Consider the following 144,179-nt stretch of genomic DNA (forward strand, 5'->3'; position numbering starts at 1 on the left):
AGGTGATGGTATTTTACAGAGGGCAAACACTTGACAATTGCCAACATTGAAAAAGTCTTTCAGTTGCCCCCCACCCCTCTTGTCTCCTATGGGATACAGGATATATAATGACCATCCTAGCAGGCGTGACTCTTTGTGACTGGGAGCCCCGGGACCTCTCCTCTACCCATGTCTACACTGGCAAGGCTACATTAATGGGCACTGGTGAGCCAGGCAGCAACCAGAAAGTGTTATTTACCCCTTAAGTTCTGCCCTAAGGTCATGGCCTTAAAAACACCCTTCTTGGTGGCTAAATGAGTGGGTTTGCAGTTGGCACTTATGTTTTTGGAGGGAAGATGGCCTTTGTTGCCTCCCCTGTTGGGGCCCGAGCGAGGGTAGCCTCCCTTCATCCCTTGTGGTGGCTTGGCTGGAGCCTCCTTCTTTGGTGCCTCCCTGTTGAAAGAAGAAAAAACAATAAGTTCCAAAAAAAGGAAGGTCCAAAAACATGACCAAATAAGAATTTTCATATATGCTTTATATTTACCTTCATCTTTGGAATCCCAAGTCATACAAAGATTTAAGAAAAGCTTACTTTTTTTATGATCTGATGTATGTACTCCATCGGTCTTGTTCATGGGGTTTGAGATCAGACCATCGTTTTCGGATTTGGTCCTTTGATCGCTCCACCGAAAATTTGCACTGCAAAATGGCGATGACCTTCTCCAAAATGAGGTCCTTTTGGCTGTTGGGCCTTTCGTAATTGCGCAGCTTGCAGTCGTAATCACGCTTCTTTAGGATGCGCACCATCTCCACCATCTCACCCTTGCTTACAGGGGTTGCTTTGTGCCTCCTATGAGCTCCCCCACCACGGGGCTGGCTGTAATCCTCTGAATCCACCATGTTGTCCCGTCCAAATGTTCCGCCAACTGTATCACATACAGAAGAGAGACGGTCACGCCCCAGCGTCATGACGCACTGAGAGCAGAGTTTGACACATGCGCAGTGTATATAAAGCCAGAACGCATGGTCGATGGAACGGCCGTATGAACGATCTTGGAGTGGAGGACGAACAATCGCCAATGCAAGAAAGGAGGTACAACAAAGGTACAATTGGAAATTGGGACATAGGTGGGTAGTGGCCTATACTGCTTAGATTGAGGTCTATATTGGGACCAGCTTATGGTTGTAGCCAGGCATTATGATTTGTCTTGTGTTCTGTCTTGCAGGCATCATATAATTTATCATGACAGATAAATTTGCTTCCCCTGATTTTCTACCCCAATTCATTGACCTGGACCAGGAGCTGCCCTGTCTCTGGAAGGTCAACAGTAGAGACTACTCCAATAAAATCTTGAGGAAGGCAGCTTTGGAAAAAATGGTAGAGTTGGTCAAACCAGTGTACCCCAGGGCAAACATCAACTATGTAAAACAAAAATTTGCTAACCTGAGGACTACATTTAAAAGGGAGCTGAACAAGGTCCTGGAATCTGAGAGGTCAGGAGCAGCAGCGGATGACCTATATGTCCCCAGGCTGTGGTATTACCACAGCCTGCGGTTTTTGACCGACCAGACAGAACCCAGGCCATACACTCTCTTCGACATCTGCTAAGGCAACAGCTCCTGAGGTCCGCACAGGTCCTGATGAACAGGATGAAGATGTGGAGGAGCCCAGCTTGACCCAGGTATAGCATTGTTGAACATATTTATATCCAAAAATACAATGATGATAACTAGACATTATTGGTAAAATATTTCTGCCTTAACAAAGGGGTTTCCATATCAATAGACAGTAGTGACCAAAAATGATTTGAACAAGAATGAAAAATGCTGGGATCAGAATGATAGTCTTTTCTATTTCACCACATTCAATTTGCAACAGTGAGGAGATCAAAATTGTGTGTGATTGATGACCAAACCCTAAAAAAGATTCTAATTATGTCCCATTTTCATACACAGGAAAGTGTCAGTCCGGAAGAGCCAGTGGACAGCAGACAGATGGAGTTGCATATCCCTCCCCTACAGCCTCCTGCTGCTAAAAGAGCCAGGAAGAGCAGGAATCTGGAGGAGGCCACACATTCCTTCCTTAACCAGGCCACTACTGCGCTCCGTACTAACCCAGACCAGGCTGAGGCATTTGGGTGTGTGACTGCCAATAAATTAAAGCAGATGGCCGGTGAGCAAAGGAGCACACCCACACACCACAGCCACCCCACCCACCAGCCCCAAGGCAATACCAGCTCCAAGACCCCCAACAAGGCCGCTGAACTGGGGATTTTCACCCCTTCACTACTTACTAATTTCTATTTTTTTTTTTTAATAATGATTTTATTTGTTATATTTTCTATATTTTTGTATGCATAGAATGCACTTTTTGGTTAAGTTCTTTGTATTTGGATGGCAGATAGCATCTCTAATTTAATTTGTTTTATTTTTTTACTTCAAATGACAGTTTGTATTTTTTAAAATGTAATGCCTACTCCCAACGTAAAATTAACAAGGGACACCAACATAGTTGTATCTTTGATCTTAAAAACTCAGGGATAATGGTGTTGTGGTAACTTGCCCAAAAAAAAAAAAAAAAAAAAAACAATCATAATAAGAATATTCTTGATATCACTAGAAAACAAAAGCCTTTTAAAATAAGTTTGACATAACTCCATCAGTATCACCAGCAAAGCAGCTTCATTATTATCCCATTAAATGAGAGAATGTGCACTGCATTTCGAGATTTCATAATTTGCCACGTCATGAATGTTAATTCTCCATTACGAATGCTAGTTTACAAGACCGGCTGCTTCCGGCTCGTTCCTTGCTTCCGATCATGCGTGTTTGTACTTTCGACTTTTCTGTGACGGACTTGTGTACTGGCCATCAACAAATCTGACAACCAACCGTTGTCCGCCAAAAATTTACTAGCATGTCATCCAACATTTGTTGGCAGAAAGTTGGACAACAATTGTAAAAAAGGAGCGTACTAATGGTCAGATTTTAGAACAACAGTCTGTCAACAGACAATCGCATCGTGTGTATGAGGCTTTAGTATTCCCTTCCCATGTGCTTCCAGGCTGACTTTAGCCTTTTCCATAATGATGCTGTGGTGCATGACTTCCCTTATATGCTTCAATATGCGTGTCAAGATTGGAGCAGACTTAGAGCTTGTGTACATAGGCTGCTTGCGAACTAATTTTCTCTTCATACAAGTCAATGGGAATTTCAAATCAGATTGATGCATCTTAGAAGGTGGTCAGAGGTACCTGTGAAGAAAATCAAAAGCATCTTATCTGATCTCAAATGTAAGTGTTCTGCATTTGCCCATCTACACCATCTCTTAGAGAATGGGTATGGTACAAAGAAGAAAACATTTTGGACTGCATTTTCTTAGACTAAGATTCACATCTATTCCAAAGATGTGTATAATGGAAATTATTGGGATATAACCACTTCCCGCTGACGTGTGCAGCCTCTTGGTGGGTGGGCTTTAATGGCGAAAGGCCACATATATGTGGCTTATGTAAACAGTTTGTTTATGTAAACAGCCATGTACGCTCCCAGCACAGTCACCAGTAGGGACCAGAAAGCTCCTGATACATACTTGCCAATCATTCCTGTCACTTGATCCGAATGCTTGCCCCTGGGCATTTAGGAGCTCTTAAAGGGCTAGGATGGGATGGGGTTAGTCCACTGTCTTGCCTCGTTCATGCTTCAGATTTGTTCCGTGCCCCATGCAGGACTGTGTTTTACTGACACGAGGTGGCACAGGTGTTGCATGCATCCCCCTGCTGGCAGTCCCATAGATGTCAGTTGGGATATGTGCCTGCATGGACACAGCCGCTATGTCCCTATGAGACATATGTTCTGGTGCGTGTCCCCAAACTCACCCTGGGTGAATGGGTTAATGCACTTAAGGTTAAAAAACGTTTTCCAACTTTCTGTGCTCCTTCACCTCCCTTTCTACATATACTTACCTGAGTCCTCAATCGATTAAGTGCTCTGCACAGCTGTATCTCGTCTCAACCCTCTCTCTCTACTCACAAGGATTGAGGCAGCAGCTGTAGCCAGTGGCTTTTGCTGCTGTCAATCAAATGCTGGGGGGGGAAATGTGGAGGGGGTGAGGCTAATCCACATTGTGTGTGTGTGTGTCTAAGGATGGAGCACTGCTTTCTTTGTCCTAATTTCACAGGAGAAAATGACAGCAGCAGCAAATATACGCTTCTCCTGCCGTCAGTCAAACCTCCCTGAGGAGGCAGCAGGGGTGTTCCTTACAGCTGCTGTATATGTTTATGGATGCACAAAGCCCAGCTTTGGATTGAGCATGTCTGCCCCCATAGCAGGTGGTTTGCTATGGAGGCAGACACAGAAGAGGAGGAGCAGACAGCACCTGTGGGGGACCCCAGAAGAGGTTTAGGGATGCTCTATGCAATACCATTGTGCAGAGCAGGTAAGTATAAGATGTTTATCATTTTAATTTTTTTAAATTACCTTTGAAAATTCTTTAAAGTGATAATAAAGGTTACATTAAATTAAATTAAAATATAAAAGTTGTTATTCATAATAATTACATGGTCTATGCAGCTATTTTGCACAGATCAGTCCCATATCTCCTCTTTTTCTGGCCCCCTTGGTGCTGTCCACTCCTCATTTCTCTGGGTACCCCCTCAGCAAGCTGGGTGCTGAGAGGGCAGCCATGTAGGTACGCTTCCAAGCCAGGCTGTCTTCATCCATAGACACACCCAGCACCTGTAAGCCATGCCCCTGCTCCCTCTTCACAGGAGTTGTCTGACTGTGTCAGGGGTGCGCTCAGCCCTTCCTTCTCAAAGCTGGCCACTCAGCTGTCGGCTAATTGCCAGCTCCTATCTCTCCACAGTGACTCACCTGGTCAGTCCTGCCTACTTAAGCCATCCAGTCCAGATGATCTCTGCCTTCCCCTTGGTCACATCTCTAGAGACTCTCTCCTGTGTTCCTGTTAAAAACTTGCTTGGCTGACATTCCTTCTGGCTCCAGATCCTGCTTGCTGTTCTACTACGCTCATCTTTGGCTCCCTGACTTTTGGCTTGTCTGACTATCCGGGCCGCTCCGCATCCATGCTGGCATGGAGGGAGGCTCCCGCTGTGTGACGGCGTCTCCTTGTCTGACGGTTCTTAAATAATGGGGGGCGGGGCCACCTGGTGACCCCGCCCCCTCTGACGCACGGGACATGACGGGACTTCCCTGTGGCATTCCCTGTGACGTCACAGGGAAGTCCCGCCAAGTCACCGTGTGTCAGAGGGGGCGGGGTCACCGGGTGGCCCCGCCCCCTGTTATTTAAGAACCGTCAGACGAGGAGACGCCGTCACACAGCGGGAGCCTCCCTCCATGCCAGCATGGGTGCGGAGCGGCCCGGAGAAGAAAATGAAGAAGAGAAGAAGGAAGACGAAAAGAGAATGAAGAAGAAGATGAAGAGAAGAGCGGGAGCCTCCCCCCATGCTTTGGGTGCAGAGCGGCCCGAGGAGAAGAAGATAGAAGACGCCGCGGAGGAGATTCTGGACGAGAACGCCGGAGGAAGAACCAGAAGAGCCAGAAGAACCAGAAGAAGAAGAAGATGAAGGAAGATAGAAGAAAGAAGAAGCATTTAAATAAAGGAATTGTCAAAAACTGTCTCTTGTCATTTTTAACATTTTTGACAGTTTTTTTAGTGAAATGGTAGGGGTAAGTACCCCCTTACCATTTCACACAGGTGGGGGCCGGGATCTGGGGGTCCCCTTGTTAAAGGGGGCTTCCAGATTCCGATAAGCCCCCCACCCGCAGACCCCCACAACCACCGGCCAGGGTTGTGGGGATGAAGCCCTTGTCCTCATCAACATGGGGACAAGGTGTTTTGGGAGGCTACCCCAAAGCACCCTCCCAATGTTGAGGGCATGTGGCCTGGTACGGTTCAGGAGGGGGGGGCCGCACTCTCGTCCCCCCCTCTTTTCCTGCAGCCTGCCAGGTTGCGTGCTCGGATAAGGGTCTGGTATGGATTTTTGGGGAGACCCCACGCCGTTTTTTTTTTTTTTTTTTTTGGCGCGGGGTTCCCCTTAAAATCCATACCAGACCTGAAGGGTCTGGTATGGAATTCAGGGGGAACCCCACGTCATTTTTTTTTTAAATTTTGGCCAGGGTTCCCCTTAATATCCATACCAGACCTGAAGGGCCTGGTATGGAATTTAGGGGGACTCCCACGTCATTTTTTTTTTAGCCGCGGGTAGTTTTAAATGGGTTTTTTCCTTCCAAATGTCATTTTGCTGTCAGACAGTTCTAAACACGGGAAACATGCGCCCCTTTACAGGCATACTATAGACACCCCCCAGGTAAGAAATTTAAAGGGATATTACACTTTTATTGTTTGACTTTAAGCATTATTAAAATCACTGCTCCTGAAAAAAACGGCCGTTTTTAACCCCTTCCCGCCGACCGAACGCATATATGCGTACTCGGCTTTCCGGGGTTATACCGGGATGATGCCCGCAGCTGCAGGCATCATCCCGGTACCGTTGTTTTCAGCGGGCGATCGGCTACCCGAGTATAACAACCGATGCGGCTAAAAGCCTCCCGCCGCTGTTACCGGGCCTCCCGTGCGATCGGGAGGCCCGGTGTCCGTTCCGCTGCCTTCGGCGGCTGGGGGCGGACTGGAACGAAGCTGCGAGCGGCTTCGTTCCAGCCTTCCTCTTGTAAATGCGGAAGCGACGTCATGACGTCACTTCCCGTTTACTCGGCTGCCAATGGCGCCGAATTTAAAAAAGTACACAGTATTCAGAATCGCCGTTTTCGGCGATCTGAATACTTTGAAGTGTAAAGGAGGGATCGGGGGTCTTTTAGACCCCCGATCCCTCCATAAAGAGTACCTGTCACCACATATTACTGTCACAAGGGATGTTTACATTGCTTGTGACAGCAATAAAAGTAAAAAAAAAAAAAATTTTAAACACAATTTATAAAGTACAAAAATAAATAAAATAAATAAAAAAAAAAAAAAAAAATTTTTAAAGTGCCCCTGTCCCCGCGAGCTCGCGCAGCGAAAAAAAAAAGGCATAAGGAAGTCGCGCCCGCATATGTAAACGGTGTTCAAACCACACATGTGAGGTATCGCCGCGATCGTCAGAGCGAGAGCAATAATTCTAGCCCTAGACCTCCTCTGTAGCTCAAACCTGGTAACCGTAAAAAATTTTTAAAGCGTCGCCTATGGAAATTCAAAGGTACCGTAGTTCGTCGCCATTCCACGAGTGCGTGCAATTATAAAGGGTGACATGTTTGGTATCTATTTACTCGGCGTAACATCATCTTTCACATTATACAAAAAAATTGGGGTAACTTTACTGTTTGGATTTTTTAAAATTCATGAAAGTGTCACTTTTCCAAAAATTTGCGTTTAAAACACTGCTGCACAAATACCGTGTGATAAAAAATATTGCAACAATCGTCATTTTATTCTCTAGATTCTCTGCTAAAAAAATATATATAATGTTTGGGGGTTCTAAGTAATTTTCTAGCAAAAAATACGGATTTTAACTTGTAAACACCAAATTTCAAAAATAGGCTTAGTCATGAAAGGGTTAAAACTTTTTTTTGCATTGATCCATGTCCCCTGGGGCAGGACCCGGGTGCCCAAACACTTTTTATGACAATAACTTGCATATAAACCTTTAAAATTAGCATTTTTGATTATTCATGTTCATGTCCCATAGACTTTAACGGTGTTCTCGTGTTCGAGCGAACTTTTTTCCTGTTCGCATGTTCTGGTGCGAACCGAACAGGGGGGTGTTCGGCTCATCCCTACTCTGAACTTTGCAGTCCCACCCTTGCCTCCCTCACCTCCCATGCCTCCTGGTACCGAGTCGGTCTGTAAAGATGAACCCATGCACTTGGGCTTCACGCGTCTCTCTGCGGATGAGAGAAAACTTAGGAGGAGGGAGAGATTGTGCCTTTATTGTGGCCAGGCAGGTCACTTTTTGAAGTCTTGTCCTACCCGTCCAGGGAATGCCCGAACCTTAAGGTCCTGTCACGGACAGACCTTAGGTGGCGTGGTTTCATCCCCCGTTATCCAGAAGGATAAGCCTCTGGTTTTGGTTACTCGTTCTTGGGCTGAGTCGTTCGTCGAGATACAGGCTCTAATCGACTCTAGGTCTGCAGGGTTGTTCATTGATGCTGCCTTTGTATCGAGGCACTTGATTCCGCTGCAGCTGTGTGACACTCCACTTGCCATTGAGGCTCTTGACGGAAAACTTCTACAGCCTGATCATGTGACTCATGAAACTGTTCCGTTGTCCATGGTTGTAGCTCTTCACCATGAGATAATCCAATTCCAAGTTATTTCCTTACCTAAGTTTCCACTGGTTATTGGCTATCCTTGGTTACAGAGGCACAACCCCTCTTTTGATTGGCTCCATGCTGAGGTTCTCTCCTGGTCGCCACAAGGCAGTAAGACATGCTTCCAGCAGGTAACCAAGGTCCTATGCACCTCTTCACTCTTCTCCTTGCCGGAGGAGTACCACGATTTTAGCGATGTCTTTGACAAAGGTCAAGCCAGTAGTTTGCCTCTACACCGGTCGTATGATTGCGCAATTGACCTTCAACCTGGTGTCATACCTCTCATGGCCGGGTTTACCCCTTGTTGGTCTTGGAGGATAAGGCCATGAGACCTTGTATTGATTATAGGGGTCTCAATTGTCTCACAATTAAGAATGCTTATCCAATTCCATTATTTATGGAGTTATTTGACCGCCTCGGGGGGGGCAACCGTTTTCACGAAGCTTGATTTGAGAGGGGCATACAATCTTGTGGGGATTAAGGAGGGCAACAAATGGAAAACGTTTAATACCAGAACAGGCCATTTTGAGTACCTCGTAATGCCTTTTGGCCTTTGTAACGCCCTGGCAGTTTTCCAGGAATTTATTAACGATGTCCTCGGAGATTTGTTGCAGTTATGTGTGGTGGTTTATATAGCCTCATATTTTCCAAGTCCCTGGAGAGCCACCACACAGATGTCTGTCATGTGCTTCAGAAACTAAGAGAGAAAAATCTCTATTGTAAATTGGAGAAGTGCAAATTCCATCATGAACAGGTTACATAGTTACATAGTAGGTGAGGTTGAAAAAAGACACAAGTCCATCAAGTCCAACCTATGTGTGTGATTATGTGTCAGTATTACATTGTATATCCCTGTATGTTGCGGTCATTCAGGTGATTATCTAATAGTTTCTTGAAGCTATCAATGCTCCCTGCTGAGACCACCGCCTGTGGAAGGGAATTCCACATCCTTGCCGCTCTTACAGTAAAGAACCCTCTACATAGTTTAAGGTTAAACCTCTTTTCTTCTAATTGTAATTAGTGGCCATGAGTCTTGTTAAACTCTCTTCTGCGAAAAAGTGTTATCCCTATTGTGGGGTCACCAGTACAGTGTTTGTAAATTGAAATCATATCCCCTCTCAAGCGTCTCTTCTCCAGAGAGAATAAGTTCAGTGCTCGCAACCTTTCCTCATAACTAAGATCCTCCAGACCCTTTATTAGCTTTGTTGCCCTTCTTTGTACTCGCTCCATTTCCAGTACATCCTTCCTGAGGACTGGTGCCCAGAACTGGACAGCATACTCTAAGTGCGGCCGGGCCAGAGCCTTGTAGAGTGGGAGAATTATCGTTTTATCTCTGGCGTTGATCCCTCTTTTAATCCATGCCAATATTCTGTTTGCTTTGTTAGCAGCAGCTTGGCATTGCATGCCATTGCTGAGCCTATCATCTACTAGGACCCCCAGGTCCTTTTCCATCCTAGATTCCCCCAGAGGTTCTCCCCCCAGTGTATAGATTGCATTCATATTTTTAACACCCAAATGCATTATTTTACATTTTCTACATTGAATCTCATTTGCCATGTAGTCGCCCACCCCATTAAATTTGTTCAGGTCTTTTTGCAAGGTTTCCACATCCTGCGGAGAAGTTATTGCCCTGCTTAGCTTAGTATTGCCTGCAAATACAGAGATTGAACTGTTTATCCCATCCTCCAGGTCGTTTATGAACAAATTAAATAGGATTGGTCCCAGCACAGAACCCTGGGGAGCCCCACTACCCACCCCTGACCATTCCAGTACTCCCCATTTATCACCACCCTCTGAACTCGCCCTTGTAGCCAGTTTTCAATCCATGTACTCACCCTATGGTCCATGCCAACGGACCTTATTTTGTACAATAAACGTTTATGGGGAACTTCCTGGGTTATGTCATTTCCACTGCTGGTTTTTCGATGGACCTAGAGAAACTTTCAGCAGTCCTACAGTGGCCCCGACCCATGGGTTTACGTCCTCTGAAGCATTTTCTTGGCTTTGTCAACTATTATCGGACGTTTATTCCTAACTTCTCGTCTCTGATCAAGCCCCTGAGTGAAAAGCCGACCAGAAAGGACGGTAACCCACAGAGTTGGTCTCTGGAGTCAATTAAGGCCTTTGAGAGTCTCAAGGCTACCTTTGTTTTTGCTCCTGTGTTGGCACATCCTGATCCTACCTTACCTTTTATCCTTGAGGTTGATGCTTCTGAGACTAGAGTTGGTGCCCTTCTGTCTCAACGTCGTATCTCCTGAGAGCTCTATGCATCCTTGTGGCTACTTTTCCAAGAAATTGTCACCTGCAGAGTGCAATTATGAGATTGGTGACAGAGAGCTGTTAGCTATCATTTTAGCCCTGAAAGAATGTAGACATCTCCTTGAAGGTACCACTGTGCCGGTTCTCAATTTTACTGATCATAAGAATCTCACATTTTTGTCTGAGGCTAAACGCCTCTCTCCCAGAAGGGCACGATAGGTTCTTTTCTTGTCTAGTTTCAATTACATTGTCTCATTCTTACCCGGTAGTAAGAATGTAAGGGCTGGCGCTTTGTCACAACGGTTTTTCTCCACTTCCAAGATGGAGCGGTTCCGGTTCCTGTGATTCCTCCTGATCGTATTCTGGCTATGGTTTGCACCAGTCTTACTTCTCCTTTGGGTGACAAAATTCTTGCTGCTCCGGTCCATGCTCCTCCTGAGAAACCTTGTGACCACTGCTTTGTCCCAGAGAGTCTCCGTACTGTCGTGCTTCAGACTTACCATTCTCCCAATGTTGCTTGCCACCCTGGGAAGAATCAACTCTTTTGGGCCATTTCCCAACAATTCTGGTGGTCTAGTCTACGTGCTGATGTAATCGCCTTCGTAGCTGCATGTTCCGTATGTGCTCAGAGTAAGACTGCACAACACCTTCCAGTGGGCCTCCTACAATCCATACTCAATGGAAAGAGGCCCTGGACCCACCTGTCTATGGATTTCATTGTGGAGATACCCAACTCCCAGGGCAACACAGTTATCCTTATGGTGGTTGACCGGTTCTCGAAAATGTCCCATTGTATTCCACTTAAGAAGTTGCCCAATTCTAAGCAACTGGCTTCCATTTTTGCTTGGGAGATCTTTTGCTTACATGGGCTACCCAAGGTGATTGTCTCAGACAGGGGTAGTCAGTTTGCGTCTTGGTTCTGGCAAGCCTTTTGTGCACAGTTGGGAATTCAGCTTGCTTTCTCCTCTGAGTATCCCCCGCAGTCTAATGGGGCCGCAGAATGACCCAATCAGTCCTTGGAGCAATTCCTACATTGCTATATTTCTGACTATCATAACAACTGGTCAGACCTCTTACCGTGGGCGGAGTTTGCTCACAATAGGGCCTTGAATTATGCTTCCCCAATTGTCCCTGTTTATGGCAAACTATGGTTTCCAACCTTCCATGTTGCCTGACTCATTTGTTCCGTAGATTATTCAGCCCTTCCTTCTCAAAGCTGGCTGCTCAGCTGTCAGCTAATTGCCAGCTCCTATCTCTCCACAGTGACTCACCTGTTGATGATATCCTGCTTGTCAGTCCTGCCTACTTAAGCTGTCCAGAACAGATAATCTCTGCCTTAGCCTTGGTCACATTTCTAGAGACGCTCTCCTGTGTCCCTGTTAAAGACTTGCTTGGCTGACATTTCTTCTGGCTCCAGATCCTGCTTGCTGTTCTACTACGCTCATCCCTGGCTCCCTGATGTTTTGGCTTGTCCGACTATCCGTTCTGGTTATGTTTTGACTAAGTTTACTGTGTTTACCTTTTTTTATTATTATTAAACAAGTATGATTTAATTGTACTTCTGTCTCAGTCTGATTCATGGTTTCTGACTGATGTCAGTGTCTCCTGTGAGACAAGGAAGATTGGAAAGCAGTGCTGCAGCCGGGACAGAGATGAATCCTGACTCAATCAGGGATGGGGGTGGGAAGATTAGGTAGTGGGGAGTTTTTTTTTCTTTAAAGCAGATAATGTACGGTAAAAAAGCATTTTGAGTTTAGAACCACTGTAAATCCACTTGATTCTTTACTGCTACTTTTCCTTTAAATTAGTGTTTAAAATGAACCAATGCAATAATGCGAAGGATGGTCGAAAAGTTAAGTGCAATGAAAGTAACTTTGCTAGTTAAATACTATATTTTATTTACAGATTTCTACACACAGCTAATAGAGGGACATTTGAGGAGGACAGAGGGATTTGGTTCCAAAAAAGGGGCTTTTGGGGACTATGCTGCAAAAAAGAGCTTCTGGCTTTTCTCAGACTTCTTTGCACATTTTCCAGGTCAGTGACTGACAGAACTAAAGCCAGCAGTTCAGCATTATACCCATACCTTTAGTCAGAGGCGTTGCTACGGGGTGGCTATTGGGGCTATAGACCTGAATCTGGGGCCCCTAGCCCCGAGTCTCTCACTGGGGGAAGTGATGCCATCAGTGGCGGATGTGGGCGCCGTGCAGATAACTAACATCTCAGCCATTTTACTTTGTTCTGCCACTGCACTGGTTGCTAGAGCCGCCCAGGGTCTAGCAACCAGTGATGTCACGTAACCTGAGTGACACAGTGGGAGCCCGAGGCAGTGGTGTCGCTGGGGGGGTGGGGGCTGCCTTCCCCTCCTCTCTGTTTACATCCACACAGGAGGAGGAGGATCACAAGGGACACACCACTGTGTACAGTATATCCGTCAGCGCTGTTCTGAGGTCTGTACATTTTTACTATACAGTACATGTGCAGGGGGCTATGGAAGGGGAGAGGGGTGCCTATACTGATGGGGGTCTGCACTGAAGGGGGGGTGTCTATACTGATGGGGGGTCTGCACTGAGGGGGGTGTCTATACTGATGGGGGTGTCTATTCTAATGTGGGGTCTGCACGGAGGGGGGTGTATATACTGATTGGGGGGTCTGCACTGAGGGGAGGTGTCTATACTGATGGGGGTCTGCACTGAGGAGGGTCTATACTGATGGGGGGTCTGCACTGAGGGGGGGTGGCTGCACTGAGGGGGTGTCTATACTGATGGGGGGAGGTCTATACTAAGGTAGGGGTGGTCTGTACTGAGGGGGGTCTGTACTGATGGAGGGGGGTGGTCTGTACCATGCCCACAGCCTCTGACATCTCTTGTACCATGCCCACGGCCTCTGACATCCCATGTACCATGCCCGTAGCCTCTGACATCTCCTGTACCATGTCCGCAGCCTCTGCATCACCTCATATATATATATATATATATATATATACACACACACACATTTTTATTATATACATGTGTATGCCCACCCAAGCGTATGACTTTCTTTACTTCGCTGCTATGGGCTCTAGCCCCATATCTTTAGTAGGCCTAGCAATGCCCCTGCCTTTAGTAAATAGGAAGCATTAATATTTAACCACTTGCTGACCGCCTCATGCCGATGTACGTCGGCAGAATGGCATGGGCAGGCAGAATCCCGTACCTGAAATACCCACCATTATTCTTGGTGACTTTAACATTCCTGTCAATGTTAACAGCCCAACTACAGCTAAACTTCTCGATTTAACCTCATCTTTTGACCTAACCCAATGGACACATACTTCACTCCAATGGTAATACCCTTCACCTTGTATTCTCCCATCTCTGCAACCCTGGCAACCTCACCAACACCCCCTTTCCTCTATCTGATCACAACCTCATTACTCTCACTGTATCCTTGCCTCCAACCACCCATCCCTCCAAGCAGCAAACAATTACTTGTAGAAACCTTCGCCACTTTAACCCTTCTCTTCTCTATTCTGCTACTGACCACCTATATGACATAATCTCTCCCCTGTCCTGTCCTGACCTGGCCACCTCTGTCTACAACAGTTCACTCTCATCATCACTAGATGCACTTGCTCCTCTAACCACACGCAGAATCAGGCCCCGACCGTTACAACCCTGGCAAACTGACAACACTAAAAATCTCAAGAGACATTGCCGTGCTCTTGAACGACTGTGGCGTAAAACCAAATGCCTGCAAGACTTCACCCTATATAAATCTGCCCTTCTAAAATACAATTCATGCCTCCATGCTGCCAAACAAGCCTACTTTGTCTCTCTTATTAATTCCGTGTCATCCAGTCCCCCTCGGCTCTTCTCAACCTTTAACTCTCTGCTTCGTCCACCACCCCCTCTACCCACTAACTCACTCACTGCCCAAGAGATTGCCAATCACTTCAAAGACAAGATCGATGCAATTCGTGAGGACATCTCCACTGTGCGTACGTCTTCCCCACCCAACATACCTTGCCTAGCAGCACATTCAACACTCTCCTCTTTTGAATTGGCTACTACGGAAGAGGTTACAAAAATTTTCTCGGATGCCCACCTAACCAATTGTCCTTTGGATCCTGTTCCCTCACAACTACTACGGTCACCCTCTTCTTCTATCCTATGCTCCCTCACCCACATCTTCAATCTCTCCCTCTCTAATGGCATCTTCCCCTCCCCTCTAAAACATGCGCAGATCACTCCCATTCTTAAAAAGCCCTCACTGGACCCTACCGACCTGAACAACTTAAGACCCATCTCATTGCTCCCATTCACCTCTAAACTTCTAGAACGCTTAGTCTACAACCGTCTTAGCTCCTACCTCAATGAAAATAACCTTCTTGACCCCTTACAGTCTGGCTTTCGCTCGCAGCACTCCACGGAAACTGCCTTACTAAAACTCACTAACGATTTACTAACTGCTAAAACCAACAGCCAGTACTCCATACTCCTACTATTTGACCTCTCTGCGGCCTTTGATACTGTTGACCACCCGCTCCTTCTCAATAAGCTACATTCCCTTGGCCTCCGAGATTCTGCTCTATCCTGGTTCTCTGCCTATTTAACACAGCGCTCCTTCAGTGTCACCTACAACTCTGTCCCCTCCTCTCCATTGCCCCTTTCTGTGGGGGTCCCCCAAGGCTTGGTTCTTGGACCCCTTCTCTTCTCTATCTACACCTCCTCCCTCGGTCACTTAATAACTGCCCACGGCTTCCAATACCACTTATACGCTGATGACACCCAAATCTATCTGTCTACTCCTCACCTCACTCCTTCAGTCTCAGCTCGCATTACTAATTTACTAACTGACATATCAGCATGGATGTCGCACCACTTCCTTAAACTAAATCTCTCTAAAACTGAGCTATTAATATTCCCCCCCGCCCGTGCACCCCTCCATGACTTTTCCATCAAAATCAACAATGCAACCATCAGTCCCTCCCCTCACGCCAGGGTACTAGGTGTAATCCTAGACTCTGACTTGTCATTTCAGCCTCAAATCCAATCATTGTCAAAAGTTTGTAGAATTCACCTCCGTAACATCTCTAAAATTCGCCACTTTTTAACAAATGAAACCACCAAGCTCCTCATTCACTCCCTTGTTATCTCTCGCCTTGACTATTGCAACTCCCTTCTCATTGGCCTGCCTCTCCATAGGCTATCCCCTCTTCAGTCTATCATGAATGCTGCTGCCAGACTTATCCACCTTACCAACCGCTCAGTGTCTGCCAACCCTCTACTCCAATCCCTACACTGGCTCCCAATCACCCAGCGAATTAAATTCAAAATACTAACCACAACGTACAAAGCCATTCACAACTCTGCCCCGAGCTACATCACTAATCTTGTTTCCAAATATCATCCAAATCGACCTCTACGCTCCTCTCAAGACCTCCTGCTTTCAAGCTCTCTCATCTCCTCCTCCCATGCTCGTCTCCAGGATTTCTCCAGAGCCTCTCCCATCCTCTGGAACTCGCTACCTCCATCTATCCGGCTATCCCCTACTCTTGCTACCTTCAGGCGATCCCTGAAAACTCATCTCTTCAGGAAAGCCTATCACGTCTCCAACTAATCTCCTACCACCTCCACCAGCTCATTCCCCACAGTTACAACCTTTTGTACCACCTGCCCCACCCTATTAGATTGTAAGCTCTTCTGAGCAGGGCCCTCTTAATCCTCTTGTATTTTATTGTATTATAACTGTATTGTCTCCCTTTTATATTGTAAAGTGCTGCGTAAACTGTTGGCGCTATATAAATCCTGAATAATAATAATAATCTGCCTCCCGCGGGTGGGGGGTCCGATCGGACCCCCCCCGGTGCCCGAGGCGGCCGGCATTTGTTGGCGGGCGATCAGAGGTGAAGGGGAGGCCATCCATTCATGGCCACCCCCTCGCGATCGCTCCGGGCGAATGAAATCCTTCCTCTGCTGCTGTAATGTAAACAGCGGCAGAGGAAGTGATGTCATCCCTCCTCGAGCTGGTCTTTTCGTTCCGGCGCCGAGGAGAGAAGACATCAATGTGAGTTACACCAACACTACACTTACAGTAGAACACACTAGGCACACTTTTCACCCCCCATCACCCCCCGATCACCCCCCTGTACCCCCTGTCACACTGACACCAATAGCAGTTTTTTGTTTTTGCATTGGTGTCAGTTTGTGACAGTTATAAGTGTTAGGGCAGTTAGGTCTGGGGTACCCCCCTTTAGGTCCAGGGTACCCCCCTAACCCCCCCTAATAAAGGTTAACCCCTTGATCACCCCCCCGTCGCCAGTGTTACTAGGCGATTGTTTTTCTGATCGCTGTATTAGTGTCACTGGTGACGCTAGTTAGGGAGGTAAGTATATAGGTTCACTGTCAGTGTTTTATAGCGACAGGGACCCCCATATACTACCTACTAAAGGTTTTAACCCCCTGATTGCCCCATAGTTAACCCTTTCACCAGCGATCACCTTATAAGTGTTACAGGTGACGCTGGTTAGTTAGTTAGTTTGTTTTCTATAGTTTATTATAGTTTTAGGGCCCCCGCCGTTTATTACCTTATAAAGGTTTAACCCCCTATTTGCCCGGCGGTGATATAAGTTACGTTTTTAGGGTCAGATAAGGTCTGCGTTGCCCCAGGCAGTGTCAGTTTAGCGCCAGTACCGCTAACACCCACGCACGCAGCATACACCTCCCTTAGTGCTATAGTATCTGAACGGATCGATATCTGATCCGATCAGATCTATACTAGCATCCCCAGCAGTTTAGGGTTCCCATAAACACAGTGTTAGCGGGATCAGCCCAGATACCTGCTAGCAACTGCGTTTTGCCCCTCAGCCCAGCCCTGCCCAGCCCACCCAAGTGCAGTATCGATCGATCACTGACACTTACAAAACACTAAGCACACATAACTGCAGTGGCAGAGTCAGGCCTGATCCCTGCGATCGCTAACAGTTTTTTGGTAGCGTTTTGAATCAGTCGCTAACAGTCAGGAGCTTTTTTGCCTGTGAGTCTCACTAGTGTACCCCTAAATTTAGAGCTCAAAATGGCAAATCGAAGGTACACTAGTGAACAGGCCTACACGTTTCTGGGCATGACAGATAGTGAAGAGGAAGTCACTCATCTGTCAGATTCAGGCTCAGAATACGAACCTGTAGAGGACAGCGGCTCCATGACAGATAGCTCTGACGACGGAGTTGTGGTCCCTGATAAGGTCAGGCGTACCAGACCCCAATCTTCTTCTTCTGTCCTTGAAGTGCAAGAACCGCAGGTTCCTCATATGGAGCAGAGAAGTACTAGTGCCGCTATTCCTTCTGGTGAACTGGCAAGCACCAGCGGCCTAGTACACCCTGGTCGTACATCCAGCACTGCAGTATCACGTGGTGACGTGGTGAGTCCCATAAGTGCAGTTCAAGCTGGCGAGGTGGCAAGCACTAGTAGTGTCCCGCTGCCACCAAGAAGACGAACACAGGCCCGTCGTGCCCATAGTGCCCTTCCTGCTGCATTCGCCAATCCGAATTGGGAACCCACCACTTCTGCAGCACCCGTACTTCCCCCATTCACTGGCCAACCCGGAATTCAGGTGGAAACAGTTGATTTTACGCCACTGGATTTTTATTCGCTGTTTTTCACCGAAGATCTCTATAGATCTATTGTGGACCAAATCAATTTATATGCTGGTCAACACATCGCCGCTAATCCCCAGTTCTCCCTTGCCAGAGATTGGAGGCCAATTACGGTCTCCGAATTTAAGATCTTTCTGGGCCTTTCCCTCAACATGGGCATAAATAAAAAGAGTGAGTTGCGGTCATATTGGTCCACTGACCCAATTTACCATATGCCTGTGTTCTCTGCTTCCATGGCCAGGGCACGATACGAGCAGATTTTGCGGTTCATGCACTTCAATGACAATGAACTCTGTCGTCCTCGTGGAGACCCTGGATACGATCGGCTCTACAAAATTCGGCCCCTCGTAAACCACTTCAACCAGCGTTTTGCAGACTTGTTTACTCCCCATCAAGTTGTCTGCGTTGATAAGTCCCTGATTAAATTTTCTGGCTGCTTGTCATTCAAACAGTACCTTCCCAGCAAGCGTGCCAGATACGGGGTCAAGATGTATAAGCTCTGTGACAGGGCCACAGGCTATACATGTAGATTTATGGTTTACGAGGGCAAAGATAGTCACGTAGAGCCGACAAACTGCCCTGACTACATAGGAAGCGCTGGCAAGATAGTGTGGGACTTGGTGTCACCCTTATTCGGAAAGGGGTACCACTTGTACGTGGACAATTATTACACAAGCATGCCACTTTTTAGTCACCTTTTTGATCAACAGATTGGAGCATGTGGCACCGTGCGACCTAATCGCCGGGGCTTTCCCCAGCGGCTTGTAGATTCCCGTCTTAGGCTGGGGGAGAGAGCCTGCTTGCAGTGTAATAATTTGCTCGCTATGAAGTGGAGGGACAATAAGAATGTTTTCGTTCTTACCTCCCTTCATGCAGACACGACGGCCCAAATTACTACGGCGACTGGTGTTGTGGAGAAACCCCTCTGTGTCCACGAATATAACCAAAATATGGGAGGGGTGGACCTCAACGACCAGTTGTTGGCGCCGTACCTAGTTGCCCGTAAGGCCAGACGCTGGTACAAAAAAAGTGTCTGTTTATTTATTTCAATTGGCTATGCTGAACGCTCATGTGCTATACAGAGCTTCAGGACGGACTGGATCCTTCCTTAAATTCCAGGAAGAGATCGTCAGAGCCCTTCTGTTTCCAGACGGTGCTCCACCTCACCTTCCCCAACCAAATGCATTAAGCCAGCTGCATGAGAGGCATTTTCCTTATGTCCTCTCGAGTACCCCTACCAAATGAGCCCCCCAAAGAAGATGTCGTGTCTGTAGCAAGCGTGGATTTAGGCGTGACACCCAGTATTATTGTCCCTCCTGTCCTGACAATCCTGGTCTATGCATTGATAAATGTTTTGAACGCTACCATACACTAGTTGAGTTTTAGTGTAGGGTACAGCATTGCACAGACTAGGAAACACTTTCACAGGGTCTCCCAAGATGCCATCGCATTTTGAGAGACCCAAACCTGGTACCAATTACAAAAGTTAAAGTTATTAAAAAAAGTGTAAAAAAAAATAAATAAAAAGAAATAAAAAAAATAAAAACACAAAAAAATATAAAATAAAAAAAACAAAAATAGTTGTCGTTTTATTGTTCTCTCTCTCTCTATTCTCTCTCTCTATTGTTCTGCTCTTTTTTACTGTATTCTATTCTGCAATGTTTTATTGTTATTATGTTTTACCATGTTTGCTTTTCAGATATGCAATTTTTTATACTTTACTGTTTACTGTGTTTTGTTGCTAACCATTTTTTTGTTTTCAGGTACGCCATTCAGCTGCAGAGCGTATTTATTCATCTTGACAGCAACAGCGTTTGCTCCCACGATACATAAAGCCGTGACTCCAGCGCTGTCGGAGGTGATTTCACCACCACAGTTACATACTTCAGCATATATGCCGAAGCGTGGGGGCAGCAGTGGGTGGATGAGCGATTTGCTCCTGCCTTTTGTGGGAGGATGCCCCCATGCTTCGGTATATATATATTTTAGGCACAGGTTGCGTTAAATGTTTTATTTTTTACAATTTTTTTTTGTATTTGCTTTGCAGGTATGGTAAGTCTTACTGTTATACTGTAATGTTACTTTGTTTTATTGTTAACCATCATTTGCTTAGCAGGTACGCCATTCAGTTGCAGCGCGGATTTATTCATCTTGACAGCAACAGCGTTTGCTCCCACGATACATAAAGCCGTGACTCCAGCGCTGTCGGAGGTGATTTCACCACCACAGTTACATACTTCAGCATATATGCCGAAGCGTGGGGGCAGTAGAGGGCGGAGGAGCGATTTGCTCCTAAATTTTGCGGGAAGATGCACCCATGCTTTGGCATATATATAAGGGAGGTATTCTAATGGTGGGCATACCCACCGATCAATCTCTTTTTTTCGTTCAGCCCACAGGCTGCATGAAAAAAAAGTTTACAATATATGCCCAACAAGGACCAGCAACGTACTGGTATGTTGCTGGACTTTGAGTGGTTATACCAGAATGATGCCTGCAGGTTTAGGTATCATCTTGGTATTATTCTTTTCAGCCAGCGGTCGGCTTTCATGTAAAAGCAATCCTAGCGGCTAATTAGCCTCTAGACTGCTTTTACAAGCAGTGGGAGGGAATCCACCCCCTACCGTCTTCCATGTTTTTCTCTGGCTCTCCTGTCCCAACAGGGAACCTGAGAATGCAGCCGGTGATTTAGCCAGCTGACCATAGAGGTGATCAGAGACCAGAGTGGCTCCAAACATCTCTATGGCCTAAGAAACCGGAAGCTACGAGCATTTCATGACTTAGATTTCGCCGGATGTAAACAGCGCCATTGGGAAATTGGGAAAGCATTTTATCACACCGATCTTGGTGTGGTCAGATGCTTTGAGGGCAGAGGAGAGATCTAGGGTCTAATAGACCCCAGTTTTTTCAAAAAAGAGTACCTGTCACTACCTATTGCTATCATAGGGGATATTTACATTCCCTGAGATAACAATAAAAATGATTAAAAAAAAAAATGAAAGGAACAGTTTAAAAATAAGATAAAAAAGCAAAAAAATAATAAAGAAAAAAAAAAAAAAAAAAAAAGCACCCCTGTCCCCCCCTGCTCTCACGCTAAGGCGAACGCAAGTGTCGGTCTGGTGTCAAATGTAAACAGCAATTGCACCATGCATGGTATCACCGCGAAGGTCAGATCGAGAGCAGTAATTTTAGCAGTAGACCTCCTCTGTAAATATAAAGTGGTAACCTGTAAAGGCTTTTAAAGGCTTTTAAAAATGTATTTAGTTTGTCGCCACTGCACGTTTGTGTGCAATTTTAAAGCATGTCATGTTTGGTATCCATGTACTCGGCCTAAGATCATCTTTTTTATTTTATCAAACATCTGGGCAATATAGTGTGTTTTAGTGCATTAAAATTTTAAAAAGTGTGTTTTTTCCCAAAAAAAATGCGTTTGAAAATTCGCTGCGCAAATACTGTGTGAAAAAAAAAATAAACACCCACCATTTTAATCTGTAGGGCATTTGCTTTAAAAAATATATCATGTTTGGGGGTTCAATGTAATTTTCTTGCAAAAAAAAATATTTTTTCATGTAAACAAAAAGTGTCAGAAAGGGCTTTGTCTTCACGTGTTTAGAAGAGTGGGTGATGTGTGACATAAGCTTCTAAATGTTGTGCATAAAATGCCAGGACAGTTCAAACCCCCCCAAATGACCCCATTTTGGAAAGTAGACACCCCAAGCTATTTGCTGAGAGGCATGTAGAGTCCATGGAATATACACAAAGTTGTCACTAAATGATATATTGCTCAAACATGCCATGGGAATATGTGAAATTACACCCCAAAATACATTCTGTTGCTACTCCTGAGTACGGGGATACCACATGTGTGAGACTTTTTGGGAACCTAGCCGCGTACGGGACCCCGAAAACCAAGCACCGCCTTCAGGCTTTCTAAGGGCGTAAATTTTTGATTTCACTCTTCACTGCCTATCACAGTTTCGGAGGCCATGGAATGCCCAGGTGGCACAACCCCCTCAAATGACCCCATTTTGGAAAGTAGACACCCCAAGCTATTTGCTGAGAGGTATAGTGAGTATTTTGCAAACCTCACTTTTTGTCACAAAGTTTTGAAAATTGAAAAAAGAAAATAAAATTTTTTTCTTGTCTTTCTTCATTTTCAAAAACAAATGAGAGCTGCAAAATACTCATCGTGCCTCTCAGAAAATAGCTTGGGGTATCTACTTTCCAAAATGGGGTCATTTGGGGGGGGTTTTGTGCTATTTTGGCATTTTATGGCCTTCGAAACTGTGATAGGTAGTGAGGAGTGAATCAAAAATTTACGCCCTTAGAAATCCTGAAGGCGGTGATTGGTTTTCGGGGCCCCGTACGCAACTAGGCTCCCAAAAAGTCCCACACATGTGGTATCCCCGTACTCAGGAGAAGCAACAGAATGTATTTTGGGGTGTAATTCCACATATGCCCACGGCATGTTTGAGCAATATATCATTTAGTGACAACTTTGTGCAAAAAAAAAAAAAAAAAAATTTTTCACTTTCCCGCAACTTGTGTCAAAATATAAAATTTTCCATGGACTCAACATGCCTCTCAGCAAATAGCTTGGGGCGTCTACTTTCCAAAATGGGGTCATTTGGGGGGGTTTGTGCCATCTTGGAATTTTATGGCCTTCAAAACTGTGATAGGTAGTGAGGAGTGAAATCAAAAATGTACGCCCTTAGAAATCCTGAAGGCAGTGCTTGGTTTCGGTGCCCCGTACGCATCTAGGCTCCCAAAAAGTCCCACACATGTGGTATCTCCGTACTCAGGAGAAGCAGCAGAATGTATTTTGGGGTGTAATTCTACATATGCCCATTGCATGTTTGAGCAATATATCATTTAGTGACAACTTTGTACAAAAAAAAAAAAATTGTCACTTTCCCGCAACTTGTGTCAAAATATAAAATATTCCATGGACTCAACATGCCTCTCAGCAAATAGCTTGGGGTGTCTACTTTCCAAAATGGGGTCATTTGGGGGGGTTTTGTGCCATCTTGGCATTTTATGGCCTTCAAAACTGTGATAGGTAGTGAGGAGTGAAATCAAAAATTTACGGCCTTAGAAATCCTGAAGGCAGTGCTTGGTTTCGGGGCCCCGTACGCGTCTAGGCTCCCAAAAAGTCCCACACATGTGGTATCCCCGTACTCAGGAGAAGCAGCTAAATGTATTTTGGGGTGCAATTCCACATATGCCCATGGCCTGTGTGAGCAATATATCATTAAGTAACAACTTTTTGTAAATTTTTTTTTCTGTCATTATTCAATCACTTGGGACAAAAAAAATTAATATTCAATGGGCTCAACATGCCTCTTAGCAATTTCCTTGGGGTGTCTACTTTCCAAAATGGGGTCATTTGTGGGGGTTTTGTACTGCCCTGCCATTTTAGCACCTCAAGAAATGACATAGTCAGTCATAAATTAAAGGCTGTGTAAATTCCAGAAAATGTACCCTAGATTGTAGGCGCTATAACTTTGGCGCAAACCAATAAATATACACTTATTGACATTTTTTTTTTTACCAAAGACATGTGGCCGAATACATTTTGGCCTAAGTATGACTAAAATTGAGTTTATTGGTTTTTTTTATAACAAAAAGTAGAAAATATAATTTTTTTCAAAATTTTCGGTCTTTTTCCGTTTATATCGCAAAAAATAAAAACGGCAGAGGTGATCAAATACCATCAAAAGAAAGCTCTATTTGTGGGAAGAAAAGGACGCAAATTTCGTTTGGGTACAGCATTGCATGACCGCGCAATTAGCAGTTAAAGCAACGCAGTGCCAAATTGTAAAGAGTGCTCTGGTCAGGAAGGGGGCTGAAGTGGTTAAACTTACCAATGGTAAACCATGTTTTGTTCAAGAAAATAGGCTTAAAGTAGTTCTAAATTCTAAAGGTTTTTTACTTTAATGCATTCACCTAGTTCCCCCACCACCCCCAACCCCAACACTGAGTCCTGTATTGATCCAGCACTGTGCCCAGACCTTCTCTCCTCTCTCCTAGGCTGAGAGCAGTGGGAGCCATTGGCTTCTGCTGCTGCCAGTAAAATTATGTGAGGAGGGAGCGGGGGTGGGGGGGTCTATTGACACACACAGCCCAGCTTGGGAGTGAACCCACATGTGTGCCGATATAGCAAGCAGCTTACTATGAGGGCACACAAAAAAGGAGAAGCGAACAACATCGGTTTGGGGCCCAGGAAGAGGAGAAGAGGAGGTAAGCAGCTGCTCTGTGTCATACCATTGCACAGAGCAGTTAAGTCTAAACCTCTTTTTTTATTTTAATAAAAAAAAAAATTAGGGTTTACAATCACTTTATTTATAAAGGCAAAAGAGAAAGGAGAGTGAAGATACTTGTACAGATACATACATACATACATGTATTATAATCATACTTCTGTGCTCACAAAACGAGTCTCCTTTACCTCTATGATTGGGTCTTGTTAACGCTATTACTTTTTCTTACATTACTCAGTTCCTGATGGGACATATACTTTTTCCTATCTTCCCAGGTACCCTGTAACACTAGCTGCAATGTCTATCAGGGCACCCCTCCTTGGTGCACAGCGGCTCAACACCACAACTAGAAAAGGAGATGACTGCTTTGACTGCTTTGATAGCAAGTAACGTGTGCTTTGATAGCAAGCTCCTGTCTCTAGCTCCCCCCACTTACCCGAAGCATCCATCGGCAACAGGAATGCATAGGAAGGTGAGGCGCGTCGGTGCAAATGTCACCCAAGCCTTCTGAAACCTAGATTCTAACAACTACTATGTTACAAAGATGCTTAAAAAACGAGCCCACCTATAAAAGCACCACTCCGCGCCCTGGACAATAATACCTAAGACCCCTGTGCAGTTATAAGTGAATACAACAATATAAACACTCTCTAAAAGCAGCCACTTAAAATTTAAAATGAAGAAAAAATGCGATACTAAAAAACACTCTAAACCATGTAGTCCTTTAAAATATTGCAGCCATGCTCTTGTCAAATAAAGTCAAATGACAAGCTTTCATATATAGTTCATATGTGAGTCAATAGAAACGGAGAAGATCTGTTATAGCTTATGTTGTGATATGTTGAAAACACCTTCCACCATACACTTCACCACGTGAGGGAATTCTCCCCTTTAGGGGTGCACTCACCAAAAATACAGTAGAAATGTGCCTTTGATTTATAAGAACTTCTCCACCGCTCCAACCAAAGCTTCCACCAGATGTCAGTCACGCTGTATAGGGCTCCAGTAAAACCATGTGAAGGGAATAAATTATCCACATAGTATAATACTGCTAAAAAGTTTTATTAGACCAAACCCCCCCCCCCTTACAAGTTATGCCTACCATATTCAAGTTAACATGGAGCGAAAATAAAGTGCACTGTGCATGTGTATTCACCCGGTCGGCAGAAATGTAAGGAGAGAGACTGCTGTGTGCAGCAGCGATACGCTTCCTGGTTCCTCGGCCCGTGGAGCGCACACGTTACTTCCCGTCAATGTCGTAGATCACGTTCTTGACGTGTTTCATAACTTCCTGACTTTGTCTGAGGGCGTGATCTACTGACATGGAGTCTGGGCTTTATGCAAAACGTTTATGAAGACGTCACAGCCAATCAGCCATCAATATCGCTGCACAGCTATTAAACAGCATGCAGCGCATCCTCTGATGCGAGGTGAAACTAACCCCGGATTAAAATTTTAAAATAATACAGCAAAAAAATATGTATAGCAAAAAATTACATATCTCTCTCTCTCTCTCTCTCTCTCTCTCTCTATATATATAGCCAAAAAATTATGTATGGTAAAAAAATATATAGCAAAAAAAAAATGTATACTGTATATACATGGCTAAAACCACCTGTTGAGCACTATATAATAAACGGACCGCCACTTGCAAAAAATGGCACCGAATCAAGGCATATGTCAGATGGCTACCAAATACATAAATACAAATATTTATATTCGAGTACTAGTTCCTTTGCAGGCCTCCTTTTTAGGCATATATATATATATATATATATATATATATATATATATATATATATAAAGTGTGTGAATATTACGGGTCAGTGTGTGAATATTCTATATTACGGGTCAGTGTCAAGATCAGGATGATTCAAGCTTTTCTTGTTACTTTACTTTATTTCGGAAGAAGCATGCAGCCAAAAGTGAAGTATTTTGCTGATTACAGTTTTTGTAGCCCCCTAAATATGGGAAAGCTGCCTAACCACTTGCCACAGGGACATGGATGTAGGCCTTCCTTCGAGTAAAAGCACCTTTGCCACTATAGTAAAACACCAGCTAGGCACATAGTTTACCCTTTGATCGCCCCTGATTTTAACCCCTTCCCAGCCAGTGTCATTAGTACTGTGACAGTGCTTATTTTGCGCAAACCAATCAATATATGCTTATTGGGATTTTTTTACCAAAAATATGTAGCAGAATACATATTGGCCTAAATTGATGAAGAAATTTGATTTTTTACTTTTCTTTTATTGGATATGTTTTATAGCAGAAAGTAAAAAGTATTGTTTTGTTTTTTTCTAAATTGTTGACAGTGATCGCTCCATCATTGGATGGAGCGATCACGTGGTAAAGGGCCACTGGGATTGGCCCTTTACCCTGATCCGTGATGCATCACGTCCCAAGAACCTGGCGAGCACAGACACTCCTGTGTGGGCGCCCCAGGGGTTGTGCGGGTGCGCGATTCTGGGAGGACGTCATAGTACTCCCTCCCAGAGTTATCCGATCACGCTGTAGCCGTAACTTGGCTATGACCCAGTTGTTAAGGAGTTAATAATATTGGTGTGCTTAAAAACAGTCTAGATGGTCTAGCATACAGTGTAGATGCAGTCTGTATTGAATATACGCACAATATGGGGGTGGTGGTGTCATGATACTGGCATGGCAAGGGTGTGGTATTGCTGAAGTATGGGCAATATGTGTCCTAATGTCCTGCTCTCAGTGATCCAGTCCCGGCTTAACAGTATGATAAAGTTGGGCAATCTGCCCTGTTATCAATCCTTGTGACAGAGATGCAATTTTCCTGTGGTAGAAGGTGCCCCTCTATGTCTGCACGCATATGGTCCCAGTGATTAAAGATGTGAGGGAGGGAGGATGAGATGATGCTCTGCTATCTGCATGACAAGTGCAGTGCTGATGCGACTGCCACGGTCCCACACAGTCTCTCTCTCTCTCAGCTGCTGCCACCTTCCGGCCTTGAACTTCGGTCCTCGCTGGCTTGGCCTACTAGTGTTCTGTGGGCACACAAGCACATGTGCTCACCATGAGTTTCTGGTGCCAAGAGAGTGAAACCCTCCCCTCAGTCCCTTTTAAAGCTATTTCCCCTTCCATCTCAGGGTCCTATGGAAGTTGTAGTGTGTGTGCCAATAGGATATACTGTATAATGCCATGGATGTCCTAATCTTCGACATCAAACTTCATGATCCCCAGCACTCTGTAAAGTCCATAGGCTTTCCTGTGGAGTTCTACCCCTGCTGGCTGGGGGGCATAGTATGTTGCAATGTCAGGTTTATTAGTGAAAAGTAAAGTAACTAACTGTAAGGAAACATTGTCTCTTCCTCCATGTTCTTGTATTCCAGCACTAAATATGGGTGTACCATGTAACATGCTCCAGAAAGTGAACTTAGCATTTAAAGTCCCAAAACTTTTTTGGAACACTATTTAACCTTCCAAACAGACAGTTTTGTTTTTACTTTACATACTGTATGTGTTAGTTAATAGTCTGCTTTACCTTTCCAAAGATCTTACTTCATTGTGTTTTATATAATTTGTAATATCATTTGTCCTGCTTTTATAGCTAGCGGCTTGCCACATAGATGCCACTATAAGTGCATGTAACTAGAAGATGGCCAGCCCTATTGTATTTTCTATATTTCTTTCTCTCCAGTTTGCTGTTTGTTTTATGCAGCTGTTGAAGACATCTGCTTCTCATCTTCTGGTTGTGACTCCCTGCGTGCTAGCAGCTTATTTCTTTATGAAACGTTTGAATTCTTTTTATGAGACTGGGAAAAAAGGTTCCCCAAAATAGCATGTTCCAATTTTCAGATGTTACTCTAAACTGGCATTTCTTACAGCTTTTCAAAAATGCGCCAAAGAGAAATGTTTTGTGGCAGATTTAGGCAAACCTGACCAGAAAAGTACTGTCTCTAATTTCTTTCCAAGATGCAAGTGAAAGGTCATTTGCAGATGTTTAGTTTAGGGGGCCCACGGGATATTTAACATGCAATGTTCTGACTGCCTCCAGAATCAAATAGCTATGTAGATTTCTGGGCATCATAGTAACTTTTTAAAAACAATAACAATACCATGCTGCTGAGTCAGTGTAACTAAGCATATTATACACCATACTGTAGCCGAAGACTTCAAATCAATCCATACCCATCTGAACAATAAAGTGTATAACCCAAGCTTTTCTCACAGCATAGGTACAGATTAATACAGATTAATGCTCTTCCCTTGCTGTCCCAGAGACATAACGAGAAATAACTGAGAAAATTGAGTACTGTCTCTGATACTTTTTTTATTTGCACTAACATACAATTTTTCAGAAATTACTGGAAATCTTTCCAAAGCGAGTGGACGTTCACTCTTGTGGTTACAGATGATACAGCAACTGCGGAAACCACTTCTCCAATTGCTTCCAGAGTATTGTATTTCAAGTAGAGTGGCCATATGGCTCTGGCCGATTGTCTGTGTTGCCAACCCTGGGACTTCTCCAGCCGCTCGCCTGTGTTACCAGCCTTCTTTATCATTGGATAGTTGTGCTCATTGGAAGATTTTCCATCACCTCCTGTTGAAGTTAACTTTTGAGAATCCCATCATTTTTTGCACCTTCAGATTACAATTGACAGTGTTTCCTGATAACCCAGCTCCACGGCAAGGCATACTAACCCATTCATGCTCCTTTGCTGCCTCCCTGCTACTTTAAAGCTTAGCTATGTTACTCTAGTCAAGCAGGGTTCTGGGTATGGGGAGGCCCAAACATCATGTTGGGGTGCAGCAAAATCATCCACCCAGAGTAAGTTCCAGCTTCAACTGACACCTGAGCTGATCCAGGGTGGACTCCTGAAGTGGGGTGGACCACAGGTTGGTGAGCATACCTTGATAGAGGGCTGGGCTATTAGAAGATACTGTCACTGTTCCTTAAAATTTTACTAAACCCATGACCCTGCATTCACTATATCTGGTCTCCCACAGTACACAGAAAATGTAAATGCTATAGTTTTAGTAAATATAAATAGCTAAATACCTTTTCTCATCAGCAGTATGTAGTAATCTTGTGACTTCTATCAGTGTCTGGTTAAAGCTTGTAGGAGGAGTTTTTATTCTCGCCTGATTGTCCTACGAGGCTGCAGGACCCCTGACCTTCTGTCTGGACAGTGCTGATTTGCCCTGTGCTGAACACATGCACTCTCCCAAGAAAAAAAAACTCTCTAGCAATACACACCAAAATGAGCATGTGCAGCTAAAACATGCGCTATTCACCTCTATCCTTAAAAAGCCCGCACTGGACCCCACCAATCTTAACAAACTACTACCCATCTCCTTACTCCCCTTCACCTCCAAACTCCTTGAAAGACTGGTCTACAACTGACTGAGCGACCATCGGACTATGAAAAAACTTCTTGATCCCCTTCAGTCCAGATTTCGCCCTCAACACTCCACAGAACTGCTCTCCTTAAACTCACAAACAACCTACTAAGGGCTAAAACCAACGGACACTATTCTGTACTAGTTCTCCTGGACTTCTTTACTGCCTTTGACACAGTGGACTACCCCCTCCTCCTCAAAAAACTCCACTCCTTTGATCTCCGTAACTGTACTCTTCGATGGTTTTCATCCTACCTACCACCGTTCCCTCAGTGTCACTTACAATTCTACTTCCTCCTCTCCTCTTCTTTTCTCAGTCGGAGTCCCTCAAGGTTCTGTTCTTGGACCTCTCCATTTCTCCTTGTCAAAAGAAGTTTATTGAGTATACAATGTTATAAAGATACATAAAGTAAGTTTACAAGGATCTATAAAGTAAGCTCATTGTTTTACAGTAGGGTTTATATAGGTAAATATCATGAAATTTCAAATATTAAACATTGGGTTCACGTAAACCTAAATTAAAGATATATATCATTTCCTTAGTTACTTTTGTAGGTATTTAAATGATTTATACCTACTATACATATTGTTTACAAGTAGAGTGTATATAGGTCAAATAAATTCTGATAATGAGCTTTAATCGTAAGGTGGAGAAAAGGAAAGAGAAAGAAGAAAAAGGGTTGAAAGGTAGAGGTATGGTCCACAAGGTTGTCCCGCACGTCAGTTTATTATTCTTTTTAGTTCTCTTTGAAGCCTTAGAATGGGTGTCTCTGTAAGTCATTTAATCTGTTACCATGGCAACAGGACAGAGTCATTGAAGTTTGACAGGAACTGTTGTTTTATCCAAGGATGCCAAAGTTTTTCAAATTTTGGAATTTGATTTTGATCGATGGCTACCATCTTAGCATGGGACATTGTATTATTCATTCTGTGAATTGTTTCTGCTAGTACCAATGTAGGAGATTTCCATGCCTTGGCCACTGTTTGTTTTGCAGCCGTTATTAGTTGGATCATAAGTTTGAATTGAGAGAGTGTTAACCATTCCGGTTTTAGATTAAGTAAAGTTAAATCTGGATCTGGTTGTATTATTTTTTTAAATATTTTAGATGCAATCACGAAGACTTCCTTCCAGAAGGTTTGGATTACTGGGCACGTCCACCATATGTGTAAATATGTGCCTATTTCTGGGCATCCTCGAAAACAAAGAGCTGAGGTATTAGGTGAATATTTTGCCACTCTAACGGGTACAAGGTACCAGCGAGTTAGGACTTTATAATTTGTCTCCAGTGCTAAGATGTTGGGTGAAGATGACTTAGATGTGAGCCATATGTTAGACCAGTCCGTGTCTTCTAAAGTTCGTCCCAGGTCCTCCTCCCACCTCTGAACGTAAGAGGGTCTATTAAGATTTGCTACTCCATATAATTGATTATAAAGTGATGAAATTGTACCTTTAGCAAATGGATCTTTTGTACAGATTGATTCAAAAATGGATAATTGGGATAATGGTGTATCCCCCTTTAGGAATGGTGTATAGAAATTTTTGATTTGGAGATATCTAAATATCTCAGAGTTTGGTAGATCATATTTTTCTCTAAGCGATGGGAATGAAAGGAATGATTTAGATGCTATGAAGTCATTTAGTGTCTGAATGCCTGATGTTGTCCAAGCTTTAAAAGAATTTGGGTAGATCCATGCCGGATAAAAGGCCGGATTTCTGATAAAAGAAAGGAGAGGATTGTGTGGAGATTGTAACTGATATTTGGTTTTTAGTTTATTCCAGAGAGATAAGAAGTGTTTAGTTATGGGATTATGAATTTTAAAGCGGTCTTTAGGATCAAGCCATAATAAATTTGATATTAATAGAGGGTCATTTTCTGAAGCCTCTATAAATACCCATAATTGGATTTCCTGTTTTGCATGGTATTTGGACAGACTGGCCAAATGTGCTGCTCTGTAGTAGTTAGTAAAATTAGGGTATCCCAGGCCTCCTTTATTTTTGGGAAGATGTAGTGTGTGTATAGGTATACGTGGTTTAGAAGAGCCCCATATAAATGAAGTTGCTCTTTTTTGTTCTATTCTCAAAAATAGGAAGGAATTGGAATAGGGAGGACTCTGAATAGATAAAGCAATTTGGGTAGAATAGTCATTTTGATTGCATTAATCTTCCCTATCCAGGATAAAGGAAGTTGCGACCATTGTTTTATTAGATTTGTGATCTGTCTTAATACAGGAGGATAATTGGTTGAGAATAAGTCAGAAAGAGATGCTGTTAAATTAATTCCAAGATATGGGATTGATTTTTCTGCCCATGTGAATGGGAGTGCAGCCCTAGCCGGGATCAATTCCATGTTTGTGAGTGAAATATTAAGCACTAGGCATTTCTTAGGATTAATCATAAGGCCGGATAGGGCTGCAAATCCATCAAGAGCTGGTATTAAGTTAGGACCAGAGACCTGTGGTGATGATAGAAAAAGTAATATATCGTCTGCAAATATACATAATTTGTGTGTAATACCTCCTACTTCAATGCCAGTTATAGTTTGGTTTGTTCTGATGTATTGGGCCATGGGTTCGAGTATAAGGGCAAATAATAAGGGAGATAATGGGCAACCCTGTCGGGTACCTCTTTCGATATTAAAGGCTTCAGATTTGTATCCAGCATATTTTATATAGGCTTTGGGTTTATTATATAATGCTTTGATCCATGTTAAAAAGTGGAGTCCAAAACCTCATTTTTGTAATGAATATTGCATATATTGCCAGGATACTGTGTCAAATGCCCTCTTAATATCGAGAGATAGAAAACATAAAGGGATTTTCCGTTTTTTAGCAATATGTGCCAATAACACTGCCCTGCGTATATTATCGCCTGCCTGTCTATTTGGCATGAAGCCTACTTGATCTCTATGTATTAATTTTCCTATAATGCTATTGAGGCGTTTTGCTATTATTTTTGCTAATAATTTAATATCGAGGTTTAACAGAGAGATAGGCCGATAATTCACACAGGAAGTATCATCAGAAAGGGGTTTTGGGATCATACAAACAATTGCCATTAGTGTTTCTTGCCAAAAAGAATGTCCATCTAGAAGTTTGTTAAAAGTTTCAGTGAGAATGGGAGAGAGTATTTCTGAGAATGTTTTATAGTATAAAGCCGAGTAGCCGTCTGGGCCTGGTCTTTTGTTAAGTTTTAGGTCTTTTATGGCGTTAGCAACTTCATCTATAGTTATAGGCTCATCCAAACTGCTTTTTTGATTCTGAGATAACTCAGGTAAGGTTATTTTTGAGAAGAAGCCTCTGTAGGATTAAATTCATTGTTTGTCTTGTATAAAGTTGCGAGATGTGAGTGAAATTTATGGACTATTTTAACTGGATTACAAGTGTAAACATTTTTTGATAATTTCAAACGTATTGGTTTGAAAGATTTGTTAGTTGAATTTAATGCCCGAGCCAAATATGTACCTGGTTTGTTTGTATTCATGTAGAAATTGTGTTTGGAGCGTTTGAGGGATTTATCAACTGACTCAGTGAGTTATAGATCGTATTCCAATCTAGATTTTTCCAGATGAGATTTTGTACTCTGAGATGGATTATCTTGAAATGATATGTAGGCTGCATTAAAATTGAGTTCTAGTTTTTTTGCTAGATTTTTGCGTTCCCGTTTAAATAGTGCCATTTGTCTTTGTATTGTACCACGCAAGACAGGCTTATGAGCTTCCCACAGTGTTATTGGGGAGATGTCTGTTGTATTATTAATTGATATGTATTCCTTTAAAGCTTGTTCAATGGCCATCTGATGTAGTGGGTGTTTGAGCATTATGTCCGGTAAGTACCACGTTGGGTCATGCGCTTTTGGTATGGCTGAGGCTATAGTAGTGTATACTGCATTATGGTCAGACCACGGAATCGGAATTATATCTTTTTTTTTTTTTTTTTTAATTTATTTTTATTCAAGTTTAAAAAAAAAAAAAAAAATTTAAACATATACAAATTGGTTGCTTAGTTTGCACAGGTATAACAGCAAGTACATCAGATAGTCAGAGTCGGAATTATAGCTGATGAAATAATTTCTGGTATCATTCCTATTGTTAGAAAAATATGATCTATTCTGGTGAAGGTTTGATGAGGGTGCGAGAAATAAGTGAATTTCTTTTTCATTGGGTTACTTTCTCTCCACGAATCTACCAGATTGTATTTGGAAAGAAGTTGAGAAAAAGGTAATCTAGAGGTTATTTTGGATGGTGTAAAAGGTGATTTATCTAGAAATGGGAGGAGGACCTGGTTCGAATCCCCACACATTATCACTGTTCCTATTTTGTGTGTATTAATCACTTGTAATATATGTGAGAGGAATGGTGTAGGTTGTTTGTTAGGAGCGTAGTAGGAAATCACCGTGATTGCTGTATCCATTATATAACCCATGAGTATCAGGTATCTACCTTCTGGGTCTTTAATTTCTGATGATAAGGTGAATGGTGTGGATCGGTGAAATGCAATTAGAGTTCCCCTTTGCTTGGTACAGGCAGAAGCCGTGTAAATTTGTTGATAAAAAGGAGAAATATATTTTGGAGTAGAATCTTTGGTGAAGTGTGTTTCTTGGAGGCATACTATGTGAGCCTTCTTGTTATGGAAAGTACGGAAGGCTTTGGTCCTTTTTTGAGGGACATTTATTCCCTGAACATTCAGGGAAAGTATATTCAGTGGTGCCATGGCAACAGATCAAATAGTTTTGACTTACTTTTTGTTATGCAGAGCTGACTGCGCAGATCAACCTGTGTGGACTGAAGAGATGAAAAGATAGAAAAGAAACCAGTGAATTCTGGAGTAAAGAGTAAACAAAAAACATATGAGATTAGATGATACATTGTATAAATTATTTTTTGCAAGTAATCACAATTTACCCGTGAAAGAGAATAAATATCTCTCTCAGGGGAATAAGTGCCTTCGTCACACTCCCACATAATATGGTTGGGAGAATGAGGAGGGCTAATGGGGGTACACGGATCTTCCGCTTACAGGAGAGAAGTGCTATGTCAAAAGACATCAAAATGATGTTTCATTAATTGGAGTGCAGAATATAGTTTTTGTTAAAATTATTTATTCCAGGGTGGTTGTATATGGTTAGTCTTGCCCTAGGCTAAATAATTCAGTTAGAAAGGTACTGTTAATAACTTTGGTATTGATGAAGATAGTTTGAATTATTTTGGGATTTTAACCCTTTTAGAGTAAACAATTACATATTTTATTCATATGTAACTGTTTAGATATGTTAACTCATAAAATTGATGTTGTATTGCTTCAGATTAGAATAAACAAAAACATAATTCTAGGAACTAGTTAGGTAATAATATATTTGTTTTAAGAAAAGAAAGAAAAAGCTTCCATTACTTCTGGATTATTGAACATATTTGTCCTAAAAAGTAATAAATCTATTGTTATTACCTGATAATATATAACTGAACAAGAATTTCCTTATTTCACTTATATATTCTAAGGCTATATGAATCAGAAGTAATAAGAAATATAACTGGAATGTAACATGATCCCACATAGTGTGTGACTATCAGAATGCAGTTACATTCAGTTATAAATACAGGTTTTTTATAGAGAACCATCTCTTAGTATAATAAATGAAGAGATATCAGGAATTAGGATGTCAGTCCATTGAATCTTCTTGGTCCATGGATGATGTGGCATAACGGCCTCTTTTGTGAGAATGATGATTCCCATTTTGTTCTGAAATTTTCTGGGTGCTGCCTGAAGGTGAAGATGATGCCATTCTTCTGCGTGTGGGAGAGTTGCTGCTTGTGGGTTCTGTCAGATTTAATTTTAAAAGGGTTTGTTGTAGTTCATCTGCTGATCTGCTTTTGTAAATTGTACCTTGGTAGTTAAATCTGACTGAAAAAGGGAAGCCCCATTGATACATAATGTTGTGGCGTTGCAGTTCCATTAGTTGGGGTTTCATGGATCGTCTTTTAGTAATAGTAAGTTGGGATAGGTCAGCAAAAATTTGATAATTGTGTTCTTGAAAATTAAGTTCCTTTTTTCTCTTGCAGCAATTAGTATTTGTTCTTTCGTTCTGTAATAATGAAATTTTGTGATTATATCACGTGGGGGTCCATCTTTCTTTTTGGCTGTGAGGGCTCTGTGTACTCTGTCCAGTTCTAAACATTCAATAGGGATATCTGGCTTTAGTTCTTGTAATAGAGCAGTAATAGTAGATTGCAGGTCTGTCACAGTTTCAGGTATTCCCCTTATGCGCAAGTTTGAACGTCTGGCTCTATTTTCGTAATCTTCGAGCTTAGTTTGAAGTATTAAATTCTCTTCTTTTAATTGTTCCAATTCTGTTATATTTACTTGGGTTGTAATTTCAATTTCATCCATTTTTATTTCTAAGGCTGCGGTGCGGTTTCCCAGCTCTCTTATTTCTTTGGTTAGGCTTTTTGTTATTTGGTCTGAGGTTTGTTTTAAAGCCTTATGAAGCATCTTTTCAAATTGTAATAATATTACTGGGGATGCTGAGGAGGCTTGTGGAGAAGTTTGTGAGAGGATTTGTTCTGTATCTGACTCAAATGGAGAGTCTTGCTGTGACATTTTCTGTCTGTGAGAGCGCCCTGATGCTGTATCTTGTGAGGTGACTGGAGCTGCTTTAGTTGCAGTGAGTGCCTGTGAGCTCTTTGTGAGGTGATTTTTATTTCTGCCACGGTTTCCTCCCAGTACCATATTTCCTGCCCAAACTTTCACAGTTTGTTCCCTGGGGCAAAAAGGTTCAAATGGATACCTTTTGAGCCTGCAGGCTCCGCTTTGTCCTTCTCTTCTCTCCTCAGTGGTGCGGAGCTCTAACAATGCATGTCTGCTCCGCTAGGCTCCGCCCATCTCCCCGGACCTCTCCATTTCTCAATCTACACCTCCTCCCTAGGTCAGTTGATTGCCTCCCATGGCTTTCAATATCATCTCTACGCTGAGGACACCCAAATCTACCTCTCCACCCCCCAGCTCACTCCATCTGTCTCCTCACACATCACCAACTTACTAACAGACATATCAGCCTCGATGTCACATCACTTCCTCAAACTCAACCTATCCAAAACAGATCTCATGATATTTCCTCCCCCACGTGCCACTTCCCCTGATTTCTCTGTCAAAATCAATGGCTCAACTGTGAACCCATCCCCCCACGCCAAGGTCCTAGGTGTAACCCTGGACTCTGAACTATCATTTTGGCCCCACATTCAATCGCTGTCCAAAGCTTGCCACCTCAACCTCCACAACATCTCCAAGATACGCCCCTTCCTAACCAATGTCACCACAAAGCTCCTGATTCACTCCCTGGTTATCTCTCACCTTGACTACTGCAACTCCCTCCTCATTGGCTTACCTCTAAATAGGCTATTCCCCCTTCAGTCCATCATGAATGCTGCTGCCAAGCTCATCCACCTTACAAACCGCTTGGTGTCTGCTACCCCTCTCTGCCAATCCCTCCATTGGCTGCTTCTCAATCAACTAATTAAATTCAAGATACTAACAATAACATACAAAGCCATCCACAACCTGGTCCCCAGCTACATCACTAACCTGGTCTCAAAATACCAACCAAATCATTCTCTTTGCACCTCATCCCATGCAGCACTTCTCCCAAGCTTCTCCCGTCCTCTGGAATGCTCTACCCCAATCTGTCCGACTATCACCTACTTTGTCCACTTTCAGAAGATCCCTGAAAACTCATCTCTTCGGAGAAGCCTATCTGGCCCCCACCTAACAACTGTATATTTTCTCCATCAGCACATCCCCCAGAGTTATTACCTCTTGTATCTCTTGACCCTCCCTCTTAGAGTGTAAGCTCTAACGAGCAGAGCCCTCTCATTCCTATTATATTTAAGCGCATTGTATTTATACTGTCTACCCTCAAGTTCCTATTACATTTAAGCGCATTGTATTTATACTGTCTACCCTCAAGTTGTAAGGCGCTGCGTAAATAGCTGGGTAAACTGTTGGCGCTATATAAATCCTGTATAATAATAACGATTATAATAATAATTTACTGCCTGGGTTCCACAGTGAGTATAACGAGCATGCTTTATTGCATATACACACTGATTTTACTGTTATGGGTTTAGTAACATTTGCCTCTTAAACCAAGAACGTATTCATCACAACTGTAACTGTATATAATTTCTGCTAGAATAAGTAATTATAATCTGTTATTATTGTCCAATAATCCCTTCCACTACAGAACAGAAGAGGCACAAGCGGTATTAGCCAGTCATACTTAGCTGTATTGTACAATGTTGTCAATCTAGCATTTTTGGGCACTGGAACATAGCTAGGAAGGGAGAGCAGAGGAACCAGTGTGCTGATGCTCCTTCCTTGCTCATTTAGCACACTGGGGGTGGGGTGGATGTGAAGCTGTGTTCCTTTTTTGTTAATAAAAAAGAGAGGGTTATTTGCATAAACAAAATTAAAGGGTTAGGTTATCCACCTCTTCAGTAAAAAAAATAAGATAAGTAAATTTATAGGAAAAAAAATCCACTTTTATTGAAATAAAATTTGATATAACATACATATATATATATATATTTTATTTATTTATTTCAGGTACTTATATAGCGCCGTCAATTTACGCAGCGCTTTACATATACATTGTACAGTCACATCAGTCCCTACCCTCAAGGGGCTTACAATCTAAGGTCCCTAACTCACATTCATACATACTAGGGACAATTTAGACAGGATCCAATTAACCTACCAGCATGTCTTTGGAGTGTGGGAGGAAACCGGAGTACCCGGAGGAAACCCACGCAGGCACAGGGAGAACATGCAAACTCCAAGCAGGTAGTGTCGTGGTTGGGATTTGAACCAGTGACCCTTCTTACTGCTAGACGAGAGTGCTACCACTGCACCACTGTGCCGCCCCACTATATATATATAGTTATACAAACTACATTTATACAGTGCAATTAAGACAACCTTTCCATTTCAATTCGTAGTCATCTCTTGTTTTATTAAAATCCCAAAATTTATTTGTCATTAGAGGTCCTCAGTTTTTCTTGATGAATGAAGATATAGCCTTTTAAACAAACTTCCCTCCGAGCCCAAGTGGTCAACGACCCACCCCCCTGGGTGTGCGCTATCATGCAGCCTGGGATCAGAGTATAATTGCCCTGACTGGACCTCATCTTGCTGGTGGTATTTAGTGCAGCAGCAATGATCCATGATGTCACTGGACTGGGCTGGCCAGGCGAATTTAAATTTAATGTATTTTCAAAAAGCTTGCATAGAGTATAGGAACTCATTTCAATGCGCCCTAGCAAAGTTTTATACATTGGAGCCATGATAAAAACTGAAAGAAAAAAGAATGAAGCCTAATTAAAGCTGCTACCCACTGTGACCAATTAGGTTTAGTCTTTAAAACTCTCAGAAAACAAAAACAGATCATCAGATTGGTCAAAATGGGCAACAACTCCACATTCCCACTTAGATTTATTTTCTATATTTTTAAAAATGCATTCACTTTAAATCTTCCTTTATTAGAAAAATACTTTGCAAAAGTGCTGTATGTTTAAAATTGTTCTAAGTGGCCACTAACGCAATTGCTAGAAAGTCAACAAGGATGAGAATTTCCTGTTACCAGAAACCTACTTAGTTAGAAGTTTCACTATTAACAAAATGTATATTCCTTATCACATTACTAAAGTGATGCATGTCAAAACATGAGTCAAGACTTACCAGAACTGGGTTTGTCCAGTTCCTTTTATTCTAATCAGATTTGTTAAAGCTGAGCTCTGAGATAAGCAAATAATGTCTAAATACAAGAAACCTGTATATTCTCCCTTGCATCTTGGTGTGCTTTGTATATTTCTTCCAGATCTGTGCAGTAATCCAGTGTAAAGCATCTACTCTCTGCAGGAGCTTCCTGTAATAAAGACCGGTCACTGCTGTGCTCTCTACTTGTGTAGGGTGACTGGTCTTGTATCCACCCCCTAATGTAGTTTTCTACAGGCTGTCTGTAGTGGGTGTGGGTTGCTGAGCGCCTACCACAGCTCTGCTATCTGGAACGGCGATATGTAGCCCAAGGAAACAATTGGGTTTGCAAAGGCATTTGCTGCACACAAAGTGGATTTATATTATGTGTGACTATTGAAGAATGTATTTAAATAACATTGTTGTGCCAGTGTTAAAGTTTATGTAAACCCTAACAATAATCTTCTTGTATCAGTGCCCCCATGGGGTCGCTGCGTGTAGTAGTTCCACACGTCACCCTGCTTGGCCAGGCATTCACTTCAGACACACTTTGACAGTCAATGAACAGTCCTTTAGCTTGTTTTTTATTTTATTTAGGGGATTAAACTTGGATGGGGAAAAGGGACATGGGATGCCCAAATAATGAATCTTGCTTGTTTGAACAAAGATTGTTGAATCTATATGGACAGTCTCTAGAGATCCACACTCCTCCAGCACACTACTTGAGATCACTTTGCTTTCTCAACTGTACAATCCTAGATTCCTGTCACCATTAGCACAAAAGCAATGGGAAAGGACATTTGTGCTAACTGAAACTTGGTGGACTACTGATTCCAGAAAGTCCGGTGCAAATCCTGGCAACCCTCTTGGCTGCAGCAACTTGACTTCAACAACATCACAGTCTCTCCATCTGGTTTCACATCCAATCCTGCCATGTCCCTCCCAGAGCTTTTCATTGTGCTTGTCACTCACCGGCCCCGGAATGGATCCCTCCTGAATGACTTGCCCGGCAGTGCTCCCCACTGTCCTCCTCCTGCTCCCGTTCAGGATACCTCTCAATGAATGTGTAGAGAGAGGCTCCCTCCCAGCTCCCGAGCTCCAGACCCGAGGTCACCCTCCAATAAGGAGGTTCCCTCAAGGGCCATGACAGTAACACTCCATCACTCAGTTCTTCCACCCGACAACTCCTCCCACAACAGGCTGACCATGAGTATATATAGGAGGCCTGCCCCCTGCCAATCCTAGCTGGGGATTTGTCAGGGCTCCCAGATACACTCCATGCCACTCCCATCCTCTGCCCTGCCTCTTTTCCAGAACCCTCTGGAAACAGAGGAAGCGCCAGAGAGATGAAGTAGATGTCAGTCACCTGCTGCTACACTAAACCACTCCCCAGCCCCCATATCAAAAACAAACAGGCCTAGCTCACAGCTAGGCCTGCCAAAATTTACCTGCACTGGCTGTAACAAAAACACTCTAGCAACGTACCTACCTAAGGTAGAGGGTGCTACACTCTCTTATTTGCTCCCTTTCAGTCTGTTAAATATCCCATTGAAAGGGTTTTATTATATACGTTCAACAGTTCGAGGCAGCACAGTGGGTAAGTGGTTAGCACTTCCGCCTAGCAGAACTGGGGTCGCCAGTTTAAATCTCAATCATGGCACTACCTGCCTGGAGTTTGCATGGTCTGTGTGGGTCTCCTCCGGATACTCCAATTTCCTCCCACACTCCAAAGACATGCTGGTAGGTTAATTGCCTCCAGTATAAACTAGCCCTGGTATGTGTATGTATGGATGTAAGTTAGTTACATAGTTAGTCAGGTTGAAAAAAGACCATCTAGTTTAATCAAAAAAAAAAAAAAAAAAAAATCATACAATCCCATATACACAATCCTTCACCCACAGTTGATTCAGAAGAAGGTGAAAAACCCTAGTAAAGCATGATCCAATTTGCTACAGCAGGGGAAAAAATTATTTTCTGATCCCCCGAGAGGCAATCAGATTTTCCCTGGATCAACTTTACCTATAATTGTTAGTACCCAGTTATATTATGTACATTTAGGAAATAATCCAGGCCTTTTTTAAAGCAATCTATTGAGCTTGCCAGAACCACCTCTGGAGGGAGTCTATTCCACATTTTCACAGCTCTTACTGTGAAGAAACGTTTCCGTATTTGGAGATGAAATCTCTTTTCCACTAGACGTAAAGAGTGCCTCCTTGTCCTCTGGATTGACCTTAAAGTGAATATCTCAACACCAAGTTCACTATATGGACCACTTATGTATTTGTACATGTTGATCATATCCTCCCTTAATCTCCTCTTCTCAAGAGAAGATAAATTCAGTTCCTCTAATCTTTCTTCATAGTTGAGCTCCTCCATGCCTCTTATCAGTTTGGTTGCCCTTCTCTGCACTGTCTCCAGTTCCCTGATATCCTTTTTGAGAACTGGTGCCCAAAACAGAACTGCATATTCCAGATGAGGTCTTAATAATAATGATTTGTACAGGGGCAAAATGATCTCTCTCTCTCTCTGCAGTCCATACCTCTCTTAATACAAGAAAGGACTTTGTTCGCTTTGGAAACCGCAGCTTGGCATTGCATGCTATTATTAAGCTTATGATCTACCAAAACCCCTAGATTCTTCTCCACTATGGATTCCCCCAGTTGTACTCTCCCTGGTATGTATGATGCATGCATATTCTTAGCCCCCAAGTGCGTAATTTTACATTTATCAACATTAAACCTCATTTGCCATTTGGTCATCTCCCGCCTCAACTACTGCAACTCCCTCCTCATTGGTTTACCTCTAAATAGGCTATCCCCACTTCAGTCCATCATGAACGCTGCTGCCAGGCTCATCCACCACACAAACCGCTCAGCGTCTGCCACACCCCTCTGCCAATCCCTCCATTGGCTGCTGCTCAGTCACCGAATTAAATTCAAGATACTAACTATAACTTACAAAGCCACCCACAACCTGGCCCCCAGCTACATCTCTAACCTAGTCACAAAATACCAACCTAATTGTTCTCTTCGCTCCTCCCAAGACCTCCTGCTCTCAAACTCCCTTGTCACCTCATCCCATGCTCGCCTTCAGGACTTCTCCAGAGCCTCCCCCTTCCTCTGGAATGCTCTACCCCAATCCGTCTGATTTTCTCCTACTTTATCCACTTTCAGACGATCCCTGAAAACTCATCTCTTCAGAGAAGCCTATCTGGCCCCCACCTAACAACTGTACATTTATCTTCTCAATCAGCACATCACCCATAGTTATTACCTCTTGTATCTCTTGACCTTCCCTCCTATATTTTAAGCTCTAAGGAGCAGGGCCCTCTGATTCCTACTGTATCAAATTGTATTGTATTTGTACTGTCTACCCGCAAGTTGTAAAGCACTACGTAAACTGTTGGCGCTATATAAATACTGTATAATAATAATAATTTGCCACCAGTTACCCAATTAAACAGTGCTTTGAGGTCAGCTTGCAAGTTGGAAACATCCACTACATAGCATTGTTTCATCTGCAAACACTGAAATGGTACTTTAAATCCCAGACCCTATATCATTTATAAAGATATTAAAAAGTAAAGGTCCCAACAATGAAACTTGGGGTACACCACTGATAACCTTAGACCATTTAGGGACCTTAGATTGTAAGCTCCTTGAGGGCAGGGACTAATGTGAATATGCAATATTTTTACAGTATATACAGTGCTCAGTATAAATGAGTGCACCCCAACAGATTTGTCAGAAAACCTTTTCTTTCCTTTCAAGATCAACATTTTCTATGGGGACACTATACTACAAAATACTCCCACAAATGCAGACCATTGATTGCAACCAAGATATGTTAGTTAGCACACACAAAAAAGGATTTTTCCTAACAAATTCATTCAAGACCATGTTGCAAAAATGAATACACCTCAATGAAAGTCTTAAACAACAAAATCCTAATTAACAAAATCCTACAGGTGAGTCTAATTATTCATTAAACGGGTGTCCAGCAGATAGTTGATTATAAAAGGATGTTACTTAACAAAGAAAACCCCTTCCCATTTCATGCTGTCAGCAATGACACTACATGGAAGAGAAATGTTACAAAGCCTGAGAAAGAAAAAAAGTTCTTTACACAAGAAAGGTGAAGGCTACAAGAAGATCAGCAAAATTTTACTTATCAGTCAGAATACTGTAGCAAAAGTGATACAAATGTAACACTATCCCCGTAGGGCTTGCTGAGTGTTGACTTCATAGTGGTTACCTGCAGCTGGTTACTAAGGGTTTTCCACTTTGGTTGCCTATTGGTTCCCACTTGCCCCACTCTTACTCCTGCTTGCTCGCCATTCAATGACCAGTCCAGGGTATTTGGGTTTTTTTTTTTTTTTTTTTTTGGAACTTGGATGGGAGAAGGGATTAGAGGGATACTCCAACTGGAACTATTCACAGAGGATGAGGACAACTCTCACTTGGCCTCTCCAGATTATTTGTGGAAGCAGTCACATTGCTTTAACCATACCACCACATGTGTGGAGGAATTAAGTCTTCTTGCTCTCACTGGCAGCAGACTTGGTGCACTACAATATCTTCAGGCTACTCTCTAGCATCCTCTTTACTGACACCTGTCCACTGACTCTTCTGAGGGGGGTGGCCCTCACTCAACAGGCCCCCAAAGACACAGATCTGTAGGCAGAATCAGATCCCTCCTGATGTCTCCATTCCAGTCAGCTCTGCAAGACCTCTGGGTTCAGCTTCTCTCTCTCTAGGCCCTTGGGTCGACCACCCAAGGACGCACGACCACCTTCCTTTCTGGACTCTGTTCCCTGGCTCAACTAACTGAGCAATGTATGTAGCACCTATCCCAATTATACAGGAGCCTGGTGGTGACTACCAGAGATAGGGAGGGCTGACATACTACCTCAGGGTGCAGGTTGCTAGGCATAGTAGGTGATGAACAAGAAAGAAGGTTGGCGCCAGTCACTTTATTTTTGCTTAAACAAGAAGTTTATTTCTCAAACTGGAAAAATGTGGGCGAGAGGGGATAGGGCACAGGACACCCTTAGTCAAAAATAGTGACGTTTAGCAAATAGGCAGATTGGCAGATTCCTTAGGCAAAAATGGTGAGATAAGGTAGACCCCCTAATCTAAAAGACCCCCGATCCCTTCTTTGCACTTCAAAGTATTCAGATCGCCATTTTCGGCGATTCTGAATACTGTGTATTTTGTTAAAACCGGCGCCATTGGCAGCCGAGTAAACGGGAAGTGACGTCGCTTCCGTGTTAGGAGGCTGGAACGAAGCCGCTCACGGCTTTATTCCAGTCTGTCCCTAGCCGCCGGAGGCGGCGGATTGGTCATCGGGCCTCCCGATGAAACGGGAGGCCCGGTAAGAGCGTCGGGAGGCTGCGGGGGGGGGGTCCCTTCCAGCTCCTCCGGTATAACAGCCGAGCGGCTTTTAGCCGCATCGGTTGTTATAACTGGATAGCCGATTGCCGGCTCTAAAAAACAGTACCGGGATAATGCCTGCAGCTGCAGGCATTATCCCAGTATAACCCCGGAAAGCCAATTCTGCTCAATACAATTGTCACCCTTGGACAGGAAGTGTGTTAATGTCAGGATTACCAGGTTAAATTAAAAGAAAAACGTGTAAAAAAAAAAAGAAAACTATTGCAGCCACCACATCTAAGGACAGGCAAGCTGCAATAGTATACATTTTTGGGGTTTTGGTTTAGACAGAATTGATAGCCCTGCTTCAGCCAAAATTTTTATTTTGTTTTAGATAGAACAGGGAAAGGTGAGAGAGCCTTCAGGTTTTCAATGCCAACTGTATATCTATTGAGGAGATTTTCCCCTTGCTTCAAGTGAGAACAGGAAGTAATGGGAAATCTCTAAAGTGGGGACACTGACAAACACACAGATTTAGTACAGTGAAGAATAAAGTACACAGCAATGATGTAGCACTCTGTGTAAGATTTTACAGCGTATAGCTGGGACAAGCTATCCAACACACCTTAAGTGTTGATAGCAGAGGTAGCCATAGATGTAAAAGAGGACAAAGATTTAACATGTTGCCTGCCAGAAAAGAAAATATTAACTACTTTGCTTTTGCCATTCTTTTTTTTTTAGCAACATGGTTGTTTTAAAATTGGAGGGTCATCATGATAGCTAGTCAACAAACATTTTCAGAAAGATAGCAGCATCAGCCTTTTTTAAGGTTTACTTAAAAATAAAAAAAAATGATTCCATTACAGGTTACACACAATGGCAGAGAAATATAATAACATTGCAATATTGCCATCTAATGGTGGATACTTACACTACATCATATTCAACCTTGAAACATTAATGAGGGTCATCGCATATATATATATATACTAAGTACTATATATACTAAGCTGCAAGAATTCTGCTTACAGCTCTGTAGTGACTGTTTTTAATGAATATGAACCCGACAATGTCTAGAAGTATATTCAGGAGAATTCATGAAGAGTGTCTACAACACCCTTTAGAAATCCATCGTGCCTTCGTACAGCAAATTCCGGTGCGTGTCTAAAATTTATGGGAAACAGGTAAATTGCTTTGCGACTTCCACTCCTTGTATAAATTGGTACTATGCAGCAGTAAACACCTCTGCTGTGTTACAGTGCACAGGAAATAAGGGTGGAGCATTTTTTGAGGTGTGATCAAATGTGGTGGACTCATAGGTCAGTGTATGCAGCAACACACAGCACAATGGGGTCAATTCACTAACGTTTACCACATGCGATAAGGGTATCATGTTACTCATTTGCATAAATTATCTCATGGGGTAAGTTAAGTGCAATTCACAAAAAAAGAAAATTAAAGATTTTGCGGTAAATACCGGGGGGGGGGGATTTGTAAATATCACAAAAAAATCGCGTGGTAATCGGTTAAGTCCAATTTACAAACAAAACAGGAACTAAAAAAAGGCGCAATATTTAACACCATCCTTTTGCTGGCAGTAACCAGTGCAGTATTTCCTAGTGGAGTGAGAGGTTGTGGTGAGAGCTAGTTGTTGGTGATCTGTGCCCAATGGAGCCATTTGAGACCAACTTGTTCCAGTTTAGTGTGCTGAGGAGGCATCAGAGGAGGAGCGTCGTTATCATGGCTCCCCGTCAGTTTTCCGAACGGACCCTGCTGGATGACTTCAGTGAGTGAGAGGTGGTTTGTAAGTTCCGGTTTACAAAGGCGCTGATCCTCATGCTCTATGTGAGGCTGCGGATGTACCTAGAGACCACCACCCACAAGAGACATGTCATCTTTGGCATGACCAAATTGTTGGCAGTGCTCTATTCCTGGGGAAGGCGTCATACCAGATGGTGGCTGTTGGTTAGTGTGTTGCAGGTGTCCTTCTCATGGATCCTGGGGCAACTACTAGAATGATTTAGTGAGATCGTGCCATCCTTTATCTACATGCCTGCATCACATCAGCAGTGGGATCTGCTGATCCCTATGGCATGGCTGGAAACCCAAATGTGATGGGCACAATAGATTGCACCCATGTCCCGCTCTTTCCCCCAAGCAAGAAGGAACACATCTATCGCAACCAGAAGGGCTACCACTCCATAAATATACAGGTGGTGTGCGATAGCCAAATGCTCATCAGGGATATGGTGACCGGGTTTCCGGGGCCAGTCCATGATACCCATTCTCTGCAACAGTCGCAGCTGTTTAAAAAAATTGAAAAGGGCTCATTCCCTCGTGGCTGGCTACTTGGAAAGGAGGGAGGTACGGAATGAAACAAGAATGCTATAGATGAAGGGCCGGCATGACAGGGGTTAAAAGGGGCTTGGTATAGTTGGGAGGGGGGAGTTGGGCTAAGTTAAAAGTAAGGAAGTAGTAAGAGTTCAATTGATTGGTTAAGGTCAGTGAGGGGGCAATGTTTGGTAGTTGAGTGGGGTGGGCTTCAGTTGGAGGTCAGCAAGTAAGTAATAAACTTCCCCCCCGCCCGCTCTGTAATTGTTGGTATCCAGGTGTTGGGTATTCGGGTTTTGAAGGGTAACTTGGTATGGGTATGGTGGGGTGCAAGGTCCCTTATAGGTTATATGGGCACAAAAAAGTAAGGTGTAGGGACCCGTCTGAGGTACGGCTCCCAGTGGTTGGTATGTGTATCTGCGTGTTGTTTCCAAGTCGGTGGTTTTGCGGCTGGAGGCCTGAGTAAATGATACGCAGGTACTGTCTTTGTTTGATGCCCTATGGGACCTTGTGGCTCCATTCTTTTACACTCTAGGGGTTGCGATAAGGGGAGGACACATATAGAAGAGATGGAAGGAGCTGCACCCCCCGAAAATAGGTTATAGAAGAATTTTTTCCCCATGGGGCTTTAAAACAGCAATGTACAGGATCAAGGAAGAATTTCTTGATGGATATATAGAAAATGATTTTGTCAAATATCATGGTTTATTAAAATACGGTATATAGAAAAAAATCTGGTACAGTAACACAATTCATATTCCACAGTGCAGTAACAAACACATATTTGTACACATTGTTACATTACATAATGTTAATCCCCGACGCGTTTCGACCTGTATGCGGTCTCTTCAGGGGGACAATTGGATCTAAAGAATGGTTGCAAAAATTCAGAATTAAAAAATAACGTATATATGTTGTTATGCATCACTTTAATTAGACCATGATAGTATGTTTATACCGCTCAGAGGTGGAGTGAGTGTTCTATGATCCAAGATAAATAGTGGGGGCCGTTGGAGACACCGGAGGGCTCAGAGGCCGCCCCCAATTCCCCAGGAGAGCCACTCCCAAGGAGCTTGCAAGGAGCCACACTTAACGCATCCCCGGGGGGGGAGGGAGGAGCACACACACCTGCAACAGATACCCAAGGATAGCCGTATATTAGTTCGAGAAGGTTCTCAAACTAATATACCATTCTTTAGATCCAAATGTCCCCCTGAAGAGACCGCATACAGGTCGAAACGCGTCGGGGCTTAACATTATGTAATGTAACAATGTGTACAAATAAATGTTATTTATCGGTTATTTATTTAACAGTGTTATAACGTCAAAGATTACAATAAAAAATTGTCAGGAAACCTAAATAAAAACAATTTAAAATAATTAAAAAGAATGAAAATGTAGGCATTGCTGTAGGGAGAAATCAAAACCTGAACCATTCTTTTGACTACTAATGAAATAATGCTTCTGACAGGAGGTACATAACATTCTAGACTGCATTAACCACTTCAGCCCCAGAAGATTTGGCTGCTCAATGACCTGGCTGTTTTTTGCACAACGGCACTGCGTCGCTTTAACTGACAATTACGTGGATGTGCAACGCTGTACCCAAACATAATTGACATCCTTTTTTTCCCACAAATAGAGCCTTCTTTTGGTCGTATTTTTTTTTATTTTTTTGCGATATAAACAAAAATTTTTTTGAAAAAAACATAATATTTTGTACTTTTTTCTATAAAAAATATCCCCAATTTTTTTTTAAAAAGCTAATTTTTTCCTCAGTTTAGGCCGATATGTATTCTTCTACATATTTTTGGTAATAAAAATCGCAATAAGCATATATTGACTGGTTTGCGCAAAAGTTATAGTTCTACAAAATAGGGGAAAGATTTATGGCATTTTTACTATTATTATTTTTTTTTACTAGTAATGGCGGTGATCTGCTTTTTTTTTATCGGGACTGCAACATTAGGACGGACAGATCGGACACTTTAGACACATTTTTGGGACCATTGACAATTATACAGCGATCAGAGCTATAAAAATGCACTGATTACTGTGTAAATGTCACTGGCAGGGAAGGGGTTAATACTAGGGGGCAAGCAAGGGGTTAACTGTGTTCCCTATGTGTGTGTGTGTGTGTTCTAACTGTAGGGGGATGGGACTGACTAGAGGAGATGACAGATCGTTGTTCCTAACTAGTAGGAACTCACAATCTGCCTCTCCTCACAGAACAGGGATGTGTGTGTTTACACACACACACACACACACACACACACACATCCCTGTTCTGGCTCTCATGCCCACGATCACACGTGGCTGGCGGTCATCATGACCGCCGGCCACGGCCATCGGCGCCCCCGAAGTGCAGCGGGCACGTGCCTGCTATCCCGCTCAAAGGAGCCGACGTACAGCTACGACGGTTAGCAGGATCAAGCCGACCTGCCGCAGTATAATGATGGCGGCTGGTCGGCAAGTGGTTAATAACTCCATTTTGGAACGATAGTCTGAAGTTTGGCTGTGGAAATCTTTTAAAAAAAACATGTATGTCCTTGAGCTGATCTATTTCAAAGAAAAAAGAGACGCAACGGGGAATTCTTTATTAGACCAAAGATAGGGCATGGATCAACCCATATAAATGCATAATAGCACATTGGCATATAAAATACAAAGTATCAACATACATATTGAGGATAGTCACCAACATGACACAGAAAGTAAATATTATACATCACAGTCCCCCAAATGGAGTAGGCATAACATTATATCAGGGTGGTAGAGCAATAAAAACCATCTAGAATCATAAATATGAGATGGATGCATCAAAATAAGATCGACGACATTTTGTGGACTTCTATCCACTCATCAGGAGCAAGTGCTATATACTAAAATGGGGATTAAAAAAAAAAAATTCACCATTATAGTTTGATATAACCACAGACTGGAGGGGTAGAGGGATTAAAGATGATGATGAACAAATAAACGGCCATAACTGAAAGTACTCACATAAGAACTGATATTTGGCTATGCAATTTCACCTGCCGGAGGTCAGCCAGATAATTATGTCCAGCACGGGAGCTGAGGAAAGGACCCAAGCATGGATCAGGAGCACACACGCAGTCCCCCAAAAAAAGTGTGTATGGAAAAATCTTGATGTAACTGTGGATGGGATTTCTGTATTGTATATGTAGCAATAACTCTCGGTGGAGCTGCTGGTTTAAAGTGGGCCTGTCCTCTTATCTCTTTACCCGTCCTAAATTGTTCAATCCCCTTGGCACAGCTGTAGTGCAGTGTTGTGATGATATGAGTATTGACTTTAACCTACAATATACACTTATATTTATATTTCCCTCTACCTGGGTGTCTGTAGCTCCACCTGCAGGAGAAATAACAACACTACACACAAACTCCAATAAAAACCAGAAATAACTTCTTTCTTTGAGTAAGTAGTATATTTATATAAAGGGTTATTACAATGACTACACTATCACACCAACGTAGTGCAATAGTATAGTAAATAGTTATGACAATTAGTAACATACACAAATATACCTAATTGTATATATCTATACCAGGGAGCTCCCCCTGCTCTAAACTGTAAAGTCACTATACTTAGTAAATAAATGCAGAGCCCTGCAATGAAAAAGATAGTCTTGACGTCTTCAGTCTTCGCTAGCTAAGAACTTATAATTGTAATCCACAAGGGGTTCCTCTTGGGTGTTGCGCAGTGTAAGGTAATACACTAAGGCAGTTATAATCCGGCAGACTGACTAAGTGTTCTCATATAAAGAAGGCAAACATCTAGCATCTGCTCTTGAATACTGAAGTCTATGCAGATGTACTGTTTTCCAACTTAACTTGTTCTGTGGGACTATCAGTTCCAGCAACACTCTGTAACAGTTCTAAGTGTGTGTGTAGTATTAAACAAACTTCCGGGTGTTGACCCTCTCACCACACGGGATCCAGGCAGATGGATGTCTCAGTTTCAGCAGTTGTCGGTCTGCATGAAGACACCACCATGCTGTCACACTGTTCCGTTCACTAAAGACCAGGAGTCCTCGGTTACCTCCCCACGGGTCTCCGGAACGCTCACTTCTGCTGCTCCAGCACACTGTGATATGACGGCAGGATCCTTGCTGCTGCTCCGCTCCTTCTCAAAGTAGGCCGCAACCCTGTGGGACACACACACCTACCCACAGAGTCCTGCTGGCAGGCCACGCGTCCCAGGAATGAGAGACTTAAGATGGCCGCTCTCAGCCCTTTTATATCCTCCGACAATGCAGTTCAGTTCAAAACTTGTCCAGGAGCATTGTGGGTAGGTCACGGCTAAAGTTCCGAAGTAAACAATCAATCACTTCCATGTCACTTCACTAATCATGAAACGTAAAAGTATTGTACCTTTTCAATTATCCACAAGATGGCACTATAAAAACGTATGTACTGCATAACACACATATGACTAAAAACAACAATTGTCAGCGCTACATACTCCCCCTGCTTTAAATCTTTGGTCCCCAAAGATATACAAGACCTTGTTCCTGATACACATCTTAGCTTCTAAACGAGTGCACAGGACCGACAGAGGAGCCTCCCACCAATTCTCAGGTGTTGGAAAGCTACTCTGTGTACCCACAACTGTCACCTTAGTATCAGATACAGGTGTGCCAAGGGGTGAAACAGGGCTCTCATTGTACAGATTAACTGAGGAGGAACAAGGCTCATCCACATTCCTTTTGCTGGTAACCTTTGCTGTCTCAGAACACTCGGCCAAAGTATCATAGGTTAGTCTCTTGGGTGGGCGAATGTATTTCTCTTTTTCCTTTCTAGGATAGCTTCTTCCTCCCTTACAATCCGAATTAGATTTGGGTACTTCAGTATGCCTCCATCTTGGCGAGTTCTTAACTGGAGGGTGATGGGGTCCAAAGGCTGGGCACACCTTAAGACTTGTTTGGCTCAGATTTCATCCACCTTACAAGGATCTAATCCCTTCTTCAGTAATATCTGGTGAATAACCTTGTCCAGCCATCTCATATATTCTGACAACTTCTCTCCAGTTTCCTGATAGGTGTGTTCTAATTGGTGAATTAGGTCAGAAACTTTATCAGTACGTCCAAACACATCTTGCAGGATATCTAAGTAGTCTTGGGCTACACAGTTCTGTTTGCTGAGCTTTAAATTTCAAATGGCCTCGGAAGCAGGCCCTTTCAGACTCTCAGTAATCCGCTGTTTCTTTTGTGTTTCAGGGATGTCCCACTCATCCAGCACCTGCGTGGTCTGTTCCAACCATTCTTCAAAGGTGTCTTCTCCTTTGGGTACAGGCCGTTGGCCCGAGAAAATGCCCAGTTTTCGGTACCCAGTCCCTGAATATGTTGGGTTCCCTTTTTGACATTGGGACACCAAATTTCCCAGGACTGTGATGAGTTCTGGCTCAATTGCAGCCGGTGCTGACTGTGGTGGAACCTTGATTTCTGCTGGACTCATCTGGGGGAAGGTAGCAGGATTCTCCCCTTCTTCCCTTGGGTGGGTCAGATAAAATGTGGTCTTGTCAGCGAGTTCAACACTTGTACCCTTGAAATTTTCCGGAACTCCCTTCCTCCACTCCAATAATGCATAGGTGCGGAATGTCTCATGATTGGGTCTTACTGCGACCACCTTGGCTCTTTGTTCTGGGGATAGTATTTTTACCACTCGATTAATGTGTTCTTTCTCCCAGATATCTCCCCAGAGTTCCATGGCCATGCTCGCTTCTGAGCGGGTGCCTTCCGCCTCACACCACTGTGCCACAGTGGGGGGATCCATTCTGTGGTTCTTAAGGGGGTTCTTGATTTCAGAGTGACAGTTATCCCGGACGAGAACCCACATGTAGCAATAACTCTCGGTGGAGCTGCTGGTTTAAAGCGGGCCTGTCCTCTTATCTCTTTACCCCTCTTAAATTGTTCAATCCCCTTGGCACAGCTGTAGTGCAGTGTTGTAATGATATGAGTATTGACTTTAACCCACAATATACACTTATATTTATATTTCCCTCTACCTGGGTGTCTGTAGCTCCACCTGCAGGAGAAATAACACTACACACAAACTCCAATAATAACCAGAAATAATTTCTTTCTTTGAGTAAGTAGTATATTTATATAAAGGGTTATTACAATGACTACACTATCACACCAACAGTGCAATAGTATAGTAAATAGTTATGACAATTAGTAACATACACAAATATACCTAATTGTATATATCTATACCAGGGAGCTCCCCCTGCTCTAAACTGTAAAGTCACTATACTTAGTAAATAAATGCAGAGCCCTGCAATGAAAAAGTGGGTGTTAACCCTCTCACCACACGCGATCCAGGCAGATGGATGTCTTCGTTTCAGCAGTTCTCAGTCCGTATGAAGACACCACCATGCTGTCACACTGTTCCGTTCACTAACGACCTGGAGTCCTCGGTTACCTCCCCACGGGTCTCCGGATCGATCACTTCTGCTGCTCCAGCATACTGTGATACGACGGCAGGATCCTTGAAGCTGCTCCGCTCCTTCTCAAAGTAGGCCGCAACCCTGTGGGACACTCACTCCCACAGAGTCCTGCTGGCAGACCACGCGTCTCAGGAACAAGAGACTTAAGATGGCGGCTCTCAGCCCTTTTATATCCTCCTACAATGCAGTTCAGTTCAACACTTGTCCAGGAACATTGTGGGTAGGTCACGGCTAAAGTTCCGAAGTAAACAATCAATCACTGCCATGTCACTTCACTTAATCATGAAACGTAAAAGTATTGTACCTTTTCAATTATCCACAAGATGGCACTATAACAACTTATGTACTGCATAACACACATATGACTAAAAACAACAGTTGTCAGCGCTACATATACAATAAAGTAAGTGGTTTGTTACCATATTGGTATAAGTAAAAAGAAATGTCATATAGAGTAGACCCATCACCACAGTATAGAAGTATATTGTGGAGCATATCAACAAGGTGAACAGTATGAAAAAATAGGGTGTCCATATAGTAAGAATAGGGAAGAGGAGATGAGATTCCTGAAATCAGGAGAAATTAATGAAAACTAGAGCAAAGAAATATTAGTAATGCTTGTTATAGAGGAATTTAAGAATAAATCAAGAGCTTGCTATGTATTTACCCATGTAGGTCCTAATGGGCTATGAACCATAAATGGAGTGCAGTGAGGGACTTCTGAGAAAAGGTCACTGAAGGGGAACAGCTGGGTGAGCCCAGCGGCCAGGGTCCCATCCAGCGTCACACTGGCATGACAAAAAGGGAGAGACAGCACGGCAGCAGCCGGACCTACTCACCATGTGTCAGACAAGCTGAAATAGTACACGCCTGCGGGATCATTGAGCTGATCTGTTATACAGCTCAATGATTATCCAGCATTTTCCTATGTTTCTCCTGAGCTAGGTGAAAACATACACTTTGTTCCCGATCAAATATTAGCTGTACCCTGTCTAAATTCCTAGTTCTAGAGATGGTCCGGCTTCACCTCCTTTCTGCTGTCTGTTACCTTATTGCTGTTATTTCTATTGTTGGTGCTGTCACTGATCTTGTGTTTTGTGTCATGGAAACATCACTTCCCACTGCGTTATCATCCTCGATGAGTGTTGTTGGTGGAAACGATTAAATCATTTTGTTGTCAGACAATTCTTGCTGCAACTCTTCCCTATCCGAAAAAAGCATCAGTGTGCCTGGATCAGCATTGGAACCTGTAAAATGGCATGTTAGTCATGTGACAATTGCATTCAGTTTGGCTAACACCCCTTGTATGACATTCACAAATCCTCCTAAGGAGCTGTCCAACGTTGTCCAATTACATGTACTTACCTAGTTGTCCCACGTTGTGTAATCAACAGTATACTTACCTAGCTGTCCCACGGTGTCTAAATAACACAAACATCTGGATGCTATAGCTGCAACAACAATACAAGCAATAAAATAAAAAGCTTAAAAAAAAAAATTAAAAAAAACGACATTACTCACCTTTACTTTGAGGTGTCAAAACCTTTGCTAACCCCTGAAACGGTTTCTTTATCAATGTATGGTAACAGAAGCTCCTCGTAATCTGTGAATTTGTTTATTTTGGCAAATTCAGATCCCATTTTCTTTCTGAAAAAAAAAAGAACTGTCATTAAAAATCACAACCTCAGACCTTGGGGCAATCCCTACTGCATTCACTGCCTTTGTAATCTTCTGCCATTGCTGTCTCTTCCACGATGACTCTGTCCTCAATATTTTTGGCCCGATTAGCTTGTCAAAGAGGTAAAATACGCTCAATAATTGCCAGGTTTCCTGAATGGGAACTTTAAACTTTGAACATGTGCATCCTTCTTTGTAGTCTTCTGTGTCAAAATGCCCTTTCCTCTGCACTGTCGCTGCTATTGCACTGCCGTCTTCTTTTCATCAATTTCTTCAGGTACTTCACTTTGCCTTCTTCTTGACTGCTATCACTGGCCTCTTCTTCCACTGGTTTGTATGTTTTATCCTCTACAACATCATCAATTTCAGTGCTGCTGCCTTCACTACTGCTTATCGTTATCTGACCGTAACCCTAAAAAGAAATAAATGGTTATTGTTTTGCATTGACATACTTTTGGATGTCGAAAATACAGTGATGTTCACCTACCAATCGATTCTTTCTGACAGATGATCCAGATGGGACTGCGCTCCCCTCGTCCGTCCTGTAGTTTGAAGCTGCCCTGTGATGTCCACTGCAACAAAAGAAGAATACATTTAGTATTCAAAATTTAACATTTTTATTGTATAATTGTTATACTTACACTTGATGTTTTCTGTTTGGCCAAGTCTCCTTGTTTCTCACTTGTCAGTTGTACCTGTGTTAAGAGATGAGTGTTAAGTATACATTTTACCTTTATGTTAATTTAAAATATATTCACTCACCTTCAATGAAGTTTCCTCTGCCTTTATTAAAAATGCTGCTGGTCTGCAGGAAATAAATAAAACATTTGATGGGGGGGGGGGGGGGGGGAGTGAGACAAAAGGTGAGAGAAGGAAGAGAGAGAGAAAGAAGGAAAGAGAGAGCGAGGGAAGGAGAGAGAGAGAATATGGCACAACAGTGACATTACCAAGAACTGGACATCCCTCCAAAATTGATGAAAAGACAAGAAGAACACTGGTCAGGGAGGCTGCCAAGAGGCCTACAGCAACATTAAATGCACTGCAGGAATATCTGGCAAGTACTGGCTGTGTGGTACATGTGACAACAATCTCCCGTATTCTTCATATGTCTGGGCTATGGGGTAGAGTGGCAAGACGGAAGCTTTTTCTTAGGAAGAAAAACATCCAAGCCTGGCTAAATATTGCAAAAAACACATCTTCAGTCTCCCAAAAACATGTGAAAAAATGTGTTATGGTCTGATGAAACCAAGGTTGAACTTTTTGGCCATAATTCCAAAAGATATGTTTGCTGCAAAAACAACACTGCACATCACCAAAAGAACACCATACCCACAGTGAAGCATGGTGGTGGCAGCATCATGCTTTGGGGCTGTTTTTCTTCAGCTGGAACAGGAGCCTTAGTCAAGGTAGAGGGAATTATGAACAGTTCCAAATACCAGTCAATAATGGCACTAAACCTTCAGGCTTCTGCTAGCTGAACATGACAACAACCCAAAGAATACATCCAAATTGACAAAGTAATGGCTTCACGAGAAGAAGATTAAATTTTAGAATGGCCCAGCCAGAGCCCAGACCTGAATCCCAATGAAAATCTGTGGGATGATCTGAAGAGGGCTGTGCACAGGAGATGCCCTCACAACCTGAAAGATATGGAGTGTTTTTGCAAAGAAGAGTGGCCAAGTCAAGATGTGCCATGCTGATAGACTCATACTCAAAAGACTGAGTGTTGTAATAAAATCAAAAGGTGCTTCAACAAAGTATTCTTTTAAGGGTGTGCAAACTTATGCAACCATATTATTTTATTTTTTTATTTTTATTCCCTCCACCTAAAATATTTCAGTTTGTTTTTCAAGGTGTACAGTTTATAGGTCAAAAAAGGTGAAAAAAAAGTTCTGCAATGATTTATTTTTGTCTCATTTTTTTACATCACAGAAACCTGACATTTTAAAAGGGGTGTGTTGACTTTTTATATGCACTGTATATGCAGAATATTGCATGCTGAAAACGTGCTAGACTAGGGCCATGAGGGTGCACATATATTCAGAATATTGCATCCAGAAAGTGTGCTAGGGTAGGCCATGAGGGTGCACATATATGCAGAGTATTGCATGCAGAAAATGTGCTGGGGTAGGCCATGAGGGTGCACATATATGCAGAGTATCGCATGCTGAAAACATGCTGGAACAATAATTCAGAGCATTCTCTGATTGGACGAAGTAGTGAGGTGGGGTGGTAACATCATGGGACATGGAAGACAGCGAGGATCACTAAAGTAGGGGAGGACACTACATTGATTCTCTGCTTCCACATGGTCCAGCCCGATATGGAATATATATATTTATACTTATTTTAGTCCAAGCTGCAAAAAAAATAAAATACCAGGAATTCAGCTTTAAAGCCTAACTAAAGGCTAAACTTTGTTAGTTTTAAATGTGAGTGGAGGGGGATTAGAACACCTGTCAGGTTTTTATCATTCTGTACCCCTGTTAGGGAGATTTACCCTCTCTGTTTGTCCTGTTCACCATTATTACCAAGAGTGAAAGTGTAAAAAAATTCCAAAGTTTGGGTTGTCAGAATAGGAAGTGAGGGAATATCTTCCAATGGGGACACTAATTCTGGTGATCTTGGTGACAATCAGGGATTCTGTCACTTTTGGATGGATTTCTTCCTCCTGTTTTGGCTATGGGACAGGAAGTGAAGAAAAATCTCCCTAATGGGAAAATTATCTCAAATTAAATAAAAGTTTTGCCCTTTTAGTTCTACCTTAAGTAGCCTTAAGTACAACTAAACTTGTGCACAGAGTTGCCTAATGTGCTCTCAAAAGCACTTCCAATGAGACAGCAACAGTTGGGAGACGAAAAAAAGGAAGGGAAGGAAAGCAGCAATTTCCAGAAGAAGCACATGCAGTGCCCAGACTGAGCCAAACTGCTGAATTTCTGTCTGTGACCAATTTAGTCCCCCCCCCACACTACAGCTTAATCTACAGTCTAGTGGTAAAAAATATTTAATACATCACCAACAAAGAAGGGGGCCTCCAGATTCCTCCCTCTATGTGAATGAGTAGGGGGTACCCCTACCCATTCACCGAAAAGTGTAAAAAGTGAATTAAGACAGTATGTTTTTTGACAATTCCTTTATTTAAAAAAAAATGTTCCCTGTTGGCTCAAACTTGCATATACACGGTCACACAAAGTTGTTGGAAAATCCGATCATTCTGAATGCGGTGACGTAAAACACGTACGTCGGGACTATAAACGGGGCAGCAGCCAATAGCTTTCATCTCTTTATTTATTCTGAGCATGCGTGGCACTTTGTGCGTTGGATTTGTGTACACACGATCGGAAATTCCGACAACGGATTTTGTTGTCGGAAAATTTTATAGCCTGCTCTCAAACTTTGTGTGTCGGAAAATCCGATGGAAAAAGTCAGATGGAGCCCACACACGGTCGGAATTTCCGACAACACGCTCCGATCGCACATTTTCCGTCGGAAAATCCGACCGTGTGTACTGGGCATTACACTGTTTATTTCACTTTAAGATAAGTGTAAAGTTGTTTTTTTTATATTTTAATGCTGTTTTTTTAATGTTTATAAGTTGAAACACCAGGGGGTGTTATTTCACCAGCAGCTTGGTGAAGTAGAGTTGAGTGTGAGTAAAGTGGGTTAAGTATTTTTTTACGCTTGTCAAACAGATAACAAAACCCTTTCAAAGGTCTACTTAACAGATGAAAAGGCATCAAAAAAGGTACGTTCATTGTTGAGGCCTTTTATTTTATTTTCTTATTTACAAAAACCACAGGTCAGCCCCTATTATTCAGAATGCCTTGAATGTCTACGGTTTGCTGGCCACCTGGGGGCAGTAGAAGCCACAGAAGGGGACAAACTCTTGGTAGAACATCTGGAGAAATGTACATTGCAGAATTATTTGGATTTGCATACACTGTCTTTTATATTTTATTTCTAATGCACAAATCTCTTACGTGATTATAAAAATAATACCTGTTGGGATTTAAGCTACACATGATTCTATAGTGTAATCCACAGTTTTCACTAGACATACACATATATAGATAGAGATATATATATCTATATCAAGTGTAATTGGCAGCAACCTATTGAATACTAGTTACAAAATGTAACAACACATTTTAATGTATGCGAGACTAAAGAAAAAGACTAATGAAGAGAGAAACGTGTATAAAGGATGCTTGCAGAAAGGGAGCACATAAAGCAACAGCAATAATTGGCAACCAACAGACAAAAATGGATTTGCTTAAAAGGTTAGAAAGTACTCATAGATTTAAACAAGAACGGTCGGTTGACACCAGGAATCCCATTGCATTTGTGACCTGTGTTTGGGGTGTCGTTATTTTAACATTGTCATCGCTGTAGATCACAACTGCAGTGCATTTTGAATGCTTTCTGGTGTGAATAGGCAATAAAACAAATTAAAGATAATACTCTGTTCACACATAAACATGCACTAAAATGCATGAACATGCTTGAAAAGTGGACGTGCATTGCCTTCCATTGGCGTGCAGTTTTATGTACGTTAACACGAGTTTTAACGCTTTTTTTTTTTAATTCTTTATTTTCAATTATACAGTCACACAGAAGTAAGCTATGTTCAATAACATTGAACTGCCTTTTACAAACAGTCAAGCAAAATTGAGATGTTGACCCCACTGTAGCATCAGATATGCTCTGTAAATTCTAGCAAAATTGAATGTGGGCTAGAATGGTTAACCATGAAATACATCAAAGGTGTTGCCCCACCTAAGGTAGCCCATTGTGGTTCTTGATTAAGAACGGAAAATCGGGAGAGCGAATGCGCGAGGCTGCTGAGCAGACATGGATGCTTAGAGCTCCGCTGTCACCGGGACAATAACGGCCTCATATCATTGAGTCACGGTCGAAAACCGCATCTCCACGGTAACTATCCTATTCCCCAACTTGTACAGCACAACGACATACCATGTTTAATGGGAAAAAGACAAAATTGAAACAACAACCAGGCAAGGAAACTCTGACTAGAAACGCTTCTAAAATGGCAGCTGCGCATTCCTCCCGCACAACTTTACCTCAGAAGATGACACAGAAGGGGAATTCTAACCCTTCCTCTCCACATTTAATTGACACTGATTCTGAATTCAGATCAACTCCTATTTCATTACAAGATATTCATAATGGCACTGACTTATTAAGCCAATTTGAACGTGTCTTACAAAAGCCCTCCAAAATACCTCAGATACAATAACTGAAAAACTTACAAGAGAAATTTGTGAGGTAGGGCGCCATACATCAATATTAGAACACAAAGTGGAGGAAATAAATGATATTACCACAGCTCATGCTGATGAATTAGAAGCCCTTAAAGAAGAGAATTCAATCCTTAATTTATGTTTAGAAGATTTTGAAAACAGAGCACGGAGGTCAAACCTGCGAATCCGTTGTATACCAGAAAACATAATAGATCTACAATCAACAATAACAGCACTCTTCCAGGAATTAGCCCCTTCAATCCCCATTGAACGTTTAGAGATGGATAGAATTCATAAATTATTAACCCCCAAAAAAGAAGATGCCCCCCCCCAGAGATATAGTGTTAAAATGACACTACTTCAAAACAAAGGAGCAGCTGATGGAAGCTGCACGCAATAAAGACACATTATTTTTTCAAGGTCAGCGTTACCAAATATTTCAAGATCTTTCACAACAGACTCTCCTCAAAAGAAAAGAAATGAAGCCACATTTACAGACTCTCCCGTACCACCACATTACCTATTGTTGGAGTTTTCCAGTCGCTCTTCGATTCACTCATAAAAGTACCACATTCACCTGCAAGACTACGGATGACCTTCTAACTGCAATCCACGAGCTTCAACGACTTCACCTACTACCCAGCAAGAAAATTCTATACAACAAGTTCTCTCCACCTCTAATAAAAGGGGTCGTTTGGCTTCTCCACCTCCGAATTCTGAAGAACAGATGGACTAATACATTTTTGAAGAAATTTCATTCACTATTCTTATAATCCTTAGTCACTACATTAATAGTGACAATCAAACCAGAAGAAAAGGGATATAGGGATTATGACGGTGCCAGGAAGAACACAATATGTTCAAATGTTAAAATAAGTAATTTTTATTAATACACAGAATTTGTAAAAAATAAACAATAGAATCACAAAGACATGGTGTGCATAAATGCTAAAAACATATCTGTAGCGAGCTTCACGTCACTTGGCCTCATGGATGTAACGGCCAATGCAGTAAGTAGGTATTTTAAGTACCCAACATGTTTCGCCAGTATTGGATTCTTCAGGGATAGATTATTAATACCTAGAGCGCTACAGTAATTCTATGAAAGAAATATAACAGTCAGTAAATATACTGGGACATATGATACATCGAATACAGAAAGAATATCAAAGATCTAAATATATACATGTTTGCGAGCTGTCAAGTCCTCTTGCATCTCTATATATATATATCTCTTATCATTTTGTTTACGTTTCCTTATTCTCCTCCCTTTGGCTTTTCCTACGCATGAGATAGCCATGTTGGATTTAGGATACAGTTCCCTTCCCCTTTCTACTCAATTTTTCACCATTGGGTACATGACTGTATACGATATATGTATAATTAACCACTTAAGGACCAGCCTCGTTTTGGATTTTAGGTGTTTACATGTTTAAAACAGGTTTTTCTGCTAGAAAATTACTTAGAACCCCCAAACATTATATATGGTTTTTCTTCTAACACCCTAGAGAATACAATGGCGGTCATTGCAATACTTTTTTTTGCACCGTATTTGCGCAGCGGTCTTATAAGCGTACTTTTTTTGGAAAAAATTCACTTTTTTGAATAAAAAAATAAAACAACGGTAAAGTTATCCCAATTTTTTTTATATTGTGAAATATAATGTTACGCCAAGTAAATTGATACCCAACATGTCATGCTTGAAAATTGCGCCCGCTCGTGGAATGGCGTCAAACTTTTACCCTCAAAAATCTCCATAGGCGACGTTTAAAAAATTCTACAGGTTGCATATTTTGCGCTACAGAGGAGGTCGAGGGCTAGAATTATTGCTCTCACTCTACCGGTCGTGGCGATACCTCACATGTGTGGTTTGACCACCGTTTTCATATGCGGGCGCTACTCGCGTATGCGTTTGCTTCTGCGTGCGAGCTCGTCGGGACAGGGGGGTTTTAAAAATTTTTTTTTTTATTTTTATTATTTATTTTACAATATTTTATTTATTTTTACACTGTTTAAAAAAAAAAAAAAATTGTGTCACTTTTATTCCTATTACAAGGAATGTAAACATCCCTTGTAATAGAAAAAAGCATGGCAGGACCTCTTAAATATGAGATCTGGGGTCAAAAAGACCTCAGATCTCATATTTACACTAAAATGCAATAAAAAAAAAAAAAAAAAAAAAAAAAAGTCATTTAGAAAAATGACATTTGAAAAAATATGCCTTTAAGAGGCGTGGACGGAAGTGACGTTTTGACGTCGCTTCCGCCCAGCAGTGTCATGGAAACGAGTGAGCGCCATCTTGGCCTCACTCGTCTCCAGACAAACCACTGAGCAGGATGCGATCGCCTCCGCCGCTACCGACGGCTCCGGTAAGCGGCGGAGGGCACCGGATCGCGGCGGGACGGGGGGGCCCCTCTCCCGCCACCGATAAAAGTGATCTCGCGGCGAATCCGCAGCAGGGACCACTTTTATCTGAAAGCTGGCCGCCGCACGAAAACGGGGATACCGGGGTTATGGCAGCTAACTGCTGCCATAACAACGATATCCCCGTTCAAAATTAGGATGTATATAGTCATGCGGCGGTCGGGAAGTGGTTAAGACATATTTTCTCCATTACCATGACATGTACATTATTGTAAATATATGCTCTGACCTTAACTGTTCGATTTGTAATTCATGAACTTTTTGTGTTATTATTTAAATGTTGTCTTTGCGAGCTGTCAGGGTGACCTGTGTGGGCACATCCCAGGGATTCAACCCCTCTCTACTTTTTCCTTCTGAATTCTGCCCCCTTTTCATGCCATGTGTGCAGGTGCCTCTTTGGGGTTTTATATATATCCTTGGGCTGTTCTCACCCACCTCCACCTCCTCCCTTTGTGTGCCTCGGTGGCATCCCCGTACCTCCGGATGCCTAAGTCTTTCCTTCCCCCCTTTCTTCCTTCCCCCCCCCTCTCTGTTCCCTTTCCTTTCTTTCCTCCCTTTTTCCTCCTTTCCCCTCCCTCCTCCAGCTCCCCTTCTGGTTTCTCTACTGCTTTTGAGCCCCTGCATTCCGCTGTGGGGGATGTGCACCCGATCTGGTGCCTTTAGCCCCCTGTCAGGGACACATCTAGCTGTATGGACACTCCAGGGCATTGGATTCTCCTCTGCCCGCCCCAGCCACGGCGCACTGGAAATTGAAGCCTCCTTCCAGGTATCACGCTGCCCTTTGCGGTGTCTGGTACCGCGTCTTGTCTGTGATGTGTATGCACATCACCATGGACACCACCGCAGTGCCCTCTGGACCTTGTAGGCCTGGACGGATATGCGGTTGGCGCATGCGCTGTGGCTCTCTTCGTCCGCTCACACGTGCGGTGACGTCAGACGCCGCACGTGTGTGGGGGGCATAAGAATGCCGGCATCCCAGGCCAGTACACACGCCAGGGATGTCACAGGACACCGACGCATTGACTGCTATCTGATCCGGTAGGCATTTTTATGGACCATCTATATTTGGGGCATGAATAGATTTACTTTTTGCTGACACTATCCTTTGTTCTTCAGCTTATTTCATTTGGTGCTATTACTGGCTGCAGGCTTTTTCTTAGCCCAGCATCTCACTCTATATCTACTTAGTGGTAAGTGCTAAACTTACTTTGTTTCTTGTTGGTTTAATCCATTCACTGATTAGCTAAAGTGCATTTTGCAATCATACTTCCCCTCAGATAATTTTATAATGCCACAAAATTCTCTCCCGCTTGTTTATTCAACCTATAGAGATACGTTTCCTGCTGCTGTTTAAAGTTTCTCTTAACGTTAAGGATCCACCCGTGTCCTGTTATTCATTTTAAAGAGTGTTTTTTGTAAGTAAATTAATTAGAGACTATGTTAGTCCTATATAATCTCTTTATTTATTAACTAATGGGAGCCATATGACTCCCCTAGAAAAAATTATGATAATGAACTCATTGTAAATAATTATACCTTTTAGACATACATCCGGCCAGGTCCTTCCTATTGCCCCCTGCAGCTACCTACTGTGATCTATGCTGGAGGCTTAGCCCTGGAAGTGTGTGGCACCCCCTTGGTGACTTGCAGGTACCTCACTTCCATCTGTAGAATGTCTGGTTGGGTGGTTGTTTTGGTGTGGGGTGGCTTCTGGCTACCCGGTGTTGTATGTGTGAGGAGGTCCCCTTGGTGCTCTTTGATTGGTGGTGGGGGTTAGTCCACACTGACAGCTCGCAAACATGTATATATTTAGATCTTTGATATTCTTTCTGTATTCGATGTATCATATGTCCCAGTATATTTACTGACTGTTATATTTCTTTCATAGAATTACTGTAGCGCTCTAGGTATTAATAATCTATCCCTGAAGAAGCCAATACTGGCGAAACATGTCGGGTACTTAAAATACCTACTTACTGCATTGGCCGTTACATCCATGAGGCCAAGTGACGTGAAGCTCGCTACAGATATGTTTTTAGCATTTATGCACACCATGTCTTTGTGATTCTATTGTTTATTTTTTTACAAATTCTGTGTATTAATAAAAATTACTTATTTATTTTAACATTTGAACATATTGTGTTCTTCCTGGCACCGTCATAATCCCTATATCCCTTTTCTTCTGGTTTGATTGTTAAATTTTGGGATGAGGTGCTGTATCACATTGAGGACCGCCCAGCTACATAATAATTAATAGTGACAAGTCATAAGAACTCTCAATGGAAAGGACCACACTACCTTTTCAAGGTTGATTACTTTATCCTTATAAGTTTACAAATATAGTTAAGTTTTTAGATGGATTCCTCTCTCTTTTTTTCATTATATATATATATATATATATATATCCATCCATAATGCTTCAGCATCTTTCTGCAGGTTTTTTCAGTTTAATAAATTGCCTTTATTTACTGATTTTCGAAGGCTAGGTTATAAGATTAATCCTTTTTTCAGTTATTTTAATAATACCTTAAACATCATCCTTGACTCGTATTATTTAATAAATGTTTATACAACTTTTGAAGAGGCTAAAATTGTCCCGGAGACAATCCACTGCACCTCTCACTTGATCCTCGAGTTACCGGACCCTTTTTGCCGGATACTCTTTGGATGGTTATTACCCAACGGCTGTTTTAGTTTTCTTATCGGTATATTAAGTTACTAGTCAATTTATTTTACCATTACTAAACTCTCCGTTTACTACCTTTTCTTTACCCCCTCCCCCCATTTTTTTTTCCCTTCCCCATCTAATTTTTATTTATTATTTTTTATTCATTATTATTCCTTATTTTTTATCTTATTTCCTACTTATTTACTTGTATAATTAAATCGATAAATAAATATTTTCAAGAAGTGTTTATTATTCTATATATTTGCTTTTAAAAAATGTCTTTAAACGTATTGTCGCTTAACGCCCAGGGTCTTAATTCACCACCTCCAAATAGAAATCCCCTTTTATTTCTCTCACATCTATTTTCAGTAGTGGAATCCCACAAATAAGGTACCCTTATCATTTGTGGTGATTCAAACCAAGTGATATACCCTCTCTTAGACAAATCCCCTACACCATTACAACCTCAAGGACTTAATTTTCGACAACTTCTTGAACAACATGCACTCATTGATTCTTGGCGTGAACAAAATCCCAAGAGGAGACAATACACACATTATTCTCATCCTCACAAAACATTTTCTCGTATTGACCACCAATTTGTCCATATTGGTAATGCACCACTAATACAAAATTCATTGATTATCCCATGTGCCTGGTCAGATCACAATATGGTCATAACAACTTTCTCGTCCCTGATTCCTAGACCTAATTATAGATCCTGGAATATAAATGACAATTTATTAGTTGACCCTACATATCGCCTAAGTATTCAAAAAGCTATCGAAGATTACTTAGTGAACAACAAACCAACAGATACAAATCCACTGACTTTATGGGAAGCTCTCAAGCCATCTATTAGAGGATTCTGTATCAGCCAAGCCTCTTACCACCGTAAAACTAAACAAAATATTTAAAATAAACTAGAGGATACCTTCTATAAAGCCTCTGAAGATTTTCAAAAATCACCTGATAATTCCACCAAACTTATCTATGATAAAGCTAAATTGGAATTGGACCTTTTCCTAACAGACTCGGCTGTACAGACTCTTTGTAGAACAAAACATACATTATATATGAAAGCAAACAAACCAACTACATTTTTAGCATTAGCTCTTCGGAGAGCTAACCACAATCCTAAACCGATTCATCTACAAATAACCAAAAACACATATTCTAGTAATCCACTGAAAATACTGAATCAATTCAGCAGAAAACTCAAAGACTTATATCAAAACACACACACACATTAGACCCAAACAGTCTAGATACTCTACTTTCCTCAATTCACTTGCCCTCTCTTTCGAATATACAATAAGATACCTTAGATGAACAAATCTCTAATTTGGAAGTCACATTAGCCATTAAATCCTTGAAACTTCATAAACGTCCAGGCCCTGACGGATTTTCAGCCTCCTTTTATAAACATTTTTCTACACTACTTTCCCCAATTATGACAAACGCATTTAATTCACTCTTAGAAGGACAATCATTTCGCGCAGAATCTTTACTAGCTTCAATTTCGATGATACCTAAACCTCAAACGGACGACACTGCATGGTCTTACTTCATACTTAATATGGATATTAAAATTCTAGCCAAAATCTTATCAAATAGACTTAACCCAATTATAGGTACACTGATCCATAAAGACCGAACTGGTTTCATTCCCAATAGACAAACAAGTGATAACATTCGTCGTGCTACTCTACTAACCCATATAGCAAGAACTCGCAAAATCCCTGCCTTCTTCCTCTCAAATGACATACAAAAAGCTTTTGATACATTGTCTTGGTCCTACCTTCACGCCATTCTTCATAGATGGGGTTTTGGTGATAGATTTCTGAAATGGATTTCCTCTCTTTATCATAATCCAAAAGCCTATGTATACTAACAGTGGTTAAAATGTCAATATTACCTAAAATTCTATATCTGTTCCGAGTACTCCCTATAAATGTTCCTGCTCATTTTTTCCGTATATTACAACGCCCAATTTATTTGGAACAATCTTAAACCATGTTTACCACAATCTACACTATTCATGCCACGAATCTGTGGAGGCCTGGGCGTACCTAATTTTTCAAAATACTACTATGCTTCACAATTAGCCCAACTAACAAAATACCATTCCACAAAAGAAACACCCCTTTGGGTAGCAATAGAATCAGTGGACTGTGATCCACTTTCCACGTCAAATCTGCTATGGCTGTCAACCTCTCAACGTCGTTCAATATCAAATCCGATCACTAAGCATAGCCTCTCAATATGGGATAGACTCAAATCTAGGTTTGATCTCCAATCTCCACTTAATCCTCTCCTTCTTACACAATCCCTCCTTTTATCCAGCTTGGACTTTACCTTCCTCCTTTTCGGCCTGGAAAATTGCGGGTCTAATACAGACACATCAATTCTATGACCCCGATAAAATCATAACATTTCCAACGCTCAGTAAATCCCACAATATATCTTCTAATGAAACGTTTAGATATTTACAAATTACAAACTTTTTGTCCCAAAATGCCCCCACCAACTTGACAACACTGGACTATTCTACCTTTGAACGCGCTTGTATATCTGATCCACACAGAAGAGGACTGATTTCAGATCTATATACCCAATTGCTTACACATACATCCTCCACTCCTCCATCTTACACTTCCAAATGGGAGACTGATTTAAATCTTACCCCAGATGCATTAGATTGGGTACAAATCTGGAAAGATACTAAATCCACTACACCTAACATTAGAGCTCTTGAAACAAACTATAAAGTTCTCACTAGGTGGTACCTAGTACCTGCACGAGTATCTAAATTCCTTCCCCAATATCCCCCTCAATGTTTTCATGGTTGTAGTGACCCAGGTACTCATTTACACATTTGGTGGACTTGCCCCATAGCGCAGGCCTTTTGGTCAAAAATATTTTACTTTCTCTCTACAATGTTTGGCACTACTATACAACTAGATCCTTCCGTAGCTCTCCTAAACAAAAAACCACGAAACATCACACAACTTCAATTTAAACTTTTATTAAATGTTACAACTGCTGTAAAACAGACAATAGCAAAAGCTTGGAAGTCAGACAAACTTTGTGAAGTTACGGTGAAACAACGTATAACACAAGCTATGATACACGCAAAAATTTAAGCAATTATACTCGATCAACTTGATAAATTTAATACACTCTGGCTTCCATGGATAACCTATTTCCTACCATCTAATTTAGACTACTCCCTACTATTACCCTAGCTGTTTCACCATATTATGGTCAAAATTATATATGACTATGCTTGTATTGAGATAACCTACCCCCTTTTGAAGACCCCACACCCTCACTACCTCCTATCGGTTCCCATCCTATTTCCCCACATAAGTTACTTTACTTTCACTATAAACGACAGTGGGAATATCTTATTTTACTCTCATACCGAATTACACATTGATAGTAGGATATTAATCGGTTTTTAAACAACTTTTCCTGATCTGCAATAGGGGTGTTCTGTTAGGTACCCGGTCATCTAGGCTTTACCGGGCCACATAGCCGGACCTTGGCCCTGGATGTCTGGATACCTTTTTGGGACATCCTAATGATAACTGATTAATTAATAAATATTTTGACCTCTACCCTTTACTCCCTAATATATGATACATTATCTATATCTCCCTTATACAATTTATTATAGAAATATTCATCATAAGAATCATATCCTATATTTATATTGATTGTTAAAATTCCCACATTCCTTTTATATTGTATCTACGCTACTGCAATATTATATTATCTGCTTTTTTTTTTTTACTTCGAGAAGTTATTCCTGAAAACCTGTTTGTTATTTTTATACAATTTTAAAAATTGTATGATTAATATGTAATGATTTATTCTCAATAAACTATTTAAAAGAACGGAAAATCTGGATGACTGATTAGGGACTGCAGGTAACAAAACAAAAACATGAAAAAAATTTGTGGAGGTGGAGGTAGAGGGTTGCAAATAGGGAAAGTAGAGAGATGGTTGGGGGGAAGAGAATGTACCAAGCAAGTGAAATGTCCAAGTTTTATTTAGAGATATATATCTATCTATCTATCTATATATATGTATATATAGATCTATATCCACACACACACATATAGTATATACTATACAGTATATAAATATAAGGAATATATACTATATATAGTACAGTGGTATAGTGCACTTAAGGTTCCTAAGAGTACAGTGGCCTCCATAATCCTTAAATGCAAGACGTTTGGGATGACCAGAACTCTTCCTAGAGCTGGCCGTCCAGCCAAACTGAGCTATCGGGGGAGAAGAGCCTTGGTGAGAGAGGTAAATAAGAACCCAAAGATCACTGTGGCTGAGCTCCAGCGATGCAGTCGGGAGATGGGAGAAAGTTGTAGAAAGTCAACCATCACTGTAGCCCTCTGCCAGTCAGGGCTTTATGGCAGAGTGGCCTGACGGAAGCCTCTCCCCAGTGCAGGACACATGAAAGCCTGCATGGAGTTTTCTAAAAAACAACTGAAGGACTCCAAGATGGTGAGAAATAAGATTCTCTGGTCTGATGAGACCAAGATAGAACTTTTTGGCCTTAATTCTAAGCGGTATGTGTGGAGAAAACAAGACACTGCTCATCACCTGTCCAATACAGTCCCAACAGTGAAGCATGGTGGTGGCAGCATCATGCTGTGGGGCTGTTTTTCAGCTGCAGAGATAGAACGACTGGTTGCAATCGAGGGAAAGATGAATGCGGCCAAGTACAGTGATATGCTGGATGAAAACCTTCTCCAGAGTGCTCAGGACCTCAGACTGGGCCGAAGGTTTACCTTCCAACAAGACAATGACCCTAAGCACACAGCTAAAATAACGAAGGAGTGGCTTCACAACAACTCCGTGACTGTTCTTGAATGGCTCAGCCAGAGCCCTGACTTAAACCAAATTGAGCATCTCTGGAGAGACCTAAAAATGGCTGTCCACCAACGTTTACCATCCAACCTGACAGAACTGGAGAGGATCTCCAAGGAGGAATGGCAGAGGATGCCCAAATCCAGGTGTGAAACTTGTTGCATCTTTCCTAAAAAGACTCATGGCTGTATTAGATCAAAAGGGTGCTTCTACTAAATACTGAGCAAAGGGTCTGAATACTTAGGACCATGTGATATTTCAGTTTTTCTTTTTTAATAAATCTGCAAAAATGTCAACAATTCTGTGTTTTTCTGTCAATATGGGGTGCTGTGTGTACATTAATGAAGAAAGATTTAAGGGGGTCTGAATACTTTCCGCCCCCACTGTATATACTATAGAGTAATAGCATGGTTCTTGCTAAAGGGTAAACTCTGGGTCTCTACTGAGCATGCTATGACCTCTGACTGAGACTTGCAATCATTGCTTGCCAAAACCTTTTCTACATGTAAGCCTACTTGTCAACTTCCTTCAATTGAAGCTTTTTTGGAAAGGTGGGACTTTGTACTTAAACACCCACCTGTAACCATCCCAAATTGTGATTGGATATCCCTCTTAAAGTATATGAACACGTGGTGCATTCTATTAGGGTATTACCCTGGTTAAAGTCCGGTCTTTCTATTCTAAGTAAACTTACAGTAGAGCAAGTGGGGAAACATATCTATCCCTAGTTACAGGTCAGAAACTTCCACATCAGTGTAGACAGTATTATATATTCAAGTTGATTAATTAATCTGGCGCTACTTGATCCAGCAAGTTCCTAGAAAGGGGGGTATTTTGTGGTTCTACAATTATCTACAATACAATATCAGTTTTTCTAAATCCTCCCATATATAGAGATGGGAAAACATTTTGGTAGGACATTTTCAGATGATGAATGGCAATTTGCAATGACCAATATTAGTGTTAGCCATTGTGTCAACCAGTGGGACAATGCCCTTAAAATTATTATATAGAGGTTATTTAACACCATACAAATTATCTAAATTATACCGGGATATCTCTCTTCTCTGTTGGCAAAGCTGTGGCTGCATTGGTAATTTGTTACATATCCTTTATCAATGTAAATTCTTGCATAGTCTTTGAAATGCTGTTTCTCTCATTTCCAAAGTGACGGGTGCACTTACAACTCCTACACCATTTTTGGCTCTACTAAGCCTTAGGATGGAACTTTTCCCATTGCTTATTTAATGTCAGCCATATATACCATTCCATATTGAACTCTGATAAGCTGCGCCTTGTCTAGGAAATACTATGGAGTGGATTTACTAAAACTGGAGAGTGCAAAATCTAATGCAGCTCTGCACGGTAGCCAATCAGCTTCTAACTTCAGCTTGTTCAATTGAGCTTTGACAATAAAACCTGGAAGCTGATTGATTTCTATGCAGAGCTGCACCAGATTTTGCACGCTAAAGTTTTAGTAAATCAGCCCCTATGTTTTCATATTTTTATGCACATAGTAAATTGCTCTCTATGACGAATGTGATTGCATTAATATGTCTGTATACATCTTATTTTCTTCTCTTAATAAAAACCATTGGAAAGAAATATCTACTTGTATCCTTCACCAGAAGTCCTCTAGACAGTGTGACAACACAGGACACCCTTGGGACAGGGACCGAGCAATGTCACTCTATAACCGGAAATGCATAAAAACATACCTTCACGCTTGGATCACCCCCAATAGCTAAACAGGGTGTATCCAAGCTCGAATCGTATTGGATATATGAACTCAAATCACATTTTCCATATGGTATGACTGTGGAGTGGGACATCAATGCATTTATTAATATCCCACCAATATTTCTACCTATTTGTGATATTTTTGTGTTATTTTTATGTCATTTTCAGTCACTTCTAGCCATTTTTACTTTATTTTATGTATTTTTTATATCTTTAATGGTTAATGTTTATGTATGGTTTGTGATTTGTATGTATGATCCATTGCTGTACGGGTCTATATTATGCCCTGTTCACCCTTAGTTACTTAAGGGGTTGATTTAACATCACTTATGTTTAGGCTACGCATTCGTTTATTTTAGGGAGTATGTATTGCTCTTTGGGATGTGCACCCTAAATGTTTATCATTTACAATTATCCATTTTTTATTTTAGGGTATCCATTTTTTATTTTATTTTAGGGAGTCCAGATTGTTTTCCTGCCTTTTGGCATGTGTCCCTGACTTTGCCAAATTCAGTGGGCAGAATTATCATTATTTGCAGTAAGCGGTTTTTTAATAATGGGTTTTATACAATTCATTATTTGCGTCCCATGTTCAGCTCATGGTGATGCATTCTGTATTTGAACCTTGTGGGTGGTTATCGCCTTCACCTTGTGGCAACGTATGGGTGAGGTGGGACGGGCTGGATTAATAAGGTGGTGTGGTGGCTATGGAGACTTGGAGCGCATGTCGTCATTTCTGCCCTTCTCTCCAATTATGGCAGATCTTGCATTAGAGGGGTGGAACCCATGCCGTCGCCATCTTGGTCTACCACTGAAGCAGTCCCAGGTGTCCCCTGTGATTCATTCTTGGGCTATTCCTTTATTGGTGAGTCCCCCTATATATACTACAGCGATTGCACATGACACTCACACCCCAGATGATGTCCATTAGGACGAAACGCATTGGGTGACATCCGTGGCAACCGCTCTTCACTTTTAAAGAACAAGCTTGTTTTTATCTACATTTCTGTAAGTGTGAACCTCTCTTTTTTTAAATAAAAGATCTTATGGTATTATGCTATGTGGATCCATTTGTCTTTCATGTTCAATGCCAATGAAATGACTTAATACTTGCTGTATGCTTTGGAGTTTGTTCGTCTGAAGTACGATCTTCCATTATCTATCCTTGAGGTCCACTCTCCATCTATTGCTTCACTTACAGACCACTATATTGAGGCCGAATCCTCATCATGCCTGTTTGACCCATGTGCTGTATGGTACATGTGTCCACCCCATCTGGTAAGCGTGCCAACCTTACTCTTTTGACTGCACTTCATGATCAGGCACTCTCTTCAAGATTTGTCACCTACGATTTTACATTTGTGTTCATGTTTACTCAAACCGTCATGGTATATCCAATCAAGATGGACTGACATGCTATGTTGTGTTATTTTCTTTATACCAATTGTCTTAGTGGTGTATTTCAAAATTTTTCACATTTTTTATTTTTTCATAATCTTTGAGCGCTACACTATTATTGCTACACTCCCAATATTAAACCATTGAAAATTACTTTTGAAAATGCATTACCATCATGAAGTTTACAGGTTTCAGTATTGATTTTATTTATGACATTTATCCCTAAGCAAAATATGGAATTTCAGCTTCGAACAATAAAACTTATCGGCCTAATTATAGCAATTTTGAAAACAATATTGAATAATAAACTGTAGCGAATAACTGTAGCAAATAAATAAAAGTCTCTGAAGTTGAGATGCAAACTTAGTGTGGGCAAAGACCGTGGACATTCTTCTTCATCAGAGGGAAATAAAGCATCAACCCACTATGATGACATACTCAACATTAGAAAAACGGAGGAAGTGAGTAGATGGAATATAATACTAAAGTAGTGAACGCGGTTTTTGTGCCCTCCTTCCATACAGTGGTTTTAAGAAATAAAGTTTTAAGATTCAACAAAAGCACAACTATATGAGATTTTGATGATTGGGTTTACATATATATGTCTAGATTAACAACCCCCCTCCCTTTCTTTCCCACTGGGTACCTCCCCTCCCACCCTTAATTACTTTTGTATATACATATCTTGGGTCTTTGGTCCAGGAACGTGACATTATAAATCCTCTTTCTCCGCTTCCTCCAGTATTCTCCTGTGACGCCAGGGCAGCTTGATGGCATAGCCCCCAGGGTGTGTGTGTCCTTTAATGCCCGGGCTTACAAGAAGTGGGTTGCATGGTGCGGATCTCAAAGAGGTGCAGTGCTAAGTTTATTGGAGTGGGTTTGACAGTTGGGTTTTCAGCACTGGAGAGGCAGAGAACAGGGATTACCACTGTCAGGGCAGAGGACAGGGTTGCTTAAGGGGGGAGGGGGTGGGGCAATTTAAAACTGAATCCAGCCATGGAGGAGAAACAGTTGATGAAATATTTTTTACCTTAATGCACAGAGTTTATTAAAGGTAAAAACTATTTGACCACTTTAACCACTTCAGCCCCAGGAAGATTTTACCCCCTTCCTAACCAGAGCACTTTTTGCGATTCGGCACTGCGTCGCTTTAACTGACAATTGTGCGGTCGTGCGACGTTGCACCCAAACAAAATTGACATACTTTTTTTTTCCACAAATAGAGATTTCTTTTGGTGGTATTTATCACCTCTGCAGTTTTTATTTTTTGCGCTATAAACAAAAAAGAGCGTAAATTTTGAAAAAAAGGCATTATTTTTTACTTTTTGCTATAATAAATATCCCCAAAAATATATATACATTTTCTTTTTCCCCTCAGTTTAGGCCGATATGTATTCTTCTACATATTTTTTGGTAAAAAAAGTTATAGTGTCTACAAAATAGGGGATAGTTTTATGGCATTTTTATTATTAATTTTTTTTTATTAGTAATGGCGGCGATCTGCGATTTTTATCAGGACTGCGACATTATGGCAGACACATCGGACATTTTTGACACTATTTTGGGACCATTGTAATTTATACAGCGATCAGTGCTATAAAATGCATTGATTACTGTGTAAATGACACTGGCAGTGAAAGGGTTAACTACTAGGGGGCGACGAAGGGTTAAGTGTGTCCTAGGGAGTGATACTAACTGTGGGCGTGGGCTACTAGTCAGATGACAGCGATCACTGCTCTCGCTGACAGAGCGCAGTGATCTCTGTCATGACACAAGCCAGAACGGGGAAGTGCCTTGTTTACATAGGCACTTCCCCGTTCTGAGGCTCCATGACACAATTGCCGGGAGGCAGGGTCACGCTGTGCGTGGTGCGCGCCTGCTATCCCCAGCTCTTAAAGGGGACATACAGGTAAGCCCATTTGCCCACCGCTGCCATTGTGCCGACGTATATCGGTGTGCGGCGGTCAGCAACTGGTTAACTGCTTGCCAACCAGCCTTCGCAGTTATACTGCGGCAAGCTGGCTTGGCTGCGCAAATCACTGTAGCTGTACATCAGCTTGTGCATGGCCCTGTGTGTGGCAAGCGGGGGAGCCAAACAGCAGAGACAGAACGGGGATCTGCCCAAGTAAACAAGGCAGATCTCCGTTGTGACAGGGGGGTGACACAGGATCTTGTCTTCCTGCTATGCAGGAAGACAGATCTCTGCATTTTCCCAGGCAGCCCATCCCCCATACAGTTAGTAAACACACCCAGGGAACACAGTTAACCCCATGATCACCCCTGATGTTAACCCCTTCCCTGCCAGTGTCATTAGTACAATGTCAGTGCATATTTTTAGCACTGATCACTGTAATAATGTCACTGGTTTCCAAAAAAAATGTCAAAAATGTGAGTTAGGTATCTGATCTGTCCGCCGCAATGTTGCAGTCCTGCTAAAAATCACTGATCACCGCCATTACTAGTTAAAAAAAAAAAAAGATAAATAAAAATGCCATAAATCTATCCCCTATTTTGTAGATGCTAGCAGAATACATATTGGCCTAAATTGATGAAGAAATTAGATTTTACGATTTTTTTAATGGGTATGTTTTATAGCAGAAAAGAAAAAATCTTGGGGGAGTGGTCTAGTGCCGGAACGTAATGGCCTCCTTATCCGTGTGCTCCGGGACACTGAGGTATAGCGATCAGCTGAGCAGAGCCTAAAACAGCCGCTGTCATGGGGAAACGGAATGGCATACCACCCAGGTATGATCCCGCTCACCCAGAGACTCGCACAGGGACTCAGACACTCAAATGAGCCGCAACATACTGGAGCTATTCCGGACCCAGCCACATGAGGCCGCAGCTTCTAATCGGGCCTCCGGATCATCCGCTCACTCCTCTAGCCTCAGTCCCTCGGGCAGATATCAGTCACAGCCCTCACCTCACACACAAATGAGAGATATAGATATAGATATAGATATAGATATAGATATATATATATATATATATTTTTTTTTTTTTTTTCTTTTTCTTCCCTTTCATATGATGAGGGTTTGCCCCACATGGAGGACAAACACCTTACTGACAAACCCCAATACGTAGTCTAAAAATTTTTATGGGATGATCTTCCCTTGAGACGGGCAGACACATTATTGGACAATGTCATCCCCAGTGCAGAAAAGATACGATAGCCCCGCAATAAAGAAATCATTAGAAACTACACCCTTGGTACATGACAACTCACAAACACCCAGGAGCAGAACATTCCCCCCTAACTCATCCTCCATGTGGGACAAATCCTGTAACAATACAAGGCTAGTTCTGTACAGCTACATATGGCTCTAAAAACTGTTGCTTAGGCATACTTGTGTCATCTGGATGCTTTGACTCTATATACACAAACCATTGTACTATATGACACGGAAGCCAGACCAGATGTATAGCTAACTAGTAATAAAAAGGGAAGGGAGGATAGGGGAAGGAGAAAGGACAAGGGGTGGGAAGAAGAAAGGGGAGAGAAATAAAAAAACAAAAATAAAAAATTAAAATAAAAACTAAGTGAGACAATAGCATTTTAGGAGTAGTCTATGGGTCGACTAGTGTATATGGTCTGACCCACCGACAGGTCCACTGTCCAATACCTACGATATAGACTAAACAACGAGCCAGACTTTGCCCATCCACTATCCCCGCCCCCCAAATTACTGGAGGCAGGGGATCAAAACCAGACAAACACACAAATGGATAAATCTGAACTCCCTTGGGTGAGGTTATTGTTAGAATGTTCTAGTGAAAGATCCACTCAATCTAACCGACTAATGCCAAGAGAACGTTATTACTTGTTGTTTTTTGTTACTCAACCTGTTGTTATTTGTTACATGCCACTGGATATCGGTTATCCTCTCCTTACATGTTTCTTCTACTGTCCTCTCTGATAAAGATACCTAGCTGAGTCTATACAACACTGAGTGCGCCAGCCAAATATAGATTCAGGTACTCCGGACGGTCTCTTAATGTCCAGCTCAGCCCATTCTCACGACATCAATATGGCTCCTTAACACACCAGAAACATACCAAAGATGTAAACCATGACCACTTTATGCTACCATGAGAACTCACGGCTCCCCACCTTGAATTAGATTCTCAATACCTCAAGTGGACCAGAGGTCCTTACGTGGTTTAACCCCCGACACTGTACATTCCTCCACACAGTGGGCATATATTGACACCCGCTGACACCTACCAGACGATAATATAATATAATTCCTAGGGTTGGTTGATACCTTCTTCCTACTTCCGGTTTATATATTCGCAATACACACTCCTATCTGTTGCCCTCCCCCCCACACCCAGCGCCCTTTCTTACCTTCCACCCTCCCTCCCTGAAAACCTCCCTCTTTGAGAGAGGTCTCTCTTCCTAATCTCCCTCCCCCCTACGCTCCCGGCCTCCTCAGTCCCCACCAATGCATAGCTAACACTGCTGACACAACCCTCTTCTAGCAACTCCATACCCCCAGCATAAGCCACCCAAAATTCCCTCGGAACGTCCTTGATGCACCCACATTCCGCACAAGTACCCAGACCAGCTCTTGGAGCACACAATGACTTCCACTCGCCCCGCTGTCAGATCTTCCACACTTAAAGTAGTCTCCTTGAATGTGAAAGGGCTGAATATCCCGGAAAAACTAAGTCAAATACTTGATAGGATGCACAAGCTCAAAGCTGATGTAGTGCTCCTACAAGAGACCCATTTCAGAACTAATAATGTCCCTAAACTCATGAGTCGCTTCTTTCCCACATGTTACCATGCAACCAACTCACTAGCCATAACCAAAGGGGTCTCAATTAACTAACTCACTCAGTTACAGAAGGTAGATATGTTGTTCTCAAGGGTTTCTCAAGGGTTTCATACAGGACCGACCGGTCACTTTTGCCAACATCTATAGTCCTAACTCTGCTCAAGTAAGTTTTTTTAGATCAGTCTCACAAATCCTGGCAGGCTTCCAAACAGGACTAACCATCCTTGGGGGCGTCTTTAATGTTGTTATGTACCCGATACTAGACACCTCCTCCGGTACCGCCTCACTTCTATACAGGGCAATACGTCAAATTAAAATACAACTTCAAGACCTCTTGCTGCATGACACCTGGCACACAATGCACCCAAATGACAAAGACTATACCTTCTTTTCAGCCCCACATAACAGATATTCCAGATTGGGCTACCTGTTTGTATCCCAAAAGGACCTCCACCTCTTAACCAATGCAACCATAGAACCAATGCTCCTCTGAGATCATCACCCAATATTCATGACCCTGACTCTACCAGACAAAAACACCTTTACCAAAATCTGGCGCCTAGATTCATCCCTACTGATATCAGAACCCATAGAAAGACAAAAGATAAACCATGCTAAAAATTATGCTCACTGACATACATGAAGAGCATATATGAACCAAAACAAGCAGCAGCATGAAGTAGGATACACACAAGGGATAACTGGGAATAGAGAAGCTGCGCTAAAAAAAGATCAATCAATTGATCAAATCAACACATATTGTAAGAGAAGTATTAGTTCCAGGGGTACGCACTTGTGCACATGCGCGCAAAGGCGTTTGCCGATGCCTGGGCACATCAATGCGCATGCGCGGCGGACTGCATGCACGCACAGGAGCGCTCCCACGGCGCCAATTGGCGCCAGATGGCCTATTTAAGGAAGTGCTCTACCCCAGACCGTTGCCGACTGGTCTTCAGCTGTGTTCCTGTTACCCTGAAACCTGTGTTCTGCCTGATTCCCATTGCTGACCTTGGCTCCTGTTGACCTCTGAACTCTGCTATACCTGATCTCTGGTTCCTGATCCCGGCTTCCCATCTGACCCGTCTCTGCCTGATGTACCGGTACCCTGCTTCCGCCTGTTGACGAACCCAGCTTCCCATCTGGCCCGTCTCTGCCTGATGTTCCGGTACCCTGCTGCCCGCCTGTTGACGAACCCGGCTTTCCCTGTGACCTTGCCCTGGTGCCCCAGCTTGGCCCAGCACAACTACCCGAGTGTCTGCGACTACAGCCCTGTGACCAGCTGCGACTTCCTGCTCTGCAACTGCAGTCCTGCGACTAGCTGCGACTTCCTGCTCTGCAACCACAGTACTGTGACCAGCTGCGACTTCCTGCTACAGGTTTCCAGGTCTCCATCTGTAGGCATTCCTGTTCCTTGGCTCCTTCTGTTTCACTCTCAGCGGGACCTGGACTGGAGATACAAGAGAGGCCAACCTTGTCATTTCAGTCACCCTTCAGGTACATGACAGTACCAGTCAGCCAGTAATGGAGTCAGAAAGGGAGGTCTCTCTTCTGTCAACCCTCTGCCGGACTGTTACCGCACTAACTCACGGTGGAGCTGCTGGTTTAAGCGGGTCTGTTACCTTCACTCTGCTTCCCTCTATTTCACCGGCACCGGGTCTAGGGGTTCCGTTGAGTTTACTTCTGGACGACACACGCACCAACACTGGAGTACGTTTTCAATGCTTTATTAAGCAAACGACTTAGGAAGTAGCAGGAATGAGGTAGAAGGGAAACTCGCAGAAGAAACTCAAATATTCTCTGAAAGGGTTCTCTTGACAAAATGTCCTGGTAGGATTCAAATACTATTTGAAATGCACTTCCCTTGTGGGAAACACTCCTTGCTCGCCTGGATAGGCCTCTCTCACCGGTCTAGAAGCCAGTACGCAGCACAAATCAAAGTCTCTGCCACAGACTTGTTTGGGAATAAAAGCCTTACGATCCTCTGCCCCAGGACGTATAGATTTGTGGTAATGAAAGTCAGTCACAGTGCTTGAACCTTTAAGACGAGCCAGCAACACTATGCTGTATAGTTACTTTTGGATACGTCCTCCAACCGAGTCACCCGGCCCCTCTATAGACCAGCATACGGCGTAATCTCTCCAAGATGGGTCCTCCCCTGGGATCTCCTCGGTTGTCCAGCTTCGTTACACAGGACCGACAGCTCAGGACCATTCCTCGGCCACGGTGGCAGGCTCCAGACAAGCCTCTGGACCCACCTCTGCGCCGCAGCATCATGGGCCTCCCGGACGGAGGACCACAAGGTAGCTCCTTAACGCATACCTGTCGACCAGGAGGGCCAGCAGGTGGCTGTAAAACGAACCCCAAAATATGGCGATTGTCCCATAAATACCCTCGCCCAGAATGCAACTCGGAGGACCACCTCCACTGAGCGTGCCTCCGTGACAGAGGAGCATCCATACGCTTCAACGTGTTGCACTTCCAACCCTGACCAGTGGTAACAGCGACACCCACCGGTCAGCACGGAAACACCTGCAACATCAGCCAAGCTGGAACAGAGGCGAACTTTTTACCTTCCTAACACACAATTTACTAAATTTACCTAACATGCGGTAGATGGCAAATCTACCAGCGCTACACCTGTGAGCTTTATTTTTCTCTGCTACCCAGCACCTTTTCTAGCGAAGAAGTTAAGGTGGGCTTCCTTTTTGTTGCTGGGAGAACCCCAGGCCTGGGCTCATCAGCTTCGGGAGCAACGTGATCCTGTTTTGGCTTAAGCAAATTCCTTTTTTACCGCCATGGCTCAACTGTATGCTGATCCTTTCCGGCAACAGACTGCTGAAACCACTCTGAGTCACCAGGCCTGTAGAGGATCATGTCGCGAACTTTCTATTATGGAGCACTGATACCAAATGGAATAGCTCTGCATTACGTCTTCAATTTTATCTCGGCTTATCAGAAGCTATCAAGGACGAACTGGCCAGGGTGGATGCACCTACCTCCTTGGATGACTTGATTCATCTCTGTATCCTGATCGATCGCCACCTGCGCAAAAGACAGTCCGAGAGAGTCAGGAACCTCCATCTGTTACCTGTTCAGTCTGAAGACTCCCCTTCCTCTGTGGCTATGTCTAAGTTCACTGTTAACGTCAAGAAGGTTGCACATGCTAGCTTTCCGAGAGCTCCTCTGTCTAAACATGAACGATCTCGTCGCCACCATCTTAAACTCTGCCTTTACTGTGGTGATGAAGGACATGTTCTTCGATGTTGCCCTGAAGGCATCTTAGGAGATCCTCTCCTCCACCTCATATGGTTGCTTCTCTAAGCCCTGGGCAGAACCACACCTTGTTGCCAATCTCTCTCCAGTATGCAGGAAAGACTCTCACAGTTTCGGCCATCGTGGACTCGGGGGCCTGTAGCGGTTTTTGTGGACTCTTCCTTTCACAACCATGCATGAACTGCCCCTGTGCGCCAAGGAAAACAGCTTCTCAGTCCACCTAGCGGATGGCTCAGATATCTATCTATTTCCTGTTCCACCACTTCTGGGCATCAGGAACTCCTTCGTCTTGATGTCATCACATCTCCGCTTTTCCTCGTCATCCTTGTTCAACCCTGACTGAGGGCAAATAATGCCCTCATCAATTGGTCCTCTGGTGAAGTGTCTTTTTCTTCTAAATACTGCAAAGAACACTGCCTCCCTCCTACACCCAGTCCCGGGTATCCATTCCTCTGCATCAACGCAGATTCTGAGACTGTTAAACTTGTGCCCTCCGTTTATCATGGGTACCTAGATGTTTTCAACAAGAAGAATGCTGACACTCTTCCCCCTCACAGACCGTACGACTGCCCTATTGAACTTTAGCCTGTCGCTGAAATTCCCTTTGGCAGAATATTCCCTCTCTCTGAACTTGAACTTGTGGAGCTTCAGAAATTCATTGACGAAAACCTTGACAAGGGTTTTATCCGGCCTTCTTCACCTGCCGGAGAAGGAAAATTCTTTGTTGAAAAGAAGGATCACACACTCCAGCCCTGTGTTTCGGGACTTAAATAAAGTTACTATTAAAAACAGATACCCCTTGCCATTCATCCCTGAACTGTTTCAGAGACTGCGAGAAGCTTGTGTTTTTTCCAAATTGGATTTAAGAGGAGAATATAACCTGATCAGAATCAGAGAGGGGGATGAGTGGAAGACGGCCATTAGGTTTCGTTTTGGGCACTTTGAATACCTGGTGATGCCCTTCGGACTTTGTAATGCACCAGATACTTTCCAGAATTTTGTGAATGATGTGTTCCGCGACTTCCTTGATGTGTTTACCATTGTCTACCTAGACGACATACTAATTTTCTCCACTTCCCTTGAAGCACATTGAGTCCATGTTAAAAAGGTATTAGACAGACTAAGGGAACATCACCTCTATGCCAAGGCTGAAAAGTGCGAGTTCGATAAGCTTAACATCCAGTTCCTGGGTCTCATTATCTCTGCAGATGGGATTGCTATGGACCCACAGAAGGTATCTGCAGTACTCGACTGGCCAGCCCCTACTGATAAAGAGTCTGTGCAGCAGTTTGTGGAATTCTCTAACTTTTACAGGAAATTTATCAAGTACTTTTCGGGCATCATATCCCCTATTACGCAATTAACCAGACTGCACACAACTTTCACATGGACTTTAGAAGCTCAAGCTGCATTTGAAAAATTAAAGGGTCTTTTTACATTTGCACCCATTTTGAGACATCCTGACCCTGCTTTGCCCTATGTTCTTGAGGTTGATGCCTCCGAAATTGCCGTGGGAGCCATACTGTCTCAGCGACAGGGGACAAAATCCCTACTTCACCCTGTCGCCTTCTTTTCCAGGAAACTAACTGCCCCAGAAAGGAACTATGACTTTGGTGATACTTGCTATCAAATCTGCCCTAGAAGAATGGCGCTACCTTCTTGAAGGAGCGGCACATCCTTTTCTTGTGTTCACCGATCACAAGAACCTTGAATATCTAAGAGCGGCCAAGAGACTAAGATCCCGCCAGGCCAGATGGGCCCTATTTTTTGCAAGATTCTGCTTCCACATTACCTATCAGCCTGGATCTAAGAACGGGAAGCCTGACGCCCTTTCCCGTATGTTCCAGGACACTGAGGTTCCCCCTGAGCCTGATACCATTTTGCCTGCTAAAAATTTTCTTCTGTTACAGAGTGATCTCATCTCTCAAATTAAGACAGCAGTTCAGAACCATCCCCATCTCATAAACTCCACCTTCAGCCGAAAGAGGGTCTCTATTTTCGTGGCCAGCAGATCTTCGTTCCAGAGCAGCTACGGACAGCAGTTCTTTACACGTGTCATGATCACCCTTTGGAAGGGCACTTTGGAGCTCATAAGACTTCAAACCTGGCTCTTCGCTCCTTCTGGTGGCCAGACTTGGTACAAGATTGCAGGGACTACATTAAGTCTTGCACATGTCTTCGGAATAAGACTGATAGAGCCAAGAATTGGGGTCTGTTGGAGCCTCTTCCTGTCCCTGATAAATTATGGACCATGATCACCATAGACTTTATTGTTGAACTACCCTCATTCGAAGGCTTCACCACCATTATTGTGATTGTGGATCGATTATCCAAAATGGCCCACTTTTTGCCCCTGAAAGGCACCCTTCCGCTGCAGAGACTGCTGCTTCTTTGATCAAGGAAGTTGTACGCCTACACGGTATTCCTGCCAACATTACTTCAGACCGTGGGGTACAATTCACTTACCAATTCTGGAAATCCTTGTGTGAAGTTCTGGGCATTAAACACTGTTTGTCGTCTGCATACCATCCTCAGATCAACGGTCAAACAGAGAGGACAAACCAGACCCTGGAGCAGTATTTGCGTTGCTTTTCCTCTGCACAAGATGACTGGGCCTCTCTTTTGCGTTAACAGAGTTCGCCTATAATAACTCTATTCATTCCGCAATCAAACAAACTCCCTTTTTTGAAAACTATGGGCTTCATCCATCCTTCTTGCCTGATGTTCCCCGAGAATCTTCAGTTCTGGCAGTACAGGATGGCCTAGAGTTCTGGAGATCCAACAACCAACTCTTGCAAGAAACCATCACTAAATCCCAGGAAAATAATAAAAGGTTCTATGACAAAGGGAGAAGGGGTAATCTAGACCTTAAACTGGGGGATAAAGTATGGCTTTCCACTGCGAACTTAAAGTTGGCTTGTCCCTCTAAAAAGCTAGGACCAAGGTACATTGGTCCATTCCCAGTAAAGAAGAGGATCAATGCTGTTGCCTTTGAGCTCAACCTGCAAGCGAGTTTGAGGATTCACCCAGTGTTTCATGTCTCTCTCTTAAAACGATCCATGGCTAACCACTTCCCTGATCGGAACCTAAGATTCCTCCCCTATTGCTTGTTGAAGGAAATGAGGAAGTTGAGGTTGAAGCCATTCTGGATTGCCGGAAGAGAAAGGGTCTAACCTAGTTTTTGATTAAATGGAGGGGTTATGACCCTGAAGATAACTCATGGGAGCCTTCTTCCAATGTGCATGCTCCACAGTTGATTCAGGCCTATCTTCAGCTTCACCCCAAGAAAAGTTCCCTAGTGGGCATCCGGAGGCTGCCCGTAATGGGGGGGCAATGTAAGAGAACTATTAATTCCCATCCGGAGTGCACTTGTGCGCGCGCGCACAGGCGTTTGCAGATGCCTGGGTGCATCAATGCGCATGTGCGTGCAAGGTGGACTGCATGCATGCACAGGAGCGGGCCCATAGCACCAACTGGCGCCAGACGGTCTATTTAAGGAAGTGCTCTACCCCAGACCATTGCTGACTGGTCTTCAGCTGTGTTCCTGTTACCCTGAAACCGGTGTTGTTCTGCCCGATTCCCATTGCTGACCTTGGCTCCTGTTGACCCAGCTCTGAACTCTGCTATACCTGATCTCTAGTTTCCTGATCCCAGCTTCCAATCTGACCCATCTCTGCCCGATGTACCGGTACCCTGCTGCCCGCCAGTTGACGAACCCGGCTTCCCATCTGACCCATCTCTGCCTGAAGTTCCGGTACCCCTCTGCCCGCCTGTTGATGAACCTGGCTTTCCCTGTGACCTTGCCCTGGTGCCCAGCTCAGCCTAGCATAACTACCTGAGTGTCTGCGACTACAGCTCTGCGACCAGCTGCGGCTTCCTGCTCTGTGACCACAGTACTGCGACCAACTGCGACTTCCTGCTACAGGTTTCCAGGTCTCCATCTGCAGGCACTCGTGTGCCTCCTGTTCCTTGGCTCCTTCTGTTTCACTCTCAGCGGGACCTGGACTGGAGATACAAGAAAGGCCAACCTCATCATTTCAGTCTCCCTTCAGGTACGTGACACATATGAATATGCAAAAAGTCCATAATTAATCGCTTCAGCTTGTTGATGTCACCACAGTCTATAAAAACAGACAGGAGAGTGCCCACCACCGTAATATGGACCTGCTTACCAGATAGCAAGCATAAAGGGCAGATGGCTATAACCCAGCCGTGGCCTTTAGCTTGTGGATGTCAACATCAAAATCGGCAGACTGGATCCTATGAACTATGATATCTATCTTTACTCAGGTAGATACCCCAAAAGAGAGAAGACTGGCCATAGTGTAAAAATGTCTAATTAAGTTTTATTTAAAACAAGATATTGCTCCTACATTTAAGAAGGATATTGCAAGCATTAAAAACAATGCCGGCCGGCACAAACACACGTAGCCCGTCCTCCTAGAACAATCGCGTGGTGACGTCACTACGTGCCTTCCTCCAGACGTGTTTAGTTATACGTGACGTTGTCAATGGGGAATGGGCAGCATAGTGACTCACCACCTTATAAACAGAGCCAAGCCTCGCTCTGAGTCACAAGTGCACGGATCAAAAAGCGCCATATTTGTATTGGGCGGTAATCCCTTACTTGTAGAGATGGAGGTTAACACATCAACATCGGAGGTTAACCCATCTACATCACTCCACATCAGAACCTGCTGTTAATCAGATTCGAAAAGACATAGGCCAATTTTTCTCAGAAAATGATACACCTGACAACCCCACTTACCCAGTGGGAAGCGCACAAATGCGTTATCCGCGGTAAGTTTCTTGCGCTAAAAACTTCAGGTAGGAAAGCCCAACAAAACATGATCTCAGACCTACTCCTAAAAGTATATCAAGAACTAACACACACTAGATTGCTTCTACGGGAGGAGATAAACCACAAAACCTGCCGAAAATTTGGCCTTCAACGGAAAATCTTTTATGAATTTGGCAATAAATGCGGGAAACTTCTATCCAAAGCCATCCAAACCAGAAAAGCAAACATGACCCTTCACAGCATCAAAGACTCCCAGGGAAGAGCTAGCGTAGCCTCTACTGATATAGCGTCTCAATTTGAATCCTTCTACACTAATCTATACAACTTACCACAACAGTCTCCGGGACTTCCAGGTAGCAATACAAGGAACTCGCTCATTAAAACTTTCCTCAATAAACACTGCCTCAAACCCATTGACAGAGAAGATGCCCGTCTCCTAGAACAACCCATCTCAGAACATGAATTCAAAGTAGCAATCAAACAACTCAAGACAGGTAAAAGCCCCGGTCCAGATGGTTTCACAGCGACCTGACTTCAAAACATTTGCTGATACACTAATGGCACCGTTCCTTAAGACCTTTAACTCCCTCTCAACGGCTACCCCCCCCATAACCTACTTGAAGCACACATTACATTAATACCAAAAGAGGGAAAGGACGCCACATCTAACTACAGACCGATATCACTTCTGAACGTAGATGTGAAACTATTTGCGAAAATTCTTGCAAACCGTCTCTTACCTCACTTACCCGCCATAATTGAAAAAGACCAAGTGGGATTTGTCGCAGGGAGAGAAGCTAGGAACAATACCACTAAGGCTCTCAATCTACATTATTGGATGATGAAGCATAAATGCAAAGGGTTCTTTCTTTCACTAGATGTGGAGAAGGCATTTGATAGGTTGGCTTGGGACTACCTAGGAGCAGTTTTACAACACATTGGTTTACAAAACCAAATGTTCAACTTCATCATGTCCTTATACACAACACCAACTGCCAGAGTACGAGTCAATGGCCACCTATCGAATGCCTTCTCCATACGAAAAACAGGACGAGGCAAGGATGTCCACTGTCCTCTGTCCTTTTTGTTCTGACCTTAGAACCTCTCCTTTGCAGCCTCAGAGCCAATAAAGACATAAAGGGCATACATTGCAGAAAGAACCTATAAGTTAGCAGCATTCGCAGACGACATATTACTTTTCCTACGAGACCCACACACCTCAATCCCAAATCTTTTAAAAGACTGAGCTTTTTTCGCCGATTATCTAACTTCAAATTCAACTTTGCCAAATCCCACGCTCTAAACATTACCCTCCCGCAGGAGCTAGTATCACTCTGCCAGGAAAATTTCCCTTTCCACTGGGAGAGCGACGCAATTAAATAACTAGGCATTTACATTACATCAAACTTATCAGGCCTATATACCAAAAACTACCTACCTCTACTTAAAATTATCTCAGATGATTTACACAAATGGGACAAACCCCATTTTTCATGGTTTGGTAAGGCAGCAATATTAAAGATAAACAAACATTCTCCAAACAATCCCATACAGCTTCCCTCAACCTTTTTTCAGGCTTACAAACGCTGCTGTGTAAAATTCCTCTGGAAACAAAAACGCCCGAGAATTACGACCAATTAACTAAACTCAAAACAAAAAGGTGGAATTGGCCTTCCTGATCTAAAAAATTACTACTGGTCTTGTCACTTAGCCAGAATCGTGGACTGGACAGTACATCATAAATGTAAAGACTGGGTGACTCTTGAAAACAACTTTTCCTCTTTACCGTTACGATCTACTCTCTGGATTCTTCCACAACACATACTTTTAGCATTGAAAGAGCACCCGCTGATTTACCCAACTCTATGCAGCTTCAGAGATGTATGTAAGAAAAGACATCTTTCCTCGAGCCCCGGGCCTCTCACTCCCATCAGGTACAACCTGGCCTTTCTCCCAGGCATGTCCAACCAATTTTTAAAAGACATCTGGGCTCACTCAGACATACTGGCACATCAATTATACCAGGATGGCATCCTCCTAGACCATAACAAGCTAGCAACCAACACAAGAAACAACTCTTTCCCCTACTGGATTTACCTCCAAACCAGACATTTTCTGCAGGACAGTGACCGAGACTCTGCAGTTTCTCGAGCACTCACGCCATTTGAAAACCTCTGCTCCCAATCTGAGCTCCAGCAGCAGGTAATTTCTACCATTCACAACATGCTCTACACAGATACGACCCCTAACTCAGGGAAGATGTGCCCAAGCTGGGAAAGGGATCTACAGTTAGAACTAACAGAAGAGCAATGGGAGTGAATATTTACATTAGCACACAAAGGTTCACTCAATGTTTCGATCCAAGAAAATAACTACAAAATCCTGACAAGATAGTACCGCACTCCGGTATTACTTAACAAATATTATCCTAACATTTCTGACACATGGTGGAGGTGCTCCAGGGAACTGGGCACTCTACTACACATTTTGTGGTCATGCCCCCTTCTACAAAACTTCTGGTCACAAGTCCATAAACTAACTACGCAAAATTCCACATATGCTCTGGAGCAGACCTGGCTCAATTCCTCCTCCATCATTCCACTATATCAGCTTACACTTACCGCAAATCCCTGGTAATACATTTAATTAATGCTGCCAAAATGTGCATTCCAACACACTGGGGTTCATCTCATATCCCGACCATCTCAGAATGATTCAATCTCATTAATAGAATTGCAGAAATGGAAGAATTAATCTATATAGCTAGAGACGCCCCATCAAAATTTGCACACACCTGGGCATGCAGGACCCACTTGCGAACCACGATAACTACAAAACAATGATGGGTCACACACACAATGATGTCACGAACTAATGGGATACAATGAACAGAATTACGGAGCGCCCAAGCTATACCACTTAAAGGGGTTGTAAAGGTAATTTTATTTTTTTTTTAAAATAACTAACATGTCATACTTACCTTCACTGTGCAGCTCGTTCTGCACAGAGTGGCCCCGAACCTGCTCTTCTGGGGTCCCTCGGCAGCTGTTTCAGCTCCTCCCCGAGCTCCCTCGCATGGTGGTTAGTTGTTGCGGGCGCGCTCCCGTGATACAGCCGGAGGCTATAGCAGCTCGCTGTATCACTCGGCCCCGCCCCCCGGCGCGCCGCGTCATCGGATGTGATTGACAGCAGCGCGAGCCAATGGCTGCGCTGCTTTCAATCCATCCACTGCAGCCAATCAGCGACCAGGCTGAGCTGCAATAGAGATGACGAGAACGAGCAGCGGAGATTCGAGGTGTCAGGTAAGTAAAACGGGGGGCTGGGGGCGGCGGTATTGTCAAAGTATTTTTCACCTTAATGCATAGAATGCATTAAGGTGAAAAAATTTTTACCTTTACAACCCCTTTAAACAAACACAGAGCCCCCCGCCCCTAAACAAGGGAGGAGCGGGGGGGGGGGATAAGTTGAAGACCCAAACCACGAGCATACCAACAACATGAGCACCACATTCACCGCTCCACATACATTAGGTTGTCATATAGATAAAATTCGGCTTCTGGTGGAGATCGAGGAGGCAGATCCCCTGCCTGTCCTTACCCCTTCCCTATCCTGCCCTCCCCCCCCTTCTCCCCCTTCCCTGACCCTTACATTCATGCAATACCTTAGCTTCACTCTCCAAGTAAGTCCTAATATATAACACCACCAAGATGCTTCTCAAGAAACAATTCCTCAACACAAGAGAACCGCACTTTAATCTATACCCCACACAACCACATAATGAATTAACCGAACACAAGAACCCATCTCCATCCCTATCGACACCATAAGTGGAAAGGGGTTCCCAAATACACAACGCGTCACCCATTAGGAACCCAACAGTATAGGAGCCTTCTCCTCTCTTCCCTTTACGTTTTTGCTTTTTTCATGTTTTAATTTAATAGTGATAAGTGGTTATTAGATATTAAAACGGAGAATAATTCATGTTGATCTTGTTATATATGCATAAGCTTCATATCACAGATCTAATCTTAATACTGTTTTGTACACTTGTTTTGCTTACATGATGACAATGTAACCTGACTTTATTTTCTTCAATAAAAACTTATTGGAAAAAAAAAAAAAAACATATTGACTGTCTTTTTTTGTTTATATCGCAAAAAATAAAAACCGCAAAGGTGATCGGATATCATCAAAAGAAAGCTCTATTTATGTGAAAAAAAGAGGACATCAATTTTATTTGGGTACAGCGTTGCACGACCGCGCAATTGTCAGCTAAATTAACGCAGTGCCGTATCGCAAAAAATGGCTTGATCATTTCGGTGGGGGGGGGTAAATCCTTCCAGTCCTTATGTGGTTAAAGTGATACTAAGGTCTTTTTTTTTTTTCTTTAAAAAAAATGGACATGTTATACTTACCTCCTCTGGGTAGTGGTTTTGCACAAAGCAGCCCAGATCCAACTCTTCTTGGGTCCCCCGTGGGCACTCCTGACCCCTACTTCCTGCTGAGTGCCCCCACAGCAAGCAGCTATGTATGTCCATTCAGACACAGTGCTGCAGTTCAGCTCCACCCCTCTCCTGATTGGCTAACTGACTTTGATTGACAGCAGCGGGAGCCCATGGACAGCTGAGGCAGTTGTGCACATCACAGATGTGATGGGGCTCAAGTATGAAGGGGGCTGCTGCATACTGACGGCTTTTATCTTAATGCATAGGAGGCATTAAGATAAATAAAAACTTCTGCCATTAGAATCACTTTAACTAACCAATAGACAAATGACTAACTGATGTCTTAATTCTGGTTGGAACTTCATAAAAAGTGATGTGAAGATTGTGACTGACCAGGGAAGAATCTGTGAAATGTGTGTAGATATGTTGTTTTTACTGCACTATGCCCATGTGCTCTGTTTTCTGTTTGTCCTTTTTATTATATGCTAAAATTTGGCCTTAAACTCAGGGCTTCATTTGCAACAGTGTACAGTGCCTTGCAAAAGTATTCACCCCCCTTGGCATTTTTCGTGTTTTGTTGCCTCACAACCTGGAATTAATATGGATTTTTTGAGGATTTGCCTCATTTAATTTACAGAACATGCCCACAACTTTGAAGATGTTGTGGCTATCACAGCTCTAAGTCGATTTGGATAAGTCTCTATGAGCTTGCCACATCTTACCACTGGAATTTTTGCCCATTCCTCCTTGCAAAACTGCTCCAGCTCCTTCAAGTTGGATGGTTTGCGCTGGTGAACAGCAATCTTTAAGTCTGACCACAGATTTTCTAGTGGATTGAGGTCTAGGCTTTGATAAGGCCATTCCAACACATTTACATGTTTCCCCTTAAACCACTCAAGTGTTGGTTTAGCAGTGTGTTTGGGGTCATTGTCCTGCTGGAAGCTGAACCTCCATCCTAGCCTCAAATCACACACAGAGTGGTACAGGTACAGGTTTTGCTCAAGAATATCCCTGTATTTAGCACCATCCATCTTTCCCTCAACTCTGACCAGTTTCCCAGTCACGACTGCTGAAAAAAATCCCCACAGTATGACGATGCCACCACCATGTTTCACTGTGGGGATGGTGTTCTTTGAATGATGTGATGTGTTGGGTTTGCACCAGACATAGCGTTTTCTTTGATGGACAAAAAGTTCAATTTTAGCCTGATCAGACCAGAGCACCTTCCATACATTTTGGGAGTCTCACACATGCCTTTTCGCAAACTCAAAACGTGCCATTTTGTTTTTTGCTGAAAGTAATGGCTTTCTTCTGGCCACTCTGCATGAAGCCCAACTAGATGGAGCGTACGGCTTATTGTCGTCCTATGTACAGATACTCCAGTCTCTGCTGTGGAACTCTGCAGCTCCTCCAGGGTTACCTTAGGTCACTGTGCTGCCTCTCTGATTAATGCCCTCCTTGCATGAGTTTTGGTGTGCGGCCATCTCTTGGCAGGTTTGCTGTTGTGCCATGTTCTTTCCATTTGGTTATGATAGATTTGATGGTGCTCCTAGGGATCATCAAAGATTTGGATATTTTTTATAACCAAACCCTGACATGTACTTCTCAACAACATTGTCCCTTACTTGTCTGGAGAGTTCCTTGGTCTTTGTGGCAATGTTTGGTTAGTGGTGCCTCTTGCTTAGGTGTTGCAGTCTCTGGGGCCTTTCAAAAAGGTGTGTATATGTAATGACAGATCATGTGACACTTAGATTGCACACAGGTGGACATCATTTCACTAATTATGTGACTTCTGAAGGTAATTGGTTGCACCAGAGCTTTTTATGGGCTTCATAACAAAAGGGGGTGAATACATACGCACATGCCAATTATCATTTTTTTATTTCTGAAAAATAGTTTTATGTATATATTTTTCTAATTTTACTTCACCAACTTAGACTATTGTGTTCTGATCCATTACATATAATTCAGATTAAAAAAAACATTGAACTAAAGGCTGTAATGTAACAAAATAGGTAAATAGCCAAGGGGTGAATACTTTGGGCAAGGCACTGTATGTCCAGTACTTCTCTTATCTTCACATGGTTGACAGAATCTGCCTGCTCTCAATAATTTGTGTGACATATTTACCGTATTTATTCAAACAATTATACAAATTATACCGAGTCACAGACTTTCATGTTATGAATTTCAGTGTTTCCCATGAATTTTAAGCCAAAAACTCCACAAATATCGTGCAGAGTTCAGACACATTTATTTAATGACAATTATAACTGTTATTAAACAACATTAACAATGTGGCTCTTTAGAAGTGAAGCCTTTCCCACCACAAAAGTTGAAGGGTATAAGGGTATAAGTAATTATCAACTGTACATACAGTTGTATGCAAAAGTTTAGGAACCCCTGACAATTTCCATGATTGTCATTTATAAATATTTGGGTGTTTGGATCAGCAATTTAATTTTGATCTATCAAATAACTGAAGGACACGGTAATATTTCAGTAGTGAAATGAGGTTTATTAATTAAGGGAAAATGCGCAATATCAGTGGCGTCTCCAGCTTTCATATTTAGGGGGGCACATGGGGGGACAGGGACAAAAGTAGGGGGGCAACTATTAAATGCATATATATATATATATTATATCTATAGATATATAAATATATACTGGGGCCCTTTACTACGACCCCACAACGACCCTTTCACATGTTCTGCAGTGAGCTCCCTTCCTACTGTATTGGGGTCCCTCAGGGTGGCAGAAAACAAGATATATATGTCACCAGCATACCAAGAAAATATAAGGATCCAAAGCAGTGGGAGAACTATCAGGGTTGCAAAGGTTGTCTTGCCTCCGGGCCCTGGTGTTCTGCCACTGTGGGGTTTCCCAGCCTCCTCTTGCTGTCCTGCCCCTGCTATTGACTGCTCTGGTCTGGCATCTCTTGGAATTTACAGGCTGGTTCTCCTGTCCTAAGGATGGGAGAAATCAGTCTGTTTTTTCAGTAACTGAGAGTCCTGGTGGAGTCCTTCCTGCAACTCGCTCTTCTCCCTGCCAATGAGGATGCAGGGGAAGGAGCAGATCGGGTGGCCGTGGTTGTGTGAGCGCTCGCATTATGCAGTGTCAGCAAGCAGAGGGAGGGGGGAGGAATCACCCGCAGGAGCTGACTGGGGACTCTCTCCCTCTTAGAAAATGATTTTTTGTAAAAAAAAAAAAAAAAAAAAAAAAAAAAAAAATTTTTATTGGGGGGGGGGGGGGCACATGGTGGGGCACAGCCCCCTCTGCCCCCCCCCTAGGGACGCCATTGAATATGCATCAAAACAAAATTAGACAGGTGCATAAATTTGAGCACCCCAACAGAAAAATCACATCAATATTTAGTAGAGCATCCTTTAGCAGAAATAACAGCCTCTAGACGCTTCCTATAGCATGTAATGAGTGTCTGGATTCTGGATGAATGTATTTTGGACCATTCCTCCTTACAAAACATCTCCAGTTCAGTTAGGGTTGATGGTTGCCGAGCATGGACAGCCCGCTTCAAATCACCCCACAGATGTTCAATGATATTCAGGTCTGGGGACTGGGATGGCCATTCCAGAACATTGTACTTGTTCCTCTGCATAAATGCCCGAGTAGATTTTGAGCAGTGTCTTGTTGAAATATCCAGCCCCAGCGTAACTTCAACTTTGTGACCTTTGTCCTCAACATTATTCTCAAGAATCTGCTGATATTGAGTGGAATCCATGCGACCCTCAACTTTAACCAGATTCCCAGTAACGGCTCTGGCCACACAGCCCCACAGCATGATGGAACCTCCACCAAATTTTACTGTGGGTAGCAAGTGTTTTTCTTGGAATGCCCCTTGTTATGAGCAAATAACTCAATCTTTGTGTCAGTCCACAGCACCTTATTCCAAAATGAAGCTAGCTTGTCTAAAATGTGCGTTTGCATACCTCAAGTGACTCTGTTTGTGGCATGCGTGCAGAAAAGGCTTCTTTCGCATCACTCTCCCATACAGCTTCACCCTGTGCAAAGTGTGCTGAATTGTTGAAGGATGCACAGTAACACCATCTGCAGCAAGTTGATGTTGTAGGTCTTTGGAGGTGGTCTGTGGGCTGTTTTTGACCGTTCTCACCATCCTTCGCCTCTCCGATATTTTATGTGGCCTGCCACTTCTGGCCTTAACAAGAACTGTGCCTGTGGTCTTCCATTTCCTCACTATGTTCCTCACAGTGGACACTGACAGCTTATATCTCTAACTTTTTGTAGCCTTCCCCTAAACCATAATGTAGAACAATCTTTGTTCCCATGTTGCCACTCTTCAGGAGGAGAGTCAAAGAGAACAACAACTTGCAATTGGCCACCTTAAATACCTTTTCTCCTGATTGGATGCACCTGTCTATGAAGTTCAAGGCTTAATGAGCTCACCAAACCAATTGTGTGTTCCAATCAATCAGTGCTAAGTAGTTACAGGTATTCAAATCAACAAAACGACAAGGGTGCCCAAATTTATGCACCTGTCTAATTTTGTTTTGATGCATATTGCGCATTTTCTGTTAATCCAATAAACCTAATTTCACTACTGAAATATTGCTGTGTCCTTCAGTTATTTGATAGATCAAAATGAAATTGCTGATCCAAACACCCAAATATTTACAAATGACAATCATGGAAATTGTCAGGGGTTCCTAAACTTTTGCATACGACTGTAAGCAATAAGATACATATTTGAAGCATAAAACTTTTATTGCATTTATACATGTCCCCTGGGGCAGGACCCGATCCCCAAACACTTTTTATGACAATAACTTGCATATAAGCCTTTAAAATTAGCACTTTTGATTTCTCCCATAGATGTTTAAAAGGGTGTTCCACGGCTTTCGAATGTGCCGCGAACATCCCAAATTGTTCGCTATTCAGCGCACAGGCGAACACCCTACATTCGAGTTGAACTTACGCTTGACTCGAACATCGGGCTCGTCCCTATTGGTGATAAAGCATCAGTGGAGACATCTTTTTCCCCATATTAACTCTTACAGGAGAAATTTTTCCCTTCCTAGGGGTAGATTTCCTCTCACTTCCTGATGTCTCCCTCCGTTTGTAAGTAGGAGTCGTTTGTAAGTCGATGTTTGAAAATAGGGGACCGCCTGTATATACTATACGGCCTGCTTTATATACTCTGCCGAAAATTGGGCCTTAGGTGTTGGTGGTACCAGAACACTGTAAGCCCTCACAGTTACTCTTTTTGGGCGCTGAAATGGGCCCTGCTGTGAAATATATCAAGAATTGTAATTACATGCCCCTGTTAAACAGGGGCAGAAAAATTGAACCTTAGGCGGTGGTGGTGGTGGCACAATACTGTAAAGCCTCACAGATACTTCTGTTGAGTGCAGGAACGGGCCCTGCTGTGAAATATTAAATCAAAAATTGTAATTACATGCCCTTGTTAAATGGGGCAGAAAAATTGGGCCTTTGGCAGTGGTGGTGGTGCCACAACACTGCAACCCCTCACAGATTCTCTTGTTGAGTGTAGGAATGGGCCCTGCTGCGAAATATTAGAGTAAAATTTATAATTACACTCCCCTGTTAAACAGGGGCAGAAAAATTGGGCCTTAGGCAGTGGTGGTGGTGCCCTGAACCAAAAAATATTCTTAGAAGCTATCATCATGAAGATTGAGGAGGAATAGGATAGTCACTCAGCATAATAGGATAGTCACTCAGAATTAGGGATGAGCTTTATGTTCGGGTCGAACATAAGTTCGACTTGAACATTGTCTGTTCGAGCGTTCGTCAAAATACAAACATTATGGGGTGTGCCAAATTCGAGCGGCGCGTCACGCCCCATAATGCACTGTGACATCGCAGTGCATTGCTGTCTGATGATTGGCCAAGCATGCACTATATATGCTTTGGCTAATCACAGCGCCGTCAGCAAAGAGAGCCATAATTGGCCAAAGGCAGGGTGCCTTTGGCCAATTATGGCTCAGGGGGTTAAATCCACGCCCCACACTATATAAGGCTGCCTGCACATCGGCCCTGTGTAGAGTGTTGCTGGCGTTGACCGAGAGAGAGTGTCATTTCATTTAGATTGAGCAGGCAGGCGATTCAGTTAGCTGCAGTGTATTTAATGTACAGTGGGGAAGGAAAGTATTCAGACCCCCTTAAATTTTGGGACGACCAGAACCCTTCCTAGAGCTGGCCGTCCAGCCAAACTGAGCTATCGGGGGAGAAGCCTTGGTGAGAGAGGTAAAGAAGAACCCAAAGATCACTGTGGCTGAGCTCCAGAGTTGCAGTCGGGAGATGGGAGAAAGTTGTAGAAAGTCAACCATCACTGCAGCCCTCCACAGTCGGGGCATTATGGCAGAGTGGCCCGACGGAAGCCTCTTCTCAGTGCAAGACACATGAAAGCCAGCATGGAGTTTGCTAAAAAAACACCTGAAGGACTCCAAGATGGTGAGAAATAAGATTCTCTGGTCTGATGAGACCAAGATAGAACTTTTTGGCCTTAATTCTAAGCGGTATGTGTGGAGAAAACCAGGCACTGCTCATCACCTGTCCAATAAAGTCCCAACAGTGAAGCATGGAGGTGGCAGCATCATGCTGTGGGGGTGTTTATCAGCTGCAGGGACAGGACGACTGGTTGCAATCGAGGGAAAGATGAATACGGCCAAGTACAGTGATATCCTGGACGAAAACCTTCTCTAGAGTGCTCAGGACCTCAGACTGGGCCGAAGGTTTACCTTCCAACAAGACAATGACCCTAAGCACACAGCTAAAATAACGAAGGAGTGGCTTCACAACAACTCCGTGACTGTTCTTGAATGGCCCAGCCAGAGCCCTGACTTAAATCCAATGGCTGTCCACCAACATTTACCATCCAACCTGACAGAACTGGAGAGGACCTGCAAGGAGGAATGGCAGAGGATCCCCAAATCCAGGTGTGAAAAACTTGTTTCATCTTTCCCAAAAAGACTCATGACTACATTAGATCAAAAGGGTGGGCAGCACAGTGGTGTAGTGGGTAGCACTTTCGCCTAGCAGTAAGAAGGGTCGCTGGTTCAAATTTCAACCACGACACTACCTGCCTGGAGTTTGCATGTTCTCCCTGTGCCTGCGTGGGTTTCCTCCAGGTACTCCAGTTTCCTCCCACACTCCAAAGACATGCTGGTAGGTTAATTGGATCCTGTCTAAATTGTCCCTAGTATGTATGAATGTGAGTTATGTGATTTGTGTGTTTTGTATGAATGTGAGTTAGGGACCTTAGATTGTAAGCTCCTTGAGGGTAGGGACTGATGTGAATGTACAATGTATATGTAAAGCACTGCGTAAATTGAAGGCGCTATATAAGTACCTGAAATAAATAAATAAATAAATAAATAAAAGGGTGCTTCTACTAATTACTGAGCAAAGGGTCTGAATACTTAGGACCATGTGATATTTCAGTTTTTCTTTAATAAATCTGCAAAAATGTCAACAATTCTGCGTTTTTCTGTCAATATGGGGTGCAGTGTGTACATTAATGAGGAGAAAAAATGAACTTAAATGATTTTAGCAAATGGCTGCAATATAACAAAGAGTGAAAAATTTAAGGGGGTCTGAATACTTTCCGTCCCCACTGTATATATTCACTGTATGCAGTTTAGCTAGATTTGACTGCAGTCCGTTCCTGGTGTACTGTTTCTAATATACTTCAGGCAGGCAGGGGAATCAGTCAGCTGCAGTGCATTTAACATATATACAGTCTCAGGAGGACAAATCTGCAGAGGAAGAGGCCATAGCGGAAGAAGTAGAGGAGGGGATGGAGGAGAGAGGTGTGGCAGAATCACCACTACTAGCATTTTGGAGGCGTGGTGGCGGAACAAGCTCCAACAATACTGAACCCTGTCCTGCATCCTTCCCAGCTGCCAGCAGAGTTACCCAGTGAGCTGTGAAAGAAAGGTAACGTCCCTGTCTATGCCTGCTGGACCATGAGTCAGCGGTAATATGCACCTTACTGCTGACCGCCCTGTCCAACAAGGCCAAGACATTGCCTTCCACATGCTGGTAGAGAGCCGGAATGGCCTTCCGTGAAAAGAAATGGCATTTGGGAACCTGCCACTGAGGTACCGCACATTCCACAAATTCACAAAAAGGGGGCAGAGTCTACCAGCTGAAAAGGCAGCAGTTGCAGTGCTAGCAATTTGGCCAAGCTAGCATTCAGACGCTCAGCATGTGGACGGCTGGGACCAAATTTCTTTTGACGGTTTAGCAACTGGGGTAGGGAAATTTGCCTGCTAAAATTGGATGTTGGTGTACCGCTAGCAGATTGGCCGCAAGTACTTGGGACACCTATTTCTATACCTTCATTCCTCTCAGTGCAGGTTTCTGAGGACTGGAGGTATAGTGGGGTTGGAGATCCCAGCTGATGAGGAGAAAGGAGAGGTCCACCTTGTTCTTTGATGTGGGTCTTTTAAGTGCTGTTCCCAACGGGCTGCATGGAGGTCGTCATATGTCTGGTCAAGCATGTGGTGCCCAAGCGGCTGCTGTTATGACCACGCTTGATACACTTCAGACATATGTTGAAAACAGCGACGGTGCGATCTGCTGCACACGTGTCAAAAAAGCCCACACCAAAGAACTTTCCAAAATATGCGGGGAGTCAGCAGCGCTCTGCACCTGCTTAGCTCTGCGGTGTGATGCAATAGGGTGGCTGCCCTTAAACTGGCCCCTGGAGGGCATCCTGCCTCGTTGGAGATGTGCCTCCTCCTCCTTTCTTCTATCAGGCACCCAAGTAGAGACAGTGACCTCATCATCCCCTCCCTCCTCGTCACTGGAGCAAACTTGGCAGTATGCAGCAGCTGTGGTAACGACTGCCAGTTTCTTGACCTTCTTGGGCACCCTGTCATGGCTTGGCTCAGCCCTTCCTTCTCTGAGCTGGCCGCTCAGCTGTCAGCTAATTGCCAGCTCCCATTTCTCTCCACAGTTACCCAGCTGTTGTTGATTTTGCTCGTCAGTCCTGCCTACTTAAAGTTATCCAGCTCACTTGATCTCTGCCTTCGCCTTTGTCAACATCACAGAGACTTTCTCCTGCATTCCTGCATTCCAAATAAGCACCCGCCCACAGACCCCCACAACCACAGGGCAAGGGTTGTGGGGATGAGGCCCTTGTCCCTATCAACATGGGGACACGGTGCTTTGGGGGGGCTACCCCAAAGCACCCTCCCCATGTTGAGGGCATGTGGCCTGGTGTGGTTCAGGAGAGGGGGCGCTCTCTCACCCCCCTCTTTTCCTGTGGCCTGCCAGGTTGCGTGCTTGGTCTGGTATGGATTTTGAGGGGGACCCCCACGCCATTTTTTTAAATTTTGGAGCAGGGCTCCCCTTAATATCCATACCAGACCTGAAGGGCCTGGTATGGAATTTGGGGAGATCCCTATGCATACTTTTTTTTTAAATTTTGGTTCGGGGTTCCCCTTAATATTCATACCAGACCCAAAGGGCCTGGTAATGGACTGTGGGGGAATCCCATGCTGTTTTTTTCAATGACTTTTATGTGTATTGCCGAGACCGACAATTCATTATAGCCGCAAGTACTTTTAAATGACTTTTTTTCCTTTAGAAATGTAATTTTGCTCTCGGACTGTTCTAAACACGGGAAACATGTGCCACTTTACAGGCATACTATAGACACCCCCCAGGTACGAAATTTAAAGGAATATTTCACTTTTATTGTTTCACTTTAAGCATTATTAAAATCACTGCTCCTGAAAAAACAGCCATTTTTAAAGCTTTTTTTGCATTGATACATGTCCTCTGGGGCAGGACCCAGGTCCCCAAACAGTTTTTATGACAATAACTTGCATATTAACCTTTAAAATTAGCATTTTTGATTTCTCCCATAGACTTTTAAAGGGTGTTCCGCGGCTTTCGAATTTGCCGTGAACACCCCAAACTGTTCTCTATTCGGCGAACAGCCAATGTTTGAGTCGAACTCATGTTTTACCCGAACATAAAGTTCATCCCTACCCGTAATGCCTTTTGGCCTTTGTAATGCTCTGGCAATTTTCCAAGAATTTATTAACGATGTCCTCCAAGATTTGTTGCAATTATGTGTAGTGGTTTATCTCGATGATATCCTCATATTTTCCAAGTCCTTGGAGAGCCACCACACAGATGTCTGTCGTATGCTTCAGAAACTAAGAGAAAACAATCTCTATTGTAAACTGGAGAAGTGCGAGTTCCATTGTGAACAGGTTAAATTCCATGTCATTTCCACTGCTGTTTTTTCGATGGACCCAGAGAAACTTCCGGCAGTCCTACAGTGGCCCTGACCCGTGGGTTTACGTCTTCTGCAGCGCTTCCTGGGCTTTGCCAACTATTATCGTTAGTTTATTCGTAACTTCTCGTCTCTGGTCAAGCTCCTGACTGATATGACCAGAAAGGACGGTAACCCACAGAGTTTGTCTACAGAGTCCATTAAGGCCTTTGAGAGTCTCAAAGCTGCCTTTGTTTCTGCTCCTGTGCTGGCACATCCTTATCCTACGTTGCCTTTTATCCTAGAAGTTGATGCTTCTGAGACTGGAGTTGGCACCCTTCTGTCTCAATGTCCTAACTCAGAGTGATATGTATCCGTGTGGCTACTTTTCCAAGAAATTGTCACCTGCAGAGTGCAATTACGAGATTGGTGACAGAGAGCTGTTGGCAATCATTTTAGCCCTGAAAGAATGGAGAAATTTCCTTGAAGGTACCACTGTGGAGGTTCTTATTCTCACTGACCATAAGAATAATTCTTGTCTGAGGCTAAGCGCCTCTCTCCCAGAAGGGGGCGATGGGCTCTTTTCCTGTCAAGTTTTAATTAGATTGTCTCATTCTTACCCGGTACTAAGAATGTAAGGGCTGATGCCTTGATGACAATTTTCCTCCACTTCCAAGTTGGAGTCAGTTCTGGTTCCTGTGATTCCTCATGATCGTATTCTGGCTATGGTTCGCACCAGTCTTACTTCTCCTTTGGGTGACAAAATTCTTGCTGCTCAGGTCCACACTCCTCCTGAGAAACCTTGTGACCGCTGCTTTGTCCCAGAGAGTCTCCTTACTGCCGTGCTCCAGACTTACCATTCTCCGAAGGCAGCTGGCCACCTTGGGAAGAATCAACTTGTTTGGGCCATTTCCCAACAATTCTGGTGGCCTAGTCTACGGGCTGATGTAACTGCCTCCGTAGCTGCCTGTTCCGTGTGTGCTCAGTGTAAAACTCCACAACACCTTCCAGTGGGCGTCCTACAACCCATACCCAATGGAGAGAGGCCCTGGACCCACCTGTCTATGGATTTCATTGTGGAGTTACCCAACACCCAAGGCAACACTGTTATCCTTAAGGTGGTTGACCGGTTCTCAAAGATGTGTCATTGTAGTCCACTTAAGAAGCTGCCCACTTCTAAGGAACTGGCTTCCATTTTTGCTTGGGAGATCTTTCATTTACATAGGCTACCCAAGGTGATTGTCTCAGACGGGGTAGTCAGTTTGTCTCCCGGTTCTGGCGAGCCTTTTGTTCACAGTTGGGAATTCAGCTTGCTTTCTCCTCGGCGTATCACCCGCAGTCTAATGGGCCGCAGAACGAGCCAACCAGTCTTTGGAGTAATTCTTACGTTGCTATATTTCTGACCATCATAACAACTGGTCAGATCTATTACCGTGGGCAGAGTTTGCTCACAACAGTGCCTTGAACTTGGCTTCCCGATTGTCCCCGTTTATGGCGAATTATGGCTTCCAACCTTCCATGAATTGTTTGTTCTGCAGAGTATTCCTGTATTAGAGGAGTATCTCCGTGATCTTCGTTCCACTTGGGCACAAGTTCAGGAGGCTTTGCAACATGCTAACGATAGGTACAGACGCCATGCTGACTGCAGGCGCCTGCTTGCACCTTCCTACCAGGTTGGGGACAGAGTCTGGCTGTCGTCTGGCAACCACCGACTTCGTGTTCCTTCTTTGAAGTTTGCACCTCGTTTTATTGGGTTTTTCTCATCCTCGGACATACATGCCCCTGTCCTCCTCCATGATTTCCAAACCCAGTGGTCCTCCGAGGGGGCTCAACCCTTCCTTCTCTGAGCTGGTCGCTCAGCTGTCGGCTAATTGCCAGCTCCCATTTCTCTCCACAGTTACCCAGCTGTTGTTGATTCTGCTTGTCAGTCCTGCCTACTTAAAGTCGTCCAGCTCACTTGATCTCTGCTTCGCCTTTGTCAACATCACATAGACTTTCTCATGCGTTTCTGTTGAAAACTTGCTTGGCTGACGTTCCTTCTGGCTCCTGATCCTGCTTGCTGTACTACTACGTTTATCTCTGGCTCTCTGACATTTGCTTGGCTGACTAACTGATCCGGTTACTGAACTCTGGCTTGTTTTGACTACGCTTACTCTGTTTACCTTATTATGATTAAACAAGTGTGATTTAACTATACTTCTGTCTCGGTCTGATTCATGGTTCCTGACACACCCACTCTCTCTAGGCTCACGTTACTCCCTTCCTCAACCTGGGTACCATCATTGGAGCCTTCAAATTGCTGCGCATCCTCCTTCAGCATGTATCCGACACTGTGGTCGAATAGTTCTGGGGACTCCTCTGTGCATGATGGTGGGGCTAGGGAAGGAGTGACTGTTGACATGTAGCCCATGGAAAAGGCCGCTTTGGCAGCTGCATTGGCAGGTAAACTACTCTGAGCCTGGGTGACAGAGGATGAGGACGGCTTTGTTATCCATTCTACCAACTCTTCTGCATGTTGTGGCTCAATAACACGGCCAGCTGCAGAAAAAAAGGACAAGCGTGCCCCGCGGCCATGTGCTGAGGATGCACTGTGTCCACGACCAGCACTGTCGACTGCAAAGAGCCTGCTTGCCCTCTTTTAGTGGCCTGTGAGCGTCTGCCTCTCCTTGGTGGCTTTCCGGACATGCTGTAAATTTTGTTTAGCAAAACCACACTACACTGTATTGTGTACTGTGTGCACCACCAGAAAAGTAGTAGCAACTGCACTAGGGGTGCACGGTACTGTGTACACCAACAGAAGTGTAATAACTATAGGTGCACTGTATGTATTGTGTACACTACTTAGAAAAGTAGTAGCAACTGCACTAGGGGTGAACGGTATTGTGTACACCAATCAGAAGTCTAATAGCAACTATGGGAGCACTGTATGTATTGTGTACTGTGTACACCACCAGAAAAGTAGTAGCAACTGCACTAGGGGTGCACGGTACTGTGTACACCAACAGAGGTGTAAGAACAACTATGGGTGTACTGTATGTATTGTGTACACCACCAGAAAAGTAGTAGCAACTGCACTAGGGGAGCACGGTATTGTGTACACCACAAGAAGTCTAATAGCAACTATGAGTGCACTGTATGTATTGTGTACACCACCAGAAAAGTAGCAGCAACTGCACTATGGGTGCACAGTACTGTGTACACCAACAGAAGTGTAATAACACCTATAGGTGTACTGTATTGTGTACACCACCAGAAAAGTAGTAGCAACTGCACTATGGGTGCATGGAACTGTGTACTGTGTACACCGCCTGAAGTATATTAGAAAAAGTACACCAGGAATGGCCTGTGGTTAGATATAGGCTTGGCTACACTGGATGCAGTGCATATTATATTATATATATATATATATATATATATATATATATACACACACATACACACACACACACACACACACACACACAAGACTGACTGTATAATATATATATATATATATATTTATATTTATTAAATACACTGCAGCTAACTGATTAACCTGCCTGAAGTATATTAGTATTAGAAAAAGTACACTAGGAATGGCCTGCAGTCAGATATAGCTAAACTGGATGCAATATATATATATATATATATATATATATGAAATGCATAGAAGTTATCTGTCAAATGTGATCGGACTGCAGACCCCCCCCTACACACACACACTATCTCCTCAGATTCTTCTGTCAACTTAACCCATCACTGCATCTCCTGAAGAACACATCAACTGGAAAGTTTGCAACTTTCCACAATAGGAGACTTCTCCTAGAAAAAAATTCAGCTCACCTCCTTCCTCCCTCTGGCCAGCCCGATAGGAGCTACAGTGAGCTCAGTCTCCCAGTTCTTTCATCGCACCACACTGGTGATTGGAGGGGAGGGGTTGAATCAGAGGTAACAGGGACCCTGTACGAGACTGGGGGGGAACAGAAAGGAGCTTTGCATGCCGAACACACACCGCAGGCACAGTGTATTCTTTACAATTCCGCTGCTGCTGTCTCACAGTGACAGGTGTGCTGATGGCCCCCCCTGCCTGAATGTGTCTGTCTGTCTGTCCCTGTTCTGGGCTGAATCATGTGCCCGGGTTACAGGCAGTACAAAACCCCGGCACACAATTCAAGACCCGTACTGTCCAGGTGAATCACGGACAGGTGGCAACCCTAACTGTCCCTCATTTTGGTCTGATTTATATAGTATATAAAATGCACTACTTAACCTTTAAAAGTGTTTCCCAGTGCTAAACTTTTCATCCAATTTCTAAACTGCTGCATTTGTAAATTTCAAAAGCCAATATAAAGGAATAGTAGTGCACCTGTGTGTTTAACTATCATTTTTTTTTGTACAAGTCTCCTTTAAGGGGGCGTGCCAATGGGTGTGCCTTAAGCCTACAAACTTTTGTTAATAGGTATACCTCATTTCCATCTCAAATAGGTGGAAGGTATGTATATAGGCCTCAAAATTAGTCCAACGTGTTTAAAGATTAATCTCCATAATCCCAAAACTCCAATCAATTTCTGTGCCTCATTTTTGGTAGTAGGGGGCAGCAGTTCCTGGATGGTTTACATGACTGTCTCTGGAATTTTCCTCTGTGGCCCAGTTCACATAATTCCCAGGAATTTAATCTCTGTAGCAGGCCCCTGAACTTTGTCTCTATTTACAGCCCATCTTCTCTTTTCCATGTGCTGTATCAGAAGACAAAAATAAACTCAGCACTTGTATTGGGAAGGAACCTGGAGATGTACACAGATCAAATAAATGTAATTGGAATGAATGTAATTAAAATGAAATAAAAATGTCTCTCAATGAGAGAGACACAGTCTATGGTAACAGTCTCTAAGATGAAGGGGGAGAGGAATCCATGTTCCAGCACTAAGGGCAGCCAGTGTAAAGAGCTAGAAGCAGTCTCTGCAATGCAACAAAGGAGAAAAAACACAGCGCCTCTAAGTGCAGTATTGGTAAACCATTTAATGTTGAGGCAAAAGTTGTACTACTCACAAAGGGATGATGGTTATAAGCATTGTGGTAATCTTGCAGTGGAATCCGGGGGTGGTCTTCTCCTGAGCGTCCGTGTCTCTGGGGTGTAGCTGACAGCTCGTGCAGGTGGAATCCAGCATTCACAGCCTCTGGGAACAGCGGGGAACACAAGGGAGATCGGAGATGACGTCACTTCTGGGTGCAGGGTGAGAGGAGGCAGCTTTGCGTTCGAAGCATGCATGTTCCTTCTTCAGGCCATACAGAGCGCCAATCTTAGTTGTGGTATATGTGTACTGGGGAGATGAGACCGCTTAGACACATGATTCACTAAGGTGGCACTCTAGAAGATACATGCAATGCTTAGATGGAATGAGGGTGCATGATAAAGGGAAAAAGGTGTGAATAAAAATGGGAGCCAATTAATAAAGATTAATGAAAATAGTAAAAAAAAAAATTGATAAAAATAGCAATTATTCCAGTGGCAGATTAATAATACTGTATATATATATATATATATATATACACACACACACACACACGTCGGAAAATGTACAGAAGGGATAAACAAAAAAAAAAAAAAAAAAAAAAAAAAAAAAGGGGAGGAAAAAAGAAAAATGTTAAAGAAAAATTAATTAGAACAAAAAATAAATAAATAAATAAAAACCAAAAAAAAATTAGAAATATTAAAATTAAAATTAGTAGTAAAAAATTGTGATAAAGTATCGGAAAGTTCATAAAAAAAAAAAAAAAAAAATTCATAAAAAATTCATAGAAAGTTAATTAAAAATTATTAAAAAATAAATAAAAGTAGATTATAATTATATGGACACGCATATAATGTGTGTATATATACACACACACACACCACATGTATCATAATAATATATATATATATATATATATTTATATATATATTTATTTATTAACAGTAAAGCAGGGCTGTCTTTTCGCATGGGCACGCTGGAAAGTTGCCCGGAGGCCCCAATTGCCTGCACTCAGTGCCCTGGGGTCGCTTTTGGCTCAGAGCTTTTCCAGTTGCCTGTCAGTAATAAGGATGAGCCGAACACCCCCTGGTTCGGTTCGCACCAGAACCTGCGAACGGACCGAAAGTTCGCGCAAACTTTAGAACCCCATTAAAGTCTATGGGACTCGAACGTTTGAAAACAAAAGTGCTAATTTTAAAGGCTAATATGCAAGTTATTGTCCTAAAAAGGGTTTGGGGACCCGGGTCCTGCCCCAGGGGACATGTATCAATGCAAAAAAAAGTTTTAAAAACAGCCGTTTTTTCGGGAGCAGTGATTTTAATGATGCTTAAAAGTAAAAATAAAAAAGTGAAATATTCCTTTAAATATCGTTCCTGGGGGGGGGGTGTCTATAGTATGCTTGTAAAGTGGCGCTTGCTTCCTGTGCTTAGAATGGTCCTTGCACAAAATGACATTTTTAAAGGAATAAAAGTCATTTAAAACTGCTTGCGGGTTTCATGTAATGTTGGGTCCCAGCAATATGGATGAAAATCAGTGAGACAAACGGCATGGGTACCCCCCACCCCCATTCCATTACCAGGCCCTTTGAGTCTTGTATGGATATTAAGGGGAACCCCGCACCCAAATTAAAAAAGGAAAGGTGTGGGGCCCCCAGGCCCTATATACTCTGAACAGCAGTATACAGGTGGTGCAAACAAGACAGGGACTGTAGGTTTGTTAAGTAGAATCTGTTTGAAATTTTGAACTGGTACATTTTTAAAGTGTAGCTCCAGCCAAAAAATCTTTACGCTTTTTTTGGAAAACATAGGGAAGGGTTATCAACCCTGTAACAATTGTTTTGCTGTCTGTGCACCTCTTCAGAAGATTTCACCTCACTTTCTGTCCCAATGACAAATGTTTTTTGAAAATTTGGGGTTTTTAGTGAAACAAGGATTGGTGATAAAGCATCAGTGAAGAGGAGACACGTTTTTTTCCATATTAACTCTTACAGGAGAGAATTTCCCTTCCTAGGGGTAGATTTCATCTCACTTCCTGTTGTCTCCTTCCGTTTGCAAGTAGGAGTCCTTTGTAAGTTGAATGTTTGAAAGTAGGGGCCTGCCCTATATACTCTGCAGAAATTGGGGCCTTAGGTGTTGGTGTTGCCACAACACTGTAAGCCCTCACAGTTACTCTTGGTGGGCGCAGGAATGGGCCCTGCTGTGAAATATTAGATCAAGAATTGTAATTACATGCCATTGTTGAACAGGGGCAGAAAAATTGGGCCTTTGGTGGTGGTGGTGGTGGTGCTGGTGCCACAACACTGTAAGTCCTCACAGTTACTCTTGGTGGGCGCTGGAACGTGGCCCTGCTGTGAAATATTATATCAAGACTTGTAAATACATGCACCTGTTGAACAGGGGCAGAAAATTTGGGCCTTTGGTGGTGGTGGTCTTGTTGCCACAACACTGTAAGCCCTCACAGTTACTCTTGGTGGGCACAGGAATGGGCCCTGCTGTGAAATATTAGATCAAGAATTGTAAATACATGTCCCTGTTGAACAGGGGAAGAAACATTGGCCCTTAGGCACTGGTGCCACAACACTGCAACCCCTCACAGATGCTATAGTTGGAGTGCAGGAATGAGCCCTGCTGCAAAGTATTGCATCAAAAATTTTAATTACACGCCCCTGTTAAACAGGGGCTGAAAACTTAGGCCTTGGGCACTGGTGCCACAACACTGCAACCCCTCACAGATACTCTAGTTGGAGCGCAGGAATGAGCCCTGCTGCAAAGCATTGCATCAAAAATTGTAATTACATGCCCCTGTTAAACAGGGGCAAAAAAATTGCCACAACACTGCAACCCCGCACAGATGCTATAGTTGGAGTGCAGGAATGAGCCCTGCTGCAAAGTATTGCATCAAAAATTGTAATTATACGCCCCTGTTAAACAGGGGCTGAAAAAATTGGGCCTTGGGCACTGGTGCTACAACCCCTCACAGATACTATAGTTGGAGCGCAGGAATGAGCCCTGCTGCAAAGTATTGCACCTATTGAACCAAAAATGTCCTTACAAGCTATCAGCATGAAAATTGAGGAGGAAGAGGATTGTCACTCAGCATAACAGGATATTCACTCAGCATCAGCATAGGCAGTTTTGAAGGGATCTCACATTAAAAAAAAAAAATCAATCGGTTACATCAGCATCAGGTGCTTGGTAGGTGGTGATCCAAGACTGATTCATTTTTATGAAGGTCAGCTGATCGACCAATTCGGTGGACAGGCGCACCCTGTGATTGGTTACAAAGCCTCCAGCAGCACTGAATGTGCATTCTGAAAGAACGCTGGATGCAGGACAGGCCAGTAGCTCAATTGCATACTGTGCAAGCTCTGGCCAGTGATCCATCCTCAAGACCCAGTAACCCAGAGGATTTTCGGTGGGAAAGGTGTCCAAGTCTGATCTTGCCCCTAGGTAATCCTGCACCATGTGAATCAGACGCTGGCGATGGTTGCTGGAACCGATCAGACCTTGGGGCTGCGGGCTAAAAAAAATTGTCTGAACGCATCGGTCAGACGACCACCTTCTCCACCGCTCCTCCTGTGACTGACCGAAGCCTCAGCAACACGTTGTCCAGGAGGACCAGGAAATTGTAACCTCCCAGGCTCTGGAAACGCATGGCACAAACTGCAAGGCCTCCCGAAGATGTTTCATTCTCTGCTCCCTCTGCAATGGCAAGATAAGGTCACCAACCTTACACTTGTAACGTGGATCAAGGAGGGTTGCCAGCCAGTAATCATGCCTCCCCTTGATACCACGAATACAAGGTTCCTTCCGCAGGCTTTGCAGGATCAGGGAGGCCATGCAGCGCAGGTTTGCTGAGGCATTTGGTCCAGAGTTCTCTGGGTCACTAAGGACGACATGATCCGCAGCCACCTCCTCCCAGCCACGTACAAGTCCATGGGTTTCTTCGAACTGTAAATGATCCCTTGAAGACTGCTGCTGATGCTGAGTGCCAGGCTCCACCTCCTTGCTGACACAATCCTCCTCCTTGTCCTCTTCCTGTGTGATTGGCGGGCATGCAGGAACACTGTCTGGATAAAGGGGGCCTTGAGAGGTAAGGAAGTCCTCCTCTTCCTCCCTCGGTTCTGCCTCAAGTGCCCTGTCCATTATTCCATGCATGTGCGCCAACAGGTGGACAAGACGGACAGTGTCACTGATGTATGCACTGTCACTGCTCACCATCCTTGTGGCCTCCTCAAATAGTGATAGGACAGTGCATGCATCCCTGATCATAGCCCACTGGCGTGGGAAAAAAAAAAAAAAAAAAAAAACAACAACAACAAGCTCCCCTGACCCTGTCCTGGTGCCACAGTCGCATAGGTACTCATTGATGACCCTCTGCTGCATGTGCAGCCGCTGCAGCATGGCCAACATTGAGTTCCATCTGGTGGGCATGTCACAGATTAGGCAGTTCTTGGGCAGGTTAAATTCCTTTTGGAGGTCAGCCAGCCGAGCACTGGCATTATATGACCTACAGAAATGCACACAGACTTTCCTGGCCTGCCTCAGGACATCCTGTAAGCCTGGGTACCTGCCCAAGAACCACTGCACCACCAAGTTAAGGACGTGAGCCAAACAGGGCACATGGGTCAGTTGTCCCTGTCGGAGGGCAGAGAGGAGGTTGGTGCCATTGTCGCAAACCACCATACCTGCCTTAAGCTGGCGTGGTGTCAACCACCTCTGAACCTGCCCCTGCAGAGCTGACAGAATCTCTGCCCCAGTGTGGCTCCTGTCCCCCAAGCACACCAGCTCAAGCACCGCATGCCATCTTTTTGCCTGCATGCTTGCGTAGACCCTTGAAAGCCTACGGACCACCGCTGGTTACGAGGACAAATCAGCACAGGAAGAGGCCATGGAGGAGGAGGGGGTGGAGGAGAGAGGTGTGGCAGAATCACCACTAGAAGAGTTTTGGAGGCATGGTGGTGGAACCTCCAACACTACTGCACCCTGTCCTGCATCCTTCCCAGCTGCCAGAAGAGTCACCCAGTGCGCGGTGAAAGATAGGTAATGTCCCTGTCCATGCCTGCTGCACCATGAGTCAGCGGTAAGGTGCAGCGAGGCCAAGACATTGCCTTCCACATGCCGGTAGAGAGCCGGAATCACCTTCCGTGAGAAAAAGTGGCATTTGGGAACCTGCCACTGAGGAACTGCACATTCCACAAACTCACGGAAGGGGGCAGAGTCTACCAACTGAAAAGGCAGCAGTTGAAGTGCTAGAAATTTAGCCAAGCTAGCATTCAACCGCTGGGCACGTGGATGGCTGGGAGCGAACTTCTTTCGGCGGTGCAGCAGCTGGGGCAGGGAAATTTGCCTGGTGCAATCTGGTGTCGGTGTAACGATAGTAGATTGCCCGCAAGTACTTGACTGTGACATACCTAATTCTACACCTTCATTCCTCTCAGTGCAGGTTTCAGAGAGGACTGAAGGTATAGTGGGGTTGGAGATCCCAGCTGATGAGGAGCAAGGAGAGGTCCGCTTTGTTCTTTGGTGTGGGTCTTTTAGGTACGCTAGCCAATGAACTGCATGGCAGGTCGACATATTTCTGGTCAAGCATGTGGTGCCCAAGCGGGTGATGTTTTGGCCATATACGCTTGAGATATATGTTGCAAATAGCAGCGGTGGGATCTGATGCACTTGTCTCAAAAAAGGCCAATACCAAAGAACTTTTGTAAAAACGCGCAGAGACAGCAGCGCCCTGCACATGCAGAGCTCTGAGGTGTGATGCAGTAGATGTGCCGCCCTTAAGGTGGCCCCTGGAGGCTGGACTGGACTGGGACAAAAAATTGGCCCTGGACTTCCTCATGACTGGCCCACTTTAATTTTGAGTGTCCCCAACAGCGTCCCCCTTACATCAGAGTGTCCCCAACAGCGTCCCCCTTACATCAGAGTGTCCCCAACAGCGTCCCCCTTACATCAGAGTGTCCCCAACAGCGTCCCCCTTACATCAGAGTGTCCCCAACAGCGTCCCCCTTACATCAGAGTGTCCCCAACAGCGTCCCCCTTACATCAGAGTGTCCCCAACAGCGTCCCCCTTACATCAGAGTGTCCCCAACAGCGTCCCCCTTACATCAGAGTGTCCCCAACAGCATCCCCCTTACGTCAGAGTGTCCCAATCAGCAGCTCCCTTCACAGAGAGTCCCCACCAGCAGCCCACTTCACATCACAGTCCCCACCAGCAGCCTACTTCACATAGCAGTGCCCACCAGCAGCTCCCTTCACATCAGAGTCCCCACTAGCAGCTCCCTTCACATCAGAGTCCCCACCAGCAGCCCACTTCACATCAGAGTCCCCACCAGCAGCCCACTTCACATCAGAGTCCCCACCAGCAGCTCACTTCACATCAGAGTCCCCACCAGCAGCTCACTTCACATCAGAGTCCCCACCAGCAGCTCACTTTACATCACAGTCCCCACCAGCAGCTCCCTTCACATCAGAGTCCCCACCATCAGCTCACTTCACATCAGAGTCCCCACCAGCAGCCCACTTCACATCAGAGTCCCCACCAGCAGCTCCCTTCACATCAGAGTCCCCACCAGCAGCCCACTTCACATCAGAGTCCCCACCAGAGAGCCCCCATCAGCAGCCCTTCACATCAGTGTCCTCCCTCTCCTCCCCCTCCCACATATACTCACCGTTTTGAAGGCAGCTTCTCGTTCCTCTCTCCAGTCATGTGATAACAAGTGATAGGGGAGAGAGGAAGTCAAGTCTGCCATTGGTCTATCTCCCCCTGCAGGCTGGAGGGAGCATAACGCCTAATGGAAGGAAGCTTCTCCTCCTGACAGGAGTGAAATTGCGATCACTCACTGTGAGAGAGGAGCGACTCCAGGACTGCATCTGACTGGCCCACTGAGCCATCAGCCCACCGGGAATCTCCTGGTAGTCCCTATGGCCAGTACAGGCCTGCCTGGAGGGCATCCTCCTCCTCCTCCTCTCTCCTATCAGGCACCCACGTGGAGTCAGTGACCTCATCATCCCCTCCCTCATCACTGGAGCAAAGCTGGCAGTATGCTAAAGCTAAGGGAACATGACTGCCAGATTGCTGTCCTTCTTGGGCACCCCCTCTCTCTGGGCTCACGTTACTGCCTTCCTCTAGCTGGGTATCATCATCGGAGCCTTCAAAACGCTGGGCATCCTCCTGGTGCATGTACCCAACACTTGGTCAAACAGTTTAGGGGACTCCTCCGGAGGACATGGTGGGGCTAGGGAAGGATTGACTGATGCCATTAAGCCGAGGAAAGAGACGGCAATTGGCAGCTGCTTTGCTAGACAAAGTACCCTGAGCCTGGGTGAGAGAGGATGAGGAGGATGAGGATGGCTTGGTCATTCACTCTACCAAGTGTTCTGCATGTTGCGGCTCAACACGGCCAGCTGCCGAAAAAAAGGACAAGCGTGTCCTACGGCCACGTACTGATGAGGATGCACCGTCTCCACGACCAGCACTGTTGCCTCTAGACACAAAGCCTGCTTGCCCTCTTTTATTGACTTGTGACTGTCTGCCTCTCCTTGTTGGCCTTCCAGACTAGGGATGAGCCGAACACCCCCCCCGGTTCGGTTCGCACCAGCACCTGTGAACGGATCGAAAATTCCCACGAACGTTAGAACCCCATTGACGTCTATGGGACTCATTTTAAAGGCTAATTTGCATGATATTGTCCTAAAAAGGGTTTGGGGACCCGGGTTCTGCCCCAGGGGACATGTATCAATGCAAAAAAAAGTTTTAAAAACGGACGTTTTTTCGGGAGCAGTGATTTTAATGATGCTTAAAGTAAAAAAAAAAAAAAAAGTGAAATATTCCTTTAAATATCGTACCTGGGGGGTGTCTATAGTATGCCTGTAAAGTGGCGCATGTTTCCCGTGCTTAGAACAGTCCCTGCACAAAATGACATTTTTAAAGAATAAAAGTCATTTAAAACTGCTTGCGGCTTTAAATGTAATGTCGGGTCATGGCAATATGGATGAACATCAGTGAGACAAACAGCATGGGTACCCCCCAGTCCATTACCAGGCCCTTTGGGTCTTGTATGGATATTAAGGGGAACCCCGCACCCAAATTAAAAAAGGAAAGGTGTGAGGCCCACAGGCCCTATATACTCTGAACAGCAGTATACAGACGGTGCAAACAAGACAAGGACTGTAGGTTTGTTGTTAAGTAGAATCTGTTTATAATTTTGAACTGGTACATTTTTACCGTGTTTAGCTCTAGCCAAAAAATCTATTTTAAGGTTTTTGGAAAACATAGGGAAGGGTTATCACCCCTGTGACATTTGTTTTGCTGTCTGTGCTCCTCTTCAGAAGATTTCACCTCACTTTTTGTCCCAATGACAATAGTTTTTTGAAAATTTGGGGTTTTTCGTGAAACAAGGATTGGTGATAAAGCATCAGTGTAAAGGAGAAAAGTTTTTCCCATATTAACTCTTACAGGAGAAAATTTCCCTTCCTATGGGTAGATTTCATCTCACTTCCTGTTGTCTCCTTCCGTTTGCAAGTAGGAGTCGTTTGTAAGTTGGATGTTTGAAAGTAGGGGCCTGCCCTATATACTCAGCAGAAATTTGGGCCTTAGGTGTTGTTGTGGCCACAACACTGTAAGCCCTCACAGGGCCCTGCTGTGAAATATTAGATCAAGAATTGTAATTACATGCCCCTGTTGAACAGGGGCAGAAAAATTGGGTCTTAGGCACTGGTGCTGGTGCCACAACACTACAATCCCTCACAGATACTCTAGTTGGAGCGCAGGAACTAGCTCTGCTGCAAAGAATTGCATCAAAAATTGTAATTACATGCCCCTGTTAAACAGGGGCTGAAAATTGGGCCTTAGGCACTGATGGCGGCGCCCAGAACCAAAAATGTACTTACAAGCTATCAGCATGATCATTGCGGAAGTGGATAATTATTCAGCATAACAGGATAGTCACTGAGCATCAGCATAGGCAGTCTTTGAAGGGATCTGACATTTCAAAAAAAATTATTCGGTTACATCAGCATCAGGTGCTTGGTAGCTGGTGGTGATCCAAGACTGATTCCTTTTTATGAAGGTCAGTCGATCGACCAAGTCGGTGGACAGATGCACCCTGTGATCGGTTACAAAGCCTCCAGCAGCACTGAATGTGCGTTCCGAAAGAACGCTGGATGCAGGACAGGCCAGTAGCTCAATTGCATACTGTGCAAGCTCTGGCCAGTGATCCATCCTCAAGACCCAGTAACCCAGAGGATTTTCGTTGGGAAAGGTGTCCAAGTCAGATCTTGCCCCTAGGTATTCCTGCACCATGTAAAACAGATGCTGGCGATGGTTGATGGAACCAATCATACCTTTGGGCTGTGGACTAAAAAATTGTCTGAACGCATCGGTCAGATGGCCCCCTTCTCCCCCGCTCCTTCTTTGACTGACCGAAGCCTCAGCAACACGTTGTCCAGAAACAGGAGTTTGTAACCTACCAGTCTCTGGGAACGCGTTGCACAGACCTTTCTGCAAGTCCTCCTGAAGATGTTTCATCCTCTGCTCCCTCTGCGACGGCAAGATAAGGTCCGCAACCTTACCCTTTTAACGTGGATCAAGGAGGGTTGCCAGCCAGTATTGTTCCTTCTCCTTGATACCACGAATACGAGGATCCTTTCGCAGGCTTTGCAGGATCAGGGAGGCCATGCAGTGTAGGTTTGCTGAGGCATTTGGTCCGGAGTTCTCTGGGTCACTAAGGACGACATGATCCGCAGCCACCTCCTCCCAGCCACGTACAAGTCCATGTGCTTCTTGGGACTGTAAATGATCCCTTAAAGACTGCTGCTGATGCTGAGTGCCAGGCTCCACCTCCATAATGACACAATCTTCCTCCTCTTCCTGTGTGATCGGTGGGCACACAGGAACACTGTCTGGATAAAGGGGGCCTTGAGAGCTAAGGAAGTCCTCCTCTTCCTGCCTCTGTTCTGCCTCAAGTGCCCTGTCCATTATTCCACGCAGCGTGTGCTCCAACAGGTGGACAAGGGGGACAGTGTCACTGATGCATGCACTGTCACTGCTCACCATCCACGTGGCCTCCTTAAATGGTGACAGGACAGTGCATGCATCCCTGATAGCCCACTGGCGTGGGGAAAAAAAACAAGCTCCCCTGACCCTGTCCTGGTGCCACAGTCGCACAGGTACACAATGATGGCCCTCTGCTGCATGTACAACCGCTGCAGCATGGCCAATGTTGAGTTCCACCTGGTGGGAATGTCACAGATTAGGCGGGTTCTTGGGCAGGTTAAATTCCTTTTGGAGGTCTGGCAGCCGAGCACTGGCATTATATGACCGGCGGAAATGCACACAGACTTTCCTGGCCTGCCTCAGGACATCCTGTAAGCCTGGGTACCTGCCCAAGAACCGCTGCACCACCAAGTTAAGGACGTGAGCCAAACAGGGCACATGGGTCATTTGTCCCTGTCGGAGGGCGGAGAGGAGGTTGGTGCCATTGTCGCAAACAAACATTCCTGCATTAAGTAGGCGTAGCGTCAACCACCTTTGAACCTGCCCCTGCAGAGCTAACAGAACCTCTGCCCCAGTGTGGCTCCTGTCCCCCAAGCACACGAGCTCAAGCACCGCATGGAATCTTTTGGCCTGCGTACTTGCATAGCCCCTTGAACCCCTACGGAGCACCGCTGGTTCCAAGGACAAAGCACAGGAACAGGCCATGGCGGAAGAAGAAGAGGGGGGGAGGGGGTGGAGGAGGGGATGGAGGAGAGAGGTGTGTCAGAATCACTAGTAGTGGCATTTTGGAGGTGTGGTGGCGGAACAACCTCCAACACTACTGCACCTTGTCCTGCATCCTTCCAAGCTGCCAGAAGAGTCACCCAATGCACCGTGAAACTTAGGTAATGTCCCTGTCCATGCCTGCTGGACCATGAGTCAGCGGTAATATGCACCTTACCGCTGAATGCCCTGTCCAGCAAGGCCAAGACATTGCCTTCCACATGCCGGTAGAGAGCCGGGATCGCCTTCTGTGAGAAAAAGTGGCATTTGGGAACCTGCCACTGAGGAACTGCACATTCCACAAACTCACGGAAGGGGGCAGAGTATACCAACTGAAAAGTTAGCAGTTGAAGTGCTGGCAATTTTGGCAAGCTAGCATTCAACCGCTGGGCATGTGGACGGCTAGGAGCGAACTTCTTTTTGCGGTGCAGCAGCTGGGGCAGGGAAATTTGCCTGGTACAATCTGACATCGGTGTACCGATAGCAGATTGCCCGCAAGTACTTGGCTGTAACACACTTAATTCTACAATTTCATTCCTCTCAGTACAGGTCTCAGAGAGGACTGAAGGTATAGTGGGGATGGAGATCCCAGCTGATGAGGAGTAAGGAGAGGTCCTCTTTGTTTTTTGGTTTGGGTCTTTTAGGTACGCTTGCCAACGAACTGCATGGCAGGTCAACATATGTCTGGTCAAGCTAGTGGTGCCAAGAGGGAGAGGTTTAGCCACGCGAGATACGCTTGAGACATATGTTGCAAATAGCAGTTGTGCCATCTAATGCACTTGTCTCAAAAAAGGCCCACACCAAAGAACTTTTGGAATAACGCACAGAGACAGCAGCGCCCTGCACATGCAGAGCTCTGAGGTGTGATGCAGTCAGTGTGCTGCCTTTAGGCTGGCCCCTGGAGGGCATCCTGCCTCGTCGGTGATGTGCCTCCTTCTCTCTCCCACATTGAGTCAGTGACCTCATCATCCCCTCCCTCCTCATCACTGGGGCAAACCTGGCAGTATGCTGCAGCAGAGGGAATATGACTTCCAGATTGCTGTCCTTCTTGGACATCCCCTCTGTCTGTGCTCACGTTACTGCCTTCATCTAGCTCAGTATAATCATCAGAGCCTTCTAAACGCTGGGCATCCTCCTGGAACATGTACCCAACACTGTGGTCAAACAGTTCGAGGGACTCCTCAGGAGGACATGGTGGGGCTAGGGAAGGAGTCACTGATGCCATTGAGCCGAGGGAAGAGGCCGCGTTGGCAACTGCGTTGCCAGACAAAGTACCCTGAGCTTGGGTGAGAGAGGATGAGGAGGATGATGACGGCTTGGTCATCCACTCGACCAAGTCTTCCGCATGTTGCGGCTCAACATGGCCAGTTGCCGAAAAAAAGGCCAAGCGTGTCCCACAGCCACGTGCTGATGAGGATGCACTGTGTCCACGACCAGCACTGTTGCCTCTAGACGCAGAGCCTGCTTGCCCTCTTTTATTGGCTTGTGACTGTCTGCCTCTCCTTGTTGGCCTTCCAGACATACTAATGGCCTGCAGTGAGATGTAGCTGCACTAAGCTGGGATAGAGATATAGATTATATATACATACATACACACATATACATTATATATATATATATATATATATATATATATATATATATATATATATATACACACACACACACACACACACACACATACACATATATACATACTGATACTGCAGCTAGCAAACTCAACTGCCTGCCTGTAGTATTATTAGTATGAGAACACCAATCTTCTACAGGTAGCTTTAGCTGAACACTATGCAGAGGACGCACTACACTAACTTGTAGCTTTAGCTTAACACTGTGCAGAGGTCGCACTACACTAACGTGTAAATAATGTAGCTGCCTGCGGTAGTGATAGGATCAGGAAAACAACACCAACCTTCTACAGGTAGCTTTAGCTGAACACTGTGCAGAGGTCACACTACACTAACGTGTAAATAATGTAGCTGCCTGCGCCCCCTCTGACAACACATTTGTACCCCATTACCAATTCACATGGGGGGCCAGGATCTGGGGGTCCCCTTGTTAAAGGGGGGTTCCAGATTCCGATAAGCCCCCCGCCCGCAGATCCCCACAACCACCGGCCAAGGGTTGTGGGGATGAGGCCCTTCTCCCCATCAACATGGGTACAAGGTGCTTTGGGGGAGCTACCTCAAAGCACCCTCCCAATGTTGAGGGCATGTGGCCTGGTACGGTTCAGGAGGGGGGCGCTCTCTTGTCCCCCCTCTTTTCCTGCGACTTGCCAGGTTGCATGATGCCAGGTTGCATGCCCGGATAAAGGTCTGGTATGGATTTTTTGGGGGACCCCACGCCATTTTTTTAAAAAATTTTGGCGCGGGGTTCCCCTTAAAATCCATACCAGACCTGAAGGATTTTGAAGGGGACCCCCACGCATTTTTTTAAAATTTTGGTTCGGGGTTCCCCTGTGGGGAAATCCCATGCCGTTTTTATCAATGAACTTTTATGTGTATTGTCGGACCGACAATTCATTAATAGTTTAAAATGACTTTTTTTCCTTTGAAATGTCATTTTGCTGTCAGACTGTTCTAAACACGGGAAACATGCAACCCTTTACAGACATACTATAGACACCCCCCAGGTACGAAATTTAATGGAATATTACACTTTTATTGTTTCACTTTAAGCATTGTTAAAATCACTGCTCCCGAAAAAACAGCCGTTTTTAAAACTTCTTTTCGCATTGATACATGTCCCCTGGGGCAGGACCCAGGTCCCCAAACACTTTTTACGATAATACCATGCATATAAGCCTTTCAAAATTAGCACTTTTGATTTCTCCCATAGACTTTTAAAGGGTGTTCCGCGGCTTTCGAATTTGCCGTTAACACCCCAAATTGTTTGCTGTTCTGCGAACTGGCAAACAGCCAATGTTCAAGTTGAACTCATGTTCGACCCGAACATAAAGCCCATCCCTATTCAGTAACCAGATTGGGTAGCCAGGTATTGAGAGGGGGGTGGAGCTGCTGCTGACCAAGATGGCTGCTCAGTAAGGTCGGGAGGCTAGCATGCTGCAGCACAGGAGGCTTGCATGGACGCTGTTCATGAAACCTTTCCAGGACTAAGGCAACACACCTAACCTACAACCAGCCTTGAATATATGTCTATGTACTCTGTTATTCTCGGGTAAACCCGCCAGCCTTACCTGTCATTGGCTGAAGCAGGTGGAGGTGTCACGGAGGAGAGCGGGGATCGTGCCTGTGGGGTACCGCAGTTTGGACCTGGGGACGGAGCTGGGAGACAGCGCGTGGACCCGGGCGGGAGCTTCTGTTTGTTGTGGAGACGGGCTGCGGAGGCTGATCGCTTTGGGACCTGCCCTCCGGCGGTCTCACAGACAACAAGCAGTAGTGATCAGGAGGTTCCTGGGAGGCTCTGAGGACACTGAAAGCAAACAGTATCAAACACAGATGAACAAACGCAGAGGAATGTAGGTGAAAATAAAGAAAAGTAAAGAAGGTAAATAATAAACAGATTTACACTGCCTTTACTGAAGTTGGACTCTTGAGAAGGATGAATGCTGGAAGTAGAGGGGGGTGAGTTTAAGACACATTTTCTGTTACTAATGCCGCGTACACACGGTCGGACTTTTCGTCTACAAAAGTCCGACAGCCTGTCCGACAGACTTCCGACGTACCTTCGGCGGACTTGCGGCAGACTTTCTTACGAACGGACTTGCCTACACACGACCACACAAAAGTCCGACGGATTCGTACGTGATGACGTACACCGGACTAAAATAAGGAAGTTCATAGCCAGTAGCCAATAGCTGCCCTAGCATGGGTTTTTGTCCGTCGGACTAGCACACAGACGAGCGGATTTCGGGGTCCGTCGTACTTACGACGTAAAGATTTGAAGCATGTTTCAAATCTAAAGTCCGTCGGATTTGAGGCTAAAAAAGTCCGTTGAAAGTCCGGAGAAGCCCACACACGATCGGATTACCAGCCAGCTTTAGTCCGTCAGCGTCCGTTGGACTTTTGTAGACGAAAAGTCCGACCGTGTGTACGCGGCATAAGACTATATTCTGCCCACTGCTCACAGACTGTATAAGAGCGGGTTTCTCTTAAAAGATACAGCACTTTCAATGTTTAAAGAAGGTCCTACTGTGTCTTAAGAACAAAAAATAGGTGGACTTTGCTGATAGTAACAAATTATTGGCCTACGGCCATTGTTCCCTGCCCGTCTGTTTATCCAGCTGGTTGTAACTAGGGATCTAATATGGCACCTAAGAAAGGCAACAAGACACCACAACCTCAAAAGAATAAAAGGGATAAAACAGAAAATTTAAACAAAAACACTACTGGGGTGCAAGCAACTCAAACGACAGACATTAAAGAATATTTTCAGCAATTGCAGTTGCAATCTCCCCAATCAAGACAATTACTGCAGACGTCTCAGACATCTCAGGAATTGCTAAATATAGCTGAATCCTCTACAACATAAAGATCATCAGGGGAGGAACAGGTAGACCACCCTAGAATTAGTTCACCAATTGACATAATGGGGACATCAATAGAGAAAGAAATTGATAAAGAAAAATGGGACAAGAGATCTTATATACAATCTCTTCCGACTAGAGCAGACATGGACCATTATGTGCATAGACTGGAAAATTCATATAAAAAAAAAAGGAAATACAAGAGCTCAAATTATCTACCAAAAATACACAAGAAAATTTGGGAATAATAGATACAAAAGTGATTTGCGTGGAACAAGACCTGATAAAAGTAAAATAAAAAATTCTAGAGCAAGATAATTAAAGCAAATTATAAATATGGTGGACGAACAGGAAAATAGAAATAAAAGAGGTAACATAAGAATCAGAGGGAAAACGTGAGCCCAAGAGATATGATAACGGTATTGCAGAAAATATTCCAGGAAATGGAACAGGACCTTGATGTAAAGGATTTAATAATTGACCGGGCACATAGAGTAATAGGATCAAGAAGACCAGACCCTAGAAAATCAAGGGACGTTATTTGTAAAATGCATTACGTTCAATCCAAGGATAAGATAATATATGCAGCACGACAAAATAGAAACATTCAATATTAAGGGGAACAACTGATATTTTTTCAGGATTTATCTAAATTTACACTGGATAGAAGAAGAGCGTTAAAACCCCTGCTGGAGCAATTAATAAAGAAAAATATTCAATACAGATGGAAATACCCATTCCAGTTACTAGTTCAACTTGAATTAACTACAGCGACATTTAGGAACTTGGAGGACTTGCCGGAGTTCTTGAAAACCTTTCAAATCCCGGAAAATAATGCTACCGGATTGGTCCCGTGTATACACAAATTCTTTTAAAAATAGAAAAAGAGGTTACGAATAGGCCCTGAAAGAAGTAGGGGGAGGAAAGGGCTAGAGGGGGTGGGGGGGAGGGAGAGTGGAGGAAGGGAGGATTAAGGGAAGGAGTGGATATGGTGGCACAATGTCATAGTAGATAAAGGGACTTGGGGTTTTTTTTTTTTGCAGGATGGAGGAGGGATAAATGGTTTTATCAAGTGGAATGGTAATATACAGAATTTGCATGTTTTGAAGGTTCACTATGAATAATAATAGTTAGATATAATAGGAGTTAACTCTATGGTTATCAAAGGGCCAGAAGCGTTTTTTTTTTCTCTTTTTCTTGGTGTGGGGGGGGGGGGGGAATAAATGGGTTATTAATCAGAAAAGGAATCTGTAACATTTGTATGTTTTGTAAATTCACTGTGATTACTAAAATATAGGAGTAATATGCACAACACTATGAATACAAATTGATGGGATTGAGACATACTACACAGATTAGGGGAAATGAGAGGGTTTTTTTTTTTTTTTTTTTTGTATATGTGGGTAGGAGGGAGGGAGGTTAAATGGATTATTAATCACAAATGGAAATTATGATATTTGTATGTTTTGTTAGTTCTCTGTGTTTACTAAAATATAGGAGCAACATGCACAACACTATGAATATAAAATGGTTAGATTGTGGCACACTACATTGATTTTTTTTTTGTGCGTAATGGGGAGGGAGGATTTAAAGGGTTATTAAATACAACTGTTATGTGTAATATTGTTATATTTGAAGAATCATGGAGATTATTAAGTTACATATACAAGCTTTGTGGTTCTAATATGGTCAATCTAAGAAATAATACACCGCGGGGGTTGTTTTTTTTTTTCTTCTTTCCTCCTCTCTCCTTCTCCATTATAAGCCTCTACAGCCTCTTTGAGTTTAATAAAGGAAAAGGATTATGGGGTGGGAATTAGGTACGAATTGAAAGGGGTATAAGGGCAACATCGTAATGATGGAGAAGTAAGGAATAAAGGGAAAGAGAAAAAGGTTAGAAAAAACAGCTTAATAAACAGAAAAAGGAATAAGGTTAGGTAAATCATAAGGAAAAGAAAATATAGCATGCGGCAACCGATCGGAGCTGCTGATTGGAAACAGTAGATCCGGTTCCCTCCTCATTAGGGAACTTACGTTTGTAAGAAAGACTTAATAGAAGTCAAATAGAATTAGGTTGAAAGGGGAAGTGAGTTAACTGTGTATTTGTGTGTTTTTTTATGGGTGGGATTAAATTATGTTCCTTCAATGCAAGAGGCCTAAACTCCCCCTCCAAAAGAAATCAAATATTGAACAAGAGATAGATATTATTCTGTTTCAAGAAACCCACTTTCGTTCAGATCACATTCTGAAAATAAACAATAGAAATTATGTTACCTGGTTTCACGACACATTCTCATACTCCAAATCAAGAAGGGTATCTATAGAACTTCATATGGACGTCCCCCATCAATTAATGCAAGTCGATAAAAGGAAAGGATGGTAGATTTTTGATGATAAAAGTGATGATATACGGTAAAATCTTCACAATTGTAAATCTGTATCTACCAAACCAAGATCAAATTAAATAATGGGGTAAGGGCCCTATCAAGTGCGACGGAGAAGGCATAATTATCCTAGGGGGAGATTTCAATTTTATTATGGATACAGGCATGGATACAACCAATATCCATATGTATAGAAAAAAAATGGCCACTTAAAAGAATTTAAGGATTTATTGGGAAAATTTCTATTAGTGGATATTTGGAGGGCCCAACATCAAAAAGTAAAGAATTATTCATATTATTCAAATATACATGTTTTATATCAGAATAGATTATTTCTTTATTAACCATCCTGGAATGATGCTGACTTCCTCAATGGATATAGGTGGCTTTTTATGGTCAGGCCATGCCCCGATATATTTGGAACTTAGGATAACAGAACATGTAAAATCAAGGGGGACTTGGAGATTGAACGATAACCTATTTAAGGATAAAGAATGTGAAGTGGATATAGAGAAAACGATAAAAGAGTTTTTATTAATCCATGAAAAAAGATGAAACATCAATCCTAATGCAGTGGGAAGCATTAAAGTGTGTCCTGAGGGGTGTGTTCATCAAGCACGGTTCAAGATTAAAAAGAACAAAAAAAAAAAATCTCAGTTGATGGTAGAAATTGATAAATTAGAAAGAGAACATAAGCAGCGTATTAACTCAATAGACAAAATAAATTTAAAAAACAAACGGATGGAACTACAATCCGTGCTTGATGAGGAATCCCTCCGGTTAAGAGATAGAAATAGAACACAATGGTATCAACATGGTAATAAAACAGGTAAATTATTGGTGAAAACATTAAAGGATCAACAATCCCTGACCTCTATAGTAAAGATTTTAAAAACAAATGGGGAATTAACTTATGACCCATTGGAGATATCCAAAACGTTCCATACATATTATTCTGAATTGTATAATATTAGATCACATCCAGAGAATAAGGAAAAAGATGAGGATTGGGAGAAGATTATTGAATATATGGAAGAGACAGCATTGCCTAGGTTCTCTAAAGAAATAATAGAGGATCTGAAGAGAGAAATTTCTACAGAAGAGATCCAACAAGCTATTATCGGACTGGTCCCGGGAAAAAGCCCTGGACCAGATGGATATACTGCCAGATTCTATAGAAAATTTCAAGATCTAATTATTCCTGTTCTTAAGAAAACTTATAACTCTATATCCAACACACAAATTTTTACACCACAAAGTACAGAAGCCCATATTATATTAATCCCAAAACTAGAGAAAGATCATACATAATTTTTACATAATCGCCCAATATCCCTGACTAATATAGATATAAGACTGTACTCAAAAATTATATCGAATAGATTAACAACCATTTTACCTAATTATATTAAGTTAGATCATACGGGATTCATGAAGGGAAGAGAAACTAAAGATAATATTATAAAAACATGTACACTGGTTGAATATGCTCAGAGAACCGCCATCCAGACATGCCTTTTAACTGTGGATGCAGAAAAAGCATTTGATAGGGTGGGATGGCGGTTCTTAAAGGAAGCATTAATACAACTAGGGATGGGCCCAAAAATGTTTAGTAGAATTGTCGCTTTATATTCCAACTCAAGAGCCAAAGTGAGAACAAATGGAATACTATAAGAATACATACAAATATCAAATGGAACTCGACAAGGATGTCCCCTTTCTCATTGCTATACATAATAGTAATGGAACATCTAATTACGGCTATAAGAAAAAATAAAGATATTAAAAAGGTATAAAAGTGAGAGATAAGGAATACAAGACTGCTGTATATGCAGATGACCTGATTATATATGTAACTAATCCTATTATAACAATACCAAATTTAATAAAAGAATTTAAGAGATTTGGGGAAATAAGTAATTTTAAAGTTAATTACGATAAATCTGAGATGCTGAATATATTGTTAATAGAACAAACATACTCACTCCTGCAGAAAGATTTCCCATTTAAATGGAAACAAGCAATTAAGTATTTAGGAGTAATGATTCCGAAAGATTTGGACTTATTACAGGATTTGAATTATAATGCGAAAATTTATAAACTAATTAAGCTATTACAAAAATATGATATAATAGCATGCTCTTGGACGGCAGGAATTAATATAGTTAAAATGGACATACTTCCAAAGTTATTATATGTTTTTCAAACAATCCCTCTTGTTCCTCCTAAAAAGCTATTGATGGACTTAAAGAAAGCTGTAGTGAGTTTTATATGGGTTCATAAAAATCCCCGTATTAAGAGTGAAACATTAATTAGGAAAAAAAAAATATGGAGGATTGGCATTACCAGACTTTGTAAAATATCTACAGGCAGCATCACTGACTAGTATTATAGATTGGCATCATAATAAAGAAGCCAAGCAATGGGTCAAATTAGAAGAAGAGATAATAGGTCCACAATTGAGGTTTCTCCCATGGATAAATCCCCAATTAAGACCAAAAAAAAAAAAAAAAACAATTTTTGTTAATGCTACACTAAAAAATTGACAGTTACTTACCGGTAACTGTTTTTCTAGGATATCTTCCAGGACGGCACACCTGAGAGATGAGAGGCTCCTCCCTACAGGAAACACAATCAATCGACAGCTGTTTTAAGTCCCCACCCTTCCCCTTGATCCTCAGTTTGTAGAGAAGTAACTCCTGAACCTGGTTCACAAGGGAAATCACTCCTTATAGGTACTCACCTTCTAGTGTTCTACCATTTTCCCTCCTCCAACGGGCGGGAAGTAGGCCTGCCGTCCTGGAAGATATCCTAGAAAAACAGTTACCGGTAAGTAACTGTCAATTTTCTCTTAGTCATCTTCCAGGACGGCACACCTGAGAGGATAATCAGGTACCTCAGGCCTACCTTAGGGTGGGACCACTGCAAGACCCTCTTGGCGGACCTTGGTTCTGCAGTGAGTTTTACCTACACTCCATATGCTTGATGAAGGTATTATAGCTGGATCATGCGGCTGGTCTGCAGGTCTACTCCACCGATGTCCCTGCCTTCTGCGCTTCTGATGCAGGACCTAGGTGGAGTGGGCTCTTAAAGATGGAATCAGAAAACATGTTAAACTTGTAGGTTAGCAATGTTGCCTGTCACACATCTAACAACCATGGCCTATTGTGCCTGTAGGTGCTACTTAGAACCCCTAAAGATTAATCAGAGACCTGTGTTGTAAGACAAGGACACTCATTGATCACTAAGAGGGCCTGTCTTAACACTACCCTGTTCAGGGAATTAAAACTGCAAAAAAAGGTGGGCCCCTAACAGACAACCTTTTTTGTTCATTTTTATCTTTACATCAGCAAAGACTAAAGGGAAGCCTACTTAAGGGTAATAGATTAACCAAGGCTTGATCCCTGGGTTTAAGGCATGCCCACTCTGGCTTTACTTACGCCTGAGTGCCTACTTCAGGAGAATAAAGTTCATAGCAGGAGTATAACACTTATAGTGCTACATCTAGTTCTGCTAGAAGGGTGAGATGAAGGCCATGCACCGAGCCGTAACCTATTCGGTTGGGTATACATCTTTATACTTCATCTTCAGGTCATAATACTCCTCTGAACAGAACTTCCCAAGTTCTTACTAAGCAGGGTGATTCTTTATCGCCTTCCTCCAGTGTCCTATAACCCTACTGGGCTTCAACCCTAGGAAATGGTTCCAGCATTCCTGAATGTAAGGGGCTGAGGCTTTCTGACATGTGACGTCTGCAGCCAGAACTCCAGGCCCCTCCACGGAAAAGATGGCTGAAATACAAAAGGTGATACATGCATTATTAATATCACAAATTAAAAAAGATCATAGATTGTGGACCCAGCACAATAGATTTAGACAGAAAGGACACAAGCATAGACAATAATGTGTATCCGAGTGTGGCTAGCTAAACCAACATATCAAATATGGGAGAGACCCAAATCTGAACTTCAATGTAGACAAACAGTCCTCACAGTCTGGTTTTCTGATGTGTAGCCAATATGAAAAAACATTAAGACACACACAAACCCTCAGCCTTGGTTCACACTGGGACGACTTGTCAGGCGACCTAGTCACCTGACAAGTAGCGTCCTGTTCTGTGCAATGGAACCATTCTAATCGGCGCGATGCAAGTCGCTCCGACTTAGAAAAAGGTTCCTGTACGACTTTGGGGGCGACTTGCATTGACCTCTATACAGAAGTCGTTTCACAAGTCGCCGCTGAGTCGTGTCCTGGGTCGCCTGAGGCAGTCGCGCTGTAGGTCGTGCTGCCTCAGTGTGAACCGACCCTAAATGCTGCATGTTTCTGAAGTGCAGCTAGCTAGGTCATAACTGATATATATACATAAAGGACGGGAGTCCTGTTTACGGTGGAGTTTTACTGATGTACAGCAAAACAGGGCCATAAATATAAGACAGAAAGACCCAAACTTCTATGTTGCGTATTTTTGAGGAACCACCAAATACAGTTATAAGATCAATATGGCACACAAGACAATATCTTTTCTGTTATGCAGTTCTGTAGTGCAGTCACATAGAACCAACACAGAAAGGACCCAAGCAACCTGCAGCATTGTGTTTTTCTGAAGTGCAGTAAGGTAAGGGAATCTGAAACAGAAAGCACCAACAAGCGTCAATGTTGAGTATTTCTGCTGTGCAGCCACATAAAAACAGACAGCCTTCCTAGCTGCGATCTTTCTGGTGTATTGAAAAGTAAGGCAATAACTCCATGATGTCTATTCTTGTTGTGTAGCAAAACCTCAACCAGAAGGGACAGATAAAACTTAGGGCTCCCACACCTGTGCGACCCAACCTGCAACCGCAAAAACGCAAGAGAAAAGTCATACACTATGGCTTCCAATGGGAACCATTCGTGTCTGTGCAACTCCAGGTCGCAGCGCCACCAAGCAGACCCTGCTTTCTGGATCCACAGACCTCAAGATTACACAGATCGCAGGTAACTTGCAATTTTCAGGTTGAACAAGCGAGGGGTCCCCAATGCTGTATCTCCCTGGAGGCGTGCAGCCAACAACCCCCTGCTGTGTATCCTTAAGAAGCAGCAAGGTAGAACAATGAGAAACAGAAAAGACACCCCTCACTGCTGTGCCTTTCTGATATGCAGCCGATAAAGGCAGTAAATATAGAACATACAGGACACAAACAATCTTCAATCTTTGTGTATGTCTGATGTGTAGTACTATACCAATACTGAGCAGAGACGCCACCACCCTCAATGTGTCTCCCTGCTGAGGCAGCAAAAACAAATCAGAAAAAGGACAAGCAACCTCACTGCTGTGTCCCTTCTGATATGCAGCCAATAAGGCAGTAAATGTAAGACATAAAAAGGACAGACAACCTTCAATCTTGTATATATCTGATGTGCAACAATATAACAATCCGAATAGAGATAGCACATCCATATTGAAGGGATTTGGCATGCGATTCAACATGTCAAATCGCATGCCTAAAATCGGCAGCCTTTGCCGTTAATAGCACGGTCAGCCCGACACCACTTTGCGGGGCTGCACCGATTACCAAAGGCAGTACCTGCCTTGTATTTCCCAACAATTCAGGACCATCAATCTTCACTACTGCCTTTGTAATAAGCAACCAATAAGGCAGTAACACAGGACACAAAAAACCCCAGACAGAACTCAATTTTGAGTATGTCTGATGTGCAGCAATAGAACAAATATGAGCAGAGGTGTCACAAGACTCAATGATGTGCATTTCCGCCATGCGTCACAAGACCAGAAAGTACAGACCACCTTCCCTGTTGTATTTTTCTGATCTGTAGCCAAATAAGGCAGTACCTTTAGGATATAAACAGACAACAACCAAGCTTCAGTGCAGTGCATTTCTGATGTACAGCAATATACCCCTTATGAGCAGAAATGTCACATATCTCAATGTGTATTTCTGCTGTGCCACAAAACATCCCAGCAAGGACAAACCTTCACTACTGAGGTCTACTGGTGTGCAACCAAGGAGGATTCATGGTGTATCCCTTTATGAAATAACCAAACAAGCAATTTGATCCCTAGGCATAGCCTGGGCTGTAGATACTAACACTTCACCCCCAGTGAAGGAACAAATCCTAAAATGGTTGGACACCTTACTATAGTAGCTATTGTCCTACCTTACCTCTGTAGACTGAGCAAACGCTGGCCAGCTCACACACAGGTGGGGCTGATCAGAAACTAAAGTCTCAATGAGCCCAGCCCTAGAGACCAATTTAGGACAGCCAATTTAGCCTGGAGGAAAATAGCCACCTTCAGGCCTTAAACAAGCAATCATGTATCTATCTAGCTCTTGCATATGTTTGCACAGAAAATCCTTAATTAAAGGATATAGGAAGCGATTTATGGTAAATCGCCTTTAGATCTGTCACTGAGTTGACTGTAGCCCAAACCAACAAAAAGGTTTTTCTTACCTCCTGCACTATAATATAACCACAATGTAAAGGTGGAGTGGGAGGTTGGAGCTTATGACTTCAGATTCCTAGCAGCTGGGCTAATAGGGCCATATAACCTAGTGCACCTGCTGACCAGGAGAGCTTACTCCTGAATCCTTCAACCATTGCACAATCCATAAATTGTTCAGTGGTATACCTGGCCTGTAAGGAACTCTTTGTATCTACCAGGCCCCCCTCCTTCGCTCTATTCATCCCTACTAATGTCCCACAACCGGACATGTAGGGAGAGGCTGGCAACCTACTGTTGTGATAACCACAGTGTCTCTGCTGTAAGAGGGAGCTGTGGCTGGTGGTTTTAGCAGTAGCTTCTGGGCTACTTTGTTATGCAGACCCCAGGTCCTGCACTGCACCACTCAGTATATACAGGGGGAAGGGGAAGAAATGCCTTACCTACCTCTTTCCCATCTGAGGTGGTTTAGGCACACTCGCTCCTCTGCACCACTTGTCCACCATACAGCATCTCTGCTGTAAGAGGGAGCTGTGGCTGGTGGTTTTAGCAGTAGCTTCTGGGCTATTTTGTTATGCAGACGCCAGGTCCTGCATGGTACCACTCAGTAAATACAGGGGGAAGGGGAAGAAATGCCTTACCTACCTCTTTCCCATCTGAGGTGGTTTAGGCACACTCGCTCCTCTGCACCACTTGTCCACCATACAGCATCTCTAATGTAAGAGGGAGCTGTAGCTGGTATTTTTAGCAGAAGCTTGATGAACAGCTGAGTCACTGGAGAGAAAGGAGCTGGCAATTAGCCGACAGCTCAGCGGCCAGCTCAGAGAAGGAAGGGCAGAGCCCATGCCCTGACATGAGGGCAGCAGGACTGCAGGAGAATAGGAGAAGTGAACGGCCATGGAGTGGAAGAATTAAGGTGCTGAAATCTGTATAAACTCTCTCTCATCATTTCACGGTGCATCTCTCTCTCCCTCTGCTTCTCCATCTCTCCCTATGCCTGTCTCTCTCTCTCTCAAAGCAAACTCTTTTTTTACAGGTAAAAATAAATGACCTGCAGAGCATTGCACACTCTCTCACCATTGCAGCCTCTCTCTCTCTCACACACACACACACACACACACACACACACACACACACACACACACACACACACACACACACCATTGCAGCCCCTCTCTCTTTCTCACCATTGCAGCCCCTCTCTCTCAAACACACACACACACACACCATTGCAGCCCCTCTCTCACACACACACACACACACACACACACCATTGCAGCCCCTCTTTCTCTCTCACACACACACACCATTGCAGCCCCTCTCTCTCACACACACCATTAGCCTTATTGATAATTTGCATTTTTATTCTCGGTCGTGATTGTGTAGACAGGGCCCCAGTGCACTGTATTGCCTGGGGGCCTATAATGCTCTTAAGATGACACTGCAGTAAAGGCAGATTATAAGATGGTATGAACCTCAATTTCTTCGTTCTTACCCCCTTAGAATATCCATGGAATAAATCCAGAATTTCTCCCTCTCACATAGGTGCTTGAAGCGCTCAGCTATGGGGAGAAATCAGGGTATGGCTTCCAGAATCCAAACGAACAGACCATCAGTAGATTGATCATTGTGATCTGCAAAGTGTTGGGGGACACTGTGCTTATCAATCCCATCCTCCAAAAGTCTACGGTGTTCACCGAATCGCCCGTATGGTGCGTCCCACGTACAATAATCTGCAGGTGTAGGAGAGGCAGCACACCACAAACTCAGTGGAGCAATTAAAAAATTCCCAAAAGGTGTAAAATTTGCGCCCATGGGTCTGTATTCAACTTTTTTTCCTTTGCTGTTTTAAAAGATCATGATGTCCTTGCGTAGCGAGACTTTTTAAATTCAGGGTTCTCAAATCTACAATTAGACCTTGACAAAACGTTGAAAAATGATGGTACACTTGAGGAAGCACAGTGAAAGTGTACATGCCACACAAAAACAAACTGGTCCTGACACTCTGGGAATTTAAAAGAAAGCATTAAACAAGGCATACCCTAGCATAAACTTTTGCTGTCTCCTTTGAAATTCTCAGTGATGGAGATCCTATCAGGTACAGCAGACTTCAATGGAGGTGTAGACTGCCCTCCAAACCCTCTACAAGGATCACTTCTCCTTTGTGATGAGAAGGGTTGCAGTGTAAAAGTGCCTTGTAAAAGTGTGACTTCTGCTCCAGTGTCCACTAAAGCAATCAAATGTGTAAGAGACAATAGGTTCCCCAAACTTTCAGTGACAGGTGCATATGCACGTTGGTCTCTTGCTGTTTCTGCCCTCATTGCTATCGCTGGAGACCCACCTTCCATTCACAAAGGATTAGGACCTCCCAGTCTCCCTTCCCAAGGACTCTCTAACTAATCCTAGGAAAAAGACATTTGGGTTTGGATTCCAGTGCACTTTTGGGAATCAGTTTTGGATTAACAGAAAAGGTCCATTCTGTTTCTTCTAACTCTAGGCTGATGTTGTCTTGACTAGTGGGGTTTCAAACCTGACAGCTATCCTCATTACCTGTTTTCACCTCTTAAGCAATTCTACAGTAGAAGCCCCATCTTACATTTCTGCTTATTTTCCTCCTGTCTGGCCTTAGCCTTATCTACTGTCTGACAGGTTTTTAGTCTTCTCTAGCTCCCGCAACTGTCCTAAGTGGGTAGTGGTTTGTGAATATTGCTGTTTAATCCCAGGACAACCAGCACGGACAATAAAAGAGCCCTAACAATAAACATCACAGACTTCATTTTTTTAGAGTGCAGAGTAAAAGGCACCATATTCAGATCTGTTCCTTCCTGCCTTTTGGTTAGTTCAGTTATCCAGTTTCGGTTCCCTTCTCAGCTTTTCATTTCTTCCTTTGCTGTATCTGTGCAGCCGATAGACAGCGTTAAATTACACTCCCCTCCCTCTCTCCTCCTCCATGTTCTCCTGAAGCTAAACACTACAGGGGCAGGATATAGAATGCTGATTAATTACATTCACTAAAAAAAATTCACAAAAAAGTTTAAATTGGTATTAAATTGGTATTAAATATATCAAATGTAGTTTCCAATAACTAAGGTTTAAAAAAAGAACCATGGATGCAGATGTCATCTAAACAAAATTAAAGCTAGTGCCAATAATCTTAGACTGCGCCTACAACATAATAATGCACAAAAATACACAGATGATGTTCAATAAAGATTTATAGGGAGCTGTAAAACAGTTTTTTTTTCAGTCGTCATGTCACTGGCACAACACCAATCAGGGCTAGCCAGACACAGACTCACAGACTTACATCAGCAGAGTAATAGACGCCCCTTCCAAAGATCTTTCCCCGCAGATGCCAAAGAACATGGAAAGATTGTGTGATCACACAACAGTGCTGCAAGAATAGGTTACTTAGAGGATTAATATTTTTAAAACAAAATACAGTAGCATGAGAATATATATGTGCAATATCTCACAAAAGTGAGTACACCCCTCACATTTTTGTAAATATTTTATTATATTTTTTCATGTGACAACACTGAAGAAATTACACTTTGCTACAATGTAAAATAGTGAGTGTACAGCTTGTATAACTGTAAATTTGCTGTCCCCTCAAAATATCTCAACACACAGCCATTAATGTCTAAACCGCTGGCAACAAAGGTGAGTACACCCCTAAGTGAAAATGTCCAAATTGGGCCCAAAGTTTCAATATTTTGTATGACCGCCATTATTTTCCAGCACTGCCTTAACCCTCATGGGCATGGAGTTCACCAGAGCTTCACAGGTTGCCACTGGAGTCCTCTTCCACTCCTCCATGACGACATCACAGAGCTGGTGGATGTTAGAGACCTTGCGCTCCTCCACCTTCCGTTTGAGGATGTCCCACAGATGCTCAATAGGGTCTAATAATAATAATGTCTGGAGACATGCTTGGCCAGTCCATTACCTTTAGCCTCAGCTTCTTTAGCAAGGCAGTTGTCTTGGAGGTGTGTTTGGGGTCGTTATCTTGTTGGAATACTGCCCTGCGGCCCAGTCTCTGAAGCGAGGGGATCATGCTCTGCTTCAGTATGTCACAGTACATGTTGGCATTCAAGGTTCCCTCAATGAACTTTAGCTCCCCAGTGCCGGCAGCACTCATGCAACCCCAGACCATGGCACTCTCACCACCATGCTTGACTGTAGGCAAGACACACTTGTCTTTGTACTCCTCACCTGGTTGCCACCACACACGCTTGATACCATCTGAACCAAATAGGTTTATCTTGGTCTCATCAGACCACAGGACATGGCTCCAGCAATTTATGTCTTTAGTCTGCTTGTCTTCAGCAAACTGTTTCCAGGCTCTCTTGTGCATCATCTTTAGAAGAGGCTTCCTTCTGGGACGACAGCCATGCAGACCAATTTAATGCTGTGTGCGGTATATAGTCGGAGTAATGACAGGCTGACCCCCCACCCTTCAAACTCTACAGCAGTGATGGCGAACCTTGGAACTATATTTCCCATGATGCTCATGCACTCTGCAGTGTAGTTGAGCATCATGGGATATGTAGTTCCAAAACATCTGGGGTGCCAAGGTTCGCCATCACTGCTCTACATCAATGCTGGCAGCACTCATATGTCTGTTTTCCAAAGACAACCTCTGGATATGACGCTGAACACGTGCAACACCTTTGGTCGACCATGACGAGGCCTGTTCTGAGTGGAGCCTGTCCCGTTAAACCGCTGTATAGTCTTGGCCACCGTGCTGCAGCTCAGTTTCAGGGTCTTGGCAATCTTCTTATAGCCTAAACCATCTTTATGTAGTGTAACAATTCTTTTTTTTAGCTCCTCAGTGAGTTCTTTGCCATGAGGTGCCATGTGAAACTTCCAGTGACCAGTATGAGAGAATGAGAGCAATAACACCAAATTTAACACATCTGTGACCTTGTAACATTTTCAGTGTTGTCACATGAAAATATATAATAAAATATTTACAAAAATGTGAGGGGTGTACTCACTTTCATGAGAAATTATATATAATATATAGGTATTGGGGTTATTTAGCTTCAGTGTAGAGCTTACCAGTGAGTTGAGTCTACGCCAGATACGCAGTTTATCCACTTGCCAACTGCCTCCTGTAGATATACGGTCGACAGAATGGCACGGCTGCGCAAAGTAATGTACCCGTACGTTACTTTGAATTTGCCGCGAGCGCCTGCCGCGAGCTCCGTGAGTCGGGTTGCGGGTCCCGTGGACTCGATTGCCGCGGGGATACTCGCGATCTCCTCACGGAGAGGACGAATGAGGAGATGCTGATGTAAACAGCATCTCCCCATTCTGCCTAGTGACAGTGTTACTGATCTCTGCTCCCTGTCATCGGGAGCAGAGATCCCTAGTACTGACTTAACCCCTCCCCCTAGTGGTTAACCCCTTCACTGCCAGTGTCATTTACACAGGAATTAGTGCATTTTTATAGCACTGATTGCTGTATAAATGACAATGGTCCTAAAAATGTGTCAAAAATGTCCGCCATATCCGCCATAATGTCGCAGTCACAATAGAAAAAAACAAAAAAATAAAAAAAAAAAAAAACAAAAAAGGCTGATCGCCGCCATTACTAGTAAAAAAAAAAAAAAAATTATTAATAAAAATGCCATAAAACTATACCCTATTTTGTAAACACTATAACTTTTGCGCAAACCAATCAATAAAAGCTTATTGCGATTTTTTTTTACCAAAAATATGTAGAAGAATACATATCGGCCTAAACTGAGAAAAAAAAAAAAAAAGTTTATATATTTTTGGGGGATATTTATTATAGCAAAATGTAAAAAAATAATGCGTTTTTTTCAAAATTGTCGCTCTTGTTTATAGCGCAAAAAATAAAAATCGCAGAGGTGATCAAATACCACCAAAAGAAAGCTCTATTTATGGGGAAAAACAAAAGGGACGTCAATTTTGTTTGGGAGCTACGTCGCACGACCACGCACTTGTCAGTTAAAGCGACGCAGTGCCGAATCGCAAAAAACGCACTGGTCAGGAAGGGGGTAAATCCTTTCGGGGCTGAAGTGGTTAAGGGCTTTTTTGGCCCATGTTTATTGAAGTAAAAGAAAAACAGTCCATCCAGGATTCACACGCAGGGGTTTCTTCCACAAAGCAATAATTAAATAAATGGAAAATACCGAGCCACCTGGCTCTCTGGTCAGAACTGCTGTTCAGGCGTTGACCTCGGTCCTCTTGACCCTGTAGCTGTGTCCCTGTTTGGTACCCACACTGTACCTCTGGTGACTCTCTCTTACAGCTTCCTGGCTTACGTTATTGCCACACAGCTGCTTCAGGCCTGTAGCCTAGGCCTTATGTCAGCTTCTTAGAACAAAAGGGTTTCCTTGAGTAAAGCTCTCTCCTAGCTTACTCCTAATCAGCGCCTTGCTGCTCTGTCACAAAGTACATCTGCCTCCTGCAGACATGCATGCTCTGGCTGCACCCATTCAGTCTCTGACTCCTGCAGAGGAATGGGAGTCCACCTGACTCCCATGCACAGATTTCCTGTCTGTCGGGTGCGGCCCTGAGCCATAGCCAGGTCACAACTAAATAGCCCAGCACACAGCTGTGCAATCAGCGTGCCTTTCTCTCCAAAATGTGGTGTAAACCAGCAATATTCCAGGTAGCACAGTGTTGCAATGCCACAATATATATATATATATATATATATATAGCAAGAGCCCCAACCCCTAGAGGGACCCATTTGCTAAGGCTTGAGAGGCAGAGACACTCAAAGAGACCTCCACCTCAGAGGCAACTGACAAAACTTGCGGCTCCCCATGAGCACTGCAAAACGCATGTGTCACACTCATCCTCTTATTTTCAGCAACACTGAGCCCTTCCAAGTCTTTATCCATTATCCCACCATCCTGACACTCAACATTACTAATCTCTTTTGCTGTGGACAAAACCTCTGCTATGTATGTGCCCTTTTGAGATTTTTCCAACTGGAGAGTGTTAATTTCTGCAAAAGCCAATGTACCTGTGTCTATTGGCCCTGCAGCCTCTCCATTTGTCACAGCAGCAAATAGTGTCCACCTTACTATGACTTTCAGAAATTTCTTTCCACCACGCTAACACCTTTATGGCGAGACTATCCCGGTCCATCCTGTCTGTGCTCCAGTCACCAGCACTCCGTAGTACTGCTCCCTCTGTTCATGGAGACACAGGTGGACAGAGTGGTTTAGTAGCAGGCATCCTGCACCAGTCACTGTCAACCACATCAGATTGTGATAATTTATGCTCCATCATTTGAGCTATTTTCCTATTGTGTTCCACCTGTGCAGTATCAGAGCTGTTCTGGAGCCCCGCCGGCTCCAACACAGGGAGTCCTCGTGAGATTTCCAGGGACAACTCTGCGGCACTGCCTGTGGTTGCCATGGAAAAACCTTCATCATTAACATTTTCAGAAATACATTCCTCATTATCATTCCTGACTCTCATAGGCAGTCCCAGCTCATTACCAGCTTGAGCCTGTGGGATATTTATTATATCACTTTTGCTTTATAAGACACTCTCTCACCCGCCGAGGTGGCTACATAGTCATCCTGGGAGACCTCAAGCTCAGACACCATGAGCTCCTGGGAGGTCTCCAGGGACAACCCTGTTGCACCTGTCATGGTTGCTAGGGGCAATGGAACATATCTCTCAGTGGTCACCCCTGACATATATACTTCAGCACTCTGCTGAATCAGTCCTGTCCTTTACACAGAACCATTTTCCCTTTTAAACACCAACATAGAGGGAAATGTATCACCATTTTCAGAATTGTTAGTACACACCACATCATTAGGTTTAGCTTTAACCCTTGTCTCTCTTCTACAAAGAGCATTGCACGGAGACAATTCCTTAACAGTCCTCAAGTTTGCTGCAGGTTCAGCTTCAAACTGTGCTTTGCTACTAGACAGGGTATTAATTTGCATCAACTCTCTGCAGATTTTCTCACTGGTCTTACTCCCACTTCACAGGGAATAGTCCCATGACCAGTCTCTCTCACATTTGTAACAGTCTTACCATTCCAGTTGACAGGTGTGGAAAGCTTCAATTGAGGGCGGTGTCCCTTCTTTGCTGTGCTCTCACAAGCTAATGCCCCCACATGGACACGGAGCAACATTGCATCCTTCTTGGATTTTCCAACATCCCCTGCAGGCCAAACAGGTTTCCTGTTGCCAGGGGTAACAGCAGACCCACACACATGGTCATACCCCTTGCAGGATGCTGGATACTGTGCCCTCTTCTCTGTGATCACCACTTCACACAAGCAGCCATAACTTGAAACCACTGGTTTCTTGTGCTCTCCATCACCCCTTGCAGGCTGAACAAAATTTCCTTCACGTTTGCCAGGGGTGGCAACAGACACTTTTGCACAAACCTCTTCACTTAGAATTTGAGCCACATCTCGGCTGTAGCTCCTCCTTTCTGCAAACAGACTTTCTCCGGTTGCTATGGGAGACCACATCCTCCCTACTGAATTTTTCCAGCGCCCTCTAGATTGGATTGCTTCCAGAAAATTGTTGTAGTCATCTCGGTTATAACACATCCCGCGGTACACCTCTTGGTACTCCGAGGAGAAGAAGATAGAAGACGCCGTGGAGGAGATGCTGGACGAGAACGCCGGAGGAAGAACCAGAAGAACCAGAAGAAGAACCAGAAGAAGAACCAGAAGAAGAACCAGAAAAAGAAGAAGAAGAACAAGAAGAAGAAGAAGAAGAAGAAGAAGAAGAAGAAGAAGATGAAGGAAGATAGAAGAAAAGAAGCATTTAAATAAAGGAATTGTCAAAAACTGTCTCTTGTCATTTTTAACATTTTTGACACTTTTTTAGTGAAATGGTAGGGGTACCCCCTTACCATTTCACATGGGGGGGCCGGGATCTGGGGGTCCCCTTGTTAAAGGGGGCTTCCAGATTCCGATAAGCCCCCCACCTGCAGACCCCCACAACCACCGGCCAGGGTTGTGGGGATGAGGCCCTTGTCCTCATCAACATGGGGACAAGGTGTTTTGGGGGGCTACCCCAAAGCACCCTCCCAATGTTGAGGGCATGTGGCCTGGTACGGTTCAGGAGGGGGGGCGCTCTCTCGTCCCCCCCTTTTTTCCTGTGGCCTGCCAGGTTGCGTGCTTGGATAAGGGTCTGGTATGGATTTTTGGGGGGACCCCACGCCGTTTTTTTTTTTTGGCGCGGGGTTCCCCTTAAAATCCGTACCAGACCTGTAGGGTCTGGTATGCAATTTACGGGGACCCCCATGTCATTTTTTTTTTAAATTTTGGCAGGGGTTCCCCTTAATATCCATACCACACCTGAAGGGCCTGGTATGGAATTTAGGGGGACCCCCACGTCATTTTTTTTTTTTTAATTTTGGTTCGGGGTTCCCCTGTGGGGAATTCCCATGCCGTTTTTATCAATGAACTTCTATGTGTATTGTCGGACCGGCAATGCAATAGCCGCGAGTAGTTTTAAATGGCTTTTTTCCTTCGAAATGTCATTTTGCTGTCAGACTGTTCTAAACACGGGAAACATGCGCCCCTTTACAGGCATACTATAGACACCCCCCAGCTACGAAATTTAAAGGGATATTACACTTTTATTGTTTGACTTTAAGCATTGTTAAAATCACTGCTCCTGAAAAAATGCCCGTTTTTAAAACTTTTTTTTGCATTGATCCATGTCCCCTGGGGCAGGACCCAGGTCCCCAAACACTTTTTATGACAATAACTTGCATATAAGCCTTTAAAATTAGCACTTTTGATTATTCATGTTCGTGTCCCATAGACTTTAACGGTGTTCACGTGTTCGAACGAACTTTTTTCCTGTTTGCATGTTCTGGTGCGAACCGAACAGGGGGGTGTTCGGCTCATCCCTACCCAGCACACAGCTGTGCAATCAGCGTGCCTTTCTCTCCAAAATGTGGTGTATACCAGCAATATTCCAGGTAGCACAGGGTCCCAATCATAGGCGTGCGCAGCCTTTTGCATTAGGGTGTGCACCCGAAAGCTCAAGCACACATACATATATATATTGTCAAAAGTATTGGGACGCCTGCCTTTACACGCACATGAACTTTAATGCCGTTTTAGTCCATAGGGTTCAATATTGAGTTGGCTCCGCCCTTTGCAGCTATAAAAGTTTCAACCCTTCTAGGCTGTCCACAAGGTTTAGGAGTGTGTCTATGGGAATGTTTGACCATTCTTCCAGAATGGCATTTGTGAGGTCAGGCGCTGATGTTGGACAAGAAGGCCTGGCTCGCAGTCTCCACTCAAATTCATCCCAAAGGTGTTCTATGGGGTTGAGGTCAGGACTCTTTGCAGGTCAGTCAAGTTCCTCCACCCCAAACTCGCTCATCCATGTCTTTATGGACCTTGCTTTGTGCACTGGTCCAAATCATTTGGTGGAGAGGGGATTATGGTGGGGGGTTGTTTTTCAGGGGTTGGGCTTGGCCCCTTAGTTCCAGTAAAGGGAACTCTTAAGGCGTCAGCATATCAAGACATTTTGGACAATTTCATGCTCTCAACTTTGAGGGAACAGTTTGGGGACGGCCTCTTCCTGTTCCAACATGACTGCGCACCAGTGCACAAAGCAAGGTCCATAAAGACATGGACTTAGCACAGGGGTGGTGGAAAATTAACTTCAAGTGCAATAATTCACATTATAACTGTAACTAAAACATATACAATTAGGTGTAACACTCTAAAAAATAAAAAATCCAAAATGCTATAATGGTGTGAACCTCCCAACTAAAAAGTTGTTGCACTCGAAGGTAATTTGTATTGCAATTATCTGTAGAGGGGTTTCCACCATCCCTGCTAAGGCAGCACTGATGGGCACTGATAGGCAGCACTGATGGGCACTAATAGGCTGCACTGATTGGCAGCGTTGATGGGCACTAATTGGTAGCACTGATGTGCACTGATAGGTGGCACTGATAGGCAGCACTGTTTGGCACTAATGGGCACTGATTGGCACTGATAGGTGGCACTGATATGCATCACTGATAGGCTGTTATTGGTAGCACTTATGGGCAATGATAGGCTCTGATTCGCAGCACTAATTGGCAGCACTGATGGACACTGATTGGCACTGATAGGCAGCACTGATTGGAAGCACTGATGGGCACTGATAGGCTGCACTGACTGGCAGCACTGATGGGCACTGGTAGGTGGCACTGATAGGCAGCACTGATGGGCACTAATTGTCAGCACTGATTGGCACTGATAGGCAGCACTGATGGGCACTGATATGCAGCACTGATGGGCACTGATATGCAGCACAGATGGGCACTGATATGCAGCACTGATAGGCAGCATTGGTTGGCATTGATTTACAGCATTGGTTGGCACTGATTTACAGCATTGGTTGGCACTGATAGGCAGCATTGGTTGGCACTGATAGGCAGCACTGGTTTGCACTGATAGGCAGCACTGGTTGGCACTGATAGGCAGCATTGGTTGGCACTGATAAGCAGCACTGGCACAGATAGGCAGTACTGGTTGGCACTGATAGGCAGCATTGGTTGGCACTGATAAGCAGCACTGGCACTGATAGGCAGCATTGGTTGGCACTGATAGGCAGCACTAGTTTGCACTGATAGGCAGCACTGGTTTGCAATGGTTGGCACTGATAGGCAGAATTGGTTGGCACTGATAAGCAGCACTGGCACGGATAGGCAGTACTGGTTGGCACTGATAGGCAGCATTGGTTGGCACTGATTGGCAGCATTCGTTGGCACTGATTGGCAGCATTCGTTGGCACTGATTGGCAGCACTGATGGTCACTGACTGGCAGCACTGATGGGCACTAATTGTCAGCACTGATTGGCACTGATAGGCAGCACTGATGGGCACTGATATGCAGCACTGATGGGCACTGATTGGCAGCACTGATAGGCAGCATTGGTTGGCACTGATTGACAGCATTGGTTGGCACTGATTTACAGCATTGGTTGGCACTGATAAGCAGCATTGGTTGGCACTGATAAGCAGCATTGGTTGGCACTGATAGGCAGCACTGGTTTGCACTGGTAGGCAGCACTGGTTGGCACTGATAGGCAGAAATGGTTGGCACTGATAAGCAGCACTGGCACAGATAGGCAGTACTGGTTGGCATTGATAGGCAACATTGGTTGGCACTAATAAGCAGCACTGGCACTGATAGGCAGCATTGGTTGGCACTGATAAGCAGCACTGGCACTGATAAGCAGCATTGGTTGGCACTGATAGGCGGCACTGGTTTACAGTGGTTGGCACTGATAGGCAGAATTGGTTGGCACTGATAAGCAGCACTGGCACAGATAGGCAGTACTGGTTGGCACTGATAGGCAGCATTGGTTGGCACTGATTGGCAGCATTGGTTGGCACTGATTGGCAGCATTGGTTGGCACTGATTGGCAGCACTTATTGGCATCATTGGTTGGCACTGATAGGCAGCATTGGGTGGCACAGATAGGAGAGAGGGGGAGTTTCACATTCAGGAGATAGTGAGAATTGCCAGAGCTGTTCAGTGTATGAAAGTGTCAGATAATGACACTGCATGCAGGGAAAGACACCAGCTGTTAAAAGTCAGCGGTGATGCTGGTGGTGGGCGGGACTGAACAGTTACCAAACACCAGCCAATAGGATGGGTCTGGGCGGGCCGCTACATTTCTCTGGCTCCGCCCCCTCTCTGAAGCAGCCCAATCATTGGCTGGTGTTGGCGCTTGATCCCGCCCACCCCCGACATCGCGGCTGAGTTGTAATGACTTACAACTCAGCCGCGATGTCGGGAGTGGGCGGGACCAAGCGCTATAAACACCAGCCAATGTTTGAGCTGCTTCAGAGAGGGGGCGGGGCCACATAAATGTAGCGGCCCGCCCAGACCCCATCCCATTGGCTGGTGTTTGATGGCCGTTCTGTCCCGCCCACCCCCGACATCACCCCGACATTTTGACAGCTGGTGTCTCTCCCTGCATGCAGTGTCATTATCTGACACTTTCATACACTGAACAGCTCTGGCAATCCTCACGATCTGCTGCCTGTGAAACTGTTTCACAGGCAGCGCCGGCCACACTTTCTTGGATGCAGCATTTTGGGGCAAATCTCTGGACACAGCACGGGGTGATTAGGGTGTGCCCAGGCACACCCGGCACACCCCGTGCGCACGCCTATGGTCCCAATGCCACAATATATATATATATATATATATATATATATATATATATATATATATACTGTATTTATTGGCATATAACACTCACTTTTTTACCATCAAAATCGGGTGCAAATAGCCTGTGCGTGTTATACGCCAATACTTCAATTTTAGCTGCCTCGGAGGGGACAGGGAGGGGGGCAGGACGAGCACCGTGAGATTACATACAGTGAGAATCTCCTGTTTACTTGGCGTCCTCTGTAATAGGAAGCCCCGTCTCCTGGGCCGCCATTGGACCACTGTTCTGTCTATCATAGGAGATTCTCACTGTATGTAATCTGCCGGTGCTCGTCCCACCCCCCTCCCTGTCCCCTCTATGCTGTAGATGGGCATCGATCAGACAGCACTGATGGCAATGGTGAGGCTGCTGCATTGAAGGCATTGGTGAGGCTGCTGCATTGGTGGCAATGGTGAGGCTACTGCACTGAAGGCATTGGTGAAGATGCTGCATTGATGGCAATGGTGAGGCTGCTGCATTGATGGCAATGGTGAGGCTGCAGATGGGCATTGATCAGGCTGCATTGATGGCAATGGTGAGGCTGCAGATGGGCATTGACCCTTATTTTGCTTCAAAGTTCCTTATTT

This window comes from Aquarana catesbeiana, linkage group LG09, assembly GCF_042186555.1.
Source record: "Aquarana catesbeiana isolate 2022-GZ linkage group LG09, ASM4218655v1, whole genome shotgun sequence".
Taxonomy (NCBI): Eukaryota; Metazoa; Chordata; class Amphibia; order Anura; family Ranidae; genus Aquarana; species Aquarana catesbeiana.